The following is a 117,369-nucleotide window of genomic DNA, read 5'->3' as shown; positions in this document are numbered from 1 at the left end:
ACATTTTATTGTTCTTCTTCCCCTACTGCTCATTCCGTGGCACCTAACGGGTTCTGTAAACCAAATGGTCTGTTATGCAGTTCTGTGGGACCCAGCCTGCTCCTGCTCCTCTTGCCTTTTTTTTTTGCCGTCATTTTTTTTTCTGTGGGCGGTGCCCGGGCCTCACTTGTCGATTAGCCCGCTCTCCTTCAGCTTGAAGTAGAAGAACTTCTCCAGGGTGTTGGCGCACCTGCAGTACTCGCTGCCGGGTTGTACCGGCGTGGTGATGATCGTTCAGGTCGCGGAAGAGTTGGTCACGAGTGCATTCTTCAGCCGTCCGTCAGGCCCAACGGGTGGGAGGCGGGGGACACAGAAATGGCTAACGGGCAGGACTCTGGGCTAATGAAAATGGGGACCGAGCAAGGACAAGACAATCTTACCAATGGGAAAGCGAATGATTTCGTAGTAATCGTGGGCCTCTGCTTTCTTCACAGGCTCCATGAAGGGCCAGGCGTCCGGGTGTGTCTGAAAAACAGTTCCCGCGGGTGAGTCATACCGCCAGCCAGGTTCACTGCGTATATGGATAGAGTCCCAGCCACACCCACCAAAGAGCAGCGTTGTAGTCCTACCTTAATTTGAGCAAGCAGGTTCTTCAGCATGTTGTACAGAAGGTCAGGATCTTTCAACTCCTTGCTGCAAACCAGATATTTTAATCTTTTTAGTTTGAGGTCAAGCATTTAATTTTTTTCTTTTTAGAAATGAAGCATTCTTCAATTTTCAGAAGAAGCACTTTAATCCATCTGAACAATCTACAGCAAGGTTTATCAACATTGGTTTTGAGATTTTTTGAGGTCAAGTCATTTCAATTTTTTTCTTTTGTAAGGAAATGAAGCTACTCTGAATTTTCCAGAAGAAAGCCTTTATATCCACTGAACAATCTACAGCAAGGTTTATCAACATTGGTTCTTGAGAGTAGAACCCTATTAGCCTAAGAATCTATCATTACCCATCCTTCTAATGTAAAATGCTTTGTCACTCCACTCCACATAAATACAACAGTTGACATGGAGCAATTTATTAACAAGTACACATTAATGCAGAGATTAATATCTACCGATTACTCACCATTTCTCCTTCCCACTAGGCTTCCATCCAGTCTCGCCTGGGGGGGGAAGAAAAAAAAAAAAACAGCAATGTGACCAATCAGGCGAAGAGCCGCACCAAATCCGCACCCAATGACCCATGCAGGAGCTTACGGATGCCAGGTATGCTCTCCACGGGGATCTGCCGCACGCCCTCTTTGAAACAGGTCAGGCCCGGATACACCTTCCTGATCTGGCTCTGCTTCCTCTCGATCAGCTTCTTGATGATCTGAAAGCACCAGGAGGACGCCCGTGAGGAACGAATCGAGGAGCTGCGCTCCGTGCGCTGCCGCGCGCATCGCTGTGAGGTAGAGACGATCCGCTCATTTTCACACGTGCGACAACAAGAGATGCAGGGCCCTTTGTTGCCATTTTAGAGAAGCCATCTTTGAAAAGCCACTTTTCTCCACATGACAACATAAAAGAAGCAGCCCAATCTGTTAAGTGCAAGCTAGCCACTAAGAGTCACCTCTTTCTGCCTCTTGATGATGTGAGAGAGTTCCGTGTAGGGGATTCTGGGATTGAGCTCGCACTCCATCAGGGTCGCCCCCTCGTAGTCCTTGATGTACCCCAGGTAGCGGCTCTTTGGCACTTTGATATCTTTGGAAAAACCCTGAGGAGGAGCAAAGCCACAGCGCAATCGTTTAGTTTTAGTTTTACAGGCATTTAGCAGACGCTCTTATTCAGAGCGACTTACATTGTATCCAATTACAGCTGGATATATACCGGAGCAATGCTAAGTACAAGTTAAGTACCTTGCCCAAGGGTACAACGGCAGTGTCCTACCGGGGAATCGAACCTGCGACCTTTAGGTTACAAGACCAACTCCTTAGCCATCGTACTACACTGCCGCCATTTCTGAGCGATCTCGGACTAAAGGAGGAGCGCGAGCCCCGCCCTTCCGTACCTGCTTCTTGAAGTAGCCAATGGCGTACTCGTCGGCGTAGGTGAGGAAGTACAGGATGCTGTGCTTGATGTGATACTCCTTTAAGTGGTTCATCAGGTGGGTCCCGTAGCCCTGAAACGAAGCACAAAGGCCGGCGTTCTCTCTCGGTTGCATCGTCACGCCTTTTCCGCGGCGGCGGCACGGCGGGAGGCGGGCGCGCCCGTACCTTGACCTGCTCGTTGGAGGTGACGGCGCAGAAGACGATCTCCGTGAAGCCTTGAGTGGGGAACATCCTGAAGCAGATCCCTCCTATGACACGGCCATCTTTTATCAGGGCCAGGGTCTTGTGCTTCCTGAGGACAGAGGCAAGACACACTTTTACAAAACCCAAGCTTTCGCAAGACTTTTTTATGTATTTACAGTAACAGAGCTGTTGAAATGCTTAAGGAGAAATGGCTGAGGCCTTTTCCTTTTTGTTGCATCACCAGCCTGTGGTGTACTCACAGGCTGCATGGTAATGTAGTGAGCGGTGAACTCACTGACCCAGGATCAGTGTGGTGATGTACTGAAGGGCTGCATGGTAATGTAGTGAGTGGTGAACACACTGATCCAGGTTCAGCGTGGGGATGTCCTGAAGGGCTGCATGGTAGTGAGGAGTACAGTACTCACGGATCAAACACCAGCCTGGTGATGTACTCCTTAGGCATGCGGGGTAGCTGGTGGGAGAAGACGTTCTGCAAACCCACCAGCCACATCAGGATCTTCTTGTTGGATTTCTGGGAGAGCGAGTTCCCGATGACGTGGAATTCGATGATTCCCCGCCTCTCCTCCAGCCTTGCCGTCTCATCCCGTGCCGCGTTGGCCGACAGCAAACTGGTCTGAGAGAGGGAGGAGTTCCAACGCATCACTAACGCTACCCTGACCGACACGCCAGTCAACTTGGCAGGGAGTTTGCTCTGCATGCTTCGATCGTGCTAAAGACGGCAACAAACTTTCAAGACAAGCACTTGCAAAGAAGCAAAACAAACTGATGTGGTTTCAGTAGCTGTGAGGAGCTCCAGTCGCGCCAGTACTGACCTCAGGGCCCAGCATGGCGGCAGGGTCGGTGATGGTCATCATGACCTCGTTCACCAGCTCCATGGGGATGTCTCCCATGACCCGGATCCGCTTTGCGTCTTCCAGCGTCAGGGCCTCCGGAAGCTTCCGTTTCTCTCCTGCGGAAAGAAGAGAAGCTCAGGTCGCGCTCACACGCGGGTACAGAAATTAGGCAACGGTAATTCGGTATAGGTGTGCTCAACCCGTCTACTTCACAGGCGCTAATATGACATACGGCAGCAAACAAACAGCATATCAATCCCCATATTTCAACAGCACTGACTTGGACTCGCTGCATTGGCAAAACAGATCAAGGTAAGTTCCAGAGCTGAAAATGACTGCTTACAAACAGAATGGCTCAGCTCCCCCCCTCCTGTGTGATGCTGGCAGTTTTGCCAACTCAGGCACTCTCAGCTACACTCACTCAAATTATTAGGCCATTAATGATAATTAACTGAGACAGCGTTTAGGAACTGCAGCACGATTACTCTGACCCAAGCATTTATGACACAAACTCAATGGGCATTTATGCATTTATGTTGCAATGATACAACCTGAACAGGGAAAAAAATAAACAAGCAAGCAAATAAGTAAACAAACTAATCAATTAATTAATCACACCAGCTGTCTGTATATATGAACACATTAAGTTCAAGTGAGCCACACTTGTGTTTGAGCATTGTGGGACCTTGCACATTTTTAGAAAAAATCCACATTTTACAAATAAAAACAATAAACGTATGACATACATGCAGTAGTACATATTTGGTCAGAAAATGAGTATGTCGTGCTCTAGCTTAAATGATTTATAATTCAGTTATTGTTCAAATTCCCAGTCATGCAATTACAAAAAAAAAAGAATATTGTTTATAATAATTTGTAATTACAAGAAACGTTTTAACGTGTGTTTTTATTTTGCTTCCTGCAAAAGGGACACATGGCAAAAATATGAAATGATTTACGCTGCACTTTCTGCCAACAGTACCATATGTTAACACAGACATGTCCATGGCATAACCAGATACTACTGTGCATATGTGCATACCGGTCTTGGGCTCTGCCACCACAGTGTCCAGGCTGATGGTGCCCAGGGAGGAGCTGCAGCTGTTGCTCTTGGTGAAAGCAGGAGTGCTGGACACAGCGGCTGGGCTGATCACTGCAAGGAAAAACACATACATGAACACACACGTACACACATGCGCACACGCACGTACGCACACGCACGTACACGCACGTACACACACACATGCATGCACGCACACGCACGTACACGTTAACTATCTATAGCAGTAGCATCACAGCTCCATGTTGGGCAACAAATATTTATTTAAATTAAAAAAAAAATAATACTAATAATAATGTGATCTAACACCCACTGAACATAGTGGCTTTTGTTCCAAGTAGAAAAAAAAGTGTAAAATACCTTTACAATATTATTCTTGTAAGCTTGTTATTAATTGCACAATTAATTCAACTTTTGTGCAGGTGGAATAAGCAACGCTGTCAGCTGAATATCAGACACTTCCAATTCATCTAACTGTTGAAGTGAGATGTGAAGTTCATTATAGATTTAACAGCTCAATTCTGATCAATTGATTCCAGGGGCACCTAAAACCAGCCTAAAGCACAGGGAACATGATTCCTAAACTTGTCTAAGACACTTGGCTCAACCGTCTTTTGGCCTGGTTGAGGATAACAGCTGATATGGACTGTAGAATCCGCGCTAGGTCACCTGTGGGATGTCCCAGCTGCGCTCCCTCAGAAGCAGGCATGGTGAAGTCTGCCTCCCAGATGGGCGAGTTTTCCCCATATATCTCCTCCTCCAGCATGGACAGGAACCTGAAACCAGGGCTCAGAACTCACAATGTGCCTTCCGCACAACTTTAAGCTCACTATTCCCCTTATGGATCCATGATTAAACAGGCCCATATGGTCAGAAATGGAGAATGTAGTGTCAAGAGGACCAAATCTAAACTGCCCTGTGGAAAGGAAAGGCCATCTCGCCCATACCTCTAACCAGAACATCATGGAGCACTTAGGAAATGAATACAACCTCAGGAAAATGAACACTGCATTACTCAGACATATCACAGCTGCAATACGTCACCCAAATGCACGTCATGCAGCTAATATACAAAGCATTTCCCCAAGGGAAGGTTGGGCCCTCGGACATTGCCCATAAGCAGGGTGGCCCAAGGGCCCAATGCTTCTTTAATTACTTACTAAAAAATGCAAGACACTGCTTATCTGACAACAGAAAACAATTATAGCATCAAGGTCAAGAAGACTTTACATTGAATCACTCCAATTTGTGAATAACAAACTATCAATCTGATAACTGGCAATGAATCCCTGTTATCCCATGCTACCTAATTACACCCAACATCAAATCAAAAATGAATATTAAGCAAACTAATCTAGCTGGCTAGCTGACCTTCATTCACATCTGTTAGTCAGCTGGTAGAAGTTACTTTCATGGCTAGCCAGCAATAAGCCTAAACCCAGGATGGGGATTGATAGATGATAATCCATAACCTGCTTACTAAATCTCTCTAAAATTAACTAGATGGTTATATTGAGGCTGCAGATATGCTACAAATGACAATTAGGTAAAACAAACAACTACTCAGTGTTACACTGGTTCACCATCTCTTCAGTCATCAATAATGCATTGCCTGTCACCGAGTGACTGCTCAAGACTTAATTTAGACTTGAGAATGCAACAGCAAGCACTTGGCAATGCAGCTCAAATTTTAATATTCCAACTGCAGAAAATCAGAATAAAACCTGCATTAGTGACAGAGGTAGTTGCCAATAGTTGCTAATGTGAGGGTCAGATGCATACTGAGTAGTGGTGTTCCTGATTACAGGAACAGAGGCACGCCGCTAGCATTTTATGACTAGGGAAGCATGCCACTGCTCAGAAACTGCAGCAATGCTCCACCCATAAAATATGAGAAACCATAAAAGATAAAGAATATTAGGCGCTAAATGAACATGCTGCAACCTCACAAAAGGCCTCACAGAAACACAAGATTCAGGACCATTCAGGGTTCAGTGCCCATTCTGTGGAGCCGGGCTGGCGAGGCTCACTTGGGGAAGTGCGTGAGTATGAGGGTGCGTTTCTCGGGGAGCAGCTTGTCCTTCTCCACGCGGAACTTCTCCAGCAGCTGCCGGCGCGTGACGGTGAAGATGGACTTGAGCAGGCTGCGGCCGAACACGTGCGTGGTCTCGTAGCGCGGCAGGCTGTCGTTGCTCTGCGGCACGTGGCAGTAGCAGAGCCACCTGGGGGCCGGCGCGGGCACGGGCGTGGGTACGGGCGCGGGCACACCCAGACAGCCACAGAGAGATAAACACAGTGCGTACACACGTTAGGGTACAGTACATTACCCACAAAACCTAACTGATGAACCTAACTCGCCATAACCAGCACCGACAGGAACAAGCAAAGCCCTGCCTTAAAGGGACACAATACCGAAATATCGGTTTCATCAACACACTTACAAACTTTACAATCCCAAATGAACGTTCAAATTTACACGACCCCAAACTTTAACTGTGACTACATTGGCTGTACACCACAGTGGCTCCTGCTTTATTATAGTTGGGTAGTTGTGAGGTTGGACATACAGTAGATTACATTCACATATTTTAGAGACAATATATATATTTTTTTACTTTTTTAGTCAAAGATAAGGACCAATGTCATCTGAATCCAGGTCAGGGTGAACACAGATGTGTGGAGGGCCAACGTTGTGAGGTGAGGGCGCTCTTCACACACCTGGTGTAGTCCACCTTATAGGCCGTGCCGTCGTCCTTCTGGGAGCGCTGGCGAAACTGCGTGGGCGTCTCCAGCTTCCAGTAGTTGAGGCAGAGGAGGAACATCTTGGAAAGCTCAAACATGGTCTGCCTCTCTTTGGGTGGCAAGTGGCTGAACTTGTACTGGACAAAGTTCAACACTCCCTGGAAACCCAAGACACACATCAGCCCAGCCGCATTAGCCGGCCTGCAAGAACAAGGCTGGTGATTTCTATGAATATTTTCAGACGCTGGACGTAAAGTGGCAGCTTCACCTGCTCAATATTGGGCTTCTCAAAGGGGGGGCTCCCCAGGGACCCCTCCACTATGGGCTGGCTCATCTGCAGGATACATTTCCTGAGCAGCTGTGCAGAGGGAAGGATGTGGTCAGAAAAGAAATGCAAGGCTACAATGCTACAAGGCCAAAATCCATCATACTGCCATATAGTAATCCTAGGGTTATCAACTAAAATAGAATGTGGCTCGGTAAATTGGAGGTGTTATGTCATGTGATTACATGAACCAATTCTGTTAAAAGGCCGAGGTGTCCTTTTACTGAGAAATAACTTGTTGCGAGATTAAAAAAAAATAAAAAATAAAAAAAAAAAAACCTTGACTGGAAGAAAAGAAAACCTGGACTGGAAAGGAAAAAACTGGACTGGAAGGGAAAAAAAAACTGGACTGGAAGGAAAAAAACCTGGACTGGATGAAAAAAATACAGAGCCCCCTAAGGGTCATGGTGGGAATTAAAAAATTTTTTTGCTACTTTTGCGTTCCCTCGCAATACTTTTGCATTACCATATAAAGTGCAGGAGTGCTGATGAATATGTACATAAAATTGTGATAATGTACATTGAATGTACATAAGTGAAGGAGCATACATAGGAGGTCATGTGATCACTGAGATTAATGTTGCTGGTTGAATCACATTTCTAGTTACTGTTGCTAGCTTTATTTACACATCTCGCAAATCGGAATCATTGGATAACAGAATAGGTGTTGCGTATTGAACTCATGGCTAGGGGACGCATTTTCATCCATATCCATATTTTTGTGAACGATTGCATTTATAGTAACCGCTGTTTTGAAGACAATTCAATAGTCAGCTAGCTAGTTAGCTGGGACACCATTCTGTCCTAAAACCAATAATTTTTATATAGGCTAGGTAACAAGAGAGACCAAAGCTATTGTAGCGAGACAGTGTAAGCAGTTCAAAACTCAATGAAACTTTATTGAGGAATAAAACAGGAAGTAAGACAATCGTCAGATTCGGACTTCAGCATAGCGAACAGCAGAGAAGCCCCCCGTACAGCACCGCTGGTTTGCTTGGAGTAACAGACATAAAACTAAACTAAAAGCAACAAATACAATACAGCTAGCACAAGAACACATATTTACACACGATAAATTCACTTTTTACACGTATTTACAATTTATAGTCCCACACGAACCATTTACAAAAGTCTGTGCGCCATGCATTCTGGGAGCTGCCGGAGCAGCCTGCTGGAACAGCCCCCGGACGTCACACTATCATAAAGCTTGCTGGCATTCAAAACCCATTTCAGAGGGTTTTCCAATAATGGGACAGCCCGTCGTGGTTTACTCCTTACATGTACGACAGGGGTGGTGATGCGGCCGAGGCGAAGCTGAGGGTCTCTTAACCAGCCCCCAAGTATATTATTTTCCAATAACGGGACAGCCCAGAGGGGTTCATTCCACTTATACAACGGGTTACCAACAATGACTATATATGGTTACTTTTATATTTATTGATTTTTATAGATTTAATCAGCTGAAAGTGAAATATTCTTCCGCGGGCGTCTGGGCATATTATTTTACCGTTGTCAAACAAAACTCTGGGGCGACATAGCTCAGGAAGTAAGAGCAGTTGTCTGGCAGTCGGAGGGTTGCCGGTTCGATACCCTGCCCTAGGCGTGTCGAAGTGTCCCTGAGCAAGACACCTAACCCCTAATTGCTCCCAACGAGCTGATTGGTACCTTGCATGGCAGCCTTTTACCGTTGGTGTGTGAGTGTGTGTGTGAATGGGTGAATGAGAGGCATCAATTGTAAAGCGCTTTGGATAAACAATGATTCTATCAAGAAAAAATAGTTCCTTCTGTTTTATACCATACAATTAGCACCAATTTTGGTCATTTTGTCATTACATTATTTAAGAAAACTACATGAAACCATAACTCAATCAAATTAATCTCCTTAGCTGTCTTGCTTTTTAAAATGTTGCGGTCTCGCAGTACAGACATTGCATTTTTCCAAGACACTCTGAAACTGGGTTTGAATGCCAGTTAGCTTTATGATTGGTTTGCCGTCACTTGTCACCTAGCCAATATTAAAATTCTGGGTTCTAGGTCAGAATGGTCTCACAGCATGCTTGTTATCCCGGCTAGCTAGCTTGCTAACTACTGAATTGTATTCAAAACAGCGGTTACTACAAACTGAATCGTTCACAAACATACGGATGAAAATGCATCCCGTAGCCATGAGTTAGGCCTTAATACGGAACGCCTATTCTGCTGTCCAAATAAGGGACAATTCTGTATTTTGCAGGATGGTTGGCATCCCTAAATGAAGCCAGTAACTAGAACCGTGATTCAACGTTGCCATCTATTGCGAAATTGGACACTGAGAAGGGGACGGGACGTAACAACATTTCAAAATCGAAAGAAAAATGTTGCTTTTTTAACTGCTTCAGAATGCTGGATTTTGTAGCGCATTGATTTTAGAACTGTTAAAAGGCCGAGGTGTCCCTTTACGGGGGAGGTATTTTTTCCCACTTTTCTGGAATACCATTGGTTCAAAAAACATTAATCAAAGTGTAGATTGTAGAATGGGCATTTCCCTGGAGAATGAGCACACAAACATGCTTGTCTGGCTCCTAACAACAGATTAATGGTCCCTGATGTGTGCCATCGCAACATAGTTAGTCTACATTAATTAATTAATTTATTTTTCTTGGCGATAAATCGCTGAACTGCGGGGATACGTTGCTTTTTCATCGTGGTAAGAAAAAATCCATACCGTCACAGCTATAGTGTATACTGCTGGACTAAATGTAACTTAGAGGAATGTGAAGGACAGTGTATACTGATGAACTAAATGTAACTTAGAGGAATGTGAAGGACAGTGTATACTGATGAACTAAATGTAACTTAGAGGAATGTGAAGGACAGTGTATACTGATGAACTAAATGTAACTTAGAGGAATGTGAAGGACAGTGTATACTGCTGGAATACATGCAACAGAGGAATGAGAAGGGCAGTGTATACTTCTGGACTAAATGTAAGTTAGAGGAATGTGAAGGACAGTGTATACTGCTGGACTAAATGTAACTTAGAGGAATTTGAAGGACAGTGTATACTTCTGGACTAAATGTAAGTTAGAGGAATGAGAAGGACAGTGTATACTGCTGGACTAAATGTAAGTTAGAGGAATGTGAAGGACAGTGTACGCTGCTGGACTAAATGTAACTTAGAGGAACGTGAATGATAGTGTATATGGCTGGAGCAACTAGACTAAGTGCAACTTAGAGAAAGGTCAGCCAATAGAATAATGAAAGAGACTACACACACCTTGAAGAGGTAGAAGTAGACCTGCTTGGTGTCAGTGTCCTCCTCCTTATGGACGGACATGAAGAGATTCTCCACGTCCACTACCATGCCCAGCAGTCGGTTGATTTCCTCCTCCGACACATTCTCCAAGTGGGACACATGGTCCGCTGCACAAGTGGAATAAGGTGGAAAGGTGAGGTGAAGGCACATTTGTAGTGTGGATTCAAACTGTCAGAAGAGTAATTAAGAGAACTAATACTAAGAGAACTAACTAACAAAGAGGTTCTGCTGGTCACATTTTATAAGAAGGCCAACTGCAATTATTCATTGCATTAATTACCATTTTACCTGTTTATAAATTTAAATGACAACTTGAGTGATATTTATGAATATTTATGTTCATGTGACAATAACACGTCGACACCAGTCGGAATTAAAAATAGGGGTCCTCTTGAAGCACAACCAAATTTCTTCTTTTTTTTAATTTTTTTTTACAGAGGTTGTAGCACAGAGACAGAAAGGGTGGTTGGTGGCCATGGGTGGTTACTATCCTAAGAAGCCCATCCAGGACCAGCCCACCCAGTGTCAACCATCTTGTGCCTTGGGTTCAATGTCAGAATGCTATGTCTGCATACCCAGAGCGTGGCCACAGCTGCGGCATGGCTCACTCAGGCTTGCCGCTTGCTGCTGGAGGTCCATGCGGGTGGCAGTGGGTGGATGAGGGTTCTTCCAACCATTGCACTTGCATGAGTCATTGGCCTGGGGGAAGTAATACAGGAGAAAACAAAGGGGAAAGAGTCAAAGCTTCCAAGGTGAAGAGATTTCCTGGAATTACCTGAATTGTTTACTTACCTTCAGATAATCATCAGTGACTAATGCAACACAATTACAAGAAAACACTAGTATTGCAAAACATTTTTAATAAAAATCTTCATAAATAATCCAAATTTAAAATGCACATGATGGTTGAAACAAAGCACAGACAGCACACTGCCACCACTACAGGCTGTGTTGTGTGTATCAGTTACCATGCATCAATGCTAGAGGTGTAAATCCTCTGCCCTTTGCATGTACATCTGGGTAATGTCAGACTTATTTTTCTCCTCACCAGTAAGTTAAATGCTGAAAATGTAAATCTGGTACCAGTTTTAAGTACACCTCACAAAAAAACAGGCTAGCAAATGACAGAAAGAGACTACCATTCAGTCGGCAGCTGGTACAGAAGAAAGCTAGACAGCCTAAAAATAGATTTAGGTTGAAATGGATAACTATTTGGGAGTAAACATAAGACAAGAGGCTATGGCTATGGGATACAAGTCCATTAAAAACAAATAGCGAAGTGCAATTACTGTGGTAGATTCACACTTAACGTTTTAGTTTGGCAAGCCTGTAGTCTCAATACCTTTACCCATGATGACAGTATACAGAATTACAAAGTAGCAAGCAATAGCGCTAACAATTCCAGAAAAAAACTAGGAAGCTAATTATCTGCTGCTCTACGAAGAAAACCAGGTTGTGCACGCATTGTATTTCGCATCGGTACGATTTCAGGCTACAGATAGCTAGTAACATTAGCAAGTTTTCATTCGTATGAGTAACTAGCTAGCTAGCATTTTATTTTCTTAGAAAATATTTAGCTGGAATTATTGTTGGCTTCTATAAGAGGATAAGCTTTTATTCCATCTTGTCTAGATATTTCTCCGCGACGTGCTTTGGCTATCCAGCTAGCTACCTTACAAGCCGAAAAGACTCCGAGTTTCTCAAGCTTTTTCGCCCGTGGAAACGCTCGAACTTGCGCTTTCTTTTGACTGGCCCGTTGTTGTTGGCTAAGACCCGGCCTGGCTGGATCACAATTCGCGGATCCAGGCATTGCATTTGACCCAGTTGTCCCGCTGGACTGAGTCTGTTGAGGCCGGGGTTGTAAGGAGGCCTGTGTAGACGGATCCGCCATTCTAGCACCCGCCACTACTCCCAGCGTCTCCACGCAGTAAAGTTTATTCGGGCTTTAGCCTTCCTTGCTGAAAATAAAAGAACTCGCATGCGTCAAAGAACTGCATTTTGGGTGTTGTAGTGTTCAACTTTCACTCTAAACCCTTCTCGAATCGTTGTTGGTGATGAAGCCATGGATATAAAATGAAAACTCAGCAGATTAAATGCATTTTAAAAATCGTGTCCAATACTTAGAACATGCGCATAACAGTGATTTAAGAAACTTAACAAGTGAATTTCAGAGACTTGCACTGCAACTCATAAATACGCCAGTACACTGACCAGTACAAGCATTTGCCTGAAGAGGACAGTACAGTATAGCGTTCAACATTCTTGCTGTATGTATACGCATGCAACACTTGCTCAATTAGTGTATGAACAGAATGAAAACCCGCTGGATACAAGCTAAACTCAACTTGATACTCTATTATTTTATTTTTACTTAAATGAAGGACCAAAACCAGGACAAGGAAACGCTGATAGGATATTGCATGTGGTAATAAGGGTCTCGTCAGGACCCTAGTAGACTGCAGACAAGTAAAACAAGACCAGGTCAAAACCTAGTATATGGCTGGACTGGCCAACCAATGGTGTAACTTCATCACTCACTCAGTCACAGACATTCATGTTTGTAGGGCTGGCTCCGCTGTTGCGGGCCAGCCAAAAACTAGCAAATGAGGAATGTAAAGAATTCAGAAATGGTACACTCATCCTACCCTATGGTTTGCTTCACTGAAAGCAAATAACCTGCCAGTCCCTGTTTAAAGAGTCTGCTCTAGACTGAAAACATTGCATATAGAATAGTAAGTAAACTGGGTTGGTCTTCCTCATCAAGGTTGCATACAAAATAGGTATTGCAATAAGTATGCAAGCAAACATGTGTAGACACAACTCCCACATGTATTCAAGGGTATATTACTGACTTAACCGCTGGACTTTTACCCAGACCATGTGGAGTGTATAAAACAGAGAAATACTGACATGTCAGTTTAAAACTCAGTACACGAGGGCAATTAAGCAGACAACGTTTAACTTGATACCTCCCTCCATATTTATTGGTAAAATTACAGATGCCCCCCCTCCCTTCCCCCCACTACATACCATATATTATAATATCGCCTCACATGGGCCAGACTGTCCCCCAAGAGCACCTATCCACCACCCCCAGTCCACCCCTACATCGGATGCAACTCCATGATTCAGACACAGCATCTTTTGTTGTGCTAGTCATTAATGGCATTAGTGAAGAAAACAGCACTGGTCAAAATAATTCTCAAATGAGGAAAAAAAAAAAAAAAAAAAAGATTTAAAAAAGAAAATTCTGAAAAGTCACAAGAGCTGAACGACAGAACCAGTACACTCAATACCAGAGATTCTTCAAACAAAATTATATTGAGTTACAAAATTATATATTGAGACAAAATATATATTATATTGGGAAGATACTGTCCTGACAATAAGTACTGATTGGTTACATGTTTGAAGAGAAACATACAATACAAATACAGCAAAAATTATTTTCAATACTCATAATTGCAATTTTGGTCAGAAAAAAAAAAAATCTTGCTTGATCCTTTTATTTTTGTCAACATTGTATCATACAGATTCAAAAAACATAATGCTAAAAAATGACTTACTGGTGTAATGACTGTTAATGCGTGATTTAACATACATACTTGATTCAAACCATAGAATGTTCACCCTATCAAATCACATACTACATGTCTTGTGCCTGAAAAGTAGTAATAACAATAATAATATTAATCTACAAGATAGCTAAATCTGGAAGGAAAAGATGCCCTCATTTTCTCCCCCTGCTTCTTCCAGAGGGCTGGGTGGGGCACAGAGATGATCAGGACAGAAAACAGAGGGGTAATAGCAGGAGGTATGATACAGCTTTTCCTTTAAAAAGTGACTTAAGACATAATTGAATTAGTATTTGTGTTCAATAACAAAAAGAGGGGTAAAGAATGTGCGAAAAAGGGAGAGAGGCCCTGAGGTATTCCCTCCAGCTTATGATTTTTTTAAAAAAATGCTCAAAACAGAAGAAAAAAAAAAAAAAAAAAAGAGCAAGCAGTTGGGTCTGTTAAGTGCGACTGGTAAGAATGGATCTTGTTTTTCCGTGTTTTCTTTTCTTTCGGGGTTGGTTTCGTCTTGCGGCCTGTTGGTCATCGGTCGGGTTGTTGGCTGGCTCGGTGCACTGTTAGTTTCCGCCGCTGCAGCACTGGCCGCTCCGGCCCTGGGGGGCGGAGTCCTGCAGGTCCACGCCCGGCCTGGCCCGGCCCCCTGTGCCCGCTCCGCTCTGAGGCTCATTCTTCGGCAGCTTCTTGGCTACAGCGAGAACAGAGCAAGCACACAAGCTGATATTAAGTGACACTTTCCATGAGATCTAGTGTATAGGTTCACTGAAGGTACCACCTGTGAATACAGGGCTCAATTCTCCCAGCAATGTATAAACCAGTCTGATTAACAGCCACAAAGTTGGGCTTAGAAGAAAAAAAACAACAACATGCATCTCCGAAAAATGATCTTTTTCAAAAAAAAAAAAAAGGCTGCTAATTTGTTCCATTTATCAACACAGTGCCATGGCTTAATTAGGTAGGCGTTATTATTAGTTCTCGATTTATACAACCCTCACTGTAATTACAGCTAAATGAGAACTTCTGAAGTAACAAAAGCATTTTAAAATTACTAAAAATTGAAGACATCAGATCCTCATTGCATTGAAAATATCCAAAAATGTGCAAATAGTCATCCCTTCCTCTAATTAGCACTGAGTAATGCTTGGTAATAGTAACTCCGTTTCGCAAAATAATGTTGCATGTACCTATGCACAGGTATTTATTTCATATTTGCTGATATTTTTTAGATGCAGAAAAAAATACTCATGAAAATAAAAATAAACCACAAATGAACACATCTTGTGAAACACTGCAAATGCATGGTATTTTAAAGTGCTATTAGTTCTATGGACTATTACTGCCTGAGGACATAGATGCAAGAAAGATCCCATTTGCCGGTTGCTTGTCTTTTTGCATGTGAACTCATCTATAACCATTTTAAACGTGGCGTATGGAAAATATGGTCCAGTAAGAGGCAACTTAATGTTGCATGGAAAAAGGTAAAGCAAATCAACCATTCTAATAGCGCAGAGCTCGACAATTAATTTTATAATAAATCCTAAAGACAAGTAACAGTAAATGGATAGATTCAGATTTACATTAGACTTTACATTAGAATGCCATGACTACAAAGATTTAGCTGCATTATACCTATGGCCATAAAGATTTCGTTAACGTTCATTGCAGTCTTGGCTGAAGTCTCCATGAAAAGCAAGCTGTTGTCGTCGGCGTAGGCTTGTGCTTCCTGAGAAGATGGAGAGGAAAAAAAAAAAGGAATGCCATTTCAGCTCACACTTGTGAAAGGTAACATATGAAGCTTATAAAAGACTCATGCTATATGAACAGCTTTGTTAAAAGGACATTTAGATCTGCACGTGTTCGAGCACACATGGTTTACTGGTTAATGAATTTAGCTGCTAAACCCAGAAGCTGTCTGCAATTTGTTCAACACATGGACAGTCATGTGACATGCTTGACTAAAACCAGTCCTTGCACTCTTCCTTTAAAAAACCTAGTGCTCTGCTAAAATTATGTTTTTCAAAAATGGAAATTTGTAAAAGCAACTTTTGAAGTTTGTAAATATAAAAAAAAAAGAAATTATATCTTTTCCTGGCTCCCATCTATTTTTGCATTTATGCTGCATTAGAACTGCCGTTTCACTGGTGAACTGCAAACTCTCCCTGGATTTGAGCCACACCTGGAAGTCGACGGCTCTCTTGTTGGCGAGGTCCGCCTTGTTCCCTGCCAGGGCGATCACGATGTTGGGGCTGGCTTGCCGCTGGAGTTCCTTCACCCAGTTTTTTGCACGTGCAAAAGTATCCTAACAAAACAAACCCCCAAGCCCCCCGCACACACAAAAAAGGACAAAAAGGACAAAAACAACTGCCTTAATACCGCAAAAACCCAGAACTCCCAAGAACTGTAACATAAGTACTATTGGTGTATATGATATATTTGTCATACTGTGAAAAGGCTTTTTTCCATTTGACTGAGAACTGATGCTGCACAAAATAAGGAACAGGGCATTTCAAGTTATGGGCAATACAGCAGAACACTGTGACTCTTGGTCTTTAAGTGAGGCAGTCATTTGCATGGACCGTGTTCAGCCTTCTATGGCCAAACGGAAGCACACAGGTCCCTCACTGGCACTGAAGTGACGCAGGGAGGGGAAAAAAATACTACCAGAGGCATGCGTGTACTTAAAAATTCACAATTACATGCCAAAAACACAGTGAGTGTATACACCCTTACATTCTCTCGTGTAAAATAAATGTAAGAGTTGTCTATATTCTATAACAGGGAGTTCAGTGATATTCAGTGACATTGAACACCAGCGCAGATAAGCGACTAGACCATTCACACAAACAGTCTATGCGGCCTTGATCTGTAAGTAAGACGTACTAATTCCGACTGCGCGAGTGCACAGAGGGAAAGATGTGTGGCTGAAGGCGGAGCAGAGACGCAAACCTACTGTGTTAGTGATGTCATAGACCACGATGGCTGCCTGGGCTCCTCTGTAATACATGGGCGCCAGGCTGTGATATCGCTCCTGGCCAGCTGTGTCCCAGATTTCAAACTTTACCGTTGTATCGTCCAAACAGACCGTCTGTGTGAGGAAGGCAGCTGTAAAAGGGCGGGGATGGGGGGTGGGATGAAAACAAAATGCATAAATAAGGCTCAGCAGTTTTCAAAAAAGGTCACTAATTTTCCTCCCAATATTGTTTGCCTGCCTCGCCGATGCTTCATTACGACAGAACGAAGCCTCTCTGCACTGGTCCACACAACTGTGATAAAACATGCACTCCGTGTTTTGGCTAATATGGTTGTCATGGTTACATTGCCGGTTGTTCTGTCTGACCCACTCCAGTCGTACGACTCAGTGAATGTCCTCTGTCACTACACACAGTGCACACTGAATGAGCAGAGTGACATCAAGCAGAGCCAAGTTTCAGTCGCAGTTCCCCTTTGTACCGGTTGCCAAGGCACACACATAGGAATAAAGGCTCTGCAGAGGCCATTTCAGTTCCCTCATTGGGACGAAAGCACACGCACATACGCATACGCACGCACACACACGCATACGCACACACACAGCCCGCAACTGAAAAATGTATGGACATCCAATGGGCACACAGCCCAGCAAACAGTGATTTCACTCATTCACCTGACTAGGACATGAAATAGGACATGCACAAACAAGACCACAACTTTTATTTCATTATTTTAGCAATGGAGCTGACCAAAGAGGCAGAAAGAGACAGCAGACTGTACATTGAATTAAGTTTTTCATTACAGTCACACGTTTGGTTTCTGTTTCATCTTTACAAGTCCACTTACAACCGTTCAGTATTACAGCTTCAGCTGTTCAGCCATACCAGCAAAAGAACTGGTAACCGTGGGGATAAAGGCTTTCGGGTCAATTATACAGCAATACCAAACAAAAGTCTGTTGTCTTCATTGTGGAAGCAATTAGTGTTGTGATTACATCAGAAATCGAGAATGTGTGAGTACTGTGCGAAAACTGACTAGAAAATGGATGAATTATCACAATCTAGGAAACATTACTGATGAAACTCAATAGGTGAACCTGTGTAGGATCTAAAAAGCTGTGGGTTGAATCCATTTAGCACAACTTACAATAAAGGTTTACATCACACACGAATACCAATCCCAACCAATGACAACCAAAAGTTTTTTTCAAAAATTAATAGCACCAGAACAACAGTCTGCAGCACAAACAAAGAAAAGACCAAGAGGTGAAATAAGTTGCCCGGAATTCAGGCAGAAAAGTGTGTCATTTTAAAATCACGGAACAAACAAAACTTGGTCCCCGATTTGTTGCAGTTATTCTAAATTAAATGCTGAGGCTTAGAAATGAGCTCTGCTGTCCCCATTCCCCAGGAAAGTAATGCACACATCATTGTGCTTCCTGGAGCAATAGTGAGTCTGCTATTTCCACCAAATGTTTAAGCAAGCAGTTGGCTATAATTTAAATATCATCATTTGGTAGAAAAATTTCTTTGAAAAATTGGGCTCTCCTACCCTTGAAGCAATACTTGGCATTAAAGAAAAAAAGCACAAACATGTAAACAGCATACACGGAAGAAAACTCCTGCAGCAATTCTAGAACTTTGCCAAGAATCAGCCAGGTTGCTTCCTGGTTTATTACAAATACAAATTGTGTATAAAGCAGTGAAGCATAACCAAGTACAACTAAATGCGGCAGTACTTTTTCCACCAAGAAAAATCACCAATTGGTGAGCAACTGAACAGCTGGGTTCGAGCCATTGTTTTCACATGATCTGCAACAATTTCACTAACTCCAGCCTTATTCGTAATCTTGATCAGATCCTAATCAGTTACTGTGCCAAATGAAAGGTCAAAGGGGAGATAAAAAAATTATTTTAATTCAGTGTCTTAAAATCCCAAAGTAATTTATTGTTGGCTATTGAGTATGTTTGAGCAACAGAATGTGGCATCACAGCTCAGACTGGCACAAAATAACCCACAGTCATCACTAGCATGCAGAAATGGTAGGTCATTACAAGTAACACTGAAGATGTACATCCTCAAATGTGCAATTTTCTGACTGGAATATGAATACAAGATCAACCCGTGACAACAATGGTCAACTGTCTGGTCCTACACTTCTTGCCTTCAAGAGTAACACCGGGTTACTTATGTTTTTAGACCCATCATCACGGACACTGAACTCTGAGGATGTACAAGTCTAAAATATTCAGAATTCCCATACTCAAGTATCTGGACATCGGCACCAAATGAAATTGGTCACAATTTCCCTATGTCGATGACAGACAAATATGCATACAAAAATGTATTTGTTGAGGATTTGACTGCAAAAACATCAGTCACACTGATGCAGAATTGAAAGTTTCTTGGCTGTCATTTGTTATTGAGGGGGCTGAGGTGATTTTAATTGTCTCTGAAGAATAGGCAGCCTCACTGCGCACAGGCAGAGGAAGCTTGTCAGGGCGGATATGAACGACAAAAACGCATTGTTCCTTAACGGACGGCGCATCGAGCCCAAAGTAGCGTACAGTAGCCCATCACTCCGGCCTCTCTTTGGTTAACCTTCCCGTCTCTTACCCCTGTTGCATTATTCACTGGAACAACAGAGCCTGGCTAGCATCACGTCATGCTGTGCACTTCCACATTGCTTTAATGAGAGGACAAAATGAGACTGTCCATCGTAATGATCGTGATTACTGTGATGCTCTCTTTGCTGCTATACCACGTAAACTGTATGCTCTCTTTCAACAATATGAAATTCTTACGTGGCTTGACTGCTCTTTCTTAGATCCAATGTGATGCTACTGCTTCACTGCTGTTCACTCCCTTCCCTGACACCGATTGGTCTCAAAACCCCAGTCGGTCCTGCAGCGTTAACTGTGCTGCTGTTCTTCATATTCAGTTTTATACGTCATTCCAACACTACTTCCTGTTTACTGAGATCGCTCTTGAATCTTTTTGGACCTTCTGTTCTCCGTCTTTCTCTTTGCTGGAATCTACAGCCGGCCTTGCATTTGAACCTTTCAGTTGGTTACTTACATTAAGTAGTCCTATGAATAAAGAACTAATTTCTTAAAATTCCCCTCTTTCACTTCCCTGTTCCTGATCCAATTTAATGCTTTAATCAAAATAGTTTAATATCTTGTATACGCACTAAACAAATGTAATTAGAACAAATTCTGCGTGAATACAGACTTCAAAACAAAAACATTCCTTCAAAGTATTCCTGTAAAATTTCCTATAGTTTCCTGATAGGGAAGATCAACGGGTAGGGGTGGAGGGAGGGAGGGAGGGAGGGAGGGAGGGAGAGAGGGTGAGGGAAGGCTAATCATGCGGTCCTAAGCGTTTTACTTGCTCAGCCCATTCAGTGTGCGGCGCACCAGTCACATGACTCAAGGGAATGCCGATCTCTTGCAAAGTTCAGGTCCCAGCAAAGCCCTGTGACCTTCGACCAGGCTGCTGATGCCGGATTTAAGTAAGGGGGGGAAATCTGCTGACTGTTTTCCTTTGACTCAACCTGATGTGTTCTGGCTTCCTTTCTTTTTAGGCTTCCATCAAATTCCCAAATTCTTTTTCCTCTTTCTTTCTCGTTTTCACCGCCACAAGGCCAAATTCAGACTGCACGTCTTATTCAAGCTTGGTTATGTTCCGTGCCATAATCTGAAAACAGCAAACGGTTAACAACATGCACTGAACGTCCCTCTCGGTCTCCCCAGTCACCTCGCTCACATGACCGCCGGCCCATTCAGACAGGAAACTCCATTGTTGCCTGGTTTCCTTTCTGCTCATAAGGCCGAGGGCCTCACCAGCACCTACCCACTCCTTTGGCAGGAAATCCAAACTTCACAGGCAAACTCATTTTAATACGGGCTTTAAAAAAATAAAAAGCCTCCTTGTCACAGCTGATTATGCTCAGGTTTGATCTTTGCCTCCGTAATAAATGAAGAATGTGGTCCCAGAGCCAGTGCAGCAATGGAGGCAGTCAGGTGAGCACTAGCCAGCCCAATACAGGCCTTTCTGCCCCATCCTGCAGGCTGATCGCAGAAGAGGGTGAGCATGACAGGATGTGCGGATGGAAACAGCCACTTTAGCACATTCGAATCTGATCCATTTTGGGTCTGAGGTTTCAGACTGCAGGATCTCCAAACCAAATTTGACTAAAAAAAGAGCCACAAAGCATGCAACAGCCAATGAAAATGGATTCAAAGGTGGCGACAAACATAACTGACAACATATGGATTGAGCATGAGCCAGTGGGCCTACAAGTATTGACCTAAACCCATTGTATTTCCACCCATGATGCTGTACGCTCAGTGTCTCTTAGCATGTGACACATAAGGGTTTAGCACTGCAGGCCAACAGGCCCTTATGCTGCATCTTATCGCCAAAACCAGGATGACTGGAAGTTCAACTTGACATTAGCAGCCATACCGGCAGAGACCTGAGCAGGCGGCGCACGCGGGTTTGGGCTCACCTCCAATGGTGCTCTCTTGGTACTCGTGAAACTGGCCCTTTACGAAGCGCAGCACCAGACTGGACTTGCCCACCGCCGACTCCCCGAGCAGCACCAGCTTAAACTGGCAGATCTTGTTCCCAGCCGCCGGGCCGTTTGATCTCGCCGGTCCTCCCCGACCCGCCATGGAGCTGAGCAGAGGCTACCCTGGGAGAGAAAAGAAGACTGTGGCTGCGCCGCGCCGGGATGTGCTTGGCCAGGGGGGCGGAGCTGAGGCCGGGATGGTTGCTTGGTCGGAGGCGGAGTTTAGGCCAGGGTGCGCTTGGCTGGACGTGGCCGGGCAGAGCTGGGCTAGGCTAGGCCAGTTGAGGCTGAGCGAAGGCGAGAGGTCCTGGTCCTGGAACACTAGGAGCACAAAAGAAGACCTGTAAGCTGCTGATACAAACACAAAAACACCAATAGTGCGGCACTTTACCAGGCTCCGATTAGCACACCTAAATGCCAAGCTTGTGAATGTGTCCAAAACTGCAGGACAGGCTTCACCCTATACCTCACCCTATACCCTCATATATAAAGCCAGGGAATTTAACTTGACAAGTCACCCTAATCGTTGTGAGCCTAGTTTGTGACCCTTTTCAGACGAAAAGCAGTAGTGTACCTTAAGCTAGATACATTACAGTGTGTAATATCACAGTGGCAGCAAGTAAGAGAAACAGCAGATCGAAACCTCCAGATTCAAAGAGGCCAGTTCAGTCCTCAAGCAGCACCACTGAAGACACTGGACACAGCCTTACTTTGATATGGCTGATTGTGCTCGGCTCTTGCTCTACTACTACGCCACAAAGCACCCACAGCTGAAGCATTTGCCTTCCTACTGAAGCCCAGCCTCACCTGGGAAGACAAAGCCAACTGTGCCTTGCCACTGCAGAACTTGCCGTCATGGAGCACCTATAATTACAGAGTTACTTGGGAGCCTAAATCCCAATATACCAAACATTAACGCCAGACACCTAATAACACGCCTCTGAATTTTCCGGTTAGAAATTTCTAGAAGCGGGGTTAGCGCTCAATTTACAAGCTTATCCATTTGTGCGACAGCCGTTGCCGTTCTTGTGAATTGTTCGCACCGGCGTTTATCGACGTGCTGACAGAGCCGTGCGTTCTCGGGAGGAGGAGGGGAAATGAGGACCTGCAGCCAGGCAGATAAGGCGGAGTTTCACTTATCTTTTAATTATATTTACTCACACCGAGTCCTCAGAGTCTGGCGCTGCAGCCGGGGAGCGGGGAACACCCTCACCCACCAGCAGCACGGAGACAATGGACAGCATTCTGACCCTGAACATGGCTCACTGTCTGTGAGATACAACACTGTGACTGGAGAGCAACTGGCAGGAACACATAAAAGTTTCAATATCACTGCAGTCATAGTAGAATGATGCCAAAATAAAATCCACACAATATAGAATATATAGCCAATCCTACGGATGTGGAGTGTGACAAGCTGTTTCATTCACACTGAGATATTAGGCCCACGTCAAATAACCGAGTACATAAAAAGTAAATGAACACAATTCTAAAAAATAAATATTTTGGAATCACAAATGTTAAGTATGAAATGCTCACATTATGGATAGATACATCAGTACTATGAATTTATAATCCAAGCTCCATTTTAAATTTCACTCAAAGATGCAAGTAAGATTCAACAGTAAATGCATGTCTGTTCATTATTATGCCCAAAATTAAGCTATATGTTGCATACCAATAATTATGTGGGTAGACAACTACAACAGAGTAGCCTACACATCTTAACATGACATGACCATCACACAATGCATCACAATTACCAATCTTGAAATATATTCAGGTTATATCCATCAGTTTCCCCCAGCCATAGCTTCACTACCAGCACCATGCTTTTTGAGCTGGTTACAAATGAGAAACAAACTACATTATTTTTATAACAAAATTGCACCATACAACATAAACATTTTTGCAAAACAAATGCAGCAACCGGCACAGTCGGACACAGATAACGGATTCTGCATTTGAATGCAAGCTGAAACTTTGCAACAATCAAGACAGTCTGCTTAATGTAAAAAATGTAAAGAGGAACTGAAATGTAGCAGCTGACCAAAATTCTATGTTCCTCAGTCACAGGCAGAACTGAAGGCCTACCAACAAACAGCCCTGGTTTTCATGCATGTCCCAACACAGTTGAAGTTTGCCCGACTCAACACTGTCGAGCCAACAAAGTGCTGGCTAACACTCATTCGATTACCTTCATTATGACAACTACAAAAATCACCATGTTTAAAATTCCCGTTATCGTGACGAAGGGTTCATAACATCTTTCAGTTTCATTTTGTAAATGACTGCTATTCAGAAGCGGTTGAGTATTCTAAATTACGGAATGAGGAACAACAGTAATGCAGGCTACTTCGGTTAGTGTACACACTCCTAAAATGCACTCTTCCGTGTGCACCTCTGCTCGAGAGGAGTGATAGTACAGCCTGTACACTGTACTCAGCTGACTGGCCGGTGCTACTAGGGGGTGTGGGGAGAATGGGAAAGTGCGACACAAGAGTTCTCAAAGTAAGGTTTTGAAACTGAAGGTAATTATGAATAATTGTAATGGCTTTACAAATACAACTAATGTTGATTTTAAAAAGTCAGACCGTTATTTACCCCCAGACGATAATACCATACATTGTGGCGATTTACGTTAGCCCAACTGTCATCATTGTGACAGTCCGTGTTAAGGGTAAGCCTTATTCAGCATCACTGCACAGGCAGTGACTGAAAGCATTTTTCTTCCTCCACACACACGCACACACACACAGACAGACAAAAAGGCAATATAAAAGGCAATAAAAAAGGAACCTTACAAAATGTTTTCTTTCAGCAGCGCCTATGGCCGGCACGTGTGTACCTTTGGACTTTGGTTGACCTCACAGCATTTGATCGGAATTGTTTTTCAAACCTGGAACCCAAACAACTGGTCACACTGCCAGAAAGCTTCAATGCAAAGCAGCTTAAGGCTTGTTCTTCTTTTACAAAAACAAAAGGCCCAACACATTCTTTGTGTCATCTACTCAACAAAGTCTGTGAACAAACTGAAATTCTGTGAAAAAAATTGACTGAAATTGACAATAGTAAAAAGTGGGCCTGTGCTTGATGCTCTTCTCAGAGTAGAAAGGTAAGGTGAAAGTCAGAAAAAAGGAACAAGTCAAATTGCAAGAACTGGTAAACAACTGGTGCAAGGTCACTGGCAGCAAGCTCTTGAGAAGGACTTAATTTTCAGCATGCCATTATAGATCATACCGAAGGAATACACTTTTGTTTTGTGTAAATAGAATCTATCTGAGCAACCATGCAAGCAAAATTCTGCAGCAAACAGCAGTATGTAGGAACGGGATTTTGGACACAGCTTCTTGTAATTTCTAATTATTATTCAGTGGATGTAAAATTTCATCCAGAGTTTCAAGAACTTACCACACATCTTCTCTGTGAATCTTACCAGTTCCAGTTCTGCATTTTGAGCCATTTCATTTCAGGCTCAGATTACATGAACCAACAAAATCTTAAGATCTATGTACAGCTCACACTACCCAACATTCTATCTTTTACATTTTTTCTTGCCGACGTAGTGGAGCACATACTTAACACCGCAGCACAGACTGTGGGTGAGAGGTCTTCACTGGATTTTGGACAAGAGGGATGTTGATACTCCGCTGTCCCACAAGAGCAAATTCAACAAATTCTTAGGCAATTTGTCAGATATTAACGCTACATTGTTAAAGCAGAGGGACTGACTGAGCCCTGGTCAAAGTGATATTTCTTACATTAAAAAACAAAACCGGGCGTTCTCCTGTTGCTCTGTGAGTCTGTCTTCCTGAAAAGGCAATCGTGTCGGTGCCAGAGTTCAATTAGCTTCCCTTCCATATCAGGCATCCATGCAGAACATGAGGTGACAGTTTTTAATCGAGGCCATGATGCTACTAGCGTGCTGTATTTCTTCCGAGCTTCCTCCACACGGCTTTCTCGCAAGCTCATTGGCTGTTGTTGATCACCGGCCGTAAAGCTCGTCTTTACTGGCTGAAACTACAAGAGAGGTGCAGATTTGGTGCTGGGAAAATGAAAGATTAAAAATACGAGGGAGTCTGGATCTTGACCCAGACAAACAGAGAGTGCGTTTTGATCACGTCGCTTATTTGCTTACACTTAGTGACGACCTTGACTTCGGTCTGCGGAATTTGTCTGCAATTTGTCCCAGACAGTTAAATCCTGGGAAAAATACAAAGTGCACAAACTAAGCAGACCCCTCTGCCCATTGGCAGACTAGTAAAAAAAACAGGGTCAAAATGCAATGTCATAGTATCCCTTGGCACAAATAAAGAAGTAGGAAGGCACAGTAATCAGGTTATTTTGCAGCCTCAAGACTGCAAAAGGAAATGCCACACACAAAAAAAACACTGATCTGGCTGACGATTTGTTGTGATCCACCGTTTGTTTGCCAGACTCCCATCTCGGCTGTCCTGTAGCGATCAAAACAGTGGACATTGTACTAAATAGTCAAATAATCTGCAGAAGTGTGACATAAAGGTTAAATTTATCATGGCGGTTTATCATGCCAATAACTAAGCACTGGTTAATTTGTTGAGGATACTAAGGAAAAAAACTTACTGTGATACAAAAACAAGTCAACGTGGGAACTCAAGCTCCCAAATCTATTGTATACTGGTCGTAGGCTGGCTACTAAACAGTGTCAATGTGCAGGCATAGCACACAAAGTTCAAAGAAATGTTACGATTACTCTCGTCTTTCCTCCAACTTCTTTAACCCAGAACAGATCTACTGGACAAAAAAGGAAGGGAAAAACATCTCTGCCTGTTCATGGGAAAGTAAACTAGGAGCCTGGGTGTGCTTCGCTGGACTGTGCTTTAATTTTTAATGGCATGTTGTCTCAGGAGGTTTGCAGGCAAAGTGGGTCAGTAAAGCGGCAGCTAGAGACGGCATGAAATATTCATGGCCTTCTCCTCCGCGCTCCTTGCATTTCCAGGGACTGGCACTCGCTGCGGGCATCCGTCAAGTCCATTTGCATTCACTCCAGCAACATCAGAGGTCACAATATCATTTCATACCGTTCACACATACACATCCCATATTAGGGATGGGCAAGTCAGTGCCTGAACTATTCAATGGTTGCAGCCAGCATTAATAACGGGCAAATACCACAACCAGTCAATCAACAAAACGAAACTGGCATCCTCCAGAGCCCAGAATTGCAAGCTGAGATAATTAGCCACACATGCCATTACCTGCCCAAAGGTTTACCTTCTCTGGAAATGAAACAGAAATAAAAAATACCCTAAATAACACCACTGGTTAATTCAATGAGACATCAGTGGTCGCGTTAATGGAGAATTCAACTTTTTTATGCAGAAAAATTAGCCAAAACAACAAGACTACAACAAGTGATGACCCGGACTTGAACCACAACAAAATTATTACTCCTGTTTCTTTGAACCAATTGTATTTTGGTGTCCGACATTTCTGATCATAACATGTGTACAGCCGTTGGTAGCATTGCGCGATTCAAAGTGAAAGCACTTAATGTGAACGAAAAGTCGAAAACAAGATGTCACGTTTGCGTGGTTGCTCAATACGAGTAAATAAAAACAGAAACAGTATTTTTTAATATTATTAGCCTGTGTGGTGAAAATTTGTTTTGATCAAAATGTCAAAACATTATCTTATTTATTCCCGCTAATCCTGCTGTTCAATTGCGCTTCAGTTACATGCGTCAAATAAAATTATAAACAGCCTGCATTAATTGAGCTGTTAGTATGAGTTGCAAAAATAGTTATATTTAACAGGCCTGTGTTCCACAAACACAGGATTCCATGGGCTAGTACGACTGGATATGCATGTCCACCAAGAAGGCTTCATTGGAGAGAAGTTCTCGGTCAAGCAATCAAATGACCCCAATGTTCAAAGCATTACTGCTTATTTTGAAATAGGAAATTGCACTAAAGTTGGCAGGTAATAGCTATTTTTCAGTGATGTCAAACTAATTCCTTTGCTATTTGAAAGCCTGCTATGGGTGAAGCATACACCAAAACCCACACAGTACAGGTTACTGCCTTACTCTGGACAGAACATCCCCAGGAAATACAAGATCATTGTCATGTCATAATCATCACCGACATTCCAGTTGAAAGTGGCCAGCATGTTTCAATAATTAGAGGCACTGTATAGGAATGCAGCAGGTCTTGACAAGCACACGGTTCGAGCATGTGAGACTGGAGCAATGGCCGGGGGGGCGGTCAAAACTGTGACGCAGACCTAACAGGTACTCAGCTGCTTAGTAATGCAGGAAACGCCATGTGACTTGGGGGGACTACATTATGCGAAGCACAAGGAAATAAGCACCGAAAGTCGCCTGCTGATGCCAGGACATACAGGCTCAAAACTATGCAACTACATTTGCCAAAACTGCATAACTCACGTCCTTCCACTTTAAGACTCGAATAGCCATGTCTCTACAACAAAAAGTGACAGAAATAACACATAAGGAGTGTTCAGGTGGGCGACATGAGTTTTATAAGAACTTGTTGGCCTAATTTTACACACCATATTCTTAATAAAGAGCTGCTGTAACTGGAGACCAGGTAGTTCTTCTGCGTACAAAGATCGCCATCAGCAAACCTTCAATACCTCTACTTGCCGCATACAGCTTAACCTGAAACAGTTAAAACAGCAGGCTGTGTTTATTTTGAAAGGTCTTCCTGGACAACGTTCAGATCTGAATCAGATAAGAGTTTAAAAAAAACTGCACTGAATGACAAAAACTGCCCACTGCAAATAGCTGATCGGGGAATGGGAGGCGCACAGATAGTCTAATTGATAATTGCCATTTCATAATGCGCTACGAAGATAAGCATTTTACTGCAATGTTTCCTCCACAATCATACTTTTGTATCACTTTTTTTAACATGGCTAACTAGCACCTCGGCTAAATATACTTTTAAAAAAACAAAGGAAAACAACTGAACGTGACAAGTGCAGTGGAGAGTTGAAAATGTCTGTCAGAACCAAATTACTTACAGCAGCATATAAATCATTTTGTGGCCAGACAGGTTCTGGTCTGCCGGTCAGGTGATCGACAGTGGACATGGCAGATAAGGACAGGTTTCCGACTGCGCTGCTGCAGACGGTCTGAAAGTCAGTTATATAGAGCAGGACAGTGAATTGCCTGAGGGCTGGGCTTGCCACCCACACATCTCTTCTCAATAAGTTGGCTGAACGGAGGTAGACAAAAAAAGAAAAGAAAAAACCCATTTGCTGTGTTAATGGAGTCCCGTTTCGCAGCCAGCCGAAGGGTGAGGAACCACATCTCAATAAGATAGTGAGTCAGACCAGAACGATTCTGTGGAAAAATATTTAAATGTCTTCTTTGTCAGAGACTACCTACAAAGGTGTATTGTGCCTAAAAGACAGGTTTTAGACAGTAATAACAGTGGGCTATCTGTCAAAAACCTAGATAAGAAATTACGAAAATGAGCCCACTGAGCTAGTGAAATTGCAGTATTTCCAATAAGTGGTATTACAGTGCTGTATCATTTTGCAGTGTTTTCAGACTTCTAGTGGAAGATGGCAGTGGATGGCAGACTTTACCAACTGTAAACAAACAAAGGGTGACATGGGAGGAACAGCCTGCACACAAGCCATAACGTCATCATTGTACTGCAGCCTTGTTCTCAAAACATGAAGAGGTGTCAACCATTTTCTTTGGTGACATAAATAAAACAAAGGACGACATACAGATCACAGCAGGGTAACCTGGTGTACATGGTTTAAAATTCCTTTCAAATGCCAGGTTCAATTTCTCTTCAGTTTACAATAAGATAATAATAATAATAATAATAATAATAATAATAATAATAATGGCTTTTTAGATGTGTTTATAGTGTTTATACTACACTACAGTACACTATAGTGTTTATAGTGTACTGTAGTGATACAGTATTAATTAACAAGACAGGCAATTAAGCCTCAAAGTGATGTTCATGCTCCAGCCACATAACGATGTGTGTGTGCGTGCGTACATACATATAGATGCTGTGCTGAAGCTGTGAGGTTAAAGTGTTGCCTGGAATTTAAATGCATGAAGTTCAAGTCTGCAGGTCAACCACATTCATAAACCTCATACCAAACTGACCTGCGCAATCAGCTGCTGATGCCTGCACTCAGTCTGCACAAAACCTGCAGGAAAGAATGTTTCCGCTGGCTTGCTTTGGGGATGCAAAGGCCCTAGAAATTTTTTGAAGATTTTTTTTTAGAAGCCAAACGTTTCCCCAAGACATTGAACATGAAGTTCTAAAAATCCTGCTAGGTTTCCTGGCAGGATGGACACATGATTCGTTTTCTTCGGAGGCTAGCAAATCTTTGCCAAGTGCCCCACAAATCAACATACGAACTCAGCTCAGTGGAAATATGCCTTTTTTTGTGCCAATATGCCTACTTGACTTCAGTGACAGCAATTCTGTCACTGGTAGATATACTTGTGTATTTTATACAACTTTAAAAAACCTTACTATATATGGATTTTAAGCACACAGAAATTAAATACGTTAGAGGCTGCATAGAAAAAAATCAACACTAGTACAAACGCTAGCGCAAACATAATCTCAAGCCACATTAAACATTTCTCAATCAAGTGATATAATAATTAAATGTTAGAATAAGGCTGGAAAATAAACAACAGCTCAATATAGGCAACAGTGAGAAGCAGATAATGCTAGCAGCCTTGTAACAAAAACTACAAATATCATAAATTAATGTAAAGTTGGTAGTGAAGTTTTAGAGACCGTTACATCAACGCACAAAAACGTCCGAAGACAACAAAAACGATAGCTACATTATTAGACCATGGAATGATTTCACAATATAGTGGACGCGTTTCTCTAATGAAGTCATAAATTCAGCCATTTTCGGAAGTCATGTGATCCAAAAATAATTCATTACTTTTAACTACCAGCTGTGATTACGTTTACACACTGTTGGATAACTATCTAACTAGTGCACCAACTTTTCAAACTTCCTTAGCTTTGCTAGCAAGATAACTTCTTTGACCAATAACGCCTGAAGCAAGATTTTTAGTTTGGAGTACTATAAATATTAATAACCTTGATTAATTCATAACTTTAACTAGATAAGTTATAAAGTCAGCAAATTAATTTCATACCAACTATTGGGTTAATGAACATCGCAGCGGCACACATCTTGTCAAGGCCGATGCCGTTCACATTGATAGCTAATGCTAACTTTAGTCTTCCCAATGCGCTCAACTTAACGAGTCTATCAACTCCAAATTAATACCACTGGCTAGCAAACGAGTTGGACAGTGGCAGCAAACTGCCTCGAAAGATCATTTGTCCCACAGGCCACTGCTGTAGACCATTCGTAATGGGTAGCTAGCAAGGTCAGTGTTCGGTTTATTTATCTACCGAATAGCGTTAGTCTACTTCAAACCAGAAACTTGCAAGTGGTTAGTTTATCCTAAACTAGACATAAACTGGTCCACATCATACACAAAAGAAACCAAGAGCTCTCTGTAGCTTATACATCATACTTAGACAGTATTTAGCGAACAGGTAGCTAGCTATCAAAAAACGATAACGTTACTATCCATGGCTCGCAAGGAAGTTAGCTAGCTAGTTAGCTAACATACAGTAGGGCAATGTAATTAGCCAAATGGCCAACGTTCTTAGTTAAGCAACGTCACAGCATAAAAAACTTTCACACTAAAATGCATTGAAACGAAATTGTCTGCGAGCTTTGTGAGAAAAATCCTCATACATTAGCTATGGTGTAGCTATCCAACGTTAGTAAGCCAAGACAGGATTGCAAGGCAGAACTGGCTAGCTACACACACAATTCTCTTGTAATATTTGCTTGCTAACTAGATAGGAATCGACCGTTGTCGACAGAACTTCTTACCGTGATATTCAGTGATTAATAAAAAGTTCCTTCTGTGCTTAATGTGTTCAGTTATCGGAATTGCCACAAATAAATGCTTTTTTTCGCCCTTTCACTTTCTCGGCTCTCGTTGATTCCTCATCACAGGCTATGGCCTTCGCTTCCGCCTTGTGGATTAACTTCCGGGAACCTCCTACTTCCTGACAGAATGGATGGAAAACCAATGACATATGAGCTGAACACACTTTCGTTTACACGATGATGTAATCGCTTAGTTAGTACGCCACAGAGTGCGCTGGTTTGTATGGGACATGTAGTAAAATACAGTTGGTGGTAGCAGGAAGTTTGAAAAATGTTCGTACAGCGTTTAGGTTTATGACACAGTGACACCGCATGGCAGTTGCTTTATTTGCAGCGAACAGACAGGACACTAGCAATGGCCAGACTAAAATTGTCTTCAATCTGTGTGCACGGCCCTGGTTCAGGCAGCATTACACAGGCACAATGAACGTAATCATTTATATCAACCAACAGCAACAAAATATTGATTTTTGAAATGATAAAGAAGTCAGTATCTAAGATTTAAATTCTCTAGCATGTGCCACAACCTGACTATTTACAGGTTCAGAATTTTTAGTTTTTATGATTAGGCTATGACTAATCATGAGAATGCTAGAGTATCTGTGATTCTACAAGTTCACTTAATATTATGTTCAAATTCATGACAAATAAATAAAGAAATATTTTTTTTGTCAAATTATGTGAGAAAAAAAATGTAGGCTACTACTCTCCAGAAGTACAGTGCCCACTGACAGTGACAGGTTCAATTACACAGACAAAGCTGTTTAAATTGTTACTAATTGGTTTCCTGGAGTGAAAACAGGAAAATAACAGGCGATTATTTGTTTGTTTGTTTTGTTTGTTTGTTTGTTTTTTAAATAAAAAAAATCAGTTTTAGCTAGTTTGACCAGGCTTGGGTTGGTAAGTGAGTGTTACAGACACAAGATTGGAATGCATCAAAACAAGCATCTGACCAGTTGTTTGTTAGCAAAACACATCACTGGAACTTCAGCAGCCATACCATATCATTTGTCTCCCAATGGAGTGTCAACCTGGTTAGTTGACAGACTAGATTGTGCTAGTCTGATGTGTAATGCAACTGGAAAAAACATCAGAGGAAATGTTTCAAAAGGGTTGATAAGAGGTGTTGGCTAGAGCTTCAAATACACTTCAAAATGTAACATTTCATTCTCCTATATGTTCAGTAAAACATATCTTGGCACTGCTTTTGAATGCATTACAAAAATACATATGGACTGCGAGCTACAACGTTGGCACATTATCATTCTCAAACCACTAAGCGGTGCTAAGAAGCTTCAGAACAGAAGCCCAACAGCCTAAAGATAATTCAAAAAGCATTGACATAATTTGTCCAGCAGAGGACATAGCTAGCCTTTTGTATATCAGAATAATGTAAGCTTTTTTAGTGAGCGTATGAGCCAATTTTAAATCAATAACAAAACCAATTAACAAAATTTTAAATAAAGCACCAGCCTTCACAAAGAATGTATTACTTATTTCATGCCATTCATGTAACATTGGGTGAATGTTTTCTTTTATTTATTTTAACAGTGAACACAGTATTGATTTACTTATATGTGGCAATGGTGTTGGACATCTAACGAGTTTCCAGGACACCCAATGTTTGCTCTCTCTGAACAATTTATCTCCTGCCCCCCATCAGCTGTTCCACCACAAAAGGATGAGAGCAATTGAAAAGGGTTCAGGTGACAGTTGAGGATCTATGAATGAAGCTGGTTCACATGATAACCTATTATATTATTCTGATAAGCTTTTGAGCCAATGTTAAAGATCCTCAGACAACACTAAAGGTACAGGGTAGGGTGTCTCCACCGTGATACGATTGGTAGAGCATTCAAAATTGCTCCTGAAAACAATGACGTTATACCTTCCATCAGCCTCACAATAGGTCAATGCATCAATAAATAGTAATATAACAGCACAAACCAAAGATAGCCCAGAACTGGCGGTGGTGAATGAAATAGATGCAGTGACATGAGGCCAGACCAGGCGGTTGCATAACAGCCACTTTGTACCTGTTCTTCAGCTCCTAATCAGAATGTCCAGGCTTCAGGGGGAGTGGCTGTAGACATAGTCATTTGTCTTGTCCCTCACAGCTCTCTGGGAATGATGATCAGCGCTATCTCTGGCATGTTTTTGCTGTCTCTGGAGGGAGCACCAGTGGTAGACACTGTTGTGCTCAGTAATACGCCCGTCTCTGAAGGTACAAAGACTTTCTGCTGAGCGTAATCATTTTCAAACACTGTATCCAGGCAACCCAGTTTATCATTGCAAGGCCATTTAATCCAACTATCTCAACTTTTTAGCAGCAGAATATTTTGGCTTTTAAGTTGTCCTTTGTAGATAGGCTGTGCCAGGATCTGAGCTGGACTTATTTGTCAGATGCACACAATGTGACTCCATGTTGCATATGATTCCTGGGTCATGTGCCCCCCTGAAAACTTAGAGTAGTATTTACCATTTCTGGTAATGAATAAGCTGTTTTAACCAGCCTAGTATGCTGCAGGTACATTCAACCCAAATCATAATTTCAGGCCACTGAAATACCATGAATATTATTTAGTTCTGCATAAAACCTTGTGACTCATTAAAGAAGGTCAGTAACTCATAAAAACAAAGACGACACATTGATGTATTTCAGAAAAACTGTTTGCAAAGTCCACTTATACACTTATAAATGGCAGTACACAAATCGTATGTACAGCCTCTGTAAACACAATATCACTGTACAAGCTGCTTCCAAATTACCTGAAGTGTACTGTTGTTCTTTAGAGCACAAATCTCTAAATGCCCATATACCAGCCATTGTTGCATTAATTACACATACAATACAACTGACAGGGCCAATCAAAAACATGTAGTAAAACTGGAATAATATAATTTTAAAAATGCAGTAAGTGAACTGCCCCGATAACAACTCAAGGGAGCTCAACTGGAGAGAAATATCAGAGACAGTGGATCAGTAGGGCCAGGATGTGGACCGCCATCCTTGGTGCTGTTACAAGTAAGTGGGATATGTACAAATGATGGTGGTTGAGTAGTCAAATATGTGATGTTTCAAAGCAGGGAGAGTGCAGGAAAGAACAAGCGCAATATTCTATGGACAGCATTGGGAAAATATGTGGTGTATCGTCGCATTTGTCATCATGATTTGTCCTCTCCACATCATTCACACAGACATAGGCCTCTTCCCCACAATACATCACTGCTCTTGTGCCCTTTTCAATGCCTACTGTATCCTAACACAGATACAGTGATTGGAGCAGAGAAAGGTGATGTGTTCCAGCGCTTTCCACCATGTTCCTGCCAGACAGAGGGAAATGGGAGCCAGCTTCTCCTGGCAGTCTCACACTGAGCAAGTGATACAACCACATCAACATGACTTCACCGTTCCCTCTTTATCAGTTACCTTTTGGCAGTCACAAACAGTTTTGGAGATGGATTGATTTTATTCAATTCAAGTCTCAGCTTCATACGAGGTATCATTTCAGGGTGCACTGTGGTACATTGGGCATGACTAAGGTAACTAAGGTAACAAGTTTGTATTTTTGTACTTTTTATTATTATTTTTTGCTTTGAATTGACTCATACTATCATGCTATTGTGATACACATGCAATCAGATCCTGAAATAATCTATATGAATGGCGCCACCCCCTCCTCCCCCCCCCCCAATGCTGTTGCAGTCAAGGTTACTGTCACACATACCACAATATGCCCCACGCTGCCCTAAACATGGACTTACCTGTCATGTGCTGCATCTACACAGAGCTAATACATCCCTACTTAAAGAGAGGAGAGAAGGAAGAACTTCAGTAAAGCAGCAGACAGCTGGAGCTTGTTAGTCTAAATTACAGGGAGCAGATGTTAATTTTTTTCCTCTTGCTCAGCCTCTCAGCAATTAAATCTGACATTCTTTCCTTCCTCCTTTTTTCTGATGGCTGGCTCCCCATATTTACTCCAGATATGGAGATATTTCACAGGATTCATTGATGGCAAGCACAGATGACAAATTTACTATTTTTAAATAGGAAATACATTTTGGTAAGAAATCCATGGGAGGGCGACTGTGTTCCTGTTATTTTCCCTCCCCAGTCCATTCCCCAGTGCATTAGCACGCCAGCAGGGGTGCACTGGAGGGGTTCACCTGTCCTTACCTGTCCCCCACAGCAGTGCTTATTTTCAGAATCCTGTAGGGATGCCAAGTCGAGAATATTTCCAACGCTACCACCAGTGTCTAAGAATACAAAGACACACAATAAAGCACTTTCATTAACTAGCCATTAATTCAGTGAGGCTATTAAGAGCTCAGGTGGTGGATGGTAAGCATGTCTGGGTATTGAATGACATCAACAACATACGGTTCACAATTACACCTCTGACCTCCACTTCACACTCCCACAAAGGCTACGTGCCCAGCCAAATACTTAGGCAGAGCCTCTTTGAAGCCTTTTCCCAAAAATGAATGAGTAAAGTGACAGCTGTTCAAGGCAATGTGGGAACATGATACATGGAAAGACACTGGATCCTAAAGAGATCGGTGTGGCAGTTGCAGACATGGATGCAATGATATTTGAGAAATACCAAGGGGAAGAGTGACAAACACCAGATATTCAGTGATCAGATGTTTTCCTGACGGTGTACACAAACACAAACCAGCCATCTCCAATCAGATTGTTTCCAGTGTACGAGGGGGAAAATATGATCTGAGTCATGCCACAGACAGCGTGCATTGAAAGACATGGTGTTGACAGCTTTGCCCTTTTTGTCCTTGAAGGCTGGACAAAAAAAAATTGTCCATATTTAACAAGACAAAATTTCACCATTTTCACACAACATGCTCAAAGTCTGAATAAAGGACAGAAAAGAACATTCAAAGTTCTGTTTTTCATTTGGATTGGCCCTAAAATTAGGTCAGACTGATTGTTTTCGGTATGATAGTTTCTCCTCTCTGCTTTGGCTCATGGGAAATCACTACGAAGATGGAAAAGACATGGAAGCTTTCCTGTAGGATGCAGAACCACAATATATTGCATATAGAAAAGCTGTAAATTAATACATTGCAATAGACAACAGCATTGTGATTTAAATTGTATATTTGCTCCCCTGAACAACCAGAGAGAAATTCATTATCAACAACTATTTGTGCTGAACTCGAGACCAATATTTGGGATGCTATAATCATTAGGAAATATTAGCTGGAAGTTCAATCACAATCACACAGAATTAAAATTGTAAGCTGTCAACATACAGTATTGTTCTACTTGATCATCTAGTGGGTATATCAGAGATACAATATAATATTCCCCCTGTGTCATGTGTCTCAGAAGCATGCACAATGTAAATTATCTTGAGGTATATTTTATTAATGATTATTCCAATTTGCTACTAAAAATGTGCCAATAAAAGACCAGCAGAAAAATTCTATGAGCAGAGAAATAGATGGAAATATCTGAAATATCTCAACAGAGCAGGGTAATTTGTTGGGGCTCATTGGCAATCGGAAGACTTAGAGAACTGAATGTCTAAACTTTTTGTGAGGGAGGAAAATAAATGAATTTTGACACTATGTGAATATACTACAGGCAATCTGTGGATGCCTCCATATCTCCAATGATATCTATTTGGACCATGTTTGGAAACAATCAACACATGTGTTAAGACATGGATACTGCAGTTGTAGGCGCTGACATTTATAAAGAAATATAATAACATGTGCCATCTGAGAAACAGCTATGACGGCATTTAAAACAATACCTTTTAACCTTCAAAAAATGTACTTATTTTGTGTCTCTCTGAATGTAGCTAATGCTAGCAACACACACACATACACACACTCAGTGCCCACTTTGTTAGGTGAAACTGCTTGCTAACACAGCCTGCTCCTCCAAACAGTGAGTCATGTGGCAGCAACTCTATATATAGAACATGGAGACATGTTCATGAAGAGGTTTATTTGTTGTTTGACCAAACAGTAGAATGGGTAAGACGCATGATATAAGTGACTTTGACTGTGATGTAATTGTTGGTGCCAGACGAGGTGGTTCCAGCATCTCAGAAACAGCCGCCCTTCTAGTGTTTTCATGCACAACAGCCTGTACAGTTAACAGAGAATGGTGCGATAAACAAATACAACATTCTGAGAGTGGCAGTTCTGCGGGCAAAAATAACTTGTTAATGAAAGTGGTGAGAGGATAATGGCAAACTTATTCAAGCTAACAGAAATGCGACAAATAACAGCTATCTACAACAGTGATGGCCAGTGAAGGCCAGAAGGGCGTCTCAACCCTAAGCGTCTGAACGTACTTCAACCCTGAAGCAGATGGGCTACAGCAGTAAAAGACTACGCCAGGCTCCACTCCTGTCAGCTAAGAACAGGAAGATAAGCTCACAGTGGGCACGTAATCACAAAAACTGGGCAAGTAAAGATTGGAAAAACGTTGCCTGGTCTGGAAAATCTTGATTCCTGCTACAGCATGCAAATGGTAGGGTCAGAATTTAGTGTAAACAGCATGAGTCCGTGGCTGTGTTCTGCCTTTCACGTGAGCGGTGCAAATCAATTGAGCATCATTTACTGGGTAGCCACATACATGTAGCCACATACACGAACTCTGTGATGCTGTTGTGATGCTGTTGAGTCAGTATGGACTAAAATCCCTTTGGAATGTTTTTGGCACCTAATAATGTGGCCACTGACTGTATGCATATACTATATATGTATATATATGTGTGTGTGTGTGTGTGTGTACATATAGTTTAGAATAACAAACAATGCAAGGAAGCATTTCAGAACATTTTAATAAAATAATTTATAACTTAACTGAACAAATAAATAAAATACAAAATTAAAAATATATATAAAATAAAGGGGAGATTCCTAAAATAGTGTTATCTACCTTGAAACCAGAATAAGCAACATGGCCAGATGCTTTGAAGGCGTGAAAAACCTGAAGTGTTATAAGCCTTGTATTTACATAACATCTGAACCACCCTTTTTTTCCAAATGGTTGTTTTGAAACCAGTTTCCATGGTCACCAAAATGCACAACATACTCAAGAGGCTCAGCCTTCTTTTTCCTCTTATTCGTGCTGGTTCTGAGCAAGGGTTCTGCCATTAACCGGTATTGTTCTTGTCGCAAATTGGAGCACCAGATTCCCAGACCATTTGCAATGGAGCATGTTTTTTTAATTGTCTGTGTGGACTGTAAAAGAAACAATATCCATAGCTGTGAATTAAAATGTGATAGAACTAGACAGATAGCCTTTTGTTTCTGACTTTGTTTCTGTAAACTGATTTGGAGCTCTATTCAACTGTGGGAATTTTTGCAGTAACCTATATTCCAATGCAGGAATTTTTGCAGTGACCTATTCCAATGCAGGAATTTTTGCAGTAACTTATATTCCAATGTACATATACAGCATAGTACTGTTCTCCCCACAGACTCCACCCTCAGGATGATATATTGTGTAAGTTATTTAATATACATGTTATGCAGAAAACAGGGAATCCCGCTTGGTTGACCACTTTTTTAAAGAGTCCTTATTTGAGACATTCTTATTTACTGTATTCTGCAAACAATAGTATGTGACAGTTGGGAGAGGGCAGCAGAAACATATGGAAATGTTTTACTTGTTTTTTTTTTTCAAAAAACTACAAGAGCCATTTCTCATGGCAGAGCCTACTACAGAGAATACCTAACATCTCATAGATAGTGTCAGTCTTATTTCATAAACTAAAGCAGCAGCTTTATGTAAGAGGTCACAACCTCGGAAACTCAGTCCAAGCTTCAGTTGAACTGTCACTGAATCTACGCATTGGAAAGCAAACTATCCAAGCAGTGTACATCCTATAAATCGTTCATGCATGTAACGTAGCCAGTTGAGGAGAAACTTCACAAGCCATTAATTACTAAAGATATAGTGGGCACCTGTGTTGATGGCTCTCAATGAGCTTGTGTCTTTCGTGCTGGCATGCAAGCATGCAATTTGTCTTAAAATACCAAGCAGGTCATAAAATACACAACCACAACAGATCGAATCCTGTGGTCATATGCAAGTATTAGGGAGGCATTCTAATCCACAAAATCCCATAGAACCTCATTTTGGCTCAGACAGGAATATATTTTAGTAAAAGTTTTTGAGTGGTAATGATTTGCAGGGCCAAAGCAAACAGAGGAGAATAAGAAGACAACAAGTGTGATTAAAGTGCGGTGGGCCACAGCAACCCAATGCAGAGTGACAGCCATGATACGTAGAACAAGGCAAATTCCAGTGCTTTGTTATTGAGCGGGAGATACGCCTAGAGTAAATCACATCAAATCACACCAGCACATCAATGAAGGTTTGACACAATTTGAGTCATGTGAAAATCAGCAGATGTGTCAAAGTTCTCTCCAACTAATTTGCATAGCAGACAGGGGTCTGATTTCAGACATATACTGCCGACTGTGTATGTTATAACTACATTTCAGCCCAAAATGATGCTAACTGTGATAAAACTGTAGACAAAGAACACATTGCCCTCAATACAAAACTTGTTCTGTGGAAATCCATTTCTGTGTCTCATCAATTCACATATATTAAAAACATAATAAATATCTTTGTATAAAAAGAAAGGATTTTACAAGGCATACCATTGAGCATTTCATTAATCAGCTACATAGAAAAACCAAAGCCTCCAGTGTCATTCAGAGAGTGCATTAATTAAAGTGGGTGTCCACTGACTCCTCTTGCCAGTGTTCTCAGGACAATCGAAGTCTTTCACAATGTAAACACATTTCAGCTGGATACCTTTTCCTTAGGAAAAAAGAATTAATGAACTTTACCAACTGAGAAGGTAAGACAATATCCATAAACAGCTTTTCTTTGTGACAAAGGTGTGTTTTATCCACATGAGTACTGTGGGTGACACAGTTCAAATGCTTGAGTGAGGGTAAATGAAACGTTTGACTTTCCCATCCAATGTAGGACCACAGTACAACAAGTACATTTTAATTGTCTCATCATTTTTTCCAGTTATGTAATGAAGTACCTTGTTGTATTGGTGACCTCCACTGAGTTGCCTGAATAATTCACCAAAAACATAGCTAAATGGGTATGAAAAATGTTTTTGAAAAAGCCTTCCTAGTCAATTTTGCACATTTAAACCCCCGAGAAAAATTAAAAAACAAAGTGAAGAGGTTTGTTGCCAATAGTAAGGGGGTAATTCTCTCCCAACATTATGGACTACAGAGCCCTTCCACTCGGCCGAACAATCAGATGGGAGACAATGATTCTTTACATGAGTATGACACATAATGACAGGAGGAATAAAGGAATGGGGAGTGCACAAAGTATGTGCTTTGCATAGAAGAGCTGTGAGCCGCATAAACCAGGAAAAAAGTGAATAATAGGCAGAACATACAGTAAAAACTCCCAAAAGATCAACTCAAACACCAAAGTTGTCTTTCAGGGCTGTAAACCAGGGTGCCCCATGCTTCAGCAGCAGCTCTAGTGTTAACAGCAGGATCTCTCCAACGCCAGCTACTCAGCCATGTCCACACTCCAGAAGGGCTCTGTGTCTAGAGTCTGAATTCCAATACTGGACCTCCGTGACTCCGGGGTTGCACTGTCCCTCCTCTCCCGGGACCCTGACCTACCAAGCAGGCACTCCAAACTGATGTGCTCCACGCCAGCAGAGTCACACAAGTGGTCACTGTCACAAGCATCCAGTCTCGGTGGACCGGAATCCTGAGAGGTGAGTGACGACTGCCTGGGGAGGAGGGAGGGCCCTGAGTGGGAAGAGCCAGGGAGATGGTGAAGGTCCAGGAGGCTCCGGGAATCCAGGACGTGGAGGGAGCCGGACGCGACGCCAGGATTGGGCGAGTGGAGCAGCGGGCTGGTGGAGAAATGGAGGTTGGTGTAACCACTGGTCGCCGCCAGTGAGGAGTGGGCATATGTGGGGGTGCTGGACTGTGAGTGTGTGTGTTCGGAAGCGAGCGGTATCTGCTGACACAAGCTTGACTGGGACTGGCTGAGGTTGACAGAGGAACTGCTGTGGCCAGACGCAGCGCCAATTCCTCCATACCCAGCTTGAGAAGCTGGGCCAGAGGTGAACCCCTGGAAGGACGGACTGATGGTGAGCAAAGACGGCCCAGCCCCAGTCTGAGTCTTCTGATGGGCCGGGTATGGGGAGTTGGGGGTGCTGCCAGAGGCTGGGCCTGAGCACTGGTTTGTTGCTGGGTCCACGGAGCAGTGCGCATGCAAGCAGGATGATCTGGGGCTGGAGGGCTGGTGTAAGCATTCCGCCTCCCCCTGCTGACCCGCGACGGTGGCCCGAGGCAGGGCGCTGCCGCCGTGGGACCCGCTGTAGTTCCACGTGCCCCCAGGGTGGCCCAAAGGTTCCAGGTTCACGGGCTCGTGGTGCAGGTGCAGGCCAGCTGCGACACTGTAGGCCATGCTGCCATTGGCAGTAGGGTTGGGGACCACATGCACGCCGTAGGGGTAGGTGGAGAGGGTGGAGGTGTAGTGCTGCATCGTCATGTGGGCCTGTAAGAAGTGCAGCATGTGGTGTAGCTCCTTGCCCAGTTGAGCCACCTCCTGGTGTAAGTGGCTCATCTATAAAAAGGAAAACAGGACAGAATGAATAAAATCCTGTATCCTGACATTACCTTTCATGAGATTTAGGATATAAATACCACTGCAAGCAGACATAGACCGAGGATGAAATTCGGACACTCGGGTAACTTAGCTCTGAGACCCTTAGCAACAGAGACTAAGGGGGAAAAGCACAGAATTTCATCACTGGGCAAGAAGACATGATGAATAGATGTGTTGGCAGTTGCAATATGAATGAATAAAAAAGAAACAAAAATATAGGTAATGATAAACTAAATGATATTAAATTTGGGGCCATTACTGAGGATTAATTACCAACTTGCCTGCCTACAGTCCGTGGGCATTTTGAAAGCCCAATACGTTTAATATGCCAATTTACCCTCCCAAATGACTGTCGAAATATGTGTACATTATTCTGACAAAATTTAAGACCACTTAAATGAATATCAATTATTTTAGTTAAAATTCCTTTTTGCCTGGCATCATACCAACTTCTTCATTCCTCTTTAACTGGGAAAACATCCAGCTATGCATTGGCTAACCACATCAAATTCAGAATTCCACCTGCAATGTGAGAGGGAAGATTGCGTAACAATGACATCCCTTCAGGCAGTGCTAGGGGACCAGAAAAAATACTTCAGTTTTCTTTCACAAATGTGACACCAGTGGGCTACTGTCAGTCATTTCATATTGGCCATTAGCAGAGAAACACTGCACAAGAGTCTTGGCAGCATAAAAACATCATTATGTAAAATATTCCTGTGCAATGTTGATGAAACAGCTCAACATCTTCTCCTTGTATGCCCCACCCACTTTTAAAGGCTGTTTTCTGTAACATTTCCCACTCCTATTACTTTAAGCAGTAATGAAAAAAACCTCAGTACCCTGCACATTGTACAGTACACCTGCCACCCATCTCTGTGAAACTGTGTCAGGAGCAGCCTGTTTTTAGACACCCAAACCTCCAGAGAGAGGAACAGAGAAAGAAATAGACATGGTGAGGGAAAGAGAAAATGGGGTGAGACAGGGGAGGGAGAAGCACCGGAGCAGAGATCTTTAAAGATCCCTGACTCAGCACTCCTCTGAGTTTCATCTGCAATGCAGGAGTACCCGGTATATTTATTAATCACTCATCACCTCCAAACAATGCTTCCTCATCCACATTTCCTAATAACTACCAGCCACTTTTGGAGAGACAGAGGACGTATTAGCAGGCTTTGATAAATTAAGGGAACTGTCAGTCATCTGGGACTCCTTTAGTGTCATTGTAAAGACAGCTTGTTTACTGTTACGAAGTAAGTAATTACTTTTTAAGTCAATCATGAAAAATCCTGTCAGAGTGAACAGGAAATACACTGGCCAGTTTATGATATATAAATAGTATAAATAAAATTATACTATTACCATTTACAATATCAAGCTGTGCTGTGGATTCTATGGTGTTAAAAGGTAAGACCACCAACAATGAAAAACCCATTTATGTCACCAATTCAATATAAGAATAATTCATTAGTAAGCACTAACATCCTAATGATTTGTTAGCCCCATTGCATGTGCAACACCCACTCCACGTACCTCCTTGTTGAGCTGTGCGATGCTCTGCCTCACCTCCTCCGTCTCCAGGAGCAGAGTGGCATTCACTTGATTGGCATCTGTGGAGGGCGGAGAAAGGGGAGCCAAGTGAAAGAGCCGCATGTGGATTCTCACTTCCATAAATCAGCACACTGTCAATGAGCTTTGCAGGCAAGTTCATCTTGGGTTACATTTCAAACCTTATACTGCCACTCTCTGTACTGTGAGCAGCAGCGATGTCTTACAGTGGACTTTAATTCAGCTTTCAGTGCCCTGACTCTATTCCATAACGCTGGCCCAAGCGTTCTTGGTGTTGTATGTCAGCGGGTGCCTGCTGCAGTCTGGGTGCATTGAGAACGCTGAGCGTAAGTTCGGTAGAGGTTAGGTTACCTTCCATCTGGCTGCCCGCACTGCCTTTGGCCCCGCTCCGCTCTATGTTGAAGTGAAATGTGTGCCCGTTGTCTTCAATCCCGTCAACCACCCTGCAGGAGATGAGAAACAGTATATCCTTTCCAATTAGCGGGGCTGGGCAAGATGAGGAGCCGCCACCAGACGTGCACTGGCACAAATCCCAAAGGGGCTTTGATGTGGAGAAACTAATAGCATCTCACCCAGCCAGGACTGAAAGTCACAAGGCTCCATTTTCTGTCCTTCTACAGTGTAGTCACTCATTACAGCGAGTTCACCATCAATTTAGAAAATAAACTTACTGTGTTGTGAAGTTACGGAAAAAAGAATAAAGTTGCTCTGACCAATGCCAGTTAGAACAAACTTTTTAAAGACTTTGATGAAGCCTCGAGGTTTGTGAACCCACACCTGCAGTTACAATGAGATGGTCTCATACAAGAGATGTGTCTACAGGGGATAAATAAAACAGTAAAATTACTGACATGGGGGCTACAATTTTACAGTTGTGAAGGGCTGACTGATTCCTATAGGAAGGCTCGGTTCACTATGTCACATTAAAGAAGGAAGGAGGCACAGAGAATAGGACGGCTCTTCAAGCATTTCAACCAGGGAAAGTGATACTGATGAAACTGAAGACAATGTGGGCCACAGCTGGGATCAATTCCAATTTAATTTAGTCAATTCAGAAAATTTATCGAAATTCAAAACATGAACTGGAAGAAATCCATAATCTTAAACGAGGATTTTAAAATTCAGAAACTGAATTTAAATAAATTTCCAGAATCAACTGAATTAACAAACAGGGTTGGCCCTCCAGTGAGTTCAGGTTTCAAAGTTTCTCCCAAGCGATTACAAAGCAGTCACATTATAATTCTGGTTTATCAGCTCAAGGGTGGAGAACTGAATTAAATAGAAAAAAATGCCCTTAATATTCATTGATTTTTCAATTCACAAATTGATATTAAATTCATTTCCTGAATCGACTGAATTAAAAGAGAATATGACCCAACCCTGATGCAGACCACCTTGTCTTCAAGCTAACAGGAGAGAGCCTTTACAAACTCCATCACAAGTAGAGCTAAGATGTGCTGTTGATCAAGAACATTGAACAAATCATTGTTTTATTAAAAAGAGGTAAATTCTTATTCTTGGTAAATGGTTGTTCCATTTTGATGAACATAGCTCAACAGCTCTGTTGCATGGTCCCACACCAACTCCAAGCCTTTTATAGACTGAGCCGGATATTCGCAAATGTTTTAAATTTGATTTCAGCTGACTTATTTCCCCAATAAGGAAAAGTTGCAATTTAAACTCAACTGTAAATTGGACCTTCAGGTCAACAGTGCAACAGTTAATATTCTCTGTAGATTTACAGAGAGGGATGAATATGTATATGCTTTTTTTTGCCAATAGACAACAAAACATTCACTTTTACCAAAATAAAACTGAACTTCAGTCTATTACAGAATTGCAATTATAAAACCAGTTATCCGATACAGGGCATGTGTTCAGAATGAATAGATTGAATTATACCTGAAGAGATAACACATCAGCTTGATAGAATCAATTCTACAAGACACAACACAGGCTAAAGTCTGAAATCATAATTTTTGTACCAATCATGTTTCCAGACACCTGACAAGCTCTGTGTGAGGATATTCGACTAATAAATATCTAGACTCTCTTACTGCTGTCAATGTTCCAAAATCTGTTTCCAACCTACCAGTACGCTCAAGAATACGCACTGCTAAAGGCAATTTAATACAACCTTCATCCAGCTGCACTACAGTAATTTTCATATGAGCTGCAAATAGGAAATAATGGACACTTAACCTTGGGAAGCTTTTAGACAAACCAAATGCAAATAGATGTATTCCTATATTTGTCATGTTCTCTGGAAACAAAAATCTACATTTTATCCTCTCCTCTCAGTAATAGATTTAATATACAAATGTATTTATGCCAATGGATCTTTTTGTACATTGTTATGACATCCTGCTAACTGCAAATTGTACCATGACTGTGCAATTATGCAACCTATTAGTCTATCAAAAAGGACTGAAGGACACTGGGCTCTATTTTCTGTGCACAATGTGAAATGCAAATATTGAGCTGGTCTGGATTGATTTAGTATGTTTGTGTGCAGTTCCTTGGGGCAATTATATTTAAAATAAATTTTCAACAATTCTGCCAGCTGATATTGCGGATGTGTGTGTGTGTGGGTGTATGTGTGGGTGTATGTTTTTTGTTTTGTTGATTCTACTGCCACTGCTTACTTATATGATGGAGACACAGTGATAATTCTGAACAGAATTTCAAGAGTATGCGTGCAAGCGGTCAGTATACTTGCATGTACATCTATGCCCACTTAATTGCTTGAATGGTTATGTGTACTAGGCTTCTGATAAGTTATTGGCGCAGGCATGCTCCATATAATGCTGAGTGGTTAATTTTATATACTAATGTCTACACTCATCAAGCACAGATAAAGTTGCTGCTTTGCTTCTTCATTTTCATCTTCATGTGCTGCACAATCCGAGTTTGCAATCAATAAAATTATTGTTGGATAATTATAACATTTGCCCTTTTTACATCTAGTTTCAGTTTTCACTTATGTTAGATTATGTGAGTTTGTCTTTAAAAAAACTTTTGCCCAAAAAGTTTTCACATACATGTATACTTACTTATGTCTCTGGAAAAACAAACTTCTTGAATATCTGTTTGACAACTGAAAGTGAACAGTATACATTAAAAAAAAAACGTATGTTAACTTTTCCTCCCAGGTGTGGTCAGCTGTATTCATATTCATAAGTGTTCCATCTATATTTGGTAACCAGGTAAACGGAGGCCCAGACCTCAAGCTTTATGGAGTGGAGGACCAAGTCAGGGAGTTAAGTCCTGTTTCTGCTCAGTCTCTCAGGGCCTTACCTGGGGCTGAGGTCTGGAGGACCGAAGCAGTTGAGGGAAGGAATGAGCAGCTTGGTTGGCTTGCGGCAGGCCCCAGCCTCGGCGTTGTTGGTGGGAGGAGGTGCTCGGGGGAGAGCCGGCGAGCGTTGAGGCTCCTCCTTCAGCAGCTGCTGGGGGGAGGAGCTACGGCCCCGGCAGCCCCGAGCGGGGGAGCGGCAGTGGCGCAGGGCGTTGAACTGCCTCAGCTCATCCCCCAGCAGGTTTCCCAAGGAGGTGCGGCGCACCGGGCTGCTCAGGTTGGGCAGCATCAGGTTCTTGCGGGACTTGGAGGCGGGAGAGAGGTGGAAGTACTCCTCAGGCTCGGCTTCGGCCTCCACAATGGAGGGCAGTTTGTGCTCCGGGAGGTGCCCCTGATCCAGGCGGTTCTGAGCAGGGAGGCAATGAACACGGTTGGCCCTCAAGCGAGTTCAGGTTTCAAAGTTGCTCCCAAGTGTATTATAAAGCTGTAATTTTAATATTCCAGTTTATCAGCCCAAGGGTGCAGAATACATTAAAGACTAAGATGCAGATGTACACTGAAATGTACACACCACAGCACAGTAGCAACAAGAACCAGCCAACAATGCACTAAACCGAAAAGATAACCAAACTGTATGAAGAATAAAACGCATGCTGGACACAAGCATCAGGATTCTCGGTGACCAAAGCAACTCAAGAGGCAAGTGGACAATGAAAATAGGGAACAAACAATTTCCTCTTCAATTAAACAATTGTTGTATTTCAACACAGAACTAATTATCTCTGTTTGGTATAACCAAAGGTATTACGGAGTGATCATTACAAACTGTACCCCAGCTCAAATACACTGCAGTATGAATACTGGAATGAGAACTCTTTGCTATATTAAACAGAAGTTTCAGTCTTCATTAAACACTGTCACATAAGCACTCTCAACACACAAGCATTGCCACCCTTCAATGAATATATTAAAGACATTACAAATTCAAACACAAAAGTAACACTGAAGTGCAAGTAGGGGGTGTGGCACCGCACGGGGCGTGACGGTGCAGGCGGGGCGGCACAGAAATGCACAGACCGGAGGTTTGGGGAAAAATAGCCCAACAGGGCCTTTTATTAATCAAAAGTATCTATACAACTCAAAACCAAACTCAACACCAAAAATCTCCTGTCGGAAATTAACTTAAAGTAACGCGAACAAAACTATAAATAACGGTGTCCGGGAGACCGCTGGGGGGATCCCTCTTCAACGCAGGAAGAGGGATGTTGTCCTGTGTCTCTGCCGGATTCTGAAAAAATAGGAACAAAGTTATTTACAGGTTTCACCGCTCTCCGGCCGCCCAAAACCCCTTTCCTCAAGGGAGACAAACGGCCTCCTTTTGAGGCCCCAGCCATCTCCCTGGAGTGGCGGCAGCTGTGTTGCCTCATTGACTGCAGGTGTGCTGCCTGCCAATGAGGGAGTTGAGGAATGTTCACTCTGCCGCTCTCCAGGGTCCTGTGGCTGGGCTTCCTAGTTGGGCGCTGTCCTAGGTCCTGAAAAGGCGGCCTGGTGGCAGGTTTCGGCTGATGCCTATAAGGCTGGGAGGGGCACTGTGGAGCCATGCCCCGATCCACGCCACATTCCTCCCCCTAGCGAACCGCCACCAGTGCTGGCTGCGGCCGCCCAGAGCGCGTGCAGGCGGGACAGGGCGTCAGCGTTCCCATGGAGCCTTCCTGGACGGTGGACCACTTCAAAGTTGAAGGGCTGGAGTGCCAGGAACCAGCGGGTCACCCTGGCATTGGCGTTCTTCTCCCGGGCCATCCACTGGAGGGGCGCGTGATCTGTAACCAGAGTAAACTTCCGCCCGAGCAGGTAGTACTGGAGTGCAGAGAGGGCCCATTTAATGGCAAGGGCCTCGCGCTCAACAGCCGCATACCGCGATTCACTCGGGCGGAGCTTACGGCTCAGAAATAACACGGGGTGCTCCTCATCGCCGTGTACCTGGGACAGAACCGCGCCCACCCCGTCTCCGACGCGTCTGTTTGGACCAGGAAGGGCCGGTCGAAGTCCGGGGTATGGAGGACCGGGTCCGAGCACAGGGCGGCCTTCAGGTCCTGGAATGCCCTCTCCTGCTCAGGGCCCCACAGCAGTTTCTCCGGAGACCCTTTTCGGGTGAGGTCGGATAAGGGTGCGGCTGTGGAGGAGAAATGAGGGATAAAACGCCGGTAGTACCCGGCCAGCCCCAGGAAGGCACGTACCTGGGTCTTGGTGGTAGGCCGGGGCCAGTTCTTCACGGCCTGCACCTTCTTCTCTTGGGGCTTGAGCAGGCCCCGACCGATGGTGTAGCCCAGATACTGTGCCTCGTTTTGCGCTATGCAGCACTTGGCGGGATTGGCGGTGAGGCCAGCTTGTCGCAGCGCCCCCAAAACAGCCTGGACGTGACTCAGGTGGTCGGCCCAGGTGCCGGAGTGGATTACCACATCGTCCAGGTAGGCTGCTGCATAGCGCTGGTGTGGCCGGAGTACGATGTCCATCAAGCGCTGGAACGTTGCGGGGCCCCATGGAGCCCGAACGGCAGGACCCGATACTGGAACTGGCCCACCGGGCTGGTGAAGGCAGTCTTCTCCTTGGCTGACTGGGTGAGGGGGACCTGCCAATAACCTTTGGTTAGGTCCAGTGTTGTAATAAAGCGGGACTCACCCAGTCGCTCGAGTAGCTCATCCGCCCGGGCCATGGGGTATGCGTCGAAGTCGGACACAGCATTGAGGCGTCTGAAATCGTTACAGAAGCGCAGGGAGCCATCGGGTTTGGGCACGAGGACTATGGGGCTCGACCAAGGGCTGCAGGCCTCCTCAATGACTCCCATTGCTCTCATCCTCTCAATCTCCTCCACGACGGCCGCTTTCCGTGCCTCCGGGATCCGATATGGGCGTATGTTCACCACAGTGTGCTCCGGTGTACGAATATGGTGCTCCATTAAGGTGGTACGACCTGGGAGAGGGGAGAACACATCACGATTTTGGTCAACTAGTTCTCTCACCTCTTGGACCTGGCGGGGGCTCAGGTCAGCACCATATCGCACAGTCTCCCGGGGCGCAGGGGTTGTTTCTTCTGTGGTGAACATCGCCGCCGTTGCTGCTGCAGGACCCTCTACCCACCTCTTGAGCAGATTCACATGGTACACCTGCTGCGGTTTCCGGCGTCCGGGCTGGTCAACGCGGTAGTTCACTGGTCCCAGTCGCTCCTTGATAGTATAGGGTCCCTGCCATGTGGCGAGAAACTTGTTTTCAGGAGTGGGTACCAGCAGAAGGACACGGTCGCCTGGCCGGAACTCTCGGGTTGAGCGGGCCGGTTATATGTCCGCTGCTGGGCGCGTTGAGCTTCCACCATGTGCTCTCTTACCACTGGCATGACACTTGATATTCGGGTGCGCATCTCCTCCACGTGCTCGACCAGGCTCCGGTGCGGTGATGGCTGTTCCTCCCAGGCTTCTTTAGCGAGGTCCAGGAGTCCCCTCGGCCGCCGCCCATACAGCAGCTCAAAAGGGGAGAAGCCAGTGGAAGCCTGGGGCACCTCCCGAATGGCAAAGAGCACATACGGCAGGACCTGGTCCCAGTCCTTGCCGTCAGCAGCGACTATCTTCCGGAGCATCCGCTTCAACGTCTGGTTGAACCGCTCGACCAGCCCATCCGTTTGCGGGTGATACACCGACGTACGGAGATGTTGTACTCGCAGCAGGTGACATGTGTCTGCCATTACCTTGGACATAAACGGAGTGCCCTGGTCCGTAAGGATTTCCTTTGGTATGCCGACCCGGCTGACGAGGTGCACCAGCTCGCGAGCAATGGCCTTGGAGGTGGCGACACGGAGCGGCACGGCTTCTGGATAGCGCGTGGCATAGTCCAGGATGACCAGGATGTAGTTGTGTCCCCGGGCTGACTTTGGCAGGGGTCCGACCAGGTCCAGGCCGATCCTTTCGAAGGGGGTCTCTATGATGGGGAGAGGGATTAGAGGAGCGGGTGGTGGCCTTACCAGGGAGGTGCGTTGGCACACCTCGCAACTGCGGCAGTAATCCTCCACCGCTCTGCGCATTCCTGGCCAGTGGAAGCGGTCTGCCACACGCTCTAGGGTCTTCTGCATGCCCAGGTGAGCTCCCAGGATGTGCGTGTGGGCCAGCTGTAGGACGGTGGCCACGTACTGGTGGGGTAGGACCAACAGCTCCCGGACTTCTCCCCTTCTCGTGGTGTGGTAGTACAACAGTCCCTGTTGCACTGAAAAGTAGTTTGCTTCCAGGGGTCCTTCTCCCCTCTTTACCCCTTCAAGGACCCGAACCTGGCTCCAGCAGTGGCGCAACCGGTCATCCTGGACCTGCGCGGTGCCGAACTGTCCTTTACGTTGTGCCTGGGGAGGGAGATTGGACAAAGTTACAGGAAGAAAGAGCTCACCTTCCCCATCCACTTCTTCTGCGGCCTCGCCTACGCCAACCCGTTCCCCGAGCCAGGCGGCATAGGGTTGGCCTGATGGACGGACACGGGGTTTAGCTTGTCGGGGCCATGACCCGGTTCCCTTCCTTCGGGCTCTTCTGCCCCCCTTCTGGACAATTCTGGCGGCCTGGTACAGGGCGTCAAATTGCTCCGTAGCCAAGCACCTCTGTCCCTGGGGCAAGCGAGCTGGTGTGGGGGCCGGGTCGGTGGGCATGGACACATCCGAGGGTGCTTTTCCAGAGGTGGGCAGCAGGGTGGGCATTTTCCCTCCCCTTCCAGACTGAGACGGGAAGTGGGGTGTCCACGCATGTCCGCCGTGGTTGCCTGGAATCTGGGCCTGGGTCGAGCCTGGTGGGGTCGGCTTCCGGTCACCTCCAGCCTGGGGCCGGAAGAGGGGGCGCTCGGTCGATTCTGCCTTCAGCATCTCCTGCGTGGCTTCGACCCGCTCCACCAGTTCCACCAGCTCCTCCGGGCTCTGGGGAGCATGTTGCCCAGCCAGTTTCTTCGCCCCATATGGCAACGCCCGGAGGAACCGATCCATGGCGACCCGGTCGAGGATCTGCTCCACAGACCGGCGTTCGGGTTGGAGCCACCGGGTAACCAGCCTCCGAAGTGACGCCATTTGGCTGCGTGCGTTGACCCCCGGTTGGTAGGCCCAGGTGGCGACCTGTTGTCCGGCGGATGTGGGGGATACCCCGGCTCTGGCTAGTATCTCCCTTTTTAGCCTGTGGTAGTCTTGGGCCTCTGCTGCCCCCAGGTCTTGGTACGCTTGTTGGGCCTTGCCGGTGAGGAAGGGAGCGAGGGTGTCGGCCATCTCCCGGGGTCCCATAACTCGCGCTCGGCCACCCGCTCGAAGGTGTGGAGGTAGGCCTCCACGTCATCGGCCTCAGTCATCTTTGTCAGGACGTCTTTAGCCTTTGTCCTGCTAACCGGTAGTGGCACGGCCGATGCGTCGCGAGCCTGGACCAGCTCGGTGAGCCGGCCGACCTGTTGAGCCATGACCTGGGCAGCATGCTGTTGTCCCAGGTTAGCCTCCACGAGCGCCCGCAAGAGGTCCTCCATATCGCAGCTAAATTGGGGGAACACCAGACTAATGGGAAAAGGGGGGGGGGGAGAACAAACAACAACAACAAAAATTTTTTTTTTTTTTTTTTTTTTTTTTTTAATTCTACCGCGAGAACGAGTGTAATGCTTGAGCTCGAGGTAGTTAGCTGCAGTCTGCTATTACTCCGTGCCTATGCCCGCATTCTCCACCACTGTGGCACCGCACGGGGCGTGACGGTGCAGGCGGGGCGGCACAGAAATGCACAGACCGGAGGTTTGGGGAAAAATAGCCCAACAGGGCCTTTTATTAATCAAAAGTATCTATACAACTCAAAACCAAACTCAACACCAAAAATCTCCTGTCGGAAATTAACTTAAAGTAACGCGAACAAAACTATAAATAACGGTGTCCGGGAGACCGCTGGGGGGATCCCTCTTCAACGCAGGAAGAGGGATGTTGTCCTGTGTCTCTGCCGGATTCTGAAAAAATAGGAACAAAGTTATTTACAGGTTTCACCGCTCTCCGGCCGCCCAAAACCCCTTTCCTCAAGGGAGACAAACGGCCTCCTTTTGAGGCCCCAGCCATCTCCCTGGAGTGGCGGCAGCTGTGTTGCCTCATTGACTGCAGGTGTGCTGCCTGCCAATGAGGGAGTTGAGGAATGTTCACTCTGCCGCTCTCCAGGGTCCTGTGGCTGGGCTTCCTAGTTGGGCGCTGTCCTAGGTCCTGAAAAGGCGGCCTGGTGGCAGGTTTCGGCTGATGCCTATAAGGCTGGGAGGGGCACTGTGGAGCCATGCCCCGATCCACGCCACAGGGGTTATTGTATAGTCAGAAATTTAATTAACTTGGAGTGAGACATCCTGAGGACCAATCATTTCCAGTGTTCCAGATCTTCATATGATTACATGTCTATGTTTGTTTAATTTAATACAACCAGCTTCTCTCCTGTTTGGGTTCACTTGCCGGAAAGCACAGTCATGCATTGAAGAGCTATACACTACACAGGCATTTTCCAATTAACTGTTACAGGATTGTGAACAGTAGCACTTAGCGGCATTATTGCTGTGTGAATGCATGTGCTTCTTCTGTGTGTCAACATTCTTTAATAAGAATGTGTTGGTTGGTTGGAGTTAAGGAAATTAAGCTCTTTGATAGCCATAAAAGGCATTACGCCATCACAAATGAGTCCCCACCTAGAGGGAAAGAGCAAGCAACAAAGTAATAATTTCTCCTTGAAGAACCGATCGAGTCAGCATGAGAAGAACTAAGTTACCTGGCTATAATCTATTTACTTAGTTATTTCTTTTACAATTAGAGCATTACCATGAAATAGATCAGTATGTGGAAACAGAAGTTTCAGTTGGTATATGAAGCCAGAAGGTAGAGTGTGCAGAGACCAAAATGTTTGTACCTGTACCTGGTAAACCAACAAAACGATCTGTATATTAACCTGTATTGAAACATAAAATTCAAAGTGGGCGAGATTTACACCATAAATTGTGTAGAGAAAATGCTAGTTTTCTAGCTTAACAAACGTTGACTTTGGAAGTGCTGCGCTTTCAAAGCAGCAAACTAGTGATTTAACACTGACAAATCATGAAATTGAATAATAGATAATTTCATTTTAAAGCTGTATAATACAAGCAACACTAACCTATATGTTCCAATTATTAATCCATTATATACAACTGCATCTTCCAATAGTCTGAGCAACACAAGCAATAACCACACCAGACATTGCAGGTGCAGTAGGAATAGGCAGCTCTGTCAAATCTCTACCAACCACAACTTTCATCTTCTGAGTCAACTGAAAAAAGTCAGAAAAGCAACATAGGGCTGTTGCTAGAAATCTACCAGGTCACTGTTGGCTAGCTAGACAACCAATTAATCTAGCAACTTGCTTCCCTGACACGTCCCCTCCCATTAAATATGATCCTGTTGGATGTGGAGGGTTTCAAGACAAGAGCAGGCTATAAATAACAGAAAGTTAACTTTAACAGAAAAACACTACTGACTTTAGTTGCTAACCCCTTCAGAAAGAAAGTAGCCTACATGAGCCGATAACAGATAAACTGAAAACTACTATGCAAGAAAAGCACTAGAAGGAGAACTACTGGGGCCAAGTGGGAGGTCAAAGCAAGCTTGGGATGCTTCTTGTCAAGCCATAAAATACTACGTGACGTGAAAGGTGAGCAGCAGTCTGTGGAGTGTGGACGCGAAGGCAGCTTCTGACCACCAGCTGAAGTAAGACTACCATTACGTTGTTAATAAGGCATCTTTAATTGTGCACAATAAATTACAACGGTCTTGTTTTCATTATATGTTGCTCATTCGAAAATTAGTTACAACAGGCAAGTAGCTAGGGAGAGACATGTATTTAAATTTTTTTAAATACAGAATAGCTTTACTTATTTCCGTTTATTGCGAGTCACGACTTCTTCCGAAGTAACAAATCTTCCTGTTTCCAAAAGTGATTCCCGTAAAGTTCCTGGAAGAAAAATATAGGCCTATGTACAGAACGCATTATCTATGCATTTCCAAATCGGAGACCTATACACCCTAGCCGCCTATGTCACAAGCTACATACCACAGGAAATACCAACGTTGTGTCATGCATCATGGCAACAGCAAAAAGAATGAAAAAAAACCATTCACAACTTACGTGGGGGAGTCTAGGTGATCGTGAAAATCTTGTAAGGCCCTGGAAAGGCAACAGCCAAATGTTCATGAAATGGCTAAAAGATAACATTTTGTTTTTATTTGAAATTATTATAATTTTTAAAATTATTATTATTTTTTACAAATGCCAAGGCAAAAAAGAGTAATGCACAGCCCGAATAATAATGAAAACTATTCCTACCAAGATCACTTATGGGGAGGGTAGCAACAATTCCAAGGGTCCGGACTGACAGGGGCCCTTAAAACATTGTGCTGTAACTGTGCATGTATGGGGTGTAGCTCAGTGGGTAAGGAACTGGGCTTGTAACCGAAAGGTCGCAGGTTCGAATCCCGGGTAAGGACACTGCCGTTGTACCCTTGAGCAAGGTACTTAACCTGCATTGCTTCAGTATATATCCAGCTGTATAAATGGATACAATGTAAAATGCTGTGTTAAACTTGTGTAAGTCGCTCTGGATAAGAGCGTCTGCTAAATGCCTGTAATGTAATGTAATGTAATGGGTGGCCTGGGGTGGTGGGGCCCAATGTGAGATCTTTTCATGGGGCCAAAATCCCTCCCTGGCGGAACCCCCGTTTCATATTATTGTATTTATGTATACATACATGTAAGTTGAAACAGCCAGTGATGACAACAAAAATGATGCCAGGATCAACATTTCAACAGACAGCGACAGGATTTTAATTAAGTGGAAAGATCAGGAATAGCCCACAGAGCATTAACATGCTGGTTTTACTTGGAATAAAAAAAAATCTTTAAAATGTTTCTATCAGCCCGTGGTATCCTTTCAAATGTGGTTGGAAAGTCATGTATGATGTAACTGTGTTCTTTCATGTGTTATCATATAGGCAACATATCACTTTGGCATCAGTGGCTTCCCTATAATCAAACTGGCCATATCAGTTGGATTCCAGAGAATTCTAATTTTCAATGCTGTAAGGGTAAGGTAGGCAGTTCTGATTATTTCTAAGATGGAATAATTATGGCAATGTACAACTTTAAACACAAAGAGGGTTAGGTCTACATATCGGATTGCAATGGTCTTTAATCGGGCAATAACCATTAATCTTCAACAAAAGATAAGGACAAAACAATGATCTTTGGTTGAAAGGCCTAAGAATTTGTCAGTTCCCCAGACTGACTCGAGCACACCACTGGGTTTTCAGAAGCCTGTGTGCGCCGGATACTAATAATCATAAATACAACCGTTTAACCTTGTGTCATTCTTCTTTAATGGAAACAGGAGCCACAGCACTTGAACTCCCTCTGATAACTTACATTAAATGATCCCGCCGAAGTAGAACAGTTAAATTTAGCGTTCATTGTTTCAAATAAAACAAAGAGCAAGGTGGCTATACCAAACAGGAGTGTTGCGTTTCTTAAGTACCACTTTTCCCTGTTTAGCTGCGTTCGCAGAAGAGCACAGGGTCTCAGTAGGGAGAGGAGAATTAAGAGGCAGAAAGAGGCCATATCTATTCTGCAGAGGTTCTGCTGTGTGCCGCTGGGCACCCGGACCCAAGCCAGACCACACTTGTAACAGATGGTAGCGAGGAAGCACTCAGAATGTTATTGCTGATAACCCAAAACTAAATACCAGATTTACCACATTTTTGAGGATTAGCATTTCTTAACACTGATAAATAATACATATGAATTTGCATTTATTTGAAACCCATGACCTTTTGCTTGGTCTACACTGTCTGACTGCCAGCAATATTTAACTTAATTTCCCTATTATGCTACACTACTGGATATTGTACGAATAGTTTGGGCAGTTCATGATTTTGAGCAATTGAATTATATTTTTTATTTGTTTTTGAAATACATTTGTATTTCTAGGAAATTTGAATTAAAGACAAATAGAAAAAGTTACTGTATATACAACAATAGACAAACATGACTATGCTATTCAAACGTAACTTGAATCAAACATTGTTACAGTAACTAGATATGTGACCATCTACAGTAATTATGATACTACGGTTCTTTCTTAAACAATGATCCACCTAACTATTATTGTCAGCATTGTTATGACTTCCTATGGTGACAATAACTCATTGTGTCACTAGTTGCAATAAATAGCAATTCATCTTCACCGCTAAATTGCCAGTAATGACATTGCTATTGGCTTCGTGAGAAATAATGATGGCTATACAATAATTAGCTAGCTTAATAACTATTCTACCTAAGTCATGAAATTTTTTCTGATTATTAGAGCCTGATTACTGGAGAAATCTTTTCTGAGTATCAGATTATTATTTGTTTTGTACTTTTGTATTATGTATTGTATTTGTAAGCATGTTGTCAAGCAGATTAAAAACATATATCTTGCGTGTGTGTGCGTGTCAGTGTATGTGTGTGCGTGCGTGTGTGTGTGTGTGCGCATGTGTGCGTGTATGCATGCGTTTGCATGGGTGTGCATGTGTGTGTGTGTGTATGCGTGTGTTTGTGTGTGTGTGTGCGCGTGTCTGTGTATGTGTGTGTGTGTGTCGTGTGTTTGTGTAACATGACTCCTCTCATTTCAACGTTAGCACAAGGAGATGTGTTTTGAGGTTCAGGCAGCATGGCTGTGGAAAGCCTAGAAGAGAAGATCTCATCATGGATTACAGCACTTTGCCCTCTAATCCTGTGTCCTTCTGCTGGCCACTCCAGGAAATGTCCCTCCTGGTTCTCTGCCAAGTCACATTAACCCCAGCCTCTCACTCCCAGCACAGCTCTATCTGCCTGTAGGGGGCATCCACACAGATGCCTTACTGCTTTACTTCACACCGGGTCACAGTGTCAGCGCACATACATGGAATTCTGTCCCTATGCCTGTAAGTGCGGCTTTTTGCAAATGCAAGCCTTTGCCTGTTTTTCCATGTCTATGAGTGAGTGTGTTTGCAAGCATCCATGCGTGCTTGTGAATGCATTTGTTTGTTTGTTTGTTGCGTTTGTGTTGAATGGGAGCCTGCGTGAGGTGCTGGGCACGTTTGAGCTGGTGCCGCCTTGCTGCCCCTGTAGGTGTCTCTGCATTTCCATTTCTCAGAAGGCTTGTGTGTATGTGCCTGTGAATGTACAATATGTATGTTTGCATTTGTGTATATGTGCGTGTGCACATGTAGTGTATATGCGCATGTCTGTGTATGTACAGTATGTATGTTTGTATTTGTGTATATGTCAGTACGTACTGATGTACTGTATATGCGCATATGTCTATGTCTGTACAGTATGTATGTTTGTATTTGTGTATATGTGCGTGTGCACATGTAGTGTATATGCGCATATGTCTGTGTATGTACAATATGTATGTTTGTATTTGTGTATATGTGTGTATGTACTGATGTACTGTATATGCGCATATGTCTATGTCTGTACATGCGTGATTTGTACCTCCGCCTCGCTGCCCTCCCTCAGGTTGTAGGTGAGATTTTGGTGGATGTCGGCAGTGAAGCGGCTGGCGTACTCCGGGTAGAGCTCCAGCACCTCACGCAGCGCCCGCACGCTGATGTACTGAAGGTCACAGTAGGTCAGAGCCTTCACGTCCGCGTTGGTCTTTATGACCTGCTCCTGGGCTGGCAGGTCTGACCCAATGAGGTCTCCCTTACCTAGAACAGGAGACAGAGTGGCAGGGTGTCAGACAGAGAGATGCTATCTCATTTTCAGTCCCAGAGATACTCTGCGCATGGATTCTTTCAATTACAATCAGTACAATTTAAAACTTCAATAGGAAAGTTCAGGATATGGGGTGTAATTCATAGTGGGATTGACATGAAATGCATGGAGTCACCAACAGTTTAATTTTGTGGTCTGCAGTAGTTGAGCTAAGACACTCTAGTGTCTTAGATTTAGTTCTATAGACTATTCTGTTCAGCCTATGCACTTATCTTCATTGATGCACTTGTTTTATCTAACTGCAGTTTTTGTGCTTATTAATGCATTTTGTCTAATAAAGGGAGAAACTTTATTGGCCATTCTTCTTAAGGGTTACTTAATGAAAACCTGAAAACAGAATATGGATATCACTGTAAAAAAAAAAATTAAAACAGTCTATCCTAGTCAAAAACACAAACCTAATGTTTATGACAGTGTACCAAAAGAAATTCAAATAAATTTTTAATAAAAAATATAATATACCTAAAGGAATTGTGATTGATTTTATGCAGGCATCATGCGTTTTTTCAACAAATGACGAGCAGCTTATGATGTAAGAAACATCAGTGAATTATAAAGTTTTAAGTTTCACACATTATTTTATACTAGTTATATGTGGCTTACACTGAATACATGCATTGAGCTTTAATTGAGAGTATTTCATATAAATTAAATGAATCAGACTGACCCAGAATGGCCAACACCATGCTATCCTTCAGCACCTCCAGGGAGCCGGAACAGACGAAGTAGTTAGCATGCAGGGCGTCACCCTGGCGGATGAGGTACTCCCCGGGGGCACAAAAGGAGGTCTTGATGTGCAGCGAAAGGGAGCGTAGACACCCCCTGCTCGCGCACTCAAAGATGGGCAGCTGCAGGATGTCCTTGTTCAGGTGCATGGCGATGTCGGCACGCAGCTCGTCTGGGAAGTCATGCAGGAGCTGCAAGGCGCAAGGCAGGCGTTCAGCGATTCACCAAATCAAATCAAATGAGCCCCCACAAGGGTAGCCTGTACAGAAGCATCAGGCCAGTACGCAGTTTAACAGCAGTTCCCAGCTTTAGATTCCTGGTGGAATATAGCAGCCGCACAAAAACGACAAAACTCCACTCGCAGTCTGCTTGCATAATATATGCTTGAGCCAAATTCCAGGAGAAGGAATCTACTTGGCTTCATCAGTGGTAATGAGTACAGTCACAAGTGACAAGAATCAACTTTGGTGATTACCCGGCGAAATGTAAATTGCAGCCTACCAGTGAATAATTTATGTTTGAGCTTTTGATTGGGGTGTAAATGAATGCCATATTTGGCACTGTCCTTTCCTTTGAACCTCCATTCCCATAATCAGCCGTACAGTCCCAGCTCATTTTCAGTCTGATAAAGATTCATTGTTTGAAAACCTTTCGCTTTCCTGCTTATAATTTAAACATCTCACCGAAGTCATGGGAGGCTACAAGCTTTGCCTTCTTTGGCTATATACAGCCCTCTTGCGGTTGTGTTGGCTCTGCTTTAGTTGCCAAGAAAAACAGCTCCTACTGTACCTCATTGGCGTCGATGCCGTTGTTGACGGACCAGGTGGTCTGGAAGTACTCGAGCATGCGCTGCTTGAGCTGCTGCGGCAGGCGGTGCACCCGGATGAAGTCCTTCAGGTCCTTCATGCGGGTGTGGTAGAGCGAGCGCCGCGAGTACATGCGCTGGATGATGGCCGTCACGTTGCCGAAGACCACCGCGTGCATCAGGGCTGAGGAGGACACGTGGAGCCCGGTCACGGGCAGTTGTGTGTGACACAGCCGAAGCCCAGTCATGTGTAGTTGTGTGTGACACAGCAGGACTGGGCCTTTTCAAGGTGTGTCAACAGTAGTGCACTGTCTAAGTCCAAGGAGTACAGTTTATATTTGTAAGAAAAAATAATTGGAATGCAGTTCCATATTACAGAAACTAATATAAACTCAAGTCCAACCAGGGCAGCTTGGTGGCTCATCCTGTTAGGGCACTACACGATTGCACAATTGGGCTGGAGTCTGGGCCATACTTACGCCAACTAGAGCGGCCAGATTTCGATTTTAAATATGAATATTCCTCAGATAGGAAATTCTTGTATTGTCGAAGTGAATATTTGAATAAGTAATTTTTTATGTTAAGTGTTAAGTATGTGTTGAAAATCTAACATGGCTTGTGTTTAAAAATGTTCTCTCTTGCTTATGAATGACCTTTTTCCCACTGGAGCATAGCCAATCAGGTTTTGACTAAAATAAAAAATACCATAGCAGATTAATGTTCTGCAACAAGAGGTGATGATGCATGCAAAGCAAGAGCCACTACCAGCTGACCAGAATCCCCTCATGTGTTGGGAAACCATTCTGCAGCTAGTGCAGAAATACCTGAGCACTCCAGGCACTTCTGTTCAAGCAGAGCTTGTTTTTCTTCTCAGCAGGGAACATTGATATAAAACTTGTGCAGTACTCGCCTGGGATTTTTGGTAAATAATCTCATAAAGGATGATGCTAATACAGGCTACCATACTGTTCTTCATTACTTTTTCATTGCAATAGTAGTTTATTTTGCTCCCTCAGTCTTACAGAATTTGTATATTGGGGTCTAGACTGTAGATACACAGATCACTGTTTTTATGCTATGATGTGATACTCTAGCTTTTTGTTTACTTCAGGTATGTTTTACAAACAAGCCCTGCTTTCCGTATTGTTACTATCGATCTATGTTTTATGTGAAATTAAGTGACACATTACTTTCTCTTGCCTTTGTGCCCTTTTAGCACCCCTTGTGGACATAATACGCATAACAGAAAGTGCCCATTCTTTTTATGGTAATACAATAATTATAAATTATTTGAAGATAGTCAAATCTGATAATTGGGTTTGGAATACAATATTTAATTATACATATTTTTTTGCTCCAGCTGATAGTCCTAGTGCAGAGTGTGGCTGTAGGGCCTGTAGGGCAATGCACAATTGGCTCTCGTTTCACCCAAAGAAGAGAGGGTTTCAGCTGGCTACTGATTTTTCACGAACAGTTCTGTTTCAAACAACCTCCATTCCATATGCATTATATGTTTTATGGTCACAGGGTAAAGTGGCACTATACCAGTGCTCCTAAACAGAATTTACTTTACTCACCGCCTATGAGCATGGTGCAGATGGAGAAGATCTTCTCGGCGTCTGTGTTGGCGCAGACGTTGCCGAAGCCCACGCTGGTCAGGCTGCTGAGGGTGAAGTAGAGCGAGGCGATGTAGGCACTGCGCACCGACGGGCCCCCCACAGTGCTGTTAGTGTAAGGAGTGTCCAGCCTCTTCCCCAGTTCATGCAGCCAGCCTGGAGAAAGACAGAGAGACAGAGAAAGAGTAGGGGAGAGAGAGAGGGAGAGACAGCAGGAGAGAGAGAGCAGGAGACAGAGAGAAAGACAGAGAGAGGGAGGGGGAGAGAAAGAATAGGAGAGAGAGAGAAAGGAAAAGAGAGAGGGAGAGATAGCAGGAGAGAGAAATTCAGCTGAATCCAAGGAAATCCACCCATTGTCCCTGCTTGAGCCTCTATAGATATGTAAAACAAGTGGAGTGGAAATAGTATTTAATAAATAGAAGGCAACTCTGAACTCCTTAAGCAGCTAATGAACTTTAAGGTAATCAGCGTGACAGCACAGCGCATCCCATTTAGAAGCACTTACCAAAGGAATAGGTTAATACGTCGCAATCACACTACCAAACAGCCATGGATAGCGAGAAGCTAGTCCACAGTTCAGGTCCTTGGTCAACAGACAATTAATTAAAGAGAGATGTGCCTGTTCCAAATCTCGTCACGATAGCCACACATCAGGGACTGGGGAGAATCAGTAACTTCCAGAAAGGAATAAACATAATTACTGTCTGTGACCTGGATGTACCCGCGTGAATAAATGAGAGACATCTGAGGAGTGTCCCCAGCCCTGGGAGTCCCCTGAGCCCAGTCCTAATTGCAGAGTACTGACACCACCCAACAGGTCACTGCAATTAACTGTGGTGGGAGAGTGATCAGGCCTGGCACTGACTCTGTGAGCTTCTCAGCTATTGTGTCTGCTCTATTGCAAGTAGAAATCCTACTGTGCTTCAGTCATGTTGTTGCCTTCCTGCTGGGTAGGTGCCACTGAACACGACGCCATAGCAGTCATTCAGTCACCAGAGAGGTGAGGACATTTTCATTGTGCTGGGATGGGGGACTTCTATTCTCTGAGCATGTGATCTCAAAAAGTTTAGAACAGAATAGAAGAGAACTTTATTTTTTCCCAGGGGGGAACTGTTTGGACTGTTAGACTCGGAATAAATAGAATCTGGCCTCTTTCTACAATATTGTCTGAGTCTGAACCATACACTGCATGTGGCGAGGAATGAGCAAAAAGGACAACAAGGAAAGCTATTTTGGGCCCTGAGAGCAAGGGTCAGCCTCCCCTTTCACTTTAATCATTGCTAATCGGAGGTGGAAAGTCCAGGGGTCAGAAAGTAAAAGTCCTGCCTTGTGTTTCTTCTTGCCATGAACTCAGCCAGCTGATATCACTAATTAGTTCCACATCCTGGCTGAAGAATTCTAATCACCTGCAAATCCAGGTGATTAGAACAAAATAATAGGGAGGACTTTTACTTTCCGAACCAGAATTTTCCACCCCTGTTGCTCAAAGGCCTCACCCTAAACGAAGCAGGCGCAGGGGACGTGTGGACGAATGGCGCGTCCCTCCAAACACTCACCAATGTCCCAGGTGCCGGGGTTGTTTCCCTCCAGCTCTTTGCGGCCGATGACGTACCAGATGCAGGCCATCCAGTGGGCGAGCAGGGCGAACATAGACATGAGCAGGGTCAGCACCATGGCGCTGTACTGCGAGTAGCGGTCCAGCTTCTGCAGCAGCCGCAGCAGGCGAAGCAGCCGCACCGTCTTCAGCAGGTGCACCAGAGACGTCTGCGGCGGAACACATGCGCAGAGCCCGTGACTGCATGGGCCTATCAGAGTCTGCGTAGCACCCAGCCAGAGGGGCAACGATTGGACCCCCGAGGTGAGTTAATATGAGTCGCCGGCGGCAGCCAATAAAATTAAACGCTCGGTAGCTTGGAGCATTTTCATTTGGAAAGGATATTTCTCTAGAAAGGCAAATAAAGCTGCTTTGAGAAAAGTAGCCTCGGAAGCAATAATGCATCACAGCCTTGGGAAGATTTAGCTGAATTACACCGTGAAAGCATATGTTTTTTCATTTAAAATCGTGGATGAGGTGTAGATTGGCAGAAGCTACAGTCTTTATTTTTGTGTGAATTGAGGCAGACACCTGGGAACTGCCAACTTTTAAATAAGCTGTGGCTGTCAATTACCTCATTCCTGGCTGTCAATTGCACTGAATAAACAAACCTTGCAAAACCAAACTGTGGTGAAACCAGCTTTGAAATTTTACTTTCCTTTGAGATTAAAAATTTGCTAAATACAGAAACACTTACTTGAGTAAAATAAAATTCCACCCACAAAACTTCAGAAGTGTGGGGGGGGTACTACCACACATATCCCAAATGTTGCAGTGTTATTTTGGGAGCCCCAGAAACATTACAGCCCATCCTCACAACAAAGCCTGCAAAATGAGGTCAGAATGGATACCCACCACTGTGACATTGAATGCATAGAGGAGGTCAAAGGGCAGAGCGGCAATTAAGTCCACAAAGAACCAGGTGGCAGCGTAGTGGATGCAGATGGAGCGGGCGTCGTACACCACCTGACCGGACTGACTCACGTAGGTGGTGCGGAAGTTGAGGATGATGTCTGTTGAGTAGCACAACCTCAGTCAGGCAGGAGAAAAACACTATGAATGTCTTATGTTGTTTACTGTTGCTGGCTCAGTTAGAACATTTTCATATATGCAGAAAACTAGTTTGGGCTGTTTTTCAAATGGGTGTTTGAAATAAAATCTGTGAAATTAAAAATGGCCTTCAATCTCACGCACGGAGAAATACTGAGTATTGTACCAAAGGAATGCCTAAGAGGGATGCAGATTCTACTATTGATTGTGTTAAAACCAATCAAGTGTGCTGATTGTGACTTTATTGACAAGATAATAGGAGTTAATACATGTAAGGGTTATTCAGCCCATTAGCGGGTCTGAGTCAATGTTATCTCTGAGCTGGTGGTAAATTTGTGGTTCTGGCTTTGTGCTTCCCACACTATGTCCATCTGCTACTACGTTCTTCCTTGACACAATCCTCCAACTAACATCCATGTTCCTTCCATCATATTTCCTTGTTCACCAATAGAGAAAATAGCTTTGCTGTGAGCGAACATACTGCTAACAGTTACAATTTCTGTCATTTAAAATCCTCATAACTGGCAGCGAGGAGACCACCCACTGATCCATAAGCACGGATCCCAGGGCACGGCATCTCACCCAGGATGAAGAGCATCTCCACGGCGATGTCGCTGACAATGGTGCTGCGAGCAGCGGAATCCAAGTCATCGTAGGGAGTGAAGCAGACGTTGTAGGGCACGGTAACGGCCACGTAGAAAGTGGCCAGCAGGATCATCCAGTCCCACAGGGCCTTGGAGACGCTGTAGTGCAGCAGAATGAAGCGGGACTTCTGCACGGCCGCCACCTTGTATTCTGGGAGCGACGGCTTCTCAAACACGTTCTGGAAAAGGCGGGAATTACACAAAAACGTCAAGGGGATGGACACAATAATGCCACTGGAAAATTCTTTGAAGTACAAGTTATTTAATTACCTTCCATTCATTAAATATAATGGTATTTATGAAGACACGCTGTGTCTTATGGGCAACTTGAGAACTGTGAAAAGGTTTTAAATCACTTGAGGACCTTTCATTTATAATGGAGTACTTCCTGGTCACAATTCTGAACATATATTACAGCACTTTTAAAAAAAATCACAGTACCTAGTTAATTGTTCAATTCGCTAATACAATTATTTTCTTCAGCAGACCACTAGCCTTTCAGTACCAGAACCATTATTACAGTGTAGCATTTAATTGCTTTCCCAGCCTACTGTCCAAATGTACTTAGTACTTTTTATTTATCAACTGTGAGATTATCAGTTTTACAGCCATAAAAAGGGGGTTCCCGCATACAGGAAATACAAAGCAGTAAGAATCCTCTTGTGCAACTGTGAAAGGGAATTTACAAGTACATGTATGCAAACTGCAAATTTTCAAAAGAGTCCTAGCTTCATGGATAAATATAATTCTTTTTATAACTGAAAATACATAAAATGATACAGCGCCAGGGCAGAACAAAGATTAATGAGACTGTCCATTGAGCTGCCAGCTCATTTTAAAAACAATGGTAGAAACGCTATGTGAAAATGTACAGTAGTTGAAAAGTATTTCAGGTTTTGAAAGCCCCTCTATCTTGGACAATACAGGGCTGACCATCAGAGAGTGAACAAGGGCCCATTTGACTCAAAACAATTCCCCTGACTTAAAAGGGACATAAAAAACGGGCTCTGGCTGAGGCCACAGTGTAATGAAGTATTAAATTGAATTTCCCCCGTATGCGTTCTGAAGCTACCAAGTGCCATTTTCCAGGATAATCTCCTTAATGAGTCTCCAATGCTTGGAGAGCCTCTGCTCTACAGGATAATTGGAAGTATGTGATTGGTGATTGCACACGAGGGGGCGAAGAAAAGTGGCGCACAGTAACAAATCCATCTGTGCCTCTTTCACTGTGGAAAGCAGGAGATTGTCCCACTGATTAATGCCGCGTGTCTTCAACAGCTACGGATAATGTGTGGGTTTTAATAAGGAGGGAGAGAAAGGAACACTGCATGATGAATTAGTGTGGGGCACCCGAGAGCACCGTTTGCAGACTTTGTTGCACCATCCCAAAAGTCCAGAGTGTTCCCCACTTGTCGAAGAGAAAGCACAGGCCTTTAAATAACATCCGCCTCTGCCCTTTTAACTTCGCTTCAGAAAGAGCCAGGAATAAGGGAAAGTCCTCTAATTCTGCTTACATCACAGGGGTCACATCACCCCTGGTTACGTCTCCTCCAGTTGCCTGCAGTGTCCCAGTGATTAGAAGAACAGCACTGCCATGTGTCATTCAAACCTGAATGGCTACATTTGATCTTTGCACTTCATTAATCTTCTCCAGTAACACGGCCATTGGATCACATGGTGGGAAGTTCAAACGTTATCCAATCAGGCTTTCGAATGAGCCAAACAATCTGGAAACCTTGTTAACGACCACATATGATGTCTGTAGATGTTGACTGTCCATCCACAATCCTTCACGTACCTGCAGCACTAAAGATAGGAGCCAAACCACAAAAGATGCTTCATTTATCTTAGCTCTGGCCTCTAGTGGGATTCCCAATTAATTTGTACTTTGATCTGGATGAGCTTGGTTTCAAAAAGCATTTTGACTATTATCTTCAAGGATCCCTCTTGAAGGCTTCAAGTTTCCACTTTTTCTTCAAGATACAAGGTAACTTGGAGTACCTTGTACCTTGAAGAGCACCAAGCACTTATTCATGAGCTGGTCCTGTCCTTCTGAATATGAAATGAGGCATGTAAAAAAACTGCATAATAATATCTATACGAAACAAAAATAACAATAACAATCATTTCTAATACTGTGCTCAGTATTACAATACTATCAATCAATATTATATTTATTCATACACTCTCTTATTCAAAAATATAATCTACTGACTCTTTGTTCGATCCTCTTTGATCTTCCATTGGTAACTGTGGTTCTGTCTATTCATTAGTTTCTCAGTGATGGAACAAATTCCCCATCAATACAGAACTCTTCAGCTTCTTATTACCTTTTATTATTACCTTTAATCATTACCTATGCCTTTCTTGAGTATTCTCACTTTCACTCTATTCACTCCTCTGCTTCTCTAACCCATGGTATTTTCCATTATTGTCTCCTAGAACACATAGTTTCTCAGCTTGATTTTACCCTCCACTTGATTTAATTGCTTCCATATAAATTTTATTTCTATTTTAAAAGGTAATGCAGCTTGTTCTTCCTATATCCAAAAGCCCACATTTAATGCCAAGTATTCTTTAATGTTGCTATTGCTTCAGAAATGATCATAGCCATTGTAATTCGCTCTGAGTAAGAGAATCTGCTAACTGAAATACAATGATAATAATGATCATACTGATTATAATAATAATCTCCAAATCAGCGGTCTTTCTTTGTGATAGAATGCTTTTTAAATGGTTGACGCAAAAAGAGGCACTCACTTACTAACGGTTGGTTTAATGTTAGACATGAATGGTTATAGAGGATGATCTTCCTGACAGAGAGGCTACTAAACTTCCCAAAATGTCAGCTCACATCCCTGTCTCAGACACAGTCTGTGCTAATGCGCTCACACTTGCGTAAGCAGGTCAACACTGGAGTAGTGTTGGAAAATGGGTTATTGTAGATTATATAAAAAACAGGGAGGCTGCAGAATACTGTGGTTTTCAGCTCAGGGAGGTCAGGCTGTTGCAACCAGGCCATGACACCTGAAAGACTATTTGTGTACAGTTTCATGTTGATTTGTCAAACTGGCCCCGAGAAGCACAATGAGTACACCAGCTCTCTTCCAAACTGGAAACAAACCTACATAAGAAAACTTTGTCTCACTTTAAAATTCAAGTTACAAAAGGCTAACATTCTTGCTACATCGGTCTTGCTAACACACAAAATTGTGTCCTTTGGTGTACTCAAGTCTGCACATGTGATTCAAGGTTCAGCTTCTTCTTTTTTTCTACCATGTCATTGTACTGGTATTGATTGTTCTAGCTGGACCATCCATTCATAGGGTCGAGGTTGAAATGCAATGAAATATTTTTTTTCCAGCAGTCTTGTAGCCATGACCAGTTATACAAAGTGGACTATTTTTAATCATCTGCTTATTGTAAATCCAGAAAATTCATTAAGCTGATATACTGTACCTCGGCATGTGCGCTAAACATCTTTTTTCTGACCGCTTGTATGCCACTGTGGAACAGTGGGACACAACCCCAGTTGTTACTCGCAGATTTGTGAATGGCTGGCAGTTGAATGTGGGGCTTCACTGATGACATTCCTAGTTGATAAGCTGTCACGCACTCAAGACAGCATTACAACCTGGAGGAGACTTGACTCACTTAGACTAGCAAGGATCTTTGATACCGTCGTGTTTAGGGAACATCAGTAAAAAAATAGATGAATTCATTTCAAAAGACAGGTGATGTGAAGGATAGTATTGAACAATGCTGTGAGAACTGTACAATAGCAAGATGATCCATCCATCATTTTATCCACATTCCTAACCTCAGCTTGGGGTGCTATAAAGGAGGAGGGGCTGACTGACGGGAGCCCTAAAAAAATATTAGAACATAGGATTTTCTGGGCTGGTGGGGCCCAATATAAGATATTTCCTAATATCCCAAAATCCCTTACCTACATTTTCAAACAAATACAAGATAATATCATTTCAAAGTGATGGATCTTGAAACACAAATGCACTTCTTATGACAGGCACTAATTTTTTCCTGTGGTTAAATCCATACACTATTTCCAGGGTGTGGTCTGGCAGAGGGAATCGGGGCAATCTGGGGTTGCATTAGCTAATCAGCCCAGGACTTAAAAGTGCGCTTCTTTCCACAGTTGGCATCTGAGACTGGAATTGGCACACGGAGAGAGCGAGAGACACTGAAACTGAGCTGAACAGCGGAAAGCTGAAAATCTGTTGGGGTGTTTTGTTTAATTTTGTCTTTGTTATTTTAGTATATTATTTGTGCCAGGATGAGGATGAACGGCGAAGGTTTTTCTTTATTCACTTCATTTTGTTTAAACAGCCTGTTCTCTCTCTCTCTGGCAAATAAAACGCCGGTGAAAACTGCAATTACTGCATCTCCCAGTGTCCAGCTATACTGTCCCTCCCTGGGGCGTCACCTGGCGTGTGACATCAAGTTATTCTTTCTATCATACAATATAAACGGTCTAGGGCCTGGATAATACACACACGCAGGGCTTTCAAGCAGGTGGCTGTGGAAATTGAATCACATTGAAAAACGGTGACTTTCTCGGGCTTTCATTGTTTCATTGCCTCGTGGTGAGAACGGAATCCAGCTGCTTGTTGGAAAGCACCCCTCAGGATTTACTGCAATTACTTTAAAAAACCTTCACAATCATACAATTAGGCCTACGCTTTTTCTTTCAATTATTTGGGCCTGTAAATCGCTACAGATTGACACGCGGCACTTAATAGCTTTCTCTTGTATTGAAAAGCAATTTACTCTGCCAGTCCAGCGCCACCACCCATACAAAAACTCACACAAATGTTTCCTCGCATCAATTTTACCTCTCATCATTCGGAGAACTTTGCGTTCAGAATTTTAATTTTGTATCCAGTCAACAGAATACACAACGAGAGCCAGTCACACAATAGCTACCTTGTAAGAAAAGGCATGGGTTCTTTTACTCGGTGAATCTAATTGTTCAGGGAAATGTCCTATGAATTGTGTCAGAAAGGAGGCAGTCTTAATGGCTGAAAGTGAAATCCCCTCACATTCACTGCTTGGGCTAGCCACACCTTCAACAAGATGCATCCGACAGGCTTCTGTTCTCAGAGACAGGTGTTCCAGAGCGGATCAAAGCCCGGCGCCTTCTCTGAATGCGAGCAGACTGCCAGCCTCAGCAAACAGAGATGGACCGCGTAGCTCCATTCAGATGCTAATACTGCGTGTGATTTAACATGGGCTTCACTGACACAGAATAACACACCATTCCGCCTGACTTTATCCGTTTGCGATTCTTTCACTTGCGCTGTTAGATCTAGAAACAAACTAAAGCTCATTTCATGAATGTTGCCCCTATATAGGTCTTAGGAAGGAAGATTACAATAATCTGACCGGATGGTTGTATCCTCTGCCTTATTCACAGAATTCCCTGAATGGCATATGTCACGTTTCAAGAGCCAGTGTCACGTGAACCTGTTTAGAAATGAGGAGGCAATACATTAGTGTTGGGAGACATTGCTTTCTTTTTTTCCTTTCCAATTTCGCATTTCTTTCTCTGATATCCCCAAAATAATTGTTGCGTGCGCAGTTGCAGACAAAAACATGCTCACATATAGGCATGTCCTCACATATGGGCACACACGTGCACATATCCGCACACTCTTTCAGATTAGTTTAATCTATCTCCTGTTCAGATTCATAGTCTGTCTTCCCTCTCCGCCATCCAACGCCTGGGGAATCATCCCGATGCAAGTCTGTCAGTTGGATGGGAGCTTATTACGGACACACGCTCACACAGACGCAAGCACACACACAAAGCTGTAATTTGTGCTACATAGTCTCTACAGTGCTAAACACTCCTGTAAAGGAAGTTTCAGCTTCAGTGGAAATAGCAGGGAGATGTGGGAGATCGGTGCTCCAGAATGTAGGTTGTAGCTGGATTTCTTATAGAGGTCATATACTTTAAATAGCTTCATCTGCAATAAGAATAGTAAACGCTGGTTTGTCCCAAAACCACCAGAAATCATTCTTCCTAAAACTACAGTCAAAATGGATGAACTGTACACTGCTGACAGCAAATTCCCCAATAAGGGCAAAAAATTAAAAGGGCAAGAAATTGGTGCTCTAGGACTTATTCAATATTTTTAAAGTTCATGTTTCGAAAATCAAATATAGCTCTAATAGTGATGGATTTCCAGCAAAATTGCATCAGAGCTCAGCCTTGGTCTACTTGCGCATGCACATTTACATTCGACATTCAGCGCTGCATGGCTAAACAGAGCCAGGACTGCCTAGTGTGACCACACTGCCCTCTGGGCCACAATGAGCGCACGTGGCCCTTTTCACTGTGTTTATAAATGCATTTAATAAAGCGGGATTCTTGGGCTGCAGTCAATGTGGCTGCGGGTGCTGAGCTTCTGAATGTCAGCCCTGACTCCCAGTGCAGTCCTGGTAACAGATTGAGCCCTCAGACGAAGCTGTGAGGAGCAGCTGGCTCTGCTCCCCCCGCCACCTCTTTACACACTCATACACACACATACACGCACACACTCACACGCACACACAGGTCATACATGCATACATTTGTTCACTTGCACACATGCATGTGACCTTGCATGCCCGCACACACAAACACACACACATACACACACACACAGTGTTTTCAGCTATTTGTAGCCATATGGTCACCAACAGCATTTACTGTCTCTGTTAATCTCTTCCAGGTTTGCTGACCCATACCTTGCTGTCACCATTTTACATTTTACAAAAGTTTTACGAATCACTACGGGGAAAAAAAGTGCTTGCCATGGGCGGTCTGCTGACTCAAACTGTCAAAGTATCATAAGCTCGTTAATATACAGTATTCTGGAGCTGACCTTCGGGCATAAAAACAACGTATGCTGTATTCAGAAGCTTTAATTAGTTTGCCTCTTAGTATTAAGAGGGGAAAAAATAATAGAGATGCGAGACTGCAGGTGTTTCTCTTGTACCTGCAATGTTATTTAGACTGTCTGAGGAATGCAGCGAGGAGAGAAGGTGTGACTTTGCGTTAATTCGCCATCTGTGGGCAGGTGGGATCGGAAGTGCAGAGCGTGGTGAGGACAGACGAGAGGGAGGGGAAGCTCGCCAGAGCCCGGGAAGAGCCAGGTGGGCTGGCCCTAAATGAGCCTTCTTTCCCCCCGGCCAGAGGAGTGTCCTGGTGGGACTCCTTCCTCAGTCCAAGAGCTGGCTGAGAGGCAGCCATAATAGGGCTCTCCATCATTTGCCTCACTGTGAAACTTTCCAAGTTATGGAAAGCCGGGCCACGCCAAATTTTTTAAAGAAACATGCATTTCAAATAACGTGTGAGGTTCTTCAAATGTCACCGGTTTATCTATAAACAGTTTAGTTATGTTTCTGGAAAGCAGACACAACTCATAGGAGCATAACAGCTCAGACTATCTCAAGAAAGATTTTGCCCTCAAAAAAAATTTTGCAAGGAAAGATTGGAGCTTGAGGCATAGGAAATGGATCTGTACACTGACTTTCAAGATAATGTTTTAGAAAGATTACAGTTTAAAACATTGGAACATCATGTCTTGCTCGGCTGACAAGTAAAAGTACGCACACGTGTATATATTATTGAGGATGAAGATAATGCCATGTTGTTAAGAGCATGAGCGTTGTAGCCCACATAAATTATTTGTATATTTAACTACATCTTCATTAGTGATTTTTGCCTAATCTGAGGAGCAAGGTTTTACACATGTCACGGTCTGGGTAGTTGTGTTGTCATCTGCAGACAAATGAAAAACCAATGTTTTTGGGTGAATTCATTGTTCAATTTACCATTTTCCTTTTGAAATCATTGTATGCCACATTCAAACTGACTCTTGAAAGGTGTTTGGTAAGGTAATACTTTTCCAGGCTCTCACACTGGTATAAATGACTATGGTATTTTTTTTTTTTTTCTTTCTTCTGGGAAATGTCCACTGTCCACTGTGATGGCACGAAGCAAAATAATGCTTGGGTGAAGGATAACTGGAACTGGTCACTCCTTGATCCCATTTCACCACAAGATTCAAACCAATTTGTCTGACATGAGTGTTGGCTTTTTATTATTTTACTTATATTTTTCATCAGTTCCTCACCCGAATTTAGACCGCTCAATCACAACTTGCAAGCCTGTCCTATCGCTCCAACCTCAATACAGGATCAGTCTGAGACAGGAAGTGCAGCTGCTTCCATTCGCACTGCAATTTGCCAGCTGAGCTGCCACAGCTACTTCACAGAAGGACTGTGCCTCTGGGGAAATTTTTATTTCCAAATTTTCCAAATTTTCTAAAGAGCATAGAGCTCCTTCAGCTCTGGAAGCTGTGAAAATGTGTTTCTCCATAATCATTTTGCGATGAATCATTTTATGACTAAGATAAGATGGCAGAGTGACATTCTGTCACGTTCGCACCTAACGTGAGTCGCTGTGTATATTTATTTGTATAATGTTCACAGTATGCATTTGCACTGCACATGATGTCAACTGATTTTTGTATTTAGAGGATTAGACCAGGGTTTTCCCTGGCTCAAAACAGGGCTTAGGTGGTGACTTTGAGTGACAGCGACTGTGGTCGGGCTGGCTTTACTGCTAGTATCAAGTTGATGCGTTGTCTCCCCATATTTAGCTACATTTAGAATGTAATAGAGACCACCACAATGCATTGAGATGTAGGCTACAAAAAATGAAAAATTAAACGCGTGACAAAAGTAAGAAATAAGAACAATTCAACAATTTAAATATTGAAGTGTTACATATTGCAAGTGCCAGAATTGTGGGGGGTGGGGTGGGGGAGGGGGGGGGTGTTATAGAGTAGCCTATCCTGAAGGATTTACATAATGTAAGGGAGTCATTCTACAGGTATAGTGGTATCTGGAATTGTAATATGTCTTCAAATGCATTTCATTTTTGTCACTCAAAACTTAAGGCACAATATTAATTAAACTTTCAACTTAATGAATCCACACAAATGCCCGCTGTCTGTTTTTAAATTATTTTTTAAACATTCACTCAAGGAATTGCAGCATCCATTGCTGCATGTAACTGCTGTAACTGGTACCTTAAACAACATTTATTCGCAAAAACCATTCACGCAGATTTCAGATATTTTCATATAATTATGTCCAATTACATCACGTACTGATATATATTCATATACGTTAACAGTCAGCAGATGTGGCACAAATAAACAGACGATTGACCTACCACCAAAATTTAGGAAGGTGGGCTGTTTTTGTTGAAAACCACGTTAATAGTGGACGCCTGAGTGGCAATCGTGGTCATTGGCACTTTCTGTCTGTTTAATTCTTACATGCAATTAAGCAGATTCCACTGTAGTAAATTTAGCATGCCTGAGGCTGCTAGTAAACTTAAAAGCAGTCAAAACTTTAAAAACTTGAAATGTGGTATCATTCAGGACCAAATTGAACCAATAAATGCACAAACCATTTCTAATCATTTTTAGATTTGATTAGTTTGTTTGTTAATGCACAATTTCTCCTGCAGGCAGCTTGAAAAACACTTAGGCGACCCACTTTTCACACATTTCAAAGCAGGAAAAACCCTGTAGACAACCCCAGCCTTGGTGTGATGATACTTTGAATCTTTGGTATTGCTGTACAACTACCATTAGAACAGCCTCTGGTCCCCTGCCTGACCTTCTGCTGCTCTTGGCTCTGTTATCCCACAATTCATACCCATAATTGATACATATGGCCACCCTGACTACTGCTGTAATGGGCCAGTAAGAGAGTTTTTGTTATTTCAGCAAGTTAAGGCAATGATTCAGAAATGCACCTGGCTTATAATTATAAGGGTATGATCTACAAGTTACAGACAAGAGCTACGGGGGTGAATTGTGTAATAAAAAACCACAATATAAAAATATGCTGAGATATAGAATCTCTTCATATCGTGGTAAAGCTAATGCATAGCCGATCAATAACAGGAATTCTTTCTCTGCTGACCGAAGTAGAGAGAAGAGTGGGGTGCCACAGATGCTTTTGCTCCCCCATAACTGTCCTACATTTGTAACAATTATAGTAGTACCAGTGAAGATGATGTAATCACATTCCACCCTGGCCCTTCTGGCTGCATGCCTCTGCCCTGTACCTTAGCAACTGTCTCAGGTCTCCGAGCAACAGGCATCTTACTGTTCATACTCTGCTCAGCAACATCTTTGCAAGCTCTGGTTTAGGCCACATAGTACAGCACTTATTCTTAGAGGATGGTAGTGCTGCTGGAGTGTGCAAATGATATGTCCATTAGAAACACTTTTCTACAATATTCTGGGGGATAGGCCAAATTACTAGGATTAGGCCAATTCACTGTGCATTAGTCAAAGGCACTATAGTTGCACAGAAGTAAAAGAACAATTTATGCTTTTGGCTCAGTACGAAATGCACAGTACAGTCAACGGGAATCTCCTCCAGCTCCAGTGGGGCCTGTTCAAAGCGGACATTATCACGTGTAATAATTTATATTCAAAAAACCAAACTGACGCTATGAAAGCTGAACTAAATTGACTCATCTGATTTCATTTCAGGAGATTAATAAATACTAGATAGAATTTCTCTTAACAGTCCACTGGTGGGAATGCCAATAAATGATCGCAGTGGGCTTTAAATTGCCTTTATAAAGTACTCAACACACTGGAGGAATGCTGACTGCATCACATCTTCCGGCTGTCTCCTCAATGTGGAGCTGGACTTGCACAGTGCCAAGGTCAGTACTCACACTGCTCAGCTTGACCTCACTCTTGCTCCTTTTAGAGAACTGGCTGGTCAGGTGGTACAGCACAGTCCGTCCCCGCCTTCTGGCTTCCGTGAAGTGAGAGCTACTTGTCTTCCTGCTCGGCCTCTTGTCATCTGGAATAGAGATTGGTTGTGACCACCCTTACAAGAAAATCACATGTAAAATTTGCATTTTCACATGTGAAAATCACAATGTGAATTTAACATTTTCACACGTGAATTAAAATATTCACGTATGAAAAGAAAATGTCACATGAACTGGACATTTTCATGTTATTGGCTTTCTTCGTATTTTCTTCAAAATTCCCACATGCGAAAACAAAACGTGACATGAAATCATGTGAAATTCCACATTTTCACGTGAATGGCTTTTTCAAATGTGAACTACAATTTTCACGTGCGGAAAGCAAACACGTGACTTGAAATAGCATATATTACCTTATCCCACTCTCTATAATAGTGGAATTATGTTTATAGTTATAGAGTTATAGTGTATATGTGCACTCTTCACATGTTGGGTGTTAACATGTGCTTTTTGGACACGTGTTGTTTTTGAACATGTGATTTTTTTGTATGGGCAGGTCAACTGGGCCATCCAAGGAAGCTGCAGCACACTGTGTACATTTGGGCCGTCTTCTGCTATACCTTCTTTCCTGCCGTTGTGGTGGCTCTTTCCGTAAGTATCGGTGATGTCCTTGAAGGAGAAAAGAAACAGCACCATTTCGCCCTTCTCGTTTTTGATGGGCACGATGTCCAGGAGACACCAGAAAGATGTCCCTGAAATGACAACAAAAAAAACTGTTATATATGTTGCAATTCTCCCCAACAATATACTTCTAAATGTACACATAAATACGAACCAGCACAGCAGTTTTTTCATAAGCCTTTGCAAGAAAAACTTTGGGTTTTGGTGGTGAACACAACATTGAACTGATTTATTTATAACATACTTTCCTTCAGGAGGAAGAATATTCTACTCAATAAATGTAAGAATAGATAGAGCTTCTTTCTTTCTCTATTTTACACAACATGGCTTTTGTAAACTAAAAAGTTTTTTTTTTTTAAAGCCTGGAGATAAACTCTCTCTTGCTCATTACTGTTTGTTAAAAAGAGATTTTTCTCTTTCTCAGAAGGTCAATCCTGTTCAATTCGGAGGGTCTCTGATGACCAAACAACCTATTTATTTTAGCAAAACAACTTAGTTGGAATAAATGCACATTAAAATAATTGGTTGGGTCCAAAAACTCTTTTTCATTTTAGTAATTTCTTTGCTTTTTGTTTCTTTGGTATTTCATGTGAGTTGTGTCAGTCTGAATTTTTCAATTCACTTTCAGAGGAACTTCAGTGATTATTGTCCAGACATCCTTGCATTTGTTTGATCAGGAAACATCAGTTATGAGTCCAATGTTAGCAGATTGACCGATGCTGTAACTTTTCAATGATGGAACCTTGTTTAGCTAACTAGGCTCACTCCTACCTTAAGGGATTTCATGTGGTAATTATGATAACCTCAATATGCCCCAATCCCATTGCAATTTTCACATAGACTCTAGTCTGCAAGAATCCTTTGAGATTTTTTCTTCAGGCATTAACACTAGAAAATACTTATATACCAGTGACCAAATGGATTATGTAACTATGTAATTGCATGCAATATTTTAAAGACAAACAATAGAATGCAATGCTAAAAACATTATTCAAATAAATCATTTGAAATGTTTTGAGTACCAATACACAATGAGCAACTGAACAGAATGTGTATTTAAGCAGCTTTGGTGTTTTTTCCTTACACTTACCAAATGCATATTTTAAAGCTCACACACTTGCAATACAGTTGTAGCTACACACTGCTACCCGTCATTTCCTCAAATTTACCTCAGTACTACCTGAATTTGGGCAGTTTTGTTATGCATATTCTTTGTTCAACTAAATGCAGAGAAATATCATGACCCCAGGCAAAGTTTTTTTTTTTTTTTAAATTCTCTAAATATCTTATATGGCTCTACAACAAAGTTTGTCACAATACACATCTCTGTCAGTTAACAAATTCAACCTGAAGAGAAAAAGGATTATTGTTTGAAATGGATTTCTCAAAAATATTTCTGTGAATATCATTATTATTCAAGGCAAAAATATTTGCTCGTACGTTATGGCCTATACACTTCAAAACAAATTAATTCTGCACTATAAAAAGAGGGATGCGCAGTATGTCAAATGTATGTATGTGAAATATGCATTAACATGCATGGGTTTTATATGCAATGCGGGTTGCTTAACACTTCTTGTATGGTTTGTACCTCAGTGTAAAGCTCCTGCAAAGTAACCTATACCTCCACAATTTTGATTGTAGTTTATAGAAAATGTATTCTTTTAAGAATTTAACTCTTTTTAGTCATTTAATCAAAGCAATTTGTGGGTAACAGAGGTTGTGCCTCTTAAAGCAGGGCAATTGTCCAAAAGCATAGGATGCTATTCGACAAAATAGACTACAATGCTTGACAGAAAGTAAGCAGATGGTGATGTAAGCAGAAATCATCCTACATTATTGCACCTTCTTAGAAAGTGACTCAAGAAAACTCTGTATGCATTACTTGCCAAATTGGATTGACAGTCAAACAACCTCTGTAACAACCTTTGTATCGCAATTATGTGTCATTTAGTTAAAACTCCGCTAATTATCCAATCGCCAATCAACATCAAGCAAAGGTTTTGCTGTGCTGTGTTCCCTTTGTAATCACTTGTCTAGTAAGGATTGTGATCAAAACCAACACCTGTGAGTTGAAATAAAATTGTTACTGTGGAGCAATCTATTGTTACTGTGGAGCATACAAGAAAAGTAAGTAAATTGTGATGAAACACGTTGTGCATTAGTAGCTCCAATCAGCCAATTGGAAAGCATGCCAGGTATACAATGATTTAAACTTCGAGTTCACTAATGGTGCGTTAAGTGTATTTTTGAACATTGAAAAAGTTTGTGCTAGCCCAGCTTGTGTTAAAAGGATGTCAGCTAACCATCAAGTTAGCATAACTAGCTCACTATGAATGTAGTATAATGAAATGTGATGACATACACAGACATGTAGCCTGGGCCATATAGCCTGTGCATGAAGAGAGAAACTGGTGGATAGCTTAAAATATTGTTTGGTGTGATGCACATCCTTTAGATTGAATCTCCTAATACAATCCCAGACAACCTGTCAAAACAATGTGTTTGTATCTGTCCTGTGTACACTTGCCATTTTACAGTACTCAATTTCAGTTCCAAAGTTTAATGTTTGAGTGCTATTACAACTAACCTTACCAAGTGTAGACACAGTTCAGTATGAGTATATACTGTATGTATATTATCAGCAATGTCATTCATGGAAGTAATATATTCAACTTATTTGGTCATCAGAGGCATTCATATTTCTATTACTTTTCAAAATTGTGATGTACCAGGCTCTGGGTTTGATATTCTCTGGTTCAGAAATAAAGCATCTGATTTCTAATACAAAAGAAATTACATAATGCGAAGGAACAATATGACAATATATATCCATTTTCACATTTTGAGAGGAATTGCACCTTAATTGTCACACGTGATAATCCATACAACAAGCCCAGCACACTGTGTCATAGAACCATTAGAATCATCATGCAGCAGTCATTACACAAGCAGCCATGATGTTATCATGGGTCCAAATAACATTCTTTGCTTAGTGGAAATCCAGGAACGCATTGCTGGCATTGATTGTGGCTGATTCATTAGTGATCCTGTCAGAACAGCTCGGCAGGTAGGGAATGCACAATATGCACCGGCCCTGGTTTGAACTTCTGGCAGCTCATTAAAAACTCGTCAGATGAATATAACTCCCTAGCCCATGTCTCCCCTGCAGACCTCGCATACTTCACCATGTTCTCAAGTGCGCACGCTATTACTATTTTACAAGTGCTTGTCTACAGGGGAGAAGAGGGTCGATTAAGAGGTTGAGGGTCAGTTAAGATAGTCCAGTTTATCAAGTTTTACTACGTCCCCTCTGATTTCAGTACCTCGCCATCAAATCAACCGGCTACAGATTAAGCCACGCAAAAAAGGCAAAAGGAAAGAGTAAACGCTTCACAATGTTCAAAATGTTAATGCCGGAGGGAGCAGACCCCCATCAACAGTGTACCATTAGTTCCTTAAGGAGAGCAGCATGTACTAGTTTTACTTGTCTCAGACTATTTTCTTTCCCTCATGACATTCATCAACTCCTGAAAGCATTCCTAAAGACTCAAAAAGCCTGTTTTGTAAGTTAGTTAAAAAAGTAAATTAAAAACATTATTTTTAAGAAGAATTCAGAGGATGCACCCAAGGTCAAAACCACTGGCAAGATCATACTGTACATGGTAACCAACAAAGAGAACCAAAGGTTAATTCCCCTGGAATGGATTGCCTCACCGTTTTTCTTGTAGAACTTCACCTCAGCCTGGTACTCTTCTCGCCCTTCCAGCGCTTTCTCCATCTGCATGGCTACGTGCTCACTGGTCTCCGCCCCATACAGGAAGCGACAGCTGCAGTTCTTCTGCATGACCTCAGTGCGCACAAAGCCTGTGAGCTCGCAGAAGCCATCTGAGCAATACACGATAGGGTACCCACGATGCCCCTGTGCATTTCCCAGAAGGAAGTTGCTGTCTGTGGAAGGCAAAAGGACAACGAGAAATCAGTTCCCTACTAAAATAGCTTTATTCATATTTTAGGAACTTACAGCCATTCTACTGGAAATAATCTTACTTTTGCCCTGGCCCTGAACAGATGTAACACTACAGTCTATATACTAATGTTTAATAAATCATTAATTCATAGATTATAAACTATTTACAATATTTTATTGATGGAGAGGGATGTCAAACACAGTGTCTAAGTTTTGTGATTTCTCTCAGAAAACAAAGTGTGTGGACTCTAGACAATCAGCAACTTGAATGAATCATTTAAGTGCTGTAACATCAAACACCAGCAGTCACAGTGGCCCCTAAGCACTGGGGTCTGTCAGCCCTGTTTCAGGTCAACATGAGCATATCAGTGTGGTCAGGGCCACCGATAGGATGGGACAACTGGAACACTTTGCCCCAGGCCCAGGTCCGAGGGGAGCTCGGCTACCGGGAGTAACTACTTTTAATTTGTTACAAAATACATGGTGAGGGCCCTACCAATATATTTTGCATATTGTATATTTGGGATCCAAGAATTTATAGCTGAAGCCCTGAGTGTGGTGTTAAGATATCCAAGGGTGACAGACAAATTAACGCATTTATAAATCTACTAGCTATGGAGGAAACATAAGCAATATCTATTATAATATCATTCTGTAATGATTGCTTTATTGCATTCAGAATGTCAATGATAAAAATTCTGACATGTACATCAGCTGTATAATTTTCACTTTGTGTATTGGGTACACAAATTCATGTCTCAAGTCTCTCCATAAAATATTAATAAGAAGCATATATGAGGATGTTTGTGTAGTTTTCATTGTGGTAATTAGCATGCCATTGTTACAATGCTCATGTGTATTTCCATTGGTTGTGCCCAAAATTAAATTTCCAGCATTTCTTTCACAGTTCAAGTCAATTGTGACAGCACTGAACACGAGGCTAAACAATAAGTATTCCAAAATGTACAATTTTAATGTTGTCATGGTTATTGTCAGTCGATAATAAAATCACACTTAACAGGCAAGATATTTCCAAATCAGTCCTCTCTCCCCTTCCTCTCTCACTCTCACTAGCTAATTCAATTTTGAAAAATTAAAAATCAAATCACAAAGCTCCACCACCTCAAGCTCATCTTGAGTCGTGCTCACTGAATTATTATTCTTTTTGGGTGTGTGTGTGGGTGGGGGTGGCGGGGGGGGGGTTTGGGGGTGTAAGACAGACAGAAAGAGAGAGAGAGAGAGAAAGAGAGAGAGAGACTGTGTGAACATACATTGTTGAGACTAGTGTGGGTACCGTTTGTGTGCGGAAAAAAACATGACTGGATTTATTCTTTCCTTTCAAGCTCAGTAGACAAATTTCTGTTTGTTTTCGAATGGAAGATGTTCAAATTGTCTGTGAAATACAATGGGAAGGCATCTCATTTGGTTGCATTCATTCAGTTGAGAGGTAATTGAAGCTCCTCCTTGTGCTTGGCTGCTCTATGTCTCATGGTTGCAAACAATGTGAACAGACAATTACAAACTGAGTTTGCTTTTGAAAATGGTAATGCCAGACCCCATTAGTGCTTGCCATTTGTTTACCAAATGAAGCCACAAACATCAACTACCCCTACAAAGCTAGCTTTTAGTTTGATGTTAATCCTCTATAGCGCATTGTAGGAAAATCCACTTGAAGTGATTGTTGCAAATGTTTTTGTCAATATACATACATTCTGCATGATTGCAGCAATTCTGCCATCAACATATGAATGAAATCATCCATGTACAACCAAGTACAAGAGATTTCACTTTTCTTACAGCAAATACCCTACCTTCACCTGCCATTCACAATTTTTGAGGTGAGCGAAGTCATTATGCAGGGACTACAGGTCTAATGTGGTTTCTCTCCTAACCCCATATCAACTATGCCCAGGTGCAATTAACAGGTATATAATGGGACATATCATACAACAGTCCATACCTGATAAAATTTCTTGCTTACTGCACAGCCATGGAACAAAACATGGAATGGGAGAAAATCCAAGTTCCGTATTTTATAAATCCACGGGAAACCTGGCAATGGGGCAAAAATAACTTGGCATGTCTCTTTAACAGCAGCTGTCGGATAAGGAGACGAGGTGGGGAGATCTACAGCTAATGCAATGACCTCCAAATGTCAGGACAGCAGGCTACAGTCTATATATCCAGGACAGCGAAGGCCAGAAAACTGCCCAGTCAGTAAGTTTGTATATGGGAGACCTGGGAAATTTAAGGTCTGCTAGATGATGACTCGCAATGTATAACACACAGCCTAACACCCATGCATATTTCGTCTTGCAGCATTCACACACATGAACAGGCAATCTGAAGCTTCACACATACTTGCATACTCATCTTGCATAAAGCCATTCCCCAGGGTGCAGAATCATGGATATGCTGCATTTTCAAGACACCTATATTTAGCCCTCCTGGTTCTAAATGGCTAGGCCTGGTTCTAAATGATGCAAAGAGCTGCCCGGCTGGTCCTAATTGACAGAACTGTCCCCGCATGATCTGCCCTATATCACCTGTTCCTTTCCAATCATCCGTGCAAGGCACTCCATTCAGTCCAAAATCCACAGAGTCCAAGATGCCATTTTCACATCCAGTAGGAGACTGCTGTAATAGGCACCCCATTTAACTTAAATTTAATAGTCTCTCCTTGGGTATCTCCAACCTTGAAATCCACAACGGAATGGTAACATTACCACTATTACAAAATGCTTCTTCTTTACTTACAGGCAAAGAAGAACTCCACTCTTTTCTCATGCAGTGCTGAGATCTACCAAACAAATATAATTCATTTTAGCCCCTTCATGCAAACCCCCTAGTGGCCAGGATGGCGGCATCCTGAGAGTGCTCAACTCAGACATTCAGTGCTCCTGAAACCAAGCTATGAAATAACAAACTCTGTAAATGACACCATTGTCAAGTAGGTTGACCATGTTCATTGAACATTTATTTAACCAGGAAACCGTCACTGAGATTTAAAAACTCTTTTTCAAGAGTGCCCTGGCCAAGACAGGCAGCAGTACATATAACATGTTTGCAGATGGACAATATAAAACAAGTTATAGACAATAAAGATTATAGACGATAAGGCAAAAAAACAGGCAAAAGAAAATCACAGTAGCAAAAATTAGAAAGCCATCATTCTAGTACAAGATCACACAGAAGCAAGTTTACACAAAACATCAACAGCCTGTTGTACCTGCCTCCAAATCCCTCACCCTAGACTTAAAAGCTCCTGGTAAGACCTGCTCCTGGAGATTTAAAACCTTCTGCAACATATTCAAAGCGAACGGAGCAGCATACATAAAAGCTCCTTTTCCCAATTCTGTGCAGGCTTTGGGGGACGGAAAGGAAGAATAGTTGCTGGGAGCGTAAACAATAATGTCCTACACTTTTCTTTTGAGGTGCATTTGATGTTGTCCTTTGGTTTTTGGAAGATTTTACTAATGTTGCCAACTCCTCAGCATGCCTAAAGCAAATTTTCACCATGCTGGCATGGATTTGGAGAATGGGTCAGAAGAGGAGGAGGAAGCAAGTCTAGTGAGCTAATAATGCTCAGCGTAATTGTACTGGGGCTAACTAACAGATGTTAGTATAGGGCCATTACTAGTATACCTTGGGCAGTAGCTTATAGTGGCCTGCTTTGTTCATATCACCCACAATTAAATTCAGTGTTTTTCAAGAGGTTTGTGCTATTCTTTAATGTAGGCATTTCACATACTGTAGTATAAGCAGACATAGTGGTTCAGTCATGTGTTATATTTCATGCACTGGTTTACAGTGAAACTAGAACATCGACAAAATTTTTCTGCTGGTGGAATATTTTTTTTATTGTAATCTTACTCTAAATAATGTGGGTTATCTCCATGGGCTGTACTGTCAGTTAGGACATGGGAAATAATACAAATTTACTGTTTGCTGATATGTGCTAGATGAATGTGAAATTTCCCTTGGAGTGATCATAAATCGTAACATTTGTTTTACTCTACATACAGTAGAGTACAGAACAAAATATAAAAAAAGGTGTCACAATACCTTTGCATTATTTTTCAAAGAGATTTCAATACTACATCTTAAACCATCAAATTGATATACTTCGTAATGGACAAAAATAATTTTATTCATTTTATGAGAGGTTTTTGGATAGGTTTTTGGTGTCTAGATATCTTAGACCCCTATACCGATGAAAAGATGGAAAAGTGAGTTTCATGAGTCACGATGGTTGATTTGTAGTGAAATACATAATTATGTTATGATGTACAGCAATGCACAATTTAGCCATTTTGGATAGATTTGAAGACACCAGGGACACTGCTTACTTTTTGCTTTGTATGTCTTTAGTAGTTCAGCATATCACCCTTGCACACGTGATCAAGGATTTTATAATCCAGGAAACGTGGCTCTCAGTATTTCATTTCAGATTAAAGGAGAACAATTTAATCTGTGCATTTTCGCCAAGTGTGGCACTTTTTTCCCACCTAAAATATGAATATAAACTAATCTAAGTTACTATTGTAAATGGCACAAGTGCCTTGCTTCATTTGAGCCATTTTCTGTGGTGTTCACATATGGAGTCATAAAACCATAAATAGAACACTGCCTAAATGAATGGCCAGATTTGGCATCTGCATGAAGGGGTTAATATATGGCACTGTGCACCAGGATAAAGAAGCCCACTGCATGATTCCAGAGTTGGATGTGAGGAGGATCCCAAATGAAGCAACTGAGAAGAGAGGCAGCAATTAGTGCTCAAGACTCTGCGATAGATGAATAAAGGCATATTTCTTTGATTAAAGGAAAAAATAGTCTGGATACTGGGGTATTAAACAGAGCAGATGGACGTTGAAATCCCAGGAGCTTGCTTCCTCAACCAGTGAATGGGCAAGAAGTACACAACAAAGGAAAATCGGAGATTGCAAAATCATTGACCGAATGCTTTAATTGGTCGTCTCCAACAGGATGTAATCTGGTGGGGATTTGAGAGCAGTGTCAGCCAGCAAGAGAGACGGGAGATTTGAGCGGCAACAAACAGCCGCTTAGGAACTCGGTTGCATAAGAAAGAGCAGCCGGCGAATCCATTACCTTGACAACAGTCAGGGAGTGTCATTTTCTGCTTCTGGCAGGCTGTCTGCTTGACACCCTGAACTGCGAGAGCTGTTGGCTCACATAGCATTTGCTCAACTAGAAATCTCACCTGTGACTGCTTTCAATAATCCAGCAGCAGTATTGTGAAATCCAGTCTAATAAACACAGAAGTCTAAGAAAGACTCCGCTGTCCTTCGTAGTTTGGGGACTAAGCCCCAGGATAAGCAGCCAAGCTGCCTGATATCTTCCATCTCAATCCTTTGGATCAGTTTTCAGGCTTGATGAGTCCAATTAACCATGTGTTAAGGGCTTACATGATCTAGCATTATAGGTGGACTCATCCTGTTTGATTCATTTTGGGAGAGGTGAATGAGAGGACAGTGAGGACAACAACACTTCCTAAACCGCTCAATGGATGGAACTATTACGTATTCCCATGATCCAGTAACTTCAAACAGTCACATAAGATTTTTATTCGTATCAGTCAATGAATTCGGAGCTCTCACCTTTTTTCAACAAGTTAAACTGCCTTATCTATTCAGTACCTGTGGTTAAACTATTTGAGGATATGTGGCTTAGGTAAATAAATAAAACTAATAATATAAAAAAATAGTAAAATGAGTATGTGACCTCATTTAAACTGTGATGAAGATATTTTTGTGGGGAAATATCAATATGGCTTAGGCATACACCCATTACGCCTCATATAGTCTCGCATAGCCAGACCTATCTCCACACTTTGTTTCAGTGCTGTGTCAGCAATTGGAGAAAGGTCTGGCTCAAGCCATTATCATTCTGGGTATAGGGGAAAAAAACGCTCTGGGTTGTTTGTATTTCTTTAAACCAATCACAATCGTCTTGGGCGGCGCTAAGCCCAGGATGCAGCGACGGTGCCCTTGAAAACGGTAACACGCAGATAGCGGAAGGGAAGGAGAATTCCGACTGAAATAGTCGGCCAATGGCAGGCTTATACCCACAGTCTATATCCTGTGAGTCAGACTACGCCTCTCAAAAAATATAACTTGTCAAAAGCCCCGATTTCTGTCACTGATTTCCAGTAGTTGTGCCAGGACTGACTGAATTCTAATGCCTGGAATATGTTTGTATATGCATTGAATTGGATCAGAAATTAATCCAAAGTGAACATATCGACCGAGAAATCCTGATTTAAAAACATAAGCAAACGACCAGGATTCATCTGAAGGCCATTACGCAGTTCAACTATTTACATTTTTCTTGCGGGAATATGGACCGGGCTCATTTCAGCAGCAACAATTGAGCCCTGGGGACTGATAAGCAGATAAATGGCAGCTGCTGATTGTTTGTGGTGGAGCTGGTGTCACACTAATAAATGCCACACTGAGAGGATGCTTCACCCTAAAGGCCTATGGAGCAATCTTCCAGCCTACTTCATTCAGAACCACAAGGATTACAGTGCTGACAGTGGGATATTTGCCAAGTGCACTCTTCTTGTGGTTCTTTGAATAAACAGTCACTCTTCGTGAGTAAATATTGAAACTGGGGGCTGTGATAATGTTCAAACTGTTAATTCTCTGTTAATTACTACAGTTTGTCAGAAATACTGAGTGGCTGTTCATATCATTCTCTCTTCTTTAGAAAAAATTATATCTAAGACATCATAAATATGTTATGTGACAATATCACTTGGAGAGTAACACCATAGAGGAAATACTAACTGACGGTAAGCACCATTATTATTGCATATAATGTAGTATTCTACAACACTACTATTCCTGAGATCCCTCACTGTAAAAATACAATGATGATCTATGTTCCATTACCCAGGTATATTACAATCTCAATATCACTCTTTAAGTCATGTTATTGCTAGTAAACAGTTTATAATTCTGTGCTTCTTACATACTTTTGTTAATATTAAAGACTTGTAATATCAGGTGCATGAAATAAACAAAACCAAGGTGGTAAATATGGCCTTACACTTGTATCTGATATTATTGCATGTCTTCACTCAATAATAAATAGCTGTGTCTTGAGTAACTTAATGTTTATGTCTAATCTATTAGCCTTAGTTCGGGAGTATGTTTTAAGTCACATTCCTGGTTCACATATGATGATAACCCGAGACACATGCTTTTAATAACTGATACAACAGTTAAAAACCTATTATTGCCTCATATAGTTTGAGAGATGTGTTCTCTTGTTTTGAATATTATAGACAGAGCCCTAATAATTTGTTCCAATTTCTTGGAACTACGAGTTGTGTAACAGTAGAGATAAAATGTTGGAGGAAAAACTTTTAACACCACCGGCTGTAATTTAATTTGGCCTCGCTACAAGTTTTACCTCATTTATTCCTTGTTCCTTTAGCTTTTGCTGCCCAGGGGCTTAGCATCTTGGCACGTACTCTATACAGCAACCCCACATCTGTCGCCCAATTGGGTCACAAAGCAGGGAGGCTATAAATCAGGGTTTAATAATATCTCAGTGTCTCCAATTCTGTTTATTAGCTGTCTGCTGTACTGTACTATGAGTCTGATCATCCTCAAGCAACCCTTTCAACTGTCATCTACCATACACCTAGTCTTACCAATAAAGAACACACAAGCACATATTCCAAAAATAACCGCATATCTATATTTTCATATTTACAATTGAACCTGTGCAGTGCTGGGATTACTGCATTACTGTTTCCCTTGTTTCCGGGTTGGGCTAAGTGGCTGAATCCATGCTGACTGAACATCAGAGCCAGGCTTTGAATGGGAGTCATCTATCAGAAATCTGATGGCAGATCAGAGAAACACTCATACAGAGCCAGCATCCTAAAATGGCAAAATAAATAAATAAATAAATAAGTCAATAAATAAGTAAAATTTATTCTGTAAAAACCTTGTTTTTCCAACCTGAAAGTGTATGTCGTCCACCAGACACAGAGCACACATATGATTTTGCAATACTTATTTCTTGGCTATAATCCTCTTATAGATCATGCTTAGACCTTTGCATCTATGACATATATTTTAATTACACATCTGCAGCACACACAAGTAATCTGCTGAAGGCTGGTGCTGCACTAATGCTGACTTGTTCTCCAGATGTTAAGGCATCATAGATTCCTATGGACTGGGCAAGGGGGCTGATGGTGATATCCATGTCTCAACATTCAAAGCAACATCACGCAACCTGCTTCTTTGATGTGAGCCGATTAAATCCAAAAGGACATGAATACATTGAGCAATGAATCATGTCCCTTGATGGCTGTCTTTTATATGCAGATACGTTCAGTTTGGGTAGGGCCTTCCTTTACAGATTTAGAAACATCACTGTCGCGTATGTTTGCAGACTACATGCTCACCTCCTACGTTGACTCAGTGCAGAAAATAAAATGATAGTCACCATCACTTTGGTAAATTCTCTGTCCCCATGACAACCAAGAAATATATTTAACCAATGCTATAATTAGACAGATTGCAAGAAAGCACACGGAATAGTGCCCAGTCATAAAAAAAAATGCATTTGTGTGTAACTACCATAATTATATAAAAATGTGGGGAAACATGGTGAGTGAAAGTGATGCCGAAAGGACATCATTTAGGATGGCGAAACCCTTTCCAACTATATGCAGCCCTTTTGACTAAGGAGATCCACACAGCCATTATCTAATGAGCCCTGCTTCTGTACTTAAATACTGCATGTCTTTTGCTCCATTTAAACCTTTTTTCTTGTTTGTGTCTCTCTATTGGGGGCTTGCTTTAATGTGGTGTGGTGTGAAAAGGTTACCTTGAAAAAACAGATAAATGAAGGTGATAAATATAAAAGTGTGAACTAAAATCCATCCATGACTTGGCTCTCCCAAAATATATTCACCAACACAGTTATGCAACCCTCATTAAAGTACGCTTCCATGATTAACCCTTTCAGGCAGTAATTCTAAATGATAATACATGAAGAACCTATTATATTCATCCCTTCAAAGAATAACATTGTGTAAGTAGCCTCTAGAAAAATATGGGCTTTTATTTTGTATGCATTCAGCCCTCCGCTGATATGCATACAAAATATAGTCTCTGTTTCAAGCCACAAGTCAAACAAGCAATTAAATCATTGTGGAAACCATCAATTAATCATTATAATATCACTCAATCAAGTACATGAGTAGAATGACAATGCAAAGTTTATGTTGGTCACGTGTTGTTAAGTGTATTATACAATGCAGCAATTCTTTAATGTTCACAGGTTTACATTTAAAAATGAGTGGTCTTTCAGGGGATGCAGTATTGATTTAACGCAGTTTTAAAAATTGTAAGGAAAAAATGTAAAATAGGCAATAAATAAAAGCTCACACACAATTCACACATTCAAGTAAAGAAAAACCCCAAAGCTCTAAATCTCTAAACTGTTTTACTGTTTCTTCTTTCATGGAATGTTCATATTTTTAAAACTTCCCGAAAGAAGGTACATTGCTCTCGGCATCAACAGAAATAGTAATGACAATCGCCTTCTGGCCTTCCATCCTTTGAATCATGTGGGAGGTTTGCTACATTCTGATTGCAAACTTGTTTTGGGTAAAAATGCTGATTGCCTTCAGAAATTTATGGGCTAGTTGAATGAACTGTGTTTTCTGTTTCAGTTGGTCAAGGTAGAACTATTATACAAGGATTTCTGCTACTTTGTTGAATTTTTAAAGACATCGATTGTTTATTTTTTTGTCTGTGCAGTGAATCTGTTCTGCCAGTATCCAATATGCACTCATCATCAACTGCTTGAGTTTATAGTATGATGAATTCTGCCTTCTAAAACCACTGGATAAAGTCAAACTGATTCTCGTCAAATTTAACAAAGAGAGCGCCATTTCTTAAAATGTAACGTCTTCCAACAATGCTCGAAGCCCCTGGGGGTAAATGCTCTCACATCCATGTACATCCATATTTCACTTTGTTGGCACCTACACAGAAGAGTGTCACATAATCTTTTTAGCATTAAAGAACACTCAGGGCTCTATTTTTCTGGCCAATGCATGGCGTGTTGCGAGCTGTAGCCCTGGCAAAGTGGTATTTTCATTGTGGCTTGTGATGCACTAGAACCTTTCGGTAATTTCCTGACTCGCCTTGCACCAAAGTAGGAGGAGCTGGTGGGGGTTGTCAGTCAAGACTGAGCCATGGACCACAATTCTAGTGCAGCTTATTGCAATTTTTTGGTCAGCATGGTCTGCACTTTGCACTATCGCCACCCGCCTGCTCAGACTAGGCCTAAGGCGCAAAATCACAACCCAGTGTAGGGCAGAATGTTAATTTTGGGGCTTTCCCATGCAATGAGTGCATGATCACAGACTATTCAAAAGTCAATCAACGTTTTTGTGGATCATATGCTGTCCAATTTTACTTTGATATAAATCCCATAAGCAAAAATAAAATGCATATTTTCAATTTATTATCCATTGTGTTTTTCTTTTTTTATCAGTTTAATTCCCATATTTATTTAGGTTTTTATTGGATTATGGGTGTTCATATACTGAACATTGGTCTCAGGGGTACTGTATTCCATACTTTTACTTACACCCATTGGTAATGAGAAGAATGACAATAAACGCAACTTGAACTTTTAATTAAAATTATGTGTCTGTAGTTTATGTACACCATGATGCACCAAGTAAAAAATTAATGTGAATATAAAAAAATTATCTTCATAAAATGCTTAACAAATGACGAATTAGGCAGGTTACACCTCCATATGTATCAGTATCAGGCATAATATAAAAATGGTGGAAGATTTGCCAAATTCCTCAGGACAAGGATTAGTCTGTTTGATAAGACAGAAAAAGGTGCGATTTCTTTGGTCATACATTATTCTTGATTTCAATTTGCAAGAATAATGAAGTACATAATTACCGGCCACAGGTGCAGAATTTATAAAACCTGGATTTTTAAGCATTGGCATACCTTCTGTGACCTGACTGAGGAGGAGTGCCAAAAAATGCTGCATCCATTCCATGCAGTGCTGCAGAAGGTCTGTGGAATATTTGCAGATGACAACAAGGGCGACACGGAAGGTTCCTGAATGCTCCCAATTGCACTCAAAGTACTGTAACAGTGGTCCTTGCCTTTCTGACCACTGATTTATTCCAGCTTACTATGAGTTTGGTGGCTATTGTGAGCCAGAGTAATGTCGATTTAGCTATTCATGCAGTTTGTTCAACTCTAATCCAACATGCCAGTTTCCTTCATCCTCTGATCGCCAGCTCAAAACTAAGCTAGAATGTCGGAGCAAATGTGGATTTCCCAGGGTTATGGGTACCATCAATTGCAGACATGTACAACTGCGTGCTCCTTCTACTCAAGCACACACCTGTGTAAATCGAAAGGGGGTCCGCTCCATTAACATTCAGCTAATCTGTGATGCCAATTACCTAGTGACACAGGAGGAAAGTATCAAGATGATTGTGGCCTGCCCCTGTTATACCTGCGGTGTCAACAATGCACATATGTACAGCACTTGTGCAAGCTGGGCATAAACTTGGCACTTGTATTCAGTCTCATATACCCAGTTTGTTATCTCTAACTCAATTGCATTGCCTGCTCCAACTGGCTAGCTCCTATATGGCAAACAAAGCAGGTGTGTTGCTGAAGTGTCTGTTTCTTTTGGACAATCTATAATTTTTTGCTTGAACTGGCTTCACATTGGCCCTGCGATAGATTGGCGGCCTGTCCAGGGTTTATTCCTGCCTCTCACCCAATGCATGCTGGGATAGGCTCCAGCAACCCCTGCAACCCTGCTCAGGATAAGCGGGTATAGATAATGGATGGATGGATGGATGGCTTCACATTGTACCATGTTGGTCTGGCATTCACTATGGGTTAGCTGGTTAGATGGTGTAACCTAACTATCGGGATAGAAACATGTTAAAATACTGCTTCTAATCTCATAGAAAAGAAATGGACTCTTCACTGTAAGCTACAGAACTGTAAATAGTAGTCGAGGCTATGCTTTGCACATCTCATTATGATTATTAACATTCTGGTCTCAAAAAATAAACGGTTGGATTTTACTTTTAAAAATTATGGACAGCAGCATGCAATATTATTAGGTATCGGCCAATGTGTACTCATTAAGCACTTGGTACAAGTTTAATTTGCAATTTTAGACCTTATGTTGAGAAATAAAGGCATTATTAGAGGGGCAGTGTACATTTTTTAGTGATACCAATGCAAATAGATGTCTGGATGGCAGTAGTAGACCACGGAAATTGACAGTATGCCTGGGTGCTTTGCACCGTGGTCCTAAAGGGAATGAAAAGAGGTCAATTGATTAGTTATGAGTGAATTCAGCTGCAATACACCCACTGATAATATATTCATCATAATCTGGCCCATTGTCGACACGCCATACTCTTTGAGCTGTGCACTCCTTGCCTCTAGTCATGAAAATACCAACATTCAGCAGCCATGCCCACTGTATCAATACCGCACTGTTGACTGCACACATGCGCCCTGCTACATTGATTCAGGAAAATAAATCTTATTGTTGAGCATCACGATTGTGCATGTTTAGAATATATAAGAAATATTTTTCCCAACAGACAGTACGTAAGTTTGTGTTCTTCCATCTTCATTTGATATTTCTCATATATGCGCTTTTTCCACATTCAGAAGAGTATGCATTTCTCAGTCATGGGGGAAGGAAAAGAAATTAGGATTTAATTTATTTATTGTGGTAAGAGGAATCCTTCACTCCTAAACTCCTCCAGCATCAGGTTTTTGCAGCTTAGCTTTTAATCCTGTCCTGACCATCTGTATTTCTCCTGGGCCCTGAGTGAGGAAATGTTTGCTCTGCTTTTTGGGTTGAGGGGGAAAAAGGGATGAACCTGTGGGCGGACATTAGCCTTGGTATGGAGGCAGTCACTGGCTAATGGCTTGCCGTGCACCATTTTGAAGTGCAAGTTGGTTTCCCTTTGTGTTACAGTATCTCCCTCACGTTCCACAATGATTGCTCAGGCTTGGAGAGCAAATCCTGTTCAGTGAAAGTGGCTGGGACGGCTAAGCTAAAGGGGCTAAAAGCACAACTATTGTGAATCTGGCAACTCAAGGTACAGTTTTTTTTTGTTTCGACTTTTTAAACAACAGTGTAATAGTACACATGCACATTATGTAATGATGGAAATATTTTTCTGAAAAAGTAAAAAATTAAGGCCTGTAGGAAGCTGTGTGATACTAGGGGTACTCTGTCGCACAAGGTTGTTTTTCCCCCTCAGACCTTCATGAACAGAAAGTTTGTTTCCTTGCTAGAGTGGCCAGACTGGCCACATGACATATTTATGGCTCACTCCTGTAGTTCGGACTGCAAAAATCTGCCCATTGCTTTCTTTTCTGCTGTTAGCCTTCCATAAGGTTTCACACCACAGCTCCGTTTGTGCTAGCAGTTTCCGAGCTTAAGAGCATTCGATGTAAGTTCTCTCATGTGGGAAATGTAATGATATAAGCTAAAGCTAAGGCTTGCTACTGGAACTACTTTTGTGTATCCTAATATCACCGACCACCACCACCTGCATTCATGCCCCTCTGACCTTCTATAGTAGTAAATTTAATGCTATGCTTTTTTCATAGTAAAGAAATAATTCTTAAAAATCAGGGTCTTTACTGGCTCAACACCTTACAAACTTGTGTAGCCTGATACATTATGCAGATAAAACTATTCTGAAGATGAAAATGGTCACAAAGTATTCCGCTCTCTTTTGCTTGATTTTCTTCTGCTTAACCCCTTAGCGCACATGCCAAATCTGGCCAATCCTTGCTCATTTAGGGGGTACCCTATTTAAAGCTTTATAACTCCACATGTGAAATTACTTTATATTAAATTTTGGAAGAAATAAAGTGCCACAAATGCAATTGTCTGGGAAAAAAATCTAAAATGAATTTGCTCTTTTTTAGTTTGCAATGAAATACTGGGAGATTGCATATATTAGCAGGTTAAAGTATACATGTCCTGGATCAAATACTTCTTGACCACAAGTTCATAAAATCTAAGGGTGGATATGTAGAACTACTAAAGATCTATGAAGCAGTGTACCCAGTGTCTCCAAATCTATCCAAAATGTCTAAATTATGCATTGCTGTAAATCACAACATATTCACGTATTTCACTACAAATCAACTGTTTTTACTCAAGAAACTCACTGTTGCATCATTTTCAAGTGGGAATTACAAGCTTTCTGTCAGTACAGTGGTCTAAAATAGCTAAGGGTCCAGAAACATCCAAAATCTCCCCAAAAATTAATATAATGCTTTTTGTCCATTGTAAAGCATATAAATGAGCCCCTTATGAAGGTTTAAGGGTTTAACATTGATATCAGATTTAAACATAATGCAAAAATATTGTCACACAATGCTGTACAGTACCTAAATGTGTAACAATTAACTCTATGTATTTCTTTACTCTGTACTCTCTTATGTTTATGGGGATGGGACAATGTGAAAACAATTTTCAACAGCCCACCATATTTTGGCAATGTTCCAACACTGTGGTCATCACTGTTGCATTACAGTGTGTGAAACATCCACATTATTTAATACCACTAACCTATTTAAAGACACTCAGTTTCAAAAAATAACGTATTTAACCAAAATATTTTGAGCAGTAATACTTACATAGCAATGATGAAATTTTATCTATGTTCAGTAGGTACAGACAGAGACAGTAAATCAATGACAGTTCTATCCGCTTCTGTTTTGCTCCAGAAAACGATGTCCGATAGGTCTATCAGCAAACATATGGCTTAGCTATGCCCAGAAGTCCTCAATAATAATAGTATTTTCCAAGAAATTACCAAAAATCGTTGACAACGTTTCATTAGTTGCAACGTCTTTTACTGCTACCGCAGCGTGAATGTGATGATAAGAAAATTTTTGGATACGCTGACCTGTAAAATGCTATTCCAAAAGCAAAATTAGACATGTTATATCTATATCGTTAGAAAGCTTATACTCTCACCTACTGAATAAATGAATTGTCAATCAAACCAGGCTGTACTAAAAAGGGCGACAACGCCATGAACAACACTTGTGGTATTATTCACAGCTATTTTGGAAGGTACCCAGGCATCACAAATGCGTGTATATTACACAAAAGGTTGCCCAAGACAATATATGACCACTTAGCCTCAAAAGGAACATCTCTACATGTATAACCAATGGTAAGGTTGTATATTTATTCAATATTTAGTCCCAAATATTGACTGTAGAATGACATGGTATAATTAAAAAAAAAAATATTTGTCTCGTTTATTTTGTTATTTTGTTATTTCACTGCTGTATTGCCATATCTTAGGGCTAATGTCAGGTTTATCTTGTTGCTATGACTGAATACGATTTTTGAATGGTGAAGTAATATTTTTATGAAAGCCCAGATAGACAATATTGTCCATTATGTCATGGGTCGGGGGTGTAGTTGCAGATCAGACTGTAGGGCGAGGGTGCGTGTTAAATGAACGACCAGAGCGGCAATGGTGGCACTGCGAAACTCTGTATTCGGCATAGTTGTTGTGTATCGTTTACTAATGAAACTAAAACAAAGCGTTTGTTTTCTGTTTTTAACTGGTACTTTGGTTGCAATAGCACTGAATGTCTGAGTTCAGCTAGGGGCTTTGCGCTAAGAGGTTAAAAAGATAACAGATGATGGCTACTCTTAAAAGGATGATAGCTACTCATTCAGCTGTCATTGTAAATGTAGCTCTTAAAGAGTGGGGTATTTTGAAAATTAAAAGCCATTTGTATAAAATGTGTATGAAGTATCTTATATGAATTTATTATGAAATCTATATGCAACATTCAGTGAAATGTTTTAGCTTTCAGTTAATGTCTAACAAGGAGAAGTGGTTTAGATATATGTTCTTATGTTTCATACAGAGGAAGCAAGAGAAACATGCCAGATGGCAATTTGTGGCCCTTATCATCTCTGTCCTTGTTAATGCCCTGGGTTCCTATGCGGGGAAGATCCTGGTGTTCCCAATGGATGGCAGCCACTGGGTGAATATGAATCTCTTAATTGAGGGACTCCATACCAGGAATCACAACATCACTGTAGTACGGTCTACAAGCAGCTGGCATGTCAAGGAGATGTCGCCCCACTACACCTCCATCACTGTCCCTCTTCCAGAGGTCATAAACATTGAGAACCAGGACTTCTTTGTGTCCTTTCTCAGCAAAATTCTGGAGATCCAGCAGAGAGGGGCATCAGTCCTGACATTCATCTCCTTCTATTGGGAAATGCATTATTAGCCTAACAGTACACATTTTTTTGGCGATAGCAATACAAAATTTATATGCGGACAGCAAGTGTTAGACCACAGAAATGCGCTATGTGCCCTGCTTTCAAAAGAAATGAAAAGACGTCATTTGATTGGCTATGAGTGAATTCAGATGCAACACACCCACTGATAATGTATTTATCATAATCCAATATACTCATCATAATCCATAATAATCTCGCCTCTAGTCACAAAAATACCATCATTCAGTAGCCACGCCCAGTTCACCCGTATGCTGTGCCATTGACTGAACGCATGTGCCCCGCGACATTGATTCTGAAAACTACAGCCCTGAGAGTGAATACAAGGCCACCTACCTTTAAACTACCAACATTCAGGTTGACAGCCCTGGTGAACACATGTCAAAGTTTTCCAGGGCCATAAGTATAAGAATTATATTCTCTAATCTTTTCTCACAACACCGATTTGATCATCACTTGGTATGTCTTAAAAACTTTGTCCTTACACAGATTTACCATATTTGACCTGCATTTTTTCCCAATTATGAATACTCAATTGTATTTGTTAGCCAAGATCATTTCAAGCTCCCTGTCTGGAGGGTCTAGAGGAGCATGCACGTCTTACATGCAGGTGATGTCATCATCTGCTTCTTTTCACTCTCTAGTTCATCAGATAAGGTTGCACAGACATTGAGCTGGAGAAGGACACTTCATGTGCAACTTTTTGAGACAGGCTGTGGACTTCCAAGTGACCGGATAGGGTCACTGGTATGTGATGAGACAGTTGTCCCACTGACTCAACCCCACACCCCCTCCCTGGGCAAAGCTACAGCAAAGTATGCTTCACCCTGTGGGTCAGCTTGCAGGTCACAGTTGGCACTGCCACACTCTGATTTCAGAAAGACAAAGCTAGAGACACTTGGAAAAATGACATACCAACTACAGAAAAAATGTAGTCACTTATCAGAATGAAATATGGTTTGTAATTAGGGATAATCCCAGTCCAAGCGAAATTGTGATTGGTAAAAAGCCAGAGGATGGGGGAGGGGCTGTATTCTCGCAGCCTTGATAAAAGGGATGGGTCTCCTTTAATATCAATGTGCCTTGATTGTTCTCCTCCCAGCCTGCTGGGAGCGCTGTTGAGGGGCGGGCTATGGCAGCCACGTGTCATGCCGCCCACCGCCACCTGCTCAGCCTCGAAATAACTCTTGAACTGCACCAGCTGGCCCACTTGGCCTAAAGGGGCTGCTCAGTCATAGTCACATGTCTCAGCGACAGACCCAGTGCTGACACATACTGCACATACTGTATCAACTGCCAGTCACTTACACAAAGAGCTGTATACTGTATTTGCATCTTGTACCTGTCCCTTTAAAAAGAAATAGAATAGACAAATGAATACTTTTGCATTTCAAACAGCCACCTGCCAGAATCAGAGCATCTGCAGCCTCTATCCTGTTCCTTGTGCATTCATGACATTGGAGCGAAATGGTTTCTAGTTTCCAGGTGTAAGTGGTTTTCAGTACTGAGTCTGCATTGGGAGATAAATGAATAAATTGATTGTTTATGTTATATGGTGGGTGGCACGGTGGTGGGTAGCGCTGTCCCTTCTCAGCAAGAGTGTCCTGAATTTGAATCTGGCCTGGGGCTTTTGTCTGAGTACTCCGGTCTCCTCCCACAGTCTAAAGACATGCAGGTAGGCTAATTGGAGACTCTAAATTGCCCATAGGTATGAATGTGTGTGAGTAAATGATGTGTGTGCCCTGCAATAGATTGGTGGCCTGTCCAGGGTGTATTCCTGCCTCTCACCCAATACACCCCCCCCCCCCCCCATGACCCTACTTAGGATAAGTGGATATAGATAATGGATGAGTGGATGTTAGCTGGCCATAAGTTACAGTTAAAATAAAATATATAATTGATCTGATGAACAATCATCAATTAAAAGCCAGATATGGCGCAAAGTCTTTTTGCATTTTAAGAAAACTAAAAAATTCTGCATTGTCTTCTGTTCTTAGCTGCTGGGCATAGACCTACTTTAACTGGGGGTGTGGTTGCAGTACATTCTACTGTGCTGCTATTTGCTTCTTTGGTCTCAGGTGCATTTTGTCGAATCGTGAATTCTGGGTGACCGAGAAAACCAGCAGGTTAAATTCTGCCCCATTCAAGCTGTGGACCTTAGAAACACTATCCATCAGGGCTGTTCAGGCAAACTGTTATCTCAACCTGCAGCCGTCAGATGACACTGCTGATAGGAAAGCCTAGCCCTATCAGACTGCACACCTTACTTTCCCATGGACTGTATTATGGTTATCCTGGAAGGTCTGCTATTGGGCCAAAAACATGTGAGTGAAAGACCTCTCATTAAGTTGGACAGATATTGTTTGCACCACCACTGGTTCTCCCCTCCACTCAAAGCTCAATACAAAGAGGCTTGTACAGGGTAGTCCAATCTGTGTAATTGTTTCAAAAAAGAAATGAAACAAAACATTTATTTTCAGGAACCTGTCAAAAGCACTGAATTTTTAAATTTGATTTTGCTATGCTCAAATGTTCAAAGATTTCAGATTTCAACTGAGTTTGAATTCACCCACCAGCCATAATAAATCATAATATGTCAATAGATTTAATCAATGCATGCTATCATTTGGGCTTTTTAGTAAAAGTGATTTGACTGAACTAAAAGCAGATGGCAACTAAGGACCAAGGTCAGTCACGAAAACATAATCTCATTGAGTCTGAATGAGTATGGATCCTAATCTTTTCACTTTGTAAAATTTCAGCGCCTCTGGAAAAAATGAGGTAGTAAATAAATCAGATGCCAAGGCAAGACTATACGGCAACAGATTAAAATGCAGATTATAGGCTATATGTTGCTGTGATGCATTAAATTGGCATTACAAAACTACTCTTTGACTGAGGGATTACCAGGATACTGTTATCCAGCTCAAGAAACAAGACTAAACATGCCCTTAAAACATGAACAGACAAGAGGTTTATTAATGCTACAAATAGTGACATTTGCTGATTTCTTTATGAATTCCAAAAAACAAAAACAAAAAACTCATGAATATCTCAAAAAAAGATTCACAGTTCAAATGCCCAACACTGAATTGCCACAGGCTGTACACTTCAGTCTCAAACAGAAACATTCTCCCTTACACCTTATTGTAGCCATTTGATGCACATTAGACAACCTCCCATTCATTCACCATTTTACTGAGCACCCACTGCTGAGAATACAGACCATTCATAATGGACAAAGTATTTTCAAGATACTGTTTAATCTGAGGCAGGCTGACATCATTCCCCATTGACATTGATTGTCAATAATTAGAACCTCTCGGGTCAGTCACATAATGTCATCAACCAAAGAGGATCCAGACAACACACCATAATTATGCCCCTTTGGGTTATTTAAACTGTGATGCACTCACTTGCAGTTGAAAACTAGAGGAACACCTAGATAGCTGCTTGCTGCTATTCGACAGTCTCAAGTGACCAGAGGCTTACAAAGCGACTACTTGTTAATCAGCTGAAGCAGACTGCTCTTACCGGAGAGGCCATTAGTGAATCAATTTTTTAAATTGAACAAAAGGGAAAGGCAATTTTCTTTTGCAAGATTTGGAAAAAAAAAGACTAAACCTTCAATTCCTAATGTGCCTTAATGGCATAGCAGTTTTAATGCATTTGGCCATTGAACATTACAAAACAGAACTGAGAATAGATCGCCCTTTCCACACACTCTAGCTAATCACACTAGTCTATAGACTGGCTGCTAACTTAAACCATTTAAAAAATATTGACAGAGACCTGATCCCCCTGATCTCTCTCTCTCTCCACTGCTTTTTTAAGGTTTAATGACCAAAGGTTTACTCCAGGATACCCTGGGGCACATTCTGATCTCCAAGAGGAGAAAAGGCTTATAAGTTCCAATGCAGGTGTCACAAAAATCCACCACATGAAAAGCTCATTGCTATGCATAAAGACAGCCGTTTCATGCACAGTAAGTGGACTTTTACATTAAATATTCATCATACATTGCCTGAATAGCCTGAAGCTCAACATTGTCATTATTGAACTTGTACTGTTCATGAAAGATACATGCATATGCGAGCACACAACTACAACCAAATTCTATTTTAGTTGCAGAAACATCTGATCTGAGTAGATTTAGTATGAGAAGAGATGTCAGCAGTTGTTAACTGAAATCTAAAGATGAAGAAGTCATCATGGCTACCCTTTGTCACTGCGACTGTAACAACAGCAGGAAAACATCAAAATGTTAAAATGCCACAATTTTTGTTTCCTTTTAGGGAGACGATTTAACAGGAGAACATTATTATAATTGAGTAAGGTAATGGCAACAAGCTGTTGAAGCTTGGTAGGGGAGAGTGGGGCAAAACCTAACACAGGATAAAATGTAACACAGACTTTTAAGTAGACGTATCAAGCTTGTACTTTTAGTCAGATAGCGAGTGAATGCTATGTCCCAGAAATTTCATTGTGGTGTGTAATAGTAGCCATGGATGTATGTTGTTTATATATAAAAAAAGATTCATTTATTTCAAGTAATATTTTCAGAATTGAGCCAAATACAAAAACCTTTTGTTATTTCCCTACCCTCCCCTACTGTATAGTGTATTATCTTACAACAATTTTAACAAACAGTATACATTACATAATACAATTTTAACAAGAATTATTTATAGTTCTTATTTAGTGATATTAGTAATGGCATAGTATAGCATTGTTTAGACTCCATATTATTCAACAATATAAACTGTGGAAAATAATAGTAGATTAATGTAAATCAATATAGCAATCCCAATACTTGCAATGTTCTGGCCTACAGTAACTCTACCAACATGACATTTAGGATGGCATAGGGAATTTATTTTACTGGAAAAATATTTCACATGTATGCATTATTATTATAAGATATTAATCACATAATGAGAAATTGTGCATTTATGACATTTGTTTCGCAGTATTCCAAACAAGATCCAAATCACCATATAATGTGTACTTTATAATTCATTCAAAAATGAAAAATAAAGAAACAACGGCCTTTAAATTTGCCTTATTGTAATACAATCATTTACCCAAAGGAAACCAAAGTTGGTCATTCATTTTAGGCTATACACAAAGCTAAACCAAAAACCTCCCAAGGCTAAAGATCTAATAATGAGCACAAAATCCATCATGCATAGATTAACGCAAAGCCTCCTGCAAGATAACATTGATCAAACATACCTCCTTTGAAAACCTAAAGGGTGGCATAAAACATTAAGTGAACCTTAATGTGCGTGTTCACTTTGAAAGCTGTTGAAAGTACTGGAAGAATAATGTTTAAACACTGAAATTATTAGCACTGTGCTAAGTGACATAACCGGCCTAATCACAGTAGTGTCTTGTCTGTGGATACATGCAGAGAAATGGCGACTAATCTCTGTCAGTGCTCGAGCACCACCGAGGGACACGGTCTCCCGGGCAACCGTGGAGGCTATTTTAAGACATCTGTGTGCTCCAAGCCCAGCCAGCCTGGGTAATGTGCTGCCTTTTGCAGTGTTGGGTCTGGTTCCCTACTGGTCCAGCTGTCTGCTCCTAGAAAATGCGACATTTCTTAATTTGGTTTTCCAAAAAGGATTTGTATTGGAAAAGACCTTTCAGTAAACTTGAAACTACATTTGAGTTTTCAGTGTCGTGAACCCCCCCCCCCTTCTTTCAGCACACGGCTAAATAATGTATGTTTCATTAGATACACAAACTGAACATGGAGACAGGATAATTGCCAAGCACTTGACAAAATAAACATTAGTCTTTGAAGTGCGATATTGGAGGGAATGACCCATGGCACAATAATAATACATAAGACCAGGAAAGCAGAATTATGAGTCAGAGTTGGCATTATGTGCACTGTAACATCTACCTACAATACAGGAGACCTCCCTGAAAGACAAACAATAGTCTTCAGGTCATTGGCGAAAGCTATTGTTCCATTCTGTGCTCCGCTTTTGCATGATTCATTGATTATTCTAACACTGAGAGGTCCACAAATTACCATGCCCAAGTGCATCATTTGCATTGACATGCACTGCAGATTTTAATTGCCATTCATTTATGTTACTAATTTAATTTCTGCGCCATGGGGGGAGTGTTTTTTAGTCAGCCTTTATGTATTTTTAATCAAAAGATGTGACTGTCCACTAGATCCTTTGTTTCTCATGGCACATTCCCACATTGAGCGACTATGACTTCATTAAAATGTTCTTAGGCAGGAGTAAACAAAATGTTCTCCTTTGCAGCACATATGCAGATCAGCCAGTATAGCTGTACTAAGAGAGAATCTGTGGCTACGAGTGATTGTGCGGCTATTTATTATGTGGAACAGCAAATCTGATAACCTCTTCACTGCTGCAAAATTACAAAATTATTGACTTTTTTCTCAAGACCTTTGTTTGCCATAAACAAAGAATATGGAGCTCATTCACAGAAAAAAAAAATATTTTCAATTAAGCTTTTGTGTGAAAATTGTATTAAAAACATGTATAGATTTCAGACTGTTTCTAGGGCAATGGCATTATCTCCAGAACATTGTTTATCTCTTAAAACCCGAACTTCTCAATGTGACCTTCTAAGTAGGGAATGCCAGAAGGAGGAAAGAAGAGTGAGGGCAGTGCTGTGACCCATGCAAGGACAAGCAGCAAGCAAGAATAGTATTGTGGGTAATGAAGTCCTTTTGTTAGATAACAGACAGTGAGCACTTACAGTCTTTATCTTCTAAAGAACTGCCATAAACTGGGCATTCATGTGGTCAATGAAGACTATAAGAGGGCAGTACATGTTATCTTTGTTTAAAAAATATATTTTAAAAAGATAACTTCTTACCTATGATACAAATTATTACTTTGGGTACAAATGCCAGCAGGTGAGTAGGAGACTCAGACTGGCACATGGTGAAAAATTGAGCAGGGCACCAACCCGGGGAATAAAGCTTATAGCTGAAGTTTTAGCCACTCCATCATAATCAAATGTGCAAAAATGCAGATAGTTTAAAACCAGGTCATGTGCTCAAAGCTTGTTTTTTGGATCAATGCCATACAGGCGCAGTCTCTATTTACAAGTCTGCATGTCGTCTGGGTGGTTTACACTATCAGTGTCATCCAGTCCACATGTTATAAATGTCAATGTACTGGCGCGGCACGTTGTGTAACCTTCAATCGTTTTGAAACATGGACAAAATGGAAAGCACACAGCCACGGTATAGGCATGGAGCTTGAACCCTGCAAAAGTCTAGCTCTAGTCTAGCTGAAAGTTTTTTTTTATTGTACCTTCATGTCACCCATGTAGTCTTTTTTGTTCAAATTCAGATTGTGCAGTACATCAAGCTGTCAACACAAGCACAAAAAGCTATAGCTGGATTATTCATTCCATTCAAATTCATTGAGCTAGCCATTAATCTTCATACTGTCACATGCTCATTCACATGTAACTCAAAACACCCACTTTGCTTGTTTTCCTCCATTCTCATCCACTCTTCTAAGATCTTTCAAGCACTTTCATGTTACACTTGTATCTCCTCCCATCACTTATACTGCACTTGTATCATTATCTTGATGTTGTAGCTCATCGTCATGCCTCCTAGTTTGACTCACCATAGCTTTCTGACCTAGCCTATGCTTACTGAACTGGATTTAATGTGTTCATGGCTATGGATAACTGTTACATAATGAGTATTGTACCTCATTGGACCTGTGTTTTGTAGTTGTTCCAATGACCTTCAGCATGCACTTATTGTACGTTGTTTTGGATGAGCCATCAATTGTAAATCGCTATATAAATGCAGTCCATTTACCATTTACAAAAAAGCGTCTGCCAAATTAATGTAAACTTGCATTTTCTTCTTACATTACATTACATTACATTCATTTAGCAGACGCTTTTATCCAAAGCGACGTACAAAAGTGCATTTTCATGATCGTAGACAACTGCTGAACACGGGTTCAGTAAGGTACAATTACTTATTTTGTAAAGCTATTTCTAGCCGAGAACAAAGAACACTATCCTGGTCTAACATCTGCAAAGCCAAACTAGGCAGAAGAATAAGCTAGAGTATTAGGACAAATACAATTTACCAAGAAGTGCAGGGATGGGGCAACATGTAACAAGTGACAGGAAAAAAGGGTTTTTTTTTTTTTTTTTTTTTTTTTTAATATATATATATATATACACAGCGTGGTGGTGGTTATTCTAGGTATAGTCTGAAGAGATGAGTCTTCAGGCCACGGCGGAAGATGGATAGTGAGGGGGAGGTTCGGAGAGGGACGGGGAGTTCGTTCCACCACTGGGGAGCTAGGGTGGAGAAGCTCTGTGATCCCTTTGGGCGGGTGGGAGGGGTTGCAAGACGCCCTGCTGCCGCAGAGCGGAGTGGTCGAGCAGGCACATAGAATTGAGTCATGTCCTGCAAGTAGATAGGGGCTGTCCTGTTGGCGGCAGTGTAGGCAAGGGTCAGGGCTTTGAATCGGATCCTGGCAGCGACCGGTAGCCAGTGAAGTGATCGCAGCAGGGGAGTGACGTGGGAGAATTTGGGGAGGTTGTAGATGAATCCTATCCTCCAGAGGATAAGACAAGAAAGTAACTGGACCTCTTGTTCACACGAGACTGCTGTCTTAACCTGTCCATCACCCCTCCTGACCTGTAGATACTCTTTCACCCCTTTCTACTGCACTGTCTGCTTCACTCCTACCTCACCACCCAGTCTCCATCCAGCTGTCAGCCTGTTTGTCCTCCAGCCTTTTCACAGACACTGACCTCTGCTTCGCTTTCTCAGGCATACAAACACACAATGATACCCTATTCCGTGGAGCCTCATCCCTGTTTGACCTCCCTCCATTTAATTTACTGCTTGTCCAGCTTCTCATTTCAGTAACGGTGTCTCTGCCACAGCCTTCAACCAGCTTATGCCAAAGCTCTGATAAAGAAAAAAACATTCATGATCCATCATCAGACTCTGCCCAGTTCTGCCCAGCTATCGGTAAACCTTTCCTATTGTTCACAAAGAAACACATTCTCTCAACTGAACACTCACACAGTAAATATTGACACTTCTGTGATTTTTAACAAGGTGGGTACATGATTCTCATGTGTTATCTCAATATACTGAGGATCTCAGGCCTTATCATCACCTCAAGTTTTTTCTCTTTTTTCCTTTCTGCTGTACTGTCAATTCTTAGAGAAGTTTTGTTCAGAAGTTCTGTTCCTACCCCAACCCCCCTGTTATATTTCTTAGGATGCCACAAGGTTTAGTCCTTAGGTAATTTCTATTCTCCTTCTACAGCTCCAGTTGAAACACCTCAGTGTAATTCATGGCTCCCAATGGGTTGCATTCTTACTGTATGACACTCAGCTCTTCGTCATTATATAAGTTCTCCTCACATGGCAGGATGATTTGTTCATATCGTCACCAGCTTCATCGGCCAAGGATCAACCTTTTCAGTAGAGATATTTTCCTGGATTTATGTGTAGAGAACATGACTGCACAAACTTCCATCTGGCCTCTCTTCATGTCCAACATTCTCCCTCCTTCCTTCAGACAAGCTACCCTTTACAACTCATAATGCAACATAATGCAAATACGACCTCAAGCCATTGGAGCTCAATCAAGTGCCATTAATTACAGCAGGGGTTCACAAATTTTAGTACAGGCATCCCTGGGGGTCCATGAAAGAATCTCAGGGGGTCCTCAGCAATATTTCATAAAGGACATATTTCAGGAATTGGTGAAACGTATTTGCATTGCATAAACAATGACATACTGTATCTACATCTGCTTTTCCAGATTATTTTTGAGTGTGTAGTTAGAATGGTGGAAGTAAATATGTTTTTCTGACTTCTATTTTCATAAATCACTGGCAAATCCAGGGGAGTTCATAACACCCTCACCCTCTAGTTGACAGTTCATGCCCCCCAGTCTGCAGTTCTATATACAGTATGCATGTATCTCAACATTATTTTGACATACCTCCATACGCTAATACAAGAAATAGCCATTACATTGCAGCTTGTGGGTGCTGGATAAAGGTGTCCAAGTCCACCATTTTACTTATTGACCCACTCATGTAATAAAGACTATTTGACATAAGTATTTGTATTTACGTTTGTGCTCAACTCAACAAGTTTCCTTGTCCAGAAAGCTATTCATACACTATAGAGAAGCCACTGATTGTGACAATAATTTGTACATCATGCTGCATATACTGTATATTATCCATGCTTTCTGTATGCTGGAGTTCATCTGGTCACATACAGTAATTATGCAGACAATTTTCAGAAAAATAAAACCTTTTAATGTTCTGTCAATTAAAAAAAGACAACTGTGCTCCAGATACCATCTTTGTCTTTTTTCTTTTTTTCTTGTTCCAGGGAAATTTATTGGCTTGGTTTGCAAGTTGGGGTACTAACTTAAGCAGAAGTATGGGTTTAGAGAAAGTGAGTTTAGTTAAATCGAGGGTGTCTAATCTTGTCCAGGAAGGGGGTGTGGGTGAAGACTCATTCTAGCACTTAAATGCTTTTGTAGCATTTGGTCCATTGGAATGGATTTGTCTCGGCCACGCCTACCGGTGGAGAGAACACACACACCTTGGTTGTGATAGCTAATCAGCCCAGGTGCTTAAAGGTGTGTTCTTCTCCACGGTACGGGGCCGAGACCGGGAGTACACACCGAGAGTGCAAGACAGCAAGTCTGTTTTGAGTTTCATTTGTCAGAGTACTGCAAGACGGGAAAAGGAACACCACTGAAAAGCAGAAAGGCTGGTCAGCTGGAAAGTTGGCCAGCTAGGAGCAGAAAGCTGAAAAGCTGTCACTCCGTTTTACTTTCTTTTGTCTTTGTTATTTTGGTTTGATGTTTTAGTTTATTGTTTTCACTTGGAACCCTTGAGAGGGAAGGGTGAAGATGTTGGTTTATTTGATTTTGTGTTGATGTAGGTGCGTTCTCTCTCTCTCCATGTGGAAAATGACGGTCCACTCCTGGAACTACCTCATCTTCCTCCCAGGGGTGTCACACCAGCATGCGACAGTTTTATTTAGCAAATCAAGGTCTTGATTTTAGACCATAATTAGTTGATTAGCTGGATCAGTTGATTCACGCTGGGCCAGAGGAAACGTGCCATCTACTCTCAGATTGGTCACCCCCAGGTTATATGAACTGAGAAGAACTGCAGGCTAAATGCACATGGTGTGCAGTACATCATTTGTTTTTTGACAAGCATAATTTTAACAAGCTTGACAGATTCACAACAATGACAATGCTTAGGTTTCATCCAAAACAGATGGGGAGACGTTGAAAAAAAGTGTTCAATCATCCTGCCAAACTCCTGTTTCTCCTCTACTCTTCCGAAACCACAGCAGCTGTGTAGCAGTTTACCAGTGCACAATAATGTTTCTGAGCTTTTCTTCTCCCTTTTGGTTTTTGCTTCTGCTCCCTGACTTGCATGTGCACTTTTATAAGGAGCAATAGGAACAAAAAGCCAGTTTGTTCAGTTCCATCTTGTCAGTTTCCGGTCATTACCAGGTCATTAGTAGACTTCCTTAAGCTTCGAAGGCTGAAGCAGCACTTGTAATTGACCGAGTTCTGTGTCTTGCATGAACACACACCTGACACACACTGTCTGGCTGTCTAAAGCCGCTTTTCCACCGCATGGTACCGGCTCAACTCGACTCGACTCTACTCGCTTTTGGTACCAGGTACTTCATTTTCCACTGCAGATAGTACCCCTGTCAATGTAGCTGGTCGTCATACCGATGCCACAGGAAACTGCCGTGACGTCATCTTCAACGCGACACACACAGGAACAATAGAGGATATCGAAGGGATGGTGTTCTTGATTCTCGGTATGTGGCTGTTTGTCACAGCAAGGAGATGCATTTTGTTTCAGAAGAGACTGAAGGCAGTAAGATAAAAGACTGCTGAAAAAAACAGGAGAGTTTGGGAAATCCTACATCAGAGCTCAGACGATGAGATGACTCTGATTGCTCAAAGGCGACGCAAGAGGATAAGTGAGGATTCTCTCTGACCAATCAGTGGTCTGCAGTGTTTTCACATCACCTTTTGGTATCACTTCAGTTCGCTTGGAACCTCAACGGAGGTGATACCAAAAAAAGCACCAGGTACCAGGTACTATCCACAACTTTTGCCCGATGGAAAACCAAAAAAGTCGAGTAGAGTCGAGTGGAGTTGAGCCGGTACCATGCGGTGGAAAAGCAGCTTTAGGTAGCAATCCCATTTCTGTTGGGCCAGGCCCCATGCAATGAAATCTGGCTTCCTGACCACAGTAGAACAGTTGCTCCTTCGCAGCATGGGAGCACACAGAAATGATCGTGAATAGACAGGGACCTTACATCAAAGCTTCCAACTCTGGGAGGGGGTGAGGAGGGCACATGAAACGTCATTAACAAAAACAACAGGAAACAGTTCTGTAGGGAGAGCCGCCCAACCCCAGAAAATACTGTAGTGTGCATCTGAATTACAGTTTGAGAGCGTGGACACTTTCCCTCCCCTCTCTCTCTCTCTCTCTCTCTCTCTCCACGGAGCGAATCACTCACTGCACAATTCCACCCAATCAAGGGATCAAATATTATTGCTTTGTGCTTCTGAGATTCTCATGCAGTGTGTGGCTTGATTCGATTAAGGGAACACATCCAAGAGCTCGTCACTCCCAATGTCCTTGGGAAGCTTCTAGACTGAGCAATCTCCCAACTGGCATGGCTCAGTCTAATAAGTGGCAGGACAGTGAGCGGGGGTAATTGGATTCCCTGACAGACCAGATAAAGTCTGGGGTGCCACCACATCCACCCCCTAACAGCACACACACACACACACACACACACATATATATATATATATATACAGACACATACAAACATAAACACACACACAAATACCCCACCCCACCCTAGAACAAAATTTTGATACATGGAGTGAAAATAATGTAAAGGCTTTACAAACAACATGCATGCAATTAGATGTCCAGATAAACTTATTTGCATTCTTTAAGACCAGAATAATTTTGGAATTTAAAGGGGCTATGGGAGGGAATTAGATGTATTGCTATGGGGTGAACACACCCACATCGTTTTCACAAATGATCAGGGAGATTAATTCAATCAGGAAACTAATTGGGTTGTCCTATGGTTGTTAATACAAGGTCCACAAGTTAATGATTTTCTGATTAACAGTAAATCTATGCAGTCTGTGTACATGTAGATGCACTTGCATCTGTTTGTTTATATATCAAACACGCATATATTACTGTGCATACATCTGTATGTTTATATATGACACATGAATGTATAACTGTACATGCATCTGTGTGTTTATACATCAAACACGCATGTATAACTGTACATACATCTGTATGTTTATATATGACACATGAATGTATAACTGTACATGTATCTGTGTGTTTACACATGAAGCACGCATGTATGACTGTACATACATCTGTGTGTTTATACATCAAACACACATGTATAACTGTACATACATTTGTGTGTTTATACATCAAACACACATGTATAACTGTACATACATCTGTGTGTTTATATATCAAACCTGCATGTATGACTGTACATGTATCTGTGTGTTTATAGTCAAACATGCATGTATAACTGTACATGTATCTCTGTGTTTACACATGAAGCACGCATGTATGACTGTACATACATCTGTGTGTTTATACATCAAACACACATGTATAACTGTACATACATCTGTGTGTTTATATATCAAACCTGCATGTATGACTGTACATGCATCTGTGTGTTTATATGTCAAACATGCATGTATGACTGTACATGCATCTGTGTGTTTATACATCAAACACGCATGTGTGACTGTACATACATCTGTGTGTTTATACATCAAACACGCATGTATAACTGTACATACATCTGTGTGTTTATACATCAAACACGCATGTATAACTGTACATACATCTGTTTGTTTATATATCAAACATGCATGTATAACTGTACATACATCTGTTTGTCTATAAATGAAACATGCATGTATGACTGTGTATGCATCTGTGTGTTTCTGGGCGTGTGTTTGTATGTGCACATTGCTGTTTGTGTGCAGCAGAGTGTTGGTGTCTGTGTTCGTTCAAGTGAAAGGGTGTATATGCAATAACCTCCAAAATAAATGGCACCCTCGATAAAGATGAGGAATTTTATACAGGCTTTTTAAACTTTGTTTATTAAGGGTGGCCATAATTTTGGAGATGACTCTATAAGTGCGTGGTTGTGTTTGTGTTCATGAGTATGTTCCGTGCAGGTATCTCTGAGTACAGTATGTGTGTGTTCATGAGTATACTACTGTCTTTGCATGTTTGCATATGTGTTGGAGGGATAACTGCACCAGTAAAAAAAGATTATTATGTTCAGGGATCAATGTCTACGTTTCATTACATTGTCAAATAACATTTCCCTGATGACCATATGCTTTTAAAATATACAAATAATGTATTACCTTACAGTAAATTTCTAATTTCAATTATTCAATTCCTACTTTTTACAATCCTGTGTATGCACTAATATAGCATTGCAAATTAAATATATTACAAGCATACGGGATACCACTGAGTGCCTGGATATTGGTGACTGCAATCATGATGTACTGTACAATACCTTATCAAATACATCTTTCAGATAATGTGCTGCTGGTCACAGTCAATTTTCAGAGTCACCAACCATTCTGTTATTCTGTAATATCTGAATCTGATTTAAAAAATAGAACATTGGCATTTTACCTTGGATGATACTACACAGATAAAATTACACAGGTACTCATGCATCTCTACGGTCTGCCAAGAAGTTATTATAAAGCTGGCAAAGCAATTAAATTCTTAGTAGGAGGGAATTAAACGCAAGTACTGCTTTTTAAACTATACACAACGTTACAGTAAACCCTAAAGGTATACCTATGTCTTCTGCTGTTCATGCTTCTGAGCTTTAAAATTAGCCAAATATTGCAGCAATTACTGTAGAAAACAACCTATCTGAACTGCAGCCTAAGCACCTTATTGCTCACAAGTGTATTACTCATGAATCTGTTTATTAGAGTGAACCCCCCCCCCCTCACCCGCACCAAAAAAATAAATGTACTGACTCTAACTTCTATGCAGGTATACCCTATCATAGTGAGGACGTGCAAGAAAACAACAGAACTGTTTCAGTTATCTGTTTCAGAAGGGGACTTGAACAATAGGTGAGAATCGACAACAAGCAAACACTTCAGTCCCTGGGTATTTGGTGGCAAATGGATGCAATCTCCCATGAGTAGTTTTTTTCTTTTTTTTTTTGCCCGCACAAACAAGGGAGTCCTCCTACACAGAAGCTACACTATTCATTGCATCTCACTGAAACAACTAACAGCTTAACCAAAATGTTCTGGAATCGAGAATGTAACTGGCTTCTGCTTGTTTTCAAGATTCTTGTTTCTAAGGTGACAGAGCGTAATTATTAAAACAATTGCTATACTTTTCTGATTGTCATATGAGCCTACATGCATAATATTTTTTTTATTTAGCAACAAATCAATATAAATCTGTGTTTGTTAAAATGTCTTTGTCCCAGTCAGGCTAGACTATCAATCTTTCAGAATAAATGTAAGAAATATAACCAACCTGAACTTTATTTTTTGCTGTGCAAAAATGCAGTTTTAAGACTATGACACAACCACTAAGAAAATTGCAGTCACAGCATCTTTCCTCTTATTACTGCTGGGGTTTCCTCCGGCAAATCTTTTTTAATTCATTATGAAAATAACAGCATAATAGCAGCCTCATCGAATATAAAGTTTTCATTGCTTTGGGTGGCAAAAGTATTTAAACAAGAAGCACAACAACCTTCAAGTGAAGAAACAAACACAAAACTAGAGCAGATTTTCCTTGGAACATCATTCTCCAACTATTCAAAGATTAAGAGCAAAACACATTGCCACAGCTTAAACATCAAGGCTAGACAACACAGGCGGCTTTAAACCTTTTAATTCTGGTGAGCATTCATTTGGTGCTAGCAAATGCTCGGAAGCGGTACTTACGGGTGCCGTCGAACCTGGTGGCGATGGTGTCCAAAAACGTGTTCTGGGGCGCCAACAGGCCCTTCATCACCGGCATCTTGCCCTGGGTGGAGTAGCAGTGCCAGGTCCTGCAGGCTTACTCCATCGCAGAAGAAGCAGGGGTCCGACAAGGAGGAGGGTTTGGGGGAAGGGGGCGGAGGGGCAAGTGCGTTGGGCTGCAGGGTAGTTTCAGTCTGGAGGCAAAACTACATTTAAAAAAAGGTCCCGTGCCCACACAGTGCCCGGCTCTCCTTCACCTCATTCCCAGGTAAAGAGCTGTTCTTCCGATCCTCTCTTCACTCAGGTCCCTTAGTGCAGGTCACTGGCTACACAAGAGATGGGCACAGGCTGCCCGACACCCATTGGACCCAGTGGTGGAAACTTGCACGCAGGAGAAAAAATCCATGCAATTGCCATGTCTGCAAATGTATCTGTTGTCTCTCCTTTACTCTCTCTCTCCCTCTCTTTCTCTCTCTCCCGCTCCCCCCCCTCTCTCTCTCTCTCTCTCTCACTGAAAAGCTGGTAGAGCAGAGCAGAGCAGCGGAGTCTTCTTTCTGCCTCGCTCTCCCCTCCTCACTCTCCACTCCCACTTTCATCCTGTAGTTTCCAGCCAATGAGACCGATTCACACTCTCGCACTTCTCTATAGAAACCCGTCCTCATTTGGGCGATGCCGGTAACAGCAGCACATCTTCCTTTTGCTAATACCGCTGCAACTACTGACAGTATTTGCACTCTAAGAAAATCACCGAGGACAACACTGAGGCAAGATCTGCATCACACTGAAACTATTATTTGTCGAAAATTAAACAAGATTTCCACCAATAATAAAGCAGATTTAACTGTGTTGCTGCTTATTTTGAATTTAGGTTTTCCTTGGGAACATTTCCTGTCCTGAGGGAGTCTGAACTACACAGCACTTCCTCAAGCCCAGTTCAGTGGTGTCTTTCATTTCTTTTCAGTCTTCATACAGGGTGCATACTTCTCTGCCTTTTGGCTTTTTTCTCATCACATACTTCCAAATAAAAATCCTGTCTTATGTGATGAATAAGGATTAAATAGATAAAACATGCAGCGTAGGTTTTTAAAAAACATTTTTAGTTAAGAATTGAAACTAATCACTAAATGCACTGAAAGGATCTTAATTCACCCTGAGCCCATGCTAAATCCCCTAAACCCAGATTTTGCTCAAGTGTAAGTGCAAATTCACTCAACTCAAAAAGATCTTTCAGCAAGTTTTCTTTTACGGGAGGACCAAACATAAAGGCTGGATTTTCAACAGCAGTTCATTTTCTTTCAGTCATGCACATTGACAATTTACAATTTAGTCATTTAGCAGGAGCTATTAGCCAAAGTGACTTACAAACGTGCATTTCACGTGGTATGACAAGTTGGATCTGTCTTCAACCCCTCCAGGCCATTCACTCTAATCAATTTTTAATGGGCCTCATTATACTGTCTTCTTGTTACGTGTCCACCTCCTTTTGTCAATGGTAAAGCGACAAATCCATTATGGATAGCCCTTTCCCCCCTGCACATATGCTCCTGCGAGTAATGGAGCCCCAGCTGTAATTAAATAGATTGCGCGGGGCACCCTTGTGTGTAACTGGAGTTGCCCCGTCTGTCCAGGGTAACTCAGGCTGGTGCTGGAAGCTCCATGACCTCACATTCCCCTTGTCCCCTAAATGAATGGGTAAAAACTCCCCAGTTGGGACTGCCAGATCAAAATGAGAAACTTAGCAATCGTCCTCCAATGTACCCGGCCTAACTGATGCACCGATTGGTCTCTATGCTTGCAGCCACAAGGGAGAGAATGTAGCCATAAGTTGGATCACCTATATGACAGATCTACCAATCTTCTGCTACTGGGCCTGTGGTCAGGAGGAGTGCGGTGACGAGGGAGGAACTTGGGGGAATTGGAAGGACAGCCCTGTCCCTGTCCCTGAGTGAGGAAAGAAACAATAAGTGTCATCCATGCTGTGCTTACAAAGGCCAGTTATGGATGCAGCTGGACTGCAAGTGATAAAAACAACCACACCAGCAACGTTCTTCACCCAGTTGTTTGCTGTGATGACTACAGCGTTCAGGTATACGGCTGGCCACGCTCATTCGGCTCTATTTTTATTGGTGGTCTGTAAAGCGGATAGTTAAATCAAAGGGGAGACCACCGCTGCAGATAATGGAGAAATCGAGACACAGCATTTCAGGCTGCAACAAGAGTTGACATTATCCCTAGATGAAGCACTTCCTGGGGCTCAGTGTCTATCATGTAACCAGTAAAGCGCTAACCCCTGGAATTCCGCTGCAGAATTCATTTCCCATCGATGTCATGCGCACCCGACATCCTCATCCTCGTGATGACATTTGGGGCTTTCCATCACAGCCCCCGCGGCCTCCGTGCCGCTCTCTCTCTCTTCCGGTCCCCTAATGATATCCTCCTGGCGGGGCGAGTGAAAAATGACAGCGGCTAACCGCGAGCTCCTCGGAGAGCGGTGATAAAGGACCCCATCAGCCTCCTCCCCGTTATCGCAAAGATATTTTCGGGGAGGACACGCGAGACAGAAGCCCGCCGTTCTCAAGAAACATTGGGAATGCATCATCCCGCAACTGGAGGTCTCATCTCATTCGTTTCTCATAGCACTATATCAGCAATGTGCAAATCACAAACCGAACACATTTGGATCTTACAGTCCATCCATAAGTAATTGAAACTGTATCTCCATATTGGAGTGCCTACAGGAAAAAGGCGAGAGTTTTTAGACACTATACATTTTAATAAACCAGGGACACTTAGCTGACCTAAGTCATCTAATGGGTATGCATGTACTATACATTATGCATCCTCTTCATCTTTCACTGGGAAACTTTCAACCAGGAAACATGTTCAACACAGTTGATTGGGGATTGTTGAGAGAGAATGGCATGCCACAGCCCTTGTATCACACAGAATCTTCACACACACACACACACACACACACACACACAGGGAAAGTGAAACATACACAGACAGACTGTTACACACAACCAAGGGGACGTTAGGCAAGACCATTATGTCTATGAGGAGATAAGAAAACTCTTCTTAAAACCTTAAAAGGCTTGTATAATACCCATAATTCCTGTCTGTCACATATTTTGTTAGCAGTGAATATGTTATTATACTGAATACATTTTTCAGAAAGGAGCATGGATGCAACACTCTGAGCAGGACAAAGGAATTCCTTATACCAACGTGTCTTTTTCATAGAAAGAGTGTCCTCACATGCCTGGGCTCATTTCCATTGATTAGACAGAACAGCTTGAAGAGTTCGTTGATTGTGGTTCAGGTCCAGCAACTCTCATCAGATTTAAAGTTATTTCATGATTTTTCCTTTTGTGAGGGATGGTTGAGCACAGCAAATTTCCCTCCACTGCCTGTCAAGCTGTCCCCGGTGACTGCAGGGTGGGAGGAAAACATGGACGTCTTATGCAAAACAGGCAATAAGGACTGGCAGTCTGGGATGAAAAAAGCTTTCTTAATGTTTTCTTCCCCCTAAACTGTACCAATACACTTTCTAATATCCTCACAGAATACGTCACACCTGATACAACTGGGAAAGAAACACCTGGTTCAAAGTGGACAAAATGACAAATGTATGCTTAATGTTCACCTCACACCTGCACTCAATTTACAGGTGTGGAGGTTGAGAAATACCTTCCAGCAACAGGAGATCCAACAGGCTTCTTGTGCCGCAGGAGTAACACTGAGCACTTAATAATCTGCTCACAGCGTTTCTTCTGGGACTTTAAATCCCTTGGACCTTCCATCTCTACTCATCAGAGGAGATAAACACAGCCATTGTCTTTCATATCCAACTGCCACCATTTCCCCTGTCAAAACTCACATTGGAGGGTGTAAACATCCTTCAGCCCTCTTTCTCCATTTCAATTCAGCTCAATCTCTTTATATACACAATATATATATATGTGTGTGTGCGTGTGTGAACTTTCGTGATGTACAAATTCAAATACATAT

General features: G+C 42.1%; 3 protein-coding genes across 4 annotated transcripts; all 3 read right to left on the bottom strand.

The window, feature by feature from the left end:
- Positions 1-344: 344 nt before the first annotated feature.
- kat2a (K(lysine) acetyltransferase 2A) lies at positions 345-12,492 on the bottom strand. Its single transcript, XM_064321825.1, has 17 exons — positions 12,200-12,492; positions 11,103-11,226; positions 10,489-10,634; positions 7,176-7,265; positions 6,884-7,065; positions 6,196-6,387; positions 4,835-4,941; positions 4,148-4,258; positions 3,085-3,221; positions 2,677-2,885; positions 2,234-2,360; positions 2,029-2,139; positions 1,591-1,734; positions 1,236-1,350; positions 1,105-1,141; positions 609-672; positions 345-504 (listed from the first exon to the last, which is right to left on the bottom strand). The coding sequence occupies exons 1-17, from the start codon at positions 12,416-12,418 to the stop codon at positions 379-381; spliced, it is 2,241 nt and encodes a 746-aa protein (XP_064177895.1). The 5' UTR covers positions 12,419-12,492; the 3' UTR covers positions 345-378.
- Positions 12,493-13,827: 1,335 nt separating this feature from the next.
- Positions 13,828-31,740, bottom strand: rab5c (RAB5C, member RAS oncogene family). Its single transcript, XM_064321827.1, has 6 exons — positions 31,567-31,740; positions 21,583-21,966; positions 17,050-17,201; positions 16,276-16,398; positions 15,729-15,822; positions 13,828-14,787 (listed from the first exon to the last, which is right to left on the bottom strand). The coding sequence occupies exons 2-6, from the start codon at positions 21,746-21,748 to the stop codon at positions 14,660-14,662; spliced, it is 663 nt and encodes a 220-aa protein (XP_064177897.1). The 5' UTR covers positions 21,749-21,966; positions 31,567-31,740; the 3' UTR covers positions 13,828-14,659.
- Positions 31,741-38,428: 6,688 nt separating this feature from the next.
- Positions 38,429-113,898, bottom strand: kcnh4a (potassium voltage-gated channel, subfamily H (eag-related), member 4a). 2 transcript variants are annotated; one of them, XR_010328318.1, is made up of 17 exons: positions 113,341-113,898; positions 80,636-80,869; positions 76,858-76,989; positions 76,196-76,326; positions 65,357-65,597; positions 64,580-64,737; positions 63,687-63,894; positions 62,092-62,286; positions 60,499-60,698; positions 59,651-59,900; positions 58,702-58,916; positions 55,315-55,353; positions 47,150-47,553; positions 44,204-44,295; positions 43,817-43,893; positions 39,041-42,241; positions 38,429-39,010 (listed from the first exon to the last, which is right to left on the bottom strand). XR_010328318.1 is itself a non-coding variant. In XM_064321824.1 (16 exons), the coding sequence occupies exons 1-16, from the start codon at positions 113,414-113,416 to the stop codon at positions 41,168-41,170; spliced, it is 3,726 nt and encodes a 1,241-aa protein (XP_064177894.1). In that variant the 5' UTR covers positions 113,417-113,898; the 3' UTR covers positions 38,429-41,167. The 2 variants fall into 2 exon arrangements, 1 of the variants encoding a protein (XP_064177894.1); XM_064321824.1 differs by having other exon boundaries at positions 38,429-42,241.
- Between the last annotated feature and the right edge of the window lie 3,471 nt (positions 113,899-117,369).

Source organism: Anguilla rostrata, chromosome 2 (assembly GCF_018555375.3).
Source record: "Anguilla rostrata isolate EN2019 chromosome 2, ASM1855537v3, whole genome shotgun sequence".
Lineage (NCBI taxonomy): Eukaryota > Metazoa > Chordata > Actinopteri > Anguilliformes > Anguillidae > Anguilla > Anguilla rostrata.
This window is presented reverse-complemented; position numbering and strand designations above follow the sequence as displayed.

Excerpts from the sequence above, each read along its gene's own strand:
- kat2a (XM_064321825.1), bottom strand. The coding sequence starts at position 12,418 with ATGGCGGATCCGTCTACACAGGCCTCCTTACAACCCCGGCCTCAACAG. Across the intron at positions 2,361-2,676 it reads ACCAGGCTGGTGTTTGATCC|GAAGCACAAGACCCTGGCCC; the intron begins GTGAGTACTGTA and ends CTCTGTCCTCAG. Across the intron at positions 505-608 it reads ACCTGCTTGCTCAAATTAAG|ACACACCCGGACGCCTGGCC; the intron begins GTAGGACTACAA and ends ACTGTTTTTCAG.
- rab5c (XM_064321827.1), bottom strand. The coding sequence starts at position 21,748 with ATGGCGGGTCGGGGAGGACCGGCGAGATCAAACGGCCCGGCGGCTGGG. Across the intron at positions 16,399-17,049 it reads TCTATGACATCACTAACACA|GATACTTTTGCACGTGCAAA; the intron begins GTAGGTTTGCGT and ends TTGTTTTGTTAG. Across the intron at positions 14,788-15,728 it reads CGAAATCTTTATGGCCATAG|CCAAGAAGCTGCCGAAGAAT; the intron begins GTATAATGCAGC and ends TTCTCGCTGTAG.
- kcnh4a (XM_064321824.1), bottom strand. The coding sequence starts at position 113,416 with ATGCCGGTGATGAAGGGCCTGTTGGCGCCCCAGAACACGTTTTTGGAC. Across the intron at positions 64,738-65,356 it reads GGAGATGCTCTTCATCCTGG|ACATCATCCTCAACTTCCGC; the intron begins GTGAGATGCCGT and ends GCTACTCAACAG. Across the intron at positions 62,287-63,686 it reads CCCCGGCACCTGGGACATTG|GCTGGCTGCATGAACTGGGG; the intron begins GTGAGTGTTTGG and ends GTCTTTCTCCAG.